This window comes from Falco biarmicus, chromosome 14 (genome assembly GCF_023638135.1).
Source record: "Falco biarmicus isolate bFalBia1 chromosome 14, bFalBia1.pri, whole genome shotgun sequence".
In the NCBI taxonomy this organism is placed as follows: Eukaryota; Metazoa; Chordata; class Aves; order Falconiformes; family Falconidae; genus Falco; species Falco biarmicus.
The window spans coordinates 15584078-15691488 of NC_079301.1; the positions used below are offsets into that span (position 1 = coordinate 15584078).

Sequence of the window (107411 nt, forward strand, 5' to 3'; positions counted from 1 at the left end):
AGTGTGGGCACCTCTGACCTGCCTGCAGCAGCCGAGGTGCCAGCGCGGGGAAGCACGGGAAGGGTGATGAGCGCCTAGTTTGATTCTCTGCTGACATCTACAAGGGTACCAGCTCTGGAGCTGATGGCTGCTGTCTGAGCACCTGTCAGTCACAGCATGACTGTGAACACTCACTTCACCTGACATATTCTACAAAACAGCTATCGGTTTAAACAACTTTATTTCTCCCCTTCTCAGTCAACTTTGAATCATCATCCTTGAGGTAGACGACCAGATATTCCAACACACTTTCCCTGCACCTTTCAGTATCACATATTTCAAGTAAAAAATAATCTATTTTCAAACACTGTAGCTAGCAATTTCACTTTTGCCTACAACGTCATCTATACTGTATCATGTCTGGAAAGAGCTCTTTTGTATTACATTTGATGCTTTACATTTTCAAAGCACACCCAAAAATCAGCTAAATAAGGATTGCATTAAACCCTACAATTTAATCATAGTACATGATTATATATAGTGTATATATATTATATCTGTATAGTTTTACGGCCAAGTTACAAGCCCCTGAGAACAGAGTTTATGCAGAAACACTGGCACCAGTGACACTAATGGATGCAGCTTTATTTAGACGTAATTAGTATAGAAAGCACCTGAAATTATTTATATTTTCTATTTATAATAGATTAACTCTTTGGATATTTTCATAACTATATTAAGAATACATTTGTTAATCCTAAACATCCATTGTGGAAAGATTATATTTACACAAAAATACATGAAGACTTGATGCTGAAAGACCAAGAAGGGAAGAAAAGAAGGTGCCTGATCCTCTGCCCTTATATACATGGGTAGTGCCTTTAAATCAGCTCACACGAGCTGGGTCCCGTGTCTGAATAAAAGTGACAGGTTCAGGTCCGTAATGCTTTATGCATAGATGATTTTGACAAACTACTATTCAAACCGTTTTTACAAATACATTCTACAGTAACTGTGTCTACGGGCTCAGGCATCCAGCCCTGAGAGAAAGATGAAGTCTGCTCCCTGCTTCTGTAAAATCTACCAGATGGGGCACATGTCTAGAAGTAGTTGCTTTTACAACTCTGCAGTGAAATGCACCCGTCTGCCCAGCACAGGATACAACCCCTCGAGCATCCCGTCACGAAGAGCTGCTCCTCCACTGATCCTAAGACTTGGACAAGTGAGTCTTGGTGAAACAGTAACAGCTTGCTTAAAATGCCAAACAAGCCAATCCCCAATTCAAAACAAAGTAGATTCCAACCTGTTGCCCAACTTGTTTGTATTTTTCTATCTACCTACAGATGTTGCTGTCCAAAAAAAGAAAGAGACCTCAGCTCAAGATACCAGGGTTGTATCACCTGTGAAAATGAAAGCGTACACTTCTCCGGAGTACAGGAACTTCTTGCATTGGCTACATTCTTCATTAAAGTTGTTCTCTCCAATGCTGTGAATACAATCTTGGTTTGCAACATATTTTAGAAGACAAACTGAACATGTTTGCGATACTTCTGACAGGAAAATGGAATTCTTTCCATATGGAAGGAATATGAATTTTGAAAAGTTAATAATGACAAAATTTTTATAGGTAAAAAGTGCAAATTTTTGTATATTACCTCCAAGCATTTTACACTGCTACCTACAGGGAATTTCAAAGCATCCTTCATTTTGTTGTGATTTACCAGTTGAATAGTACGTTTTGACCAAGAGTCATAAAGTATATTTGACTGCTGCCTCCTGACTGTACAGATGCAAAGAACACCTTGGAAGGGGAAAAAAAAAAAAAAAAAAAGAAGCTACTGTCAGTTTACATTTATGAGAATATTTTTACTCATACAAAAAATCTGATAGAATGCCAGTCCCAAATACAAGGATATTTATATCCCAATTCAGTTTTAATCCCATGAGAATCTTTAAAGTGAAACTGTGCTTGTGGTATATATACAACTGGGATATATTTTTTTGGTATATTTCTTTTCCTATTTGGAAAGACACGAGAACATTTTAAATTAATTCATCTAAACAGTTTTGGGGCCCCAGTTTTCTAAATATGTCAGTGGGACTAAGCAGGTTTCACAGAACATGCAAGAACTGCTACATGCAACAAATCATACGTGATTATACACATTCTAGTGTCTGCAATATCTCAAATATTAGAGCACTGGGTTTTTTCCATGATGGCTGCTTTGAACTGCCTGTATTTGTTGTCACCTCTGATACCCGGTAAGGCTGGGTGGAACAGGAGTTATAACAGGGCTGACTAAAGCAGGGTGGTGTGAAAGTGCGGAATATCCATAATGAGTGCTCTGTGGGGTCAGTGACTACGTTTGCTTTGAATAAGGAAGTGATAACTAAGTGATAACCAATGTAAAAATAAAGTTAAAAAATTAAATGGTTTTAGTGCCATAGTCAACTATTGCTCATTTTTGCTAAATCACCACACTGTACTTATCTCTGTACCTTGTCATTTCTTTCACATAGGAATTTTAGCTTCTGTGCTTTCTTGTGCATGAATACTCCTTCCAGATTTCCTGTGTCCACAGAGCGCAGTTCGATCGCCTTCTCTCCCCAGCCCATGACCTGGTTAGACTGAAGGTAAGCTAAAAGGGGGAGAAAAAAAGAAAATATACATTTGATACCATTTAGCAGGTGAAAAGACTGATTCTTGCCTCATTTATGTTAATATGGATCTGAAGCGTTTCTCTTTGATAACAATACATTCTGCATTATTTGTGTTTTAAGTTTACACAAAAAGCCTTGGGAACAGCAACTAAATTTCAGTTTCTCCTCTCAGACTTATTTTGGACTCTAGACATAAATCTTAAGTATGCTGGTATTGCGTATTTTAGAATCACAATAGGTTGGGGGAAACCTCTGAAGGGCATCTTGTTTAATCCCTGTCCCTGAAGCAGGGCCAAATCAGACAAGGCTACCGGGACCTTGTCCAGACATGTTCTGATGGGTATTTCACAACCTCGCTGTGCCCCAGCTGCAATGTGTCACTGCCATAAAGGTTAAAGATTGCTTCCTAATACCTAATGGGAATTTCTCTTGATGCAACTTGTGCCCATTTTTGCCTCTCGTCCTTTCACTGTACACATCCAAGAAAAGCCTCGACTCTGTCTTCTCTATATCCTCCCATTGGGAGTTTGGGTTTGTACGTGCTATAGAGTTCAGCTCAGTCTGAAACCTAAATACTTTTTGACGTGATACTATGGCATGATTAGTTTGGTGTCCTTAGCTATTGTCAACCCATCACTGTGGTTACGTGCCATATCTCCAAAACCAACAGAAGATACTCCAGCACTGTGGAAGCTTATGGCTACTCCCTTTAAACGTGGCAATTAGATGAGAAATTGGAATAGTTATGAAGGAGTTAGCACCACAGATTTCAAATTAGGCACGGTTTCAATGAAAGCACTCTGATTAGTACATGTATGGGCTTCCAAGGTAGAAACACATTAGTTATGCTCTGTTGATAGTCAATGCTCAGAAATTGTTCTTCTTGCTCAACTATGAACTGCTATTTCATTAGTCTGAGAATTCTGGTGCTCTGAAATGATGTAGAGAGAATGTGTGCATTTGACTGGTTTTTAGCTTCAGTGGACAGTGCTTGGCTGTCCTACATCATTAGTGTGAGCAATGTCTGTTTCTTAAAACCATCCATGTTGGTTCAGGTTTTAGTCTAAAAATTAAACTTTCAGTACACATGGCTATAGGAAGCAATGCCCTGCAATTCTACTTTACAAGGACAGCAGAAAATAAAGGCGATATGCCTGACGGACTGTATATCCTTCTAGCAGTTGATTTAATATTAACTTGGAATCCTCGCTTTGTAATTCTTGTCAGAACAAGTGTATGAATATTATACCTCCTTGGAAACATGCGGTTTGGCTGCGATGTTGTGATTTTAGTTCCCTCAGAGTCTACAAATTTCCCCTAAATCTGTTTAGTATCCTTTCAGTTATTCTTTGTGCGCACTGAAGGCTTCCCTGCCACTAGAGCTGAGAGCAAGAACATTCTTTCCCAGTATCCCAACCATGTAGAAAGTGGAAGAAACCATCCTGTCTGGAAAGCAAAAGAGCAGTGAACATCTGAGTGGAAGAAGAGAAGGGACAAGGGTATTTTCTAAAAATCAAGCACCTGAAATCAATACATTTTACAATCTGTTCTTTACGCTTCAGTTCCTAGGTTGCACGACAGGGCACTGCTGCGGCAGGCTGCAAGGAAGGCGGCCATCAACACTGCTGAGCCACTGTGGCAGCGGCGTGATGCACGCCAGGGCAGCGCCTGTGCAATGTGCAGGCTGTAGCTACAAAGGCAGTCCCAGACCACACAGAAACTGAAGAAGCGATGCAATAGTCAGACATTTGCTATTTTTGGTAACAACTGACATCATATTAACTTTTTCAAACTTCGCTTTTGAACGCAACAGAAAGGGGCACACTGGATTTGGGGGGTGGGACAGCAAGGCAGGTGCATATATACAAACAGCATGAAAGCATTCTGTGGTTATGCCATTTAATTAAAAAAAAAAAAAAAAAAGGCAACAAAGACCTAATCCACTCGGAAGTCTTCCTATCTTTTCCACTACATGAAATCTGCACTCAAGTTGTCAGTAGGCTGCCTGTATCAGCTGTGCCCGTGCCTTTGGCAGATTTCAGTTTGATAGCATCTTGCAGCTCTCAGTAACAGCTTAATTCAGCTCCGGTACAACCTCTAGGTCATCTGCGATAGAAAGCCCTGGATGACAGGACCACTGCTGCTATGTTCAGGGGAGACCTGATCTCCAAGCAGTACTACACTAGGAACACGATAACACAGATCTGCCAAGTTCAGCCACCGGCGCTCTACTGGCCAGCCTGTATACTGAGAACTGTCAACTGACAATGGCAAATTTCAGTCAAGTGCAAGTGGCACAAAACCTCATTCTTGTAGCAGAATCGAAACATTCTTTCCCAAATTGCAGCTGTGGAATAACATGGCAACAAAAAGGCCTCATTATACCATTTCTGGGCTTGTCCAGTTACGAGGATTTATCTATACATGGAAATTAATTTGGAGGATAACAGGCTGTGAATTCAAAGGTCAGTACTGAGTCTTGATAATCTTCCCACGCAGGAGCACTGAACGGAGAGCCAATTAGATACTCAGAATAAAGTTGTCATATTCTGGAACAAAAGCTGCTATACCACGAGCAACTTAGGAATACTCATTTTGAGTCCACTTGCCACCTCAACAAGCTTTAGCTAAAAATATCCTATGCTTCCAACTGGCAACATATAAGGGTGTTTATATTACACCCAGTGCAAGACTGTACTGGTTTCTAGCAACCCTAGACTTGGACAGCCACTCTAGTCCTTTGGACAGTAGCTCAGCAGAAAAGGCACATACTGACTCACACTGATGTGCCAATATTGCTTAATGTGCTGGAACAACGTTATTCAGTTAGCTGAAGTTCCCCTGCTTCGCCCCGATTACTGCCTATCTTAAGAGACCTACAGCTGTGCATGAGCTGTGGTTCTTGTTACACCATTTATAGCAGCGTTACCCCCTGGACATCAAAGAATATATGCCATAAAGTTAGTAAGCAAAGTGAGCTCAAAATCAGTTTCTTAGCATCATGAAAGTATTAGGAGCAACACTCTAAACTTGGGGGGGAGACTTGGTATTTCCTGTTTACACTGTGGATTAGCATGAAGTTGAGCAGAGCCCCCACGCAGGGAAGTGACTGCTTCCAAGGGGAAATCGTTGAGGGAGACAGGAAAGGTGAAAGAAATAACTGAGCCATATTGCATCCATTAACTTCTACGAAGTGTCACTGACATGAGCTAATGATCTCAGTCTTACACCAGCAGCAAACTCACACCCTGAATGAGACAAGGACACTGGTACCACAGAAATCAGGTACTGCTACCATCTCATGTTCCTTCTTAACCTTTCTTCTTTTTTTAAAACTGTTTCCCTTCAAAAATCCCCTTCTGATCTCATCTGCTGAATCTGGCTCAGTGCCCTAAGCAGTTATTCCCAATTGACCTCTGCATGAGAGCAGAAGCCAGCCTGCTTTTAGCAAACTATCATAAAATTGGGCTTTTCCGACTAGTGTTACAGAAATAGGGCAGGAAAGGACCTCAGTGCACCTTCCACCCGTATCTCTGTGCCACATCAGTATCACTTCTGACAGTTGTTTGTCTAAGTCGACCTTAAAGACCTCTCTAGTGATGGACACTCCAAAAATTCCCCAGGCAACTGATTCCAGATAAACCAAGAACTTTGAAATGAACAAACGGAACATGAATTAAAAGAGCCTGACCCACTTTTGCATGCCTGAGTCACGGTATCAAACTCTGTTTCACAGGGTAAAAGCGAAGTGTTTGCTGCGTTACTGAATTCCTTTTTTTTTTTTTTGAGACAGTATGTGCGTAGGTGAAATTCAATGCCAAAAAAGCTACTGCATTTTGCTTTTGTGTACACGTTTGAGACAATTGCCTCAGGTAAGTATGCAGCTGGGCACAAACATGAAAAGAATATCCACTGATGGCTTTGCTGACAGGAAAAGATAGCAGCTATTGCAGACCACAGAGATCTTAAAACTGAGCACACTTCCACAGAGCCCTGCTTTGGCCCTTCAGTCAAACCCAGTATGCTTTATGAAATCACAACCTTTACTGGTTCTCCACTCTTTGGGGAAAGCATGTTTGATTATTTTTAGACAAATGGAAGGGAATACACGTTGACAATCGGGAATGGAAATAACCTACGGAGATACCAACAGTGTCCTGTAATGTAGCAAGGCTTGTTTCCACTGAAATCCAGCCTTGAGCTCTCCAGGGATGCTGCTGATCACTGATTAGGGATTGATGAGCTATCTGCATGTACTTCTACCTGTTACCCATGCTTTAAAACTTAACTGCCCCCAAGTTAAGCAATTTTGGGTAGGAAAGCTGAGGAAGGAGCTGGTAACTTCTCTAGTGCAATTCTGTTAAACAGTATTACTGCTATTATTTATGTTACCTGGATAAAAGTGGGTATTTTCTTTCTCCAGTCACAGCTGCGGAGAACTTTCACCAAATGAGAGAGGTTAGAGAGTCAAAATCAAGAAGGAAAAAAACCCCCTAAGGCTTAATAAGCTCACAAATGGACAAATTAAGGAATTGGCCATGGAAGGCAGGTGTTCTTCTCCTGTATGTTTTGGTTAGGCTGTACTGGACAAAGGGCTAACACATACAGTTCCCTAACCACCCTAAGCAAGTTAGGAATAAATTTATTATGACTGTCTTTCTTTTTTTCCCCTCCCCCCCTGCCCCCAAACATGCATGTGTCTGTGCACCTCTGTTCCAAAGCTGCTCTGTTCCAAGTTGTTATTCACTCCTTTGTAATTATTCCAGTAGAACTGGTAACCCAACCCGGAAATGTATCTGGGGTGACTGTCTGCTTGTTTGAATGCTTTTTGCTGTTTCCTGAAGAAAAAGCGTGCAGGAGACCTGGCTAACAAGAACCCTTCAGATACGAGCCAGCATTCTCTGTGCACGAGCAGGACACCAACCGCTGCAAGAACCAGTGAGTGTGTTGATAGAGCACTGAGGCAGGGATTCAACCCCCTCTTGGTAATACCGTCTGTTTCTCTACATAACATCCTTTTTGCTTCTAATACATACATGGCAAAGGAAATCAGGACTTCTATTGGTTCCCCACTCTGGGAAAATCCAGTTGTGTGACAACCCTCTAAGATTACATAGATTCATTACTCACACAAAAGGGCAAAAGTGCTCCCCAATCTTATTAACTTAATGTTACTTAAACCCTTTTTAAATCCTGTTTTATAGAAAGAAAATATTACAGCTATATTTGTATTTAGCCCTCCATATGTGAAATATCTTTCAGATTAAACATAGATAAAGTACTTCTACAATTTTAATTTCCCACAGGATTTGAGTTTCCTCTCTCCAATTTCTTATTAACAGATCGGTCACGGAGGTTCTAACTTAAAGACTATGAGAGTAAGCTATATTTAGATACCCTTGCCCTAAATCCATCAATTATAATAATACAAACTATTTTTTATTTTTTGTAGTCAAGATATTCTCACCAACTACAAAAGTTTTCTTTCAAAGTAATTGTTTAAAGAAATCAAGAAGTGAGCAAAGGATGACTAGAGAGCACCCTGAAGTTAACAAAAGACCCTTCTATCTCTGAAACACAGAGTGAAAACTTTAAAATGAGCTCATACAGACTTTAGGAGGTCTGAAATGTGTCTGGAAATTCCAGGAAAAGGGGATGTCTTATGAAACTTTCAAGTTCCGCCCCCCCTAAGTTTGACCGTGCAAACAACACAAGTTATTCACACTTCTGTTACAATAGTTAAAGTTTTTGTCTGAGGCCAAGAATTTCAAAGGATCAAGAAAATTAATAGGAGCTAGTAGGAAACATTAAAATAATAGTTAAGACAGCTCTTTGTTTAAAGTTTGTGTGTTGAATTGGAGGTTGGTTTAATTTGGTTTTAGTGGAAATGGGATTCCAGTCAGAAGTCAAATTAATCTTGTACCACATCTCACAAAGACTGACAGTTTCTGTTCCAAAGAAATCAATTTCTGAGATATCAGGAGTGCTGCAGTAGCAGCAGAAACGCAAGGGTTCTCAAGCTAATGTATTGGAAATTTTTCCAATGACAACTGAGAACTGAGAGGGGCTGTTTGGAGTCTGCCTCCCTTCAGTTCTGGAATCTGCAGAAGTATAAAAAACAAGTGAGACGGATGGATGGAGACAGACACCTTTCCTTCCAGACAAAACTGCAGTCCTGCTTTCTGAGCCCTGGGAGAAGTTCTACAAAGAACTGGCTGTTTAGTCAGCTCCCCTAACCTTACTATCCAAACCATTTCATCTCTCTCCCTCCCTCCCTGCCTCCTGAGCAGGATGTTTCATTATACCTGGATGGGCACCACCTTCCCACGGTGATGCCCATTTCTCTAGACTGACTACAGAGAAAATCTGAACTATTCACATAGACAAAACTCTTCAACTTCTGTACAGTACAATTCACCAGACAGGCTGCCACCCACCCTCAGAAGCATCTTCTCCATCCTCTTCCTATTTTATGCCCTAAAATACTGTAACAAAAACACGTAGGCAATTTTGTACTGATAGCTTTCCATGCAATTGATTATCATCGTGGTGTGCAGAAGAACAGGAGAAACAGCTGTATGAGCACATGGAAAGGCAAACGTCCAAATGGCATTCCTTCTATTAAGATGTAATCAACCTTGAGGAATTGAGAGTATTATGACTAGCCAGAAGTATACCGAAGGCTGTTTTAAACTAATTAACTAGCACAGAAGATCACATATTCACCTGGTCCAAAGTGGTGAAGTTTTATTCACTTAAATGCTAGCTGCATACACGCAAGGGAGTTTTTACTGAAGTCAAGACAGTGTGATTTCCAGGCTACAAGAATGCTTTACAAACCTCTCCCTCGTATCTGTCGGTTTGATGATTCAGTACTTTCAACAGCCCTAGGGAGAAGGACTCAAGCTCTCTCTGCTGTGCTTCTGAGGCACTCCTGCAAACTCTGTCTAGAGTAAGTGAAAAAGCTTTGAGACGAATCAGTGCCCAGTGACACAAACTGCAAATTTCCAAGTAGGAGTCATAGATCTGTGACCCTTCTTGCAATATCCCCCCTTTCTAAAGCAGGATGCAAGGAAGCCCCTCGTCCCCTATATATCATCCATCTTTGAAACACTATCTAGTAACAGTGACTCTTTAGGACATAGCTTATAGTAATAATACAACTAGAAAAGCCTGTAATAGTTTAAAATAACATCCATGGTTTAAAAAGTAGTAAACATGGGATTAGGGTTAATCTCTTGCAGGATGCTTATATAAATCCACGGATTTCAAAATTGATTCTTCCCAAGGGAGGGAAAAACGAGTTCTAACTGATGGAAGTACATGTGGGAAAACAAAGGAGAGTTTAAATAGTTATGAAAATCATATACCATCTATGCACATCATCAGATGGATGAGACATTACAGTTTAAAGAAAACATTCACATTAGTAAGCTTGCTACTTTTAGTAATGTCTAAGGAAGCGCGTCCCATAACGCCATGCTTCTTGCAAGCTTCAGTCTCCTTCAGATAGCATCTGTCAGTGCAGCTCCCAGTTATGTTCAGTATTTCTCATTAGAGCTCTTCTTACCTTGGCTGACTAATTGCTTTTTGATTATTGACTATTTCTTACAGTGTTTCTAAGGGGGATGTAAAATTTCAACATATCAAAGACCATTAGATATTCCTATGAAAAATGGAGAATGGGCTTGAAACATTTTAATTATGCTCAGTAGCTCTGAATATGGGCTGAGAATTGGGGATAAGGCTGCTCAGTGAAGGGAAGGAAACACTGTCTAGTTAGCTCATAACTTTCTACCTGCCTGTTGAAACTGAACCCATTTTGCTGCTGAATTTTATTGAAAAAGTGCAAAAGATAAGTTGTCATGTCACGATTTGTGTTCCAGAGGTGGGTTTCTTGCCCTCAATACTGTGGAAACCCTCTACAAATGTTAAACCCAGCATTTACTCAAGGGTGTTATTCTCCTGATTTTAACTTTTCCTAAAACTACCCAGATGGAAGTGAAAGGAGAAAGGTGAGCATCCTTGATTTTGCACTGTGGCATCCAGTTTCTGCCAAGCAAATACTATGCTTTTGTACAACCTAAGCATCTTGGGCTTTGTTTGTTGGTATGTTTGTTTTAAGATGCAGGAGACCAGGAGTGAACCAGGAAAGAAATTAAAAGCAACCAATAGTAAAACCAAAAAAATCTGCCTGTCTTGTTCTTGGTTTTCCCCACACTGTTAACTTGAAGTCCTCTGGGGAAGGTGAAACAAAAAGCTGGCCTGGCTACAATACCATCGGAATCTCCTGCACAGCCACCCGCAAGCATGGAGAGACTGAGAATCTATTAGAAACACGCTGGGCTGGCAGCCCCATGAATCTAAAGTGGTAAAATTAAGGGGCCATTTGACAGCAGTTACAGATCTCTTCAGTAAACTGACCTCTCCACAGCTGTGAATTTTTACATAAAACGCTATGGGCTATGAACAATCGGAGTAGGAAACAAGAACACCTTTCCCCCCCGCCCCTGTAAGTCACGTAATTCTCTCTGTGAAAGCTGGTAGTAAGCTGTATCCTCAGTGAATATACACCCTGGCTGTATAGCCAAGGTATGATGCCATAAAGAGTGCGACAAGAATACAAACGCTACGATCCAAATGTGAAGACCCTATTGCAATCATTGGCTGTCTTAACACAAACATACATAAATCTGTTTACACATCTGGTTTGCTCAGAAGCTCCTTTATGTGCCATACCCCTTTCATACGGATACAAACCTCATAAAGAAGTCAGGCTTCACGCAGCAGTCTTATATTTAATAAAGTGCTATTTTTCATACCTACCTACAGATGCTGGCATTTCTCCCCACTGTAAAACCGTCTCCTTTGTGAAATGCCCATATATATCAATGTAGATGCCTTCATCTTCATAGGTGAGTAAAAGCTCCATTCCGCTGGTATTCGGGAGGATGATAATGGCATGTGGGCGAATAGTCCCCTGGATCTAGAATCATATTTTACTAAGATTTATATCAGAAAATGGACTGCAATTTTAGTGACTACATCAATCCAACTAGCTTGGCAGAGCGATAAAAAAAACTAGCTCATGGCTCATGGAAAGTGAAAGAAACGCCTGTTTTCAGGAAGGCTGCGTATTTTGCTAGCTAGCCTCTGAAACAGGCTTTCTCCCCTCCTCCCCCTTTGAATATCACAGTAGGTTTGCAAACAAATCAATGTTCCATATTTCACTATACATTTACCGGTATTAATTGGTTTCAAGAAGCCATGGAGCCGCTGAGACACAATAATATTTACTTACTCACAAAACAATTGCATTCTTTAAGTAGAAGAAAGATGAAACAAATTTGAATTCACAATTATTTCAGAAGATGGAGGAAGGACAAACACTTTCACGTTCCAGGAAATCAGTGCTTTCACTTTCCATGCTATTTCCCTATCCCCACTCACAAGCTATAACAATATTTACAGCCAGTTGAAAAGCTACCTGGACCTTTCAAATACAAGCCATCCTAACCCTAACCCTTCCCACATCCTTCACTAAAAAGAGTTCCCCATTTAAACGCTGTTCTGTACACATTTTCTGCATGCCACAGGAACGCTGCATGTCACTCACACAAATTATTTTAATAGCTGTTCAATGCACTAGAATCTCTCCCAGAAGCCAACATGTCCCAAGTGGAGAAAAAAAAAAAGTCTGAAGTACACAACAGTGAAGATGGGGTTTGATGAAATCATTCTTGAAAGGAAAAGAGGACAGCTTTAAAAAACAATAACAAAACACTTCCCTGTTTAAAGCACTACTCAAAACAGGATGTTAAATAGTAAAGCGCTAGAATTAATATTTTAATAGGAAGCGTATGACTGGAGTTTTACATCATTCGCACAAGCCAGCAACACACAGATTATTTTTTTTTTTCCTTCAAGCACATACATTTATGCACACTGTAAGGGCACAAGGAACAGTAAAAGAAGCACTGAAGCTGTACTTGCCAAACTGAGCACACTCAGGCCAACCACTTGACTCCGTGCCTCCGCAACAACTATCCGTAACACTAGAACGGGGATCCAGAGTCGCAGAGCAATTTTAATGCGTTGCCTTGGTACTCGCATGAGCGATCGAAGCAGGTAAGAGATGAAGAAAGAGATGGGGAACCAGGAAAAGAGGCTACCAGAAAGCAAGAGTATCTAGAGTCAGCCTGTTAACGTCGGGTCTGTTGCCACCACAAAGCTCCTTGAGAGAATTACCCAATTCTAACAGATGTTCTTTAAAATAATAAAATACTGAAAAAGATACAGCCACTGTAGCAGCAGATTTATTTCAGGTCTAAGACTCTAAAGGGAAAATATATTTTTAGTACGTTCTAACTTTTGGTTGAAGAGCACACACAAGCGGAGTCAGTCTTAAAGGTGCCCCACATATTCAGGACAGTCACCTGGGAAATCTCTTTCATCAGGTACATAATTATATCTGCAGCCTGTTGAAAAACTAAAGCCTCTGAGAAGGTTCACTTTTGTCTTTGCCTTTCTCATCTTGGGCAATTATGCTAATGATCTTTTTCATAAGTCATTATTCACCTTGCTTAGCAACCAGCTTCCAGGGATGGCATGCGGGCACCACGCTCAGAGTTATAAACTGATGTGACTGTTTCATGTTGCATGGTTAACAAAGCCATTAATTGTCAGATTAAATAAACCCTCTAACAAAACAGATACGAAGTCTCTTACCAAACCCAGCACAGAAACAAACAGTGCAAGCTTTTATCAGGTGATCCAACGGTTTCTTCTGAACCGCTAGAAAAGATTTTGGTTTTGTTTTGTTTTTTTAAATTTTTAATAGTTTTTAATTGAAGAGAAGTTTATAAAGCTTAACAGCCATCCTCAAACACCGTGTCCATGAGGAGCTCAGGCCTGACAGCATCTGAAGGCTGTACTTGCCAGGGCAGCAAGGGATCAAGTGGCTTGCACGGGAGGTGTGGGTTTTCACTGGGTTTGAAAACGTGGGGCTGAGAGTGGAGAAGAAGAAGTTAAAAAATAAAAGGGTTCAAGGCACACGCTGCAACATGCAGATCTGGGATGAGACTTCTTCAGATCTCCTGAGCGTAACTTCGCGACATGTTGCCTTGGGATGCAGGGAGGCCATGGCACCCAGATGAGCTAACCCCCTGCCCCTCGGGAGAGCTGTTGACTTCAGGGAGGTTCTCAAGTGTGCACAGAAGTTTCCTTGCCAGGAGCCTCCCATCAAACTGGAGCCCTGGGAACCTGCTGAAAACCGAAGCCCTCAGGTTTCTCTAGCTTTTAGTACTCACAGCTTTGAGAACAACTATCTAGAACAGCTAAAAAATAAGCGAACCAACCAACAAAAAAGATTTAAACCATAGCACAGACTTCATATTGGGCAGCCCCATGACAGTCATTCACTTCTGCATGGGAATTTTCCATGATCTGAGTTTAAGCAGGAATTTAGCGATCACCATCACCTCAATGAATGGATGCACAATGCAATATGCATGCATCAACCAGAAATCAACACCTTCATGCCAATTTCTTGACAAATCTAATGGGAAAATCCTGAGGAAAATGTAAAAATTCTTTTGGATTTAAGGACTGATTTCATGGGCAACTGAACGGTAAGACAATCAGCAAATTTATTTAGTCTGGAAGTTGGGTTTCTGCAAAGTTGTGACTGAAAGGCAAATCACATTTTGCACACATAGCCTGGATCTTTAATCACGTGAAAGAAATGCAACTTTGCTCCACGGTGAAGAGACTGGGATTGTTCACGGGTGCACATGTACACCTGGATCCTCTAGCTACAGGCACTCACTGGTGCAAAGGTAACATGCTTGCAGTGGATCGAGACTAAAATATGTGGCAACGGCTTTTGTAACCCAGGCCAAATTCCAGCCCAATTCAGCAATAGGTTAATCAGCTTGTTAGTAAGATTGAAAAGCATGGTGATAGATTGTAAAAGTCACCTAAACTCACACAGATATTGTGGTGTCTTTGATTGCTTAAGGAGTCCTGAATTTCCCGGATAAATCAATTAAAAATAGCACTGTCCATACAACAGGATTTCTGACATCATGCCATTAAAACTGTTATTCTAAATGTGATAAAAGCCTCTTAACAGAGCTTCAGTGTTATAAAAGTATATGAAAAGTGGTTTTCTATTAGCTGATATACAGTAATTTTATCTCCTAACCCTGTCTTCTGAAATATAGCACAACTCTTAACCTGATCATCATACATATACAGGCCAAAGAACAGAGGCATTTACATAACTTTTTGGAGTATCTTACGTGTGTTGGAAGGTACAGGTCATATACAGATCCAGAGTCCACATCAATAGCATGAAAGCCTACTAGGGAGCCATATATGACTTTTAATCTTTGTCCATTTTCAACGGTCAGGTCAACTGACAGCGGTTTGTGATGAAGTGCGGTAAAGGACTGGAAAAGGAAAAATACACTGTAAAACACAATAAAGCTGTTGGTTTACATACGACCTTAAGAATTTTCAAAACTCCAAAGTTAGACAGCTACTTTTGTTAAATAGTATGTTGCATTTATAGAGCTAAATATCCACCATCCACCAAGTTGCAAGGAGAGTTCAGTTGTATTTTGAAAAAAATCCAGATTATAGAAATGCACTAGGCGAAAATTAGGCTAAGTACCATTCATGTTCAAACCATTCATGTTCAATTTCCTCCTCTTTTGAGGGAAATCAGCATCAACTTTGTGAACTCAAATGTACTTTTTGGCACAGCCCTGAAACAAGTTATTCACAGCTAACAGAATCCTGACTGTGGTGGTTTTATGACTGCCATCTCCAATGTATGTCAAACGTGCTACATTTTATTTGAAAGAATGTTATACAAAGCAACAAAAAACAAAAGCAAAGAGTAGATGAGGGACAGCAATACATCTGAACCAGAGTGAAGTTTCACTTACCTTAAAAGCCATGAATTTGTGATAAGGCTTTGGAGCCCAAGCATAAACCTCCACTGAGTTTTTCAAAGCAATTACAAGGAATTTGATTCTCTCATATTTTACTGTAATACAAGAAGAACAATTCCTTAGGCACCAGACAGACACTGGCAAGACCATCTCATCACATGAAATAATTTCAACGGACTGCTTTTAGAGGTAGACATTACCCAACAAAGGAGACTAATGAATTCTGGATATCAATGTTTAACACTTTGTGTAAGTGACAATACCTTGACTGAAAACATATAGTTCATTTATTCTCAATAAAGCCAGATGACTGTTAAGAACTTTTACATATTGCTTTTCATGTACCTATGAAAACAAATAATACATATCTTACTGGTCAGGAAAAAGGGTCTTGACCCTGCAGCTAAGCCCACCTACCTTATTTTTCAAGTGTGAACACACCCCAGCATAACTGGTTGTGAATAAGCTGCTGTGGGAGGAATGGTGCTGTTAGCTGAACAATTCTGTTACACTCTGCAGGATTAATTTTCATTTCACTGTTCATGCACAGGGTTAAATCCCCATGTGCTAGCGTGGGCAAAGGACTTCCATGTTTCCGAGATGAGTAAGCATTTAAGAGATGAGTAATTTTTCTAAGATGATTAAGGTCATGTTGGGTCCATCGAGAATAAATGAAGAATCATGCACTGAAAATTAAGGCTTCTGGGTACATTGTGTTTTCACCCTGCCAGAGACAAGCATTTGCTTTGGAAACAGAACACCAGGGTATTGCATCCAAAAGCATTTACCCTTCATTTCATATTCAGCATCTGCTTGGCAGGGATTTTTAAAAGATGCAGGTGTTACACTACTGAAGTGAGGGTTGTTTTCTGTGGGAGGAGGGCTTCATCAGCCCTTGTGGCTTACAAAAGGAGCAGTTCACACCAGCCAAACAGTATAGCAGAGGCATGAAGAGTGGCTAAGGATAAGACACTGGTCAGGAAAATCTCACATAGGCAGAGAAAAAAAACCCCACAAACCCACAAAAATCAACCAACAAACCAAACTCCACTAAAATGTGGAAGAGTTCAACCTTTTCCTCTTCTACCTGGAAAAATGGCTGTAAAACCAAAGGTCAAGATACAAGAAGATTCACCAAGAGAAAAACAACAGCAGCTGTTTAGTCAAGGAAGTAAGAGTGGCTTGTCGTATGTAAACACGGAAGCTCCTGTCAAATGTTTGCCTAATTTTAGGATGACTATTTCTATTTATTTTATTTTTTAAAAAAACCACACCAAACCCAAAGATGAGCAACTGAAGTGGAATATGTGGGTGCTCTAGCTATAACCAACCACAAGGTAACAATGCACATCTGTTTCACATTCTTTCTTGGATTTAACCCTTGCCACTTTTAAAACCATGAGATATAAAAGCAGGAAAAAAAAAAGTCAAACAAAATATTTATGAGTCAGCCACCTCTCCGTCTCCTGCATTCCTCTATATCATTTCTCTATTTGACTTTGAAAAAAGTGCCACTTTCACATACCATCTTTCACCAAAGCAAAATTTGTGCTATATATCACACCCCTCACTCAGTTAAATGACAGGAACTACCACAACACTGATGTTGACCTTCAAGAATGAACTGCCTGAAAGCCAAATAAAAGCAAGACGGCTTTTCAGCTGCTACAGTACCATTCCCAGTGTGTAAGTTTAAACAAAGGTATATTTAGTTCTTTTATGATCTCAAGACAGGAATGATCTGTAGCACATCCAATCTGATCTACCTACGGACATCGCACAAATGTGATTTACTAGTACTTTACTAGTCCAGTTTCTTAGCAGTTACTCCGGGCCAGGAGGGAAGCACAGAGGTGGAAAAGATCAGCCTAATTAAAACCTTAAATAACTACAGATTTTCTAAACCACTAACTGAACAACAGACCAGGGCTGGCACTCCCTTCTTTCAGCCATCATAGGGAATACCCGTAACATCACCTGCTAACTGCTGCAAAAAGAGATGCTACCTGGAATGACAGGAGCAAAGCACCTGCCACGTCAAACAAGGAGGTTTGAAAGAACCCGGAGGTATTCAGCCCAATACAATCCTGAAACAGAGCTGAAGAAAAAGGTTGGTGTCCCGAAATGCAAAAGGATGATTAAACAACTCTCTGAGGAAAAAAACCAAAAAGTCCTTACCGACTTTGTAGTGTACGCAGCCTTCCAGGTCACCCACAGACACCCAGCCTTGCCGCTTCTCCACCTCTGGATCATTGCGCAAAATTTTATTTCTCAGCCATGACAAGTAATATACCCTCAACTTATTCTTCTTCCCTAGGATTTGCAAGATAAGACAGACATAACGCTTTAACTCACTGAAGCACAAACGCTCCCACGCTCACAAAAAGCCAGTTTGGTGACTTTGGGTAGAGCGGGTGTTTGTGCCTCGCGGATGGCGACGCGCAGGAGGCACCTGGAACACCAGCAGCCCTATGGCCTGTGGCACACGCAATTACTTCGTGACTCAAGCTGCATGCAAGCTTTTCACACCTGACTAAAATTCTTCCCTCAGGCCAAAGAATAGGTCTCTACAGAGGCATGTGTTATCAGAAATAATCACGTTATCTGGCATTCACTCTTTGATGTGAAGGAAGGAACACAGCCATGGCCTACAATGGCCATTTTGCATGACTCATTTAGTGCTAATTAACTGACTATCTTCATTAAAGGCAGCTATTTTCTTTTGGATGCCTTTCCAGGTGAGAAAGACTTTGTCATCTTTCATCTCAGTCTGTCTTTCTGTCACTTTAGTGCTTAAGTACATATGATTAACATCAGCCTGGGATCACAGGTTGGTCTAAAGAGAAGGACTGTGTCACATAACCAACTGGACCTGGCCACATGGTCCAGCTCTTGCCGTCATCTACCATGGGAAGTCTGGACGGAAGACAAGGAGCTGCAATTCCTTGCTGGACCTACATCTCTGACCTTGTTATGTACTAAGCATCCTTTGAGGCCGCTCTCATCCACGGGGAATACAGGCCCCAGTACCCTGCAGGGCAGAGTCCAAGCTGTTTGTCAGCAGTCGTTGGAGGTGCTACTCCATTTAATGTTACTGATGCTTTCACAGTACAGATCACTCTCATGTTACCACTCGTACATCTTGTTGAACACAGATTGAGGCTACTTAATGATATTTTAATAGAATTGCACTTTGATAAATGCTCACCCATCACAGAAACAAGCAAAAAGAGTGACAAACTGTAACTTGCTGAGAGCCAGTTCATTTTAAGGATATGAAACACTTCGTACTTCCCCCAAACCATTTTAAACATTACCCAGGTAATGAAACATCCCAAAGCCTCTCTGAAATGAGAATGTAAATGTTTAAAAATTCAAGAGAGTTTTCCTATTAACAAGAATAACTGTCCTGTGTTTTTCTGTAAGAGGAAATTCCTCAACCTAGTTTATAACCCAATTCTTCTTTTTAATTGCTTCCAACCCCAGTGCAGGTCAGATACTTTTAGACACTGAACTAACCTGATATAGTAATTAGCACATTGAGTCCTTCCAGAACATCCATTTGCTGGAATCGCCTCCTTGTAATCAGCGAATAAACTCTGCCTTGCCCACTTCTGTCCAGCAGCCACAATCCAGTCTCTGTTCCCACCAGTAAATTTACTCCTGTTGATACATGGAAAAAAAATCCTGCATAAATCACCTAACGATTCAGAGGCCACCAAGTGTTCACTGTTTTGAGAGCTGATTCTTATTTAGTCTCACTTAATGGTACCCGATAATTTCTTTGTTGCTCTGTGGATGACCTCCCAGAAAAATGAATAGAAGAAAAAAGGATTTCACCATTACAGTTTTTACCTAGCAGAACATTTATATGCCCATGTAACTTGAAGGATATTCAAGGATAGTTCCGCTGAGGTCAATGTTGATGTAAACAAAAAGGAAAATGCTTTGTGAACTCCAGCTCCTCAGGTGACCTTGGGAAGTGCCTGTGAGCACTGCAAAAGTCCCAGTCCAGATCCACTCCACTGGCAACACAGGAGATCCAACTAAATGATCTAAAAGTGTCTACCAATTAAGAGACAAAAATAACAATAAAATTTCCCTCTTTCTCCAAATACAACACTCAAAACACTGGAGGACCAAACTTGTGGGAAAAAGGGCTGCTGTTATGAGGAAGCACAGTGCGTGTTTACGAAAAGTCTGTTTTGCAAGAATGTTTTCAAATGCCAAATTCAAGGAGCAAATCCCTCTGAAATCCACCTGCTCCCAAGGAAGTGAAAGCTTTAGTGGATTGCTAACATCAGAGGATGTCAAAAACATGTTCGGCTGGCATGACAGCTATGTTTCCTAATCAGCAGGTTCTAAAGAAACCACATGAGGTACCCCGCTATAACAAGCAACCTCCTCTACTGGCGATGCTCTGACAAGTAGCTGGTGCTCTTCAACCTCAAGGCACATCTACAGTCCTTGCCACACAGCTCCATTCTTAATTTGAAATCCTGGACTCCTACAAACATACATTACACAAAATCTGTGAAGCTGTAAACTGGAAATCTATATTTCCTTCGGATAATGTTGCGTCTGCTTGACTTATTTGCCATTCCAGACTCAAAAACTGAGTAGTAGTAAAAGGCTGGGTGAGCCCCATAGAATACATCTGTTCTTCCAAAGTAGGAAGATGGTTAAAATAAGTCAAGAGCTTAGCCAGAGACTGGGACAAGGACTACATTCATCTTGGTTTTACGCTATATGAAGCCAACCCTGTAAAAGGGGTGATCCAGCGAGGTTCTGAGTAAGCACTGACAGCAGGACCTAAGGAAGCCAAGCTTCGGGGAACACTGGTGCCTGCCCTGCTTCAGAGTCTTGGAATACCTCACACACACGAGAGCAAACAGCTTCAGGTTTGGATTATTTCCACTGGGTCAGGGCTTAGTGTGACCAGCTGTACTGCTCTGCAGCTCAGCCAGGAGTAAGCATCATGAGCTGCATAAGCTACTAAAACATTTGCAACTTCTGGTTCTTTCAACGAACGCAGTTTCAGTTTGGTGCCCAACCAAAACATTTTCTCATTCTGAGGCACAAAATCCTTTGCGACTGTGAGTCATCTGTTTGCCACCTTCTACCAGGAAGGCAGCGCCACGTGAGTGACTCGGGTATCTGCTTGGCGATCCGCTCCAGGGTTTTCTGATGGGAGAAGCTCAATACAACTGTGAAATCCGCCTGGCACATACTGCCAGCCTCTCCAGCTGCTGCCTTCCCTCCACACACATGCCCAAGTACTTCTGAGCTTACCCCACAACGCAGCACAAAGGACCTCTGAGTTGAATTTCTTCTTATATTTACGAATTTCTGGACTGTCGCTCTGCGGGCGGATATTCGTCGGGTTGACATTGACAACGGAGCCCTTCCTGGCATTTTCTCTCCTGCCAGGCTCAGGCTTTGCACTGGATGCTAGAATGAAAGACACAGGCGATCATGAAAAACGTAAGCATTTGGCTACAGCTCACATTTGACCTGTTTATGGCTGAATGAAAGAAACCCCAGAGGCATGAGAAAACACCTTGGGAGCATTATGTAGCCAGAGGGGAAAAAAAAACAAAAACCAAATACACATCTGGAAAATTCCTCAGGCATTCCTCAGTAAGCACTGTGGTAGCACAGCAGCAGAGCAGAGCACATCTGGAAGAAGGGCAGAAGCAGTGCATTGAACATTCACAGCTATGTGCAGGTTTGGTTTCTGGAGATGTTACTGTCAGTCTCCATTTCCAAGCAATAGGCCCTCCCCACTCCCCCCAGAAAAAGAAACCAGGAGTGACATTTTATGAGAAGGGTGAAGCATACTCACGAGAGCTACAGGAAGGTCCTACTGGACTGGTGGGAGGGGTGATGGGCAGAAGTCTAGGATCTATGAATGAAGTAAACGATGTTGTAGACGAGGTGCTGCTCTTTGACGGCGTGCTTTCAGTGCACGGGGTCTGCAACGAAAAACAAGAGCTGCTTCAGGAGGGCCATTCTAGGGGAGCGGGCAGCGCACAGCAGTGGGGTGCCTCCGAGGTTCAGAAGAATGGGGATGCAGCACACTCAGCCATGATGAAGAGTCTTAAAGCAGCAGACCCACGGTACAAACTCAGTAACAGGTGGCCTGAGCAGTTGTGCTGGGATGCTCAGCCAGGCTGCACTGCACTGAGATCACCGGTTCCTCCGACCAGCCCGCCCGTGACTCCCCGCTGCCCCGTCTGCCCCAACCCCCTTGCAGCAAGGGGATGCTGGTGCCTCAGATAAGGCAGTTCAGGATGTGACCCCCTGACAGAGCTGTCACTCACCTCCAGGGACACACTTCTCCCCCAGAGCTGCCTGTGCCTACAGCAGTGCTGGGGTCCCTTCAGGGCTGCTGCGTCACGCTGCCCCAGCCCCTGCCCACCCCGCCGGGCACCGGGATGGGGAGAGCCAGGGACAACGCACAGAGGCAGGCGAGAGCGCTGCGTTGCTGATGTGACAGGTACAGGAGCTGAGGGTACAAGCCCTTCTAGCTCAGGTAAAAGGGGAGGAAAAAACTGAAGGAAAGAACAGGGAGCAGCAAGGGAGATGGGGGTAAACAAGTGGAACAAGAAAATCTCGTTAGGGATTGCAAGATTTCTTACCCATCCCCTAGATAATTTTTTTCAGGAAAAGAAGGGATGTGGTGAAAAATCTCATAATAAAAAAAGGCAGGATAGATGAAGTTAAAATGCTCTCAGCCTCAGCTCTTAACGGTTGGGGAAAATGATGGTACAAACTCATTCAACCTGTAGTTTACCTCTTACCTTATTCAGAGGTTTGTTTTGAGGTTCCTGGCTAGTCAGTGGCACTTTTGGTGGGTTCACAGGCGAGTCTGAAATTTGGCTTTGCTGGAGGAGATCTGGCAGGAGATAGTTCTGGTTGTTCACGCTCCAGAGGCCTTCTGGGGTGCCAGAGATTTGTTTCCCTAAAATCTGATCCTGCACATGAGAACATAGAGTTAAACTCCCAATTTAGCATACGTCCAATGCACTATGCAACTCCTGTTAGTTAGGACAAGAGATAATGAGCATATGGGGAGGAGTGCTCTGCGTGACGCATCATGTAAAGACAAACCCTATGGAAAGATTAAAATAAATAATTAAACACAAAAAAGCGTGTGGCAAACACCTGAGAAACCAACACTGGCTTCCACTCCTGAAGTGCTCCACAAACGTTCCTCATCCACATTTCCTCAACCACAGGTAAAGAAGCAACTTCAACCTCAGACACACTTGAGACAGAATCAAATGGCTTGTCCTAACGTTACAGATCTGACCTCTGCCCACCACACTCAGAGGCAGGTACCTCTCAGTTCTGCACCCTTAGCATTCATTTCATCGCTACTGTCCATTCAGTGAATTAGGAAAGCTTAGTCTAGAATGATGACATTCAGTAGGATCCAGTATCAGCATTTCCAGTGCAATGATGGCTGGTGACCAGCTTCAAGGAAATACTTGTAAACCACGTAAGGTCTGAGGCATGACACATGCTCTCTCCCTGACAGCAGAAAATACAGTCAGAGGTCACTTTCTGGGAATACACGGTTAGAAGCTTTAAGTAGAAGAATGATGGGACGTGTAAAGCAAGCGGTGTCCCAGATGGGACGGGCAGTGCAGGGGGATCCACCCCTGGCCATGATCGGTCAGGGTACCTGAAAGCCATCGGCACCAGAATGCAGAATATGATGGGAGCCAACCGCTACACCAGAAAATTCCTCCTGATTTACACCGAAGCAAAAAGCACCACCAAACATGAGCAGCTCCTGGCTGGTTGAATTCAAGGTAAGCCTGTGCATCATACAGACTTTGATAAACAACCAACTGAAATCAGATCAGCTTTTTTCAATGCTGGCCAAAATATGAAAAGAAAAATAAAAAAGGTAGATAATTCTAAATAAAATATATTTGCCTTTTAAAAGACAAGTCATTAACTAGAAGTCAAATGGATGGTCTAAGTATTATACATTTTGATTTATATATAAAACCCCAACCCAACCCAAAACACACGTGCCAGTATAAGATTAGGGAATCAAGCCAGCACGGGGCTTTTTTGTCCAGTTTTGAGTCAGATCTAGCTGAACTCAACCGAACGCCCATTCAAATCATTTGGGCCATTCAAACTACCTCAAACCAGTTCGTGCTGATGGGCCAGGGAAAGGGATGTTGGAACAAGTCATGGAGACTCATGACGGCTGTGGTTGGTGAAGCAGAGGTGGGCAGAAGGGACAGGAGTCTGCGTCAGGAGGAGGGAGAAGACTGGAGGCATCAGGGAAGGTTTGTTAGGAGAGGCGGCAGTGATCTGTCCATTCTCACTCCTGCATCGTCCTCCCCAAACCCATCAGAAAATGTGACCTCCACTCTTCTCCATCCTGCCTCATCCTCAGTCTGGGCCTCAAAGACCTCATCCATCTCCTTTCCCTCAAGCAGCCTATTTCCAAAGCCTGGATATCAGGGGAGAGGCAAAGCACTGGGCTGCTTTACCACAAAAGAAATACTGATTTATGCCCCGTTTGTAATTCCTTCTCTGAAGCAGGGTCTTTCCTCCTCGGAGATGGTGTGACAAAGGTGAAGTGGGACTTCCCATTCTCAGTCAAGAAGGATGCCACTCTGGTTTGAAGCTTAGAAATCCCACTAGAGGTAATGAAAACTCCTTTTTCTTCCTAGCCCTGCCACAGCTCATACAAGCAGCTCTGGGGAAAACACCAGTTTCACAGCAATTTATTATCCTGATCTGTGAAACAGAAGTACACTCAGTAATACGTGAGAAGTGTTCTGACGCTGAGTGCCAGTCTTATTACTGTGATTTTTTTTTTTTTGTTTTTGACCACAAAGAACATTGTTCTGCTTTTTCTGTCTTCATCTTTTCTGCACTGATGTTTATCACAGGGGAAAATCCACATGACAAAGTCTCTACTAGAAACTACAGCCGGGAAGGAACCACAACATGACATGCGAGAAGACGTGTATTTTTGCTAAGCCAGTAGGGAAAGGTAAGGTGGTTTTCCCCTCTTCTGGTAATAATTTAAGTAGTAAGAGGTAGGTTTCTTTAAATTGGAATAAAAAAATGTCAAGATTTTTAAAAACAGCCACAATGCACACCAACAATAATCAACAGTGTTGCTTTTTGCGACCTGCCCAACGCCTTCAAGAAATACGTTGGCATCAGAAACTACTACCAGGTCAATAACAAGGACAAATAAAGAAGCACAATTCCATACCTAAATGTAAGTATTTTTATAGGAAGCACAAACCCTGAAGGTACACATTTTTTCAAGGCTTAGAGCTATAATTTGCAATGACAGAGCAGGACTTCAGAGAGAAAGTGCTGCCGAGAAGAAACGAATACAGCGTTTATCATGCATGTTAACGATCTGGCTCCCCCCCCAACTGTACCCACCCCCTTACAAATGGCCAAATTACCTTCTGTTCTGTGACAGTGCTTTGGGGTTTCAGTTCAATTCCATCTGGTACTCTCGTCCTTGAGAAATCTGCCACTCTGCTGCTTAGCAGTTGCCTGGTAACAAACTCCAATTAATGAACAGAACTAGTTCAGAGGGGAGGGAGGGAGAAAAAAAAAAAAAAAAAAAAAAAAGAGCCCCAAAACCCAAAAAGACCCCTCCACACACATACACATGTTCAAAGCATAATTAACATTCACTAGTTACTCTTACAGGTTCTTGCACAAAAGCAAGCTGATTAGTCTGTGGATGTGCCTGAATGGACTCGAGCCTGACGACCACTCGCACACAGCAGGGAGCTCTCCCCACCTCGATGCAGAGCATCCCCACCTTGACGCAGAGCATCCCTTCATCTCCCTGCATTTCACTCATCCTTTTTCCAACAACGCATAGCTCAGGCAAGTGGAAGCTGGTCCCTCAAGCTGTCATTTGAGAACTGCCTGCTCCAAAACTGCTCCTGTCTCAACCTTGTACACTACCCGGCACAGTGCAATGATGAGCTACCCTGCTTTCCAGAGAAAGAACATCACCTGCACTTGCCAGGGGGAGAGCCGGGGCTCCACTGTGTCACAGTATCTTTGCCAGTGCCTAAAGACAGGCTACACTGGGATTTCATACTGTGAATCAGTCCCTGAAACACAGACATCCTCACCTTACGTACAAAGAAAGAAAGAGAATGTTGCCCAGTGCACACAGAGACAGAAGAACGCGCTGGACTGGCTGGGGCCAAAAGCCCACCTAGCCCAGCATCCTGCCTTCCACAGTGACCAAAAGCAGACACCTGAACAAAGAGCAAGAACAAGGCAAGCACCTGCTGTGATATTCCCTAGCATACTATTGCCTCCCACGCAACCCGTGGTATCTGCATTTTAAACTTCTTCACCCAAGTGGAGCTGCCTCAGACTTCTGTCAGGGAGGCTCTGGCCCCATTTCTGTGCATTTCCACCCACATTATCTATTCCACTTATTTATTTACATACATTTATTACTGCAATCCATTTAAGCCTATTACATGTCTGCCTTTCCAGTATAAATAAAACTGACTGGATTCAGGATGCTGGTGTGAAGAGCCCTACCAGAGCCACATGAGAACTGGTAGATTGTAAGGGTCTGTTTTTTCAAATGCCCAATGTGGTAACAAAGAAGGTCTGGTGAAAAAGCTACCAACTGAAGATCGCAGTGAAGGAGTAGAAGTTTTTGTGGCTTTTTTTTTGTTGTTGTGGTGGTGGTTTTTTTGGTTTGTTTGTTTTTTGTTTTGTTTTGTTTTGTTTCGGGTCATCATATAAATATTTGCATCCTAAACTTGGAAGGAATGGCAAGATATGGAGTAGGATCAATGGTGAGTGCAAGGACCTGTTCTTATCCGGAAAGCAAGCAGCAGCTGATCTTAAATGATGCCAACCTCCCACTTAGTAGAGGGAGAAACTATTTCCTAGCAAAGCACACACCTGCACCCACCTTGTCCAAATTTTGGTAGGGAACAGTATATATAAAGGCAGAGAGAGGCAACTGAACTCTACAGAATGAGTCCCACGAAACTCAGTGTTTTAGGGGGACTGTGACTGCTGCAGGCACTGCAGGAGGAAGCACTCTCAGCAGAGCAGGAGAAATGAGCATCAATGGAACAGATATGCTACGCAAGCAGGTAAGATGCTGGATTCCTTAAAATAAAAATCTGGTGGGTGTGTGAGGAAGAATTCTGGCTCATCTCACTATAAAGAAAAACAAGACCAGAAGTTGTTTTACTGGTGAAAGACAGCTGCCCTTAGTCGTGGCTTCCTCAGAAATAAGCCTGCTCAGGGTGGTTAACAGGATTCATCCAAGAGAATATGAAGTTTTTTATCTTGCACATATGCATGTTCCAAACCCAGTCCTACTGGGCACCTCCATAAAAGCTGGAGCGTGGACATCAAAAGCCATTCCACAGCCCAGGTAAGAACAAGAAAACACAGACTGTTTTCAATAGCCATCTAAAACTTGGACCAAGGTGTTTCAGCCAAAGCCCACAGAGAAACAGCCCTACAGACTGCAAGGGACGTCAGATCCTACACTCACATGTTTTAGACAGCAAGAGAAAGAAAAACCTTCACTTTATCCTAAATATGCAAAGTTTCAGTGCTGGCTGCTCCTTTCACTTTGATCACTATCTTTTTTGCTATTTACTTGGTAATAATCAGGATGTCTTTCCCAAAGTATCTCTCTTTTAATACAAATGACGTTCAGCCAAGGTGAAGGGACTTTGCTAACAGACGACACTATACTTCTGATTCTGCAGTAGTTCTTGCGGTGGCTGTGTGCACGGGAAGGCAAACCTGACAGGGATCATCGCGCTCATTCCACTTTCTCTAGAGGACTGGTGGATCTCACACACAGAGGAGATGCAAATAACACATGCAGATTTTCAAAGGCAGTGATACCACTCCTTCAAATCATTGCAGCATGCAAGGATCACAGCGACCTAACACTTACACAGCAAAGTCATTGCTACAGGGCAAATCCATATTTTTATGTAGAGTCTTTCTGAGGTCTAGGATAAATTCTATGACCTAGAGTGAACGAAACTTTTTACAGACCAGAATAAGGTGGTTTGGAAGAGGAGCAGCAAGAAAATAAAGGCATTACAGTAAAAAGACAGCTCTTTCAGGTGCGCTGAATAGGCTACAAGGTTTTTCAGCTTTGAAAACTGACGTCAGAAATGCAAATTAGGAGCATATGCAGGCACAAAAACTCTACCTTCCTCAGAGCAGCCCAGGGGAAAGGACTGGTACCAGGCCAACACAACAGCGTGCCAACAGTGCTACAAATCTGTGCATCTCTTCCCGAGGACTGACAACACTGCATGTGCAATCATGTCAGAAGAGCAAAAGCCCCATCCCAGAGAGCTCTGTGGCCTCGTGGTGCACTTCCAAGTAAATCCTAGAACTTGAATTAAACCAAAGTCTCTTTGCAAGAAAATTAGAAGTTTCATTCATCGATGCTAAAAAATAATTCCGTTTGCTGTTCCACACAGCAGGGCTGGCCAACTGACCCCCTGACTCTCTCTCACTTGGACTAGCAAGCTATTTGCGCTCTGTTATTTCTCAGCACCATACACATTTTGTATGACATGTAAAACACCACAAGATGTCAGTCACAAAATCAACAAGAGGAACTGGAAAGCTAAAGGGAAACAGTTCAGGTGAGATCAGCTTGGTACGAGCCACAGCATCATCTGGCAACCACAGAAATTGTGCAAAATAAAAATGCTAAAAATACTGCAAATTTTACAAAAACATACCCTGCTTATGCTATTCCCTCTTTATAAATAGCCATGGTGATGGAATCAGCTTTCCAGTGGTAATTATTTCTCCCACAGCGAAGAGACTCTCTGAATACAAGGGTCATGTTTACCTTGCTTTTTTAACTGTAACCTGTATTTAGCATGAATGCGTGCAGTTTTCTTTCCCTCTCCTTTATTCCTTCAAATATTCCATTTACACGTAGATCAATGTGAAGTTATCTCTATAAAAGCACTACTTACTGATATTCAGTTAAAAGAAGACATTTCTTCATTGTCCCAGAGCAGCAAGTCATCAAAGCTTATTACACTGCATACATCTGATGGAGCAAACACTCACCCCTGGGAGTTCATTACAGTGTGATTAAACTGCTTAATTACAACTGACATAAATGACTGATAGTAACTTCTGAGGGAAAGCAGTATTTATGCATGCCAACCTTTTCCAGGTATTTAAAAGTGTGTAATAAAAAGGAAGAAAATAATAGTAATAATGGAAGAGAAATAAAAATCAAGCAAACCTTGTGTGGTTCGTGTCCTCTTCATCACTACTGCCAACTTCATCACTTGAGGAGGAATAGTCTGCTGCTTTTAAGAATGAGTTGGCACCATCCTTCACCTTGGCAAAGGAGCCTGGACTCTGAGTAAAGAAAACTCAGTTGATTTTTTTTCTCTCATGGCAGAGCCCATCGCTAAAGAGCACATGCAGTATTTTACTGACCCAGCACATATAGTTATTGCAACTTCCACACCAAAAATGCTTTATTAGGAAGTTGATGTCTTTGTGACTCGGTCTTCATGATTCAACCTTCACGCTTTGCAAGAGCAGAGAAGTCCTTCCTCGTTTCGCACGAGGAAAGGAGTGCTCTGCACCAGGACTAGAGGACTGCACCAGCCTGAGTCTCGTTCTAGCCCTGGGCTACCTGGAGGCTTGTGGGGCCATGTCTGAGCACGGGCTGTGCCTGGGCCAAGGGGTGCAAAGCACCTTTGGGCTGGGAAAGCAACACCAGCACAGCCATGGCTCACCCCCCCAGGGCAGCGAGACACCCCAGCCCCACAGCAACTCACACCAGCGGCAATGCCCTAAACACAGAGTCTTCTCCAAAGCTCCGGTCCCTGACAAGCCAGGAGGGGCTGGGGACTCTGGTGAGCTGCAGCCATCCCCTGGAGCCACCCAGGCTTTAAAATGCCAAGCATCCCACAAACTTTTAAAATGCCAAGTGTGCCACACAAGAGCTCCTGCAGAAGGCACTGTGAGCTCCAGTTGTCTGCTAGGCATCCCACCCCCAACCCCCCCCAGAGAAAAGGAATGCCTCAGTAAATGTGGGAAAGCAGTAGCCAACACCCCTTCCAGCGGGGGCACGTCAGCGAACGGAGAGGCAGCGCAGCCTTGAGTGTCACAGCCTGGCAGCACACTGCCGGGCACTTCCACACTGGATACTTGCACAAGTCACTGGCATAATTTTGACTTTAGGGCTGCACAACAACTGGACCTCCTGAAATATTAGTTTAATCCTTTCTAAAGATTTATCATCAGGTTCAGGAAAATTGAACTCCCCGCCGACGAGCTGAGCTGGACACAAGTCAGACGTGGACCAAAAGCTGATGGGACGACACTAACAGGGCAGCGAGCTCCAGCCAGCCCCTCCGGCAGGCTCCGGCTCCTCAGCCAGCCAAGCACCAGAGCAGCCCCCTGCACAGACAGACCCGTGGTGGGAACTATGAACAAAGCAAAAATACCAGCGGATGTAAAAGAACCTACCACAACCTGGCCTGGATGAGAAACTTTTTCAGGCTTGTTATGCAGTTGCAAGTGGTTTTGGGACAAAGCGTTCTCCGCCTTGGCTGGTCCTGGATTCCCTGATGGGGGGAAAAAAGAATTTCTTCTTTTAAATGCAGGTGCAGCAGAGAGAGAAAGGACACCAGTAAGACAAGCACACATAGTTACCACCCAAAGCAGATACCAGTGTCTGTTGACATACTTCGTTTTCATCTTTGTTGCAATGGGCAACCTTTTTGCTTGTTTCCCAGTGGTTCTGGAGGCCACAATATTATGGATAAAAATTGATACTGGTGCGATTTAATGCTGCAAGAGTGAGACAAGCAGACCAAAACCTTGGCAACATGCTCCCACTGCACACCAGCAACTGCTCCATGGACTGGAAGGCAGCTTGCAAGGGAAAAAGGGTGAGAGCATGCTAATTCCTTCTTCTGATCCTCTTCTGGAGGGGAGACAGCTCATCATATCAGCAACTGCTGGCCCTGTTCCAGCACCAAAGGAGGCACCCAGCTCTACTCCTGTGGCTGCAGGTGGGGGGGTCAGGGTGAGGGTACAGGAGCCTGGGCCCCCAACACACGCTTCTATGAGCAGATGTGTTGCCAAGATTTGTCCTTCATAAAACTATTGCACAAGAACAGTCTAAAGGGTCCGAATTTCTAAACCCAGCTGGACTGTGGGCAAACAGCTGCGCTAAACTCCACTCAGGAGCACGGGGTCAAGCTAAAAGCAGAAGAGGATTCACCGTTTCCCACAGTGGCACTGGGAGAACCATTTTCCAGTCCCTGCTTCCCCTGGGGCACACAGAGCGTCACTTCTCAGCTCCCACTTCCACTTTGTGCCGTGGGGAAGCAGTTAACAGCAGCCCTCACTTTTGCAGAGAGCTGGCCCCTGCTGCGGGCCAACTCCGAGTCAGGTGGCACCTCGTGACACTGCCCAAGGTCAGGCAGTGGTTACAAGGAAGCTGCTTCGCTCCCAAGTGGCATGGGGACCTACATGTGCCACCACGCTTGCACAGCTACTGAATACCCAAGCAAGTAAGACTAGAGGAGCTGGCGTCCGTCCGCACATGCTGATGCCACGTTAGGAGGGATGCTTGCAAGTAATGAAGCGAATCTTCCCTTTCGGTGCCCACACAGCTGCCTGGGGAAGAACAGAAGCAGCCTTGGAGACCTGCTGTCTTCTGCACACAATTCCTGATGGAGGGGAAGGGAGGGACAGAAAGCAGACGTGCCCTCACCCTGCCCCTGGGACACACGAGCCAGCTCAATGTCTACCTTGTTCAGCAGTCTGTCCCATGGCTGTCCCACTGCTACCAACGGGACCCCGTGCAAGCTAAGGGGGCAGAATTCAAGTTCACACAAATTGGGATTTGTATTTGGTAATTTAGATAGTTTTACCGAAATGGCTTCACATATTCATGTATTTTGCAAAGCTTTTAAAATGCAGAATCTCTTATTGGTCAACGAGTACCTAAGCAACTCAGTAGAAGTATTAGCTTTAAAGTATTTATAGTCCTTTCCTGCCCAATTCATTATCCCTGTGGGCTTGGGAAAGCAACAAACTCTTTCTGGAACACCATAAGCCAGAACTAGCTGTAATTTAATGACACTTAAGAACCCAAGGAGACAGTTGAAACCACAAGGGAGGCTTTCTATTCTTTCCATTGCTGGTGAGGTTTTCATTTCCCCATGCCAAAATAGCACAGGATGTACACATCATGCAGACATTGCAAAGTTGAGCTGGGCTGCTGCACGTTGTTCATCTCTATGCTGTTATTCGAACATAAAATGACATAAGAGCAAAAAGAAACAAAACTCAAGCAGTTTAAAGTGTGCTTTGGATTTCTCTTGAAGTAAAGCTTCCCATTCTGTGTGGTTAGTGAAAGCAAAACTGGCTTGATTGTGTAAGTGTAATAAATAAGCTATTTGGTCTTCATTTATCGAGGGCTTGCAAACTAACAATGTGAGCCTCAGTTTAAAAATAAATGACCTCAGCAGCTCACTGGTGTGGTTTCAGAGCATTTTTAGCATCCACCCTGCTGCAAATTGGGCATGATTCCCCATCTTTAGTAGTCAACCTGGATGCAAAGTGTTTAACACACCACTGCTTTGCAAGAAACCGCCCTAAAAGTGACCTTAGGAATCACAATAGAGGAACAAAGCTGTCCACTTCTGCCCCATGCCCCCATCTGCCAGATCACAGGTCATGTCTCAGGAACACAAGTCTGCACTGCAAAAAGTCTGCACCATCATGAGCAAGCCCACTGCATTCCTACACTGCTACCCATGATACCAAAGTAGCTTACAACGTTGCACTTTGCTTAAATTGGATGAGATATCTCTACATTTTAACTACTTACCTCTCCTTTTTTTTTTTTTTCCCAGTTCTCCTATCTTTCTGCAAATCAAAGCATACTGGAGGAATGTTTCATAAGGTGCTGTACAGAGAATCTCACGCTTCCTTCAGCCGGCACATTATTAGTGTGCAGAAATATTAGTGTACAGCAACTGCTCATCTGTATCATCTTTTCAGTGGGCAATGCAAAAAAGCAGCATAGGGCTATACAGAAAATGCCAGCGGGTGAACATTAGTATTGAATTACGTCTGTATGTCTGTAATGTTGGCTCTGCTGAGTTTCAATGGTGTCAGTAAGTGCAACAGAACTGATTTTTTTTCTTAATTGAGGCAATTCAAATTTTCTATATGGAAATATGCTCACAGTCACTTTTTGACTCAAAAGAGGAAGTGTTTCTATTTTAGGAACATGGAACCATAAAATCAGAGTGCTTTCAAAAGCCGACCACCAGAAGACCTCATTAAAAACAATATGCCATTTGCAAAGCAGCGCTTGACACCCCGCAGAAGCCCATTGCACATGATCAGAATTTTGCACGTTTCAACTGGTAAAACTTGGACTTAAGAATCACCTGAGGTTGACTGGCTGCTCTGATGAGATCCCATCTCCCACTGCCTGTCACCCGGAGTGCTGCTGCTGCTGCTGTTTAGCTTCAGAGCGTGTCCCCTGGGGGATGGCTGATGAGTGTTACTAAACAGAAAGACAAAAAGCAGATCAGACTATCTTGGGTACAGGAACACAGACTGGAATGGACCTCCCAGGCCACTGAATCGAGTTCCCTGCTGTTACTGGATAATATAATACTGATCAACAAAAATTTTATGTTCATTGCTGCTCCAAACAGGGCCACCCAGTAGTGGGAGAAAAAGATGGAGCGTTTCCTTCGGGCAGTCATTCTGGGAGATTACAGAGATTCCCGAGTCATTACAAAATACCCTACTGTATGTACTTCCCCCCTGGCCTCTTCAGATCTGTGTTGTTCCCAATTCCAGAATCTCACAGCTTTTACAGATAACGAAACCTGCTTCAGTACCCTCCTAGAAGATACATCATCACTGGCTTATCAATGGAGAAAGGAATGCACCGGGCAGTAAAACACCCTGCCAGGCTCTGAAGCTGCTCACTTGTAACACTGTGGTTTACTTACACATTTCTCTTCTGCTTTGCCTCCTATAATTCCTAAGTAGAGAGCATTTAGGGCTTGACTTGACTTGAAAGTTATTTCAGATGATGTTTCTGACCCTGGCTCATCAGAAGTGCCACACATTATCCTGCTATGTCAGCTAAAGCTACTTCCCTTTCGGATCTCTCCAACCCTAGTTTCTCACAGCATTATGTTCCCCGATTAGACATCCAGCGGCAGCTACCCTTTACTGCTGAGCTCTCTGCATCCTTGGTCTTTTCTCCTGGGATATGCAAAACTACACTAGACTTAAGGGCAGACTGCCAAAATAGTCAAGATACATCTACAGGCAGCCTGTTCAAGCTACTACCAAGCAAAACAAAGCTACAGGCACAAGCTTCACAAGCTGTAACTGCAAGTGCCTATACAGGGACTTGGGGCTGGACCCCCACCCTGCCAGTATCCAGGCACCTAAGTCCCCTTTGAAACCAATGGCACAGGTGCTGATGTAGAGCATCTGCATGAGCATCCAGGCAGCCCTGATGATTACTACTGTCACCTGCCACCACCAGTGTCGACAGGCTAAGATCTCAAGTAAGCTGCACCTTCAGCAGCCACTTACTCTAACCGAAGGGAAAGTAGATCATAACCAGATCACAAGAAGTTAAATGACTGCACAACGTGCTGCCCGTTTACTGGGAAACAGATGCACACTTTGCATGCAAGCCACTGGGCATGCCAAACAAGCTGAACCAAATGAAACAACCCGTTGCAGGAATTATTACAGCTCTAGCAGCCCTTATATATTAAAAATATGGCTTTCCAGCAGAAGACAGAACTAGCTTGCATGAAAAAGAGAAGGAGATCTACAAGAGGCTTGTTTCTCTTTAGTGATTGACATAACTGATTTAAAGGAAGCTGGCTGAGATACTTCCTTCAGGCTTAAGATGAGGAAGTTTGGTTAGTTATTTTTGTGGACAAACTGACTCAAAAGACAAAATAATTGTTACTGCTATTAAATGAGGTATGAACCCCTGTCAGTTTTGGTGTTACTGAGTTTATGGCTTTGTTTTTAATACATTGGCTTTAGTTTTCCTATTGATGGTAAATCAGCATTAGTATAAGCATAAAACACCGAAGAGCTTACCTTGAAAGGCATCTCTGATGGCCAGGCTGATCCCTGCCGTAAAATTTAGAGGTTGTCCTTTCTGGAACCTTAAGGATTTAATCAAATGCTTTAAGGTTGCTAGTGATATTTTAGATTCAGTTAATAAACCTAATGCTTACCCTGTATTAATGCAAAAATAAGGCTAACCACCACAAATGACTAATGCTTCAGCAGGACCTGTGGAGAGGTCTTCCATGATAGCAACACTGGAAGCTGCAAGTCAGCAGCAGGTACTTCCAGTTTGCTCCAAGCCTGTGCAATCTATCAGGGTGCAGACCACAAGACATTGCACCCTTCCGTAGAGTTGGCGTTATTCTTGGTCAGTATTTAAGGGAGACAGGGAAATATATCTGCGGTCATTTAATGCAGCTTTCCCTGCGTGGTGCATTACCTTACGTTGCTACCAAAGGGCTGGGGGAAGAGACAGACACACCCCCCCAGCTGCAAAGCAATGAAATGAATACACACACACATGCATGTAAACAGCCCCACACAAACATTCTTGTACTTATTCTTAGAAATTCGGTTAAAAAGAAATACACCATCACCTCAATTACACAAACTAATGAGCTCTTCCACAACAAAACACATTTTTCAGAGAAAGGGCATCTACAAATACTTGGTCTAACAAAAGAAGTGTATCGGCATAGGGTCGTAGAATCATTTAGGCTGGAAAAGACCTGCATTCGCAGATCCTGCAGGTATTATATACATACACATATGTATATAATATATGTACATACATATCCCAGCACTGGCCTGCTTATAAATTTCCATCTTCTTTCTAAATTACCGAGACCCAGTTAGTGTACAAGCAATGAGATTTTCACTGAGTTTCATGAAGTCCAGAGGACTGATACTACACAGCGCAGGGGAACTGAGTGGAGTGCTATTAACTACTGATAGTGCCAAACACCCCAAATTTCACGTACCTTTGGGGGTTGTTCTTCGTTTTGACTCATGCTCCAGAATACGTCATCCTGCACAGGGCTGAGTGGTGTCGTCACCATATCTGACAGTGAACTGCTGTGGTACACGTCCTTACTAGCCCGGAAATTTTCACACTTAAAATAAATGAAATACATGTTAATTGTACTTCCCCACCCATGTAACAGGTCCCAGTCTAAACTGACATCAATGGTTCCACTCGTGAGAAAATTTTTAGTAAATGTGCAAGGAGTATGGTGTTTGGATACAGCCCTATTAATCTTTTTCTCTGTGAAGTTATCCATTCTAGCACGTTAGCATATTAGGCACAAATATTTCCAGATAAAGGGCACACTAAAAAGAAACAGCAAAACCATCTCTGCTGTACATATATCTCCCCTTCTTAAATCTATCGAGAAGCTATAGGCCATCGGCAACACGCAGCGAACTAGTTAACTGGATGATGCAAAAAATACTGTTGAGTAAGTATATTTCATTTCAAACCTGACCAATGCTTCCATTTCAGGATTTAGACAGTATCAGCACTGGGGGAACCCACCTTCCCTAAGTTAGATGCTGACTTCCAAAAGAGACTTAGCAAGCCCACCACCAACCTAGAGTCAATGGAGACAAACTGCCAGCTGGAGGAAGCACTTTCAACTCTCCAGTGGTTATGAGGGTGCCCTGGCCCTCCCCTGGACCAGATTTTCCAATTACTTGAAAAAAAAAATAAAAATCAAGCTTGAGAATGCAGTAAGAAAGAAGTAAGAAACTATGCTCAGATATCACGGGTAGTCATGTCCAGGTGCTCCCATTGCAACTGCCCACGTGTAAAAGGTATCTTCCAAGGTATCAAATGAGAGCATTGGGATTGCAAATGCCCTCATCATGGTGGGGGGCAGCGGGAGGGGAAGAAATCAGATCACTGCCTTACACAGTCTTCACTGTAAGGGACAAATAAGCAGTGTAAAACTCAAGCTCAAACACTCAGTATTTGGTCCTCTGACTCTTTCTGTAATTAAGAGGAGAGGGGTGGGGGGAAAGAGAGAGACAAGAAGGAAAGGTCCCTTAAATTCTACATCCTAATGATCTATTACACTGGCATCTTCCAAAGGGGAAGAAAGGCAGAAAGCTAAAAATGTCAACTGAATGTACTGATCCTCCCTGAAATGACAAATCCTCTTGGACACAAGACTGAGACAGAACCCGGGAACCGCTGTGTAAGCTGTGCCTGTCTCGAGGGATTGCAATGCTAGAGCCAATCTGACGTTTCAGAAACAGAAAAAAAAAAAACCCAACCAAACCACATTTGAAAAACGCCTGAAGCTACACCACTCTGTGCTTTATCTTGTCAGACCTCCCATGCAAAGCAAGACCCGGGCTCTCTGGGAGGCACCTCATCCTCAAAGGCACCGCAAGATCAGCACCCCCCCACCTGCAGGGGTCCGAGAGAGGCCAGCAGGTTTGGGCTTGAGCCAAAGTTCAAACTCTTGTGTCCTGCCTGAGTTACTGCAACTCAGCTCAGAGGCGGCTGCAGCTTGGTTTCCCCAAAGAATGACTCAGATGACTATTTTAACCATTTACAAGCCCAAGTCTATAAAAATTCTCCAGTTCCCCAGTCTTACGAAGTAAAATACAGTGAGAACTGCAGCTTTTCAATAACGTAACACGATTATAAACTCCCTGTAACTCGACATGACTAATTATTTCATGGGAACAATGTTCACAATCATTTAAATATTAACAAGTAATAATTCTAAAACTAGTTAAAGATGCCAAACATCCATCCATATGTCCCATCACAACCTCCCAGACCAGCACAGCACAGTCAGCTCTTAAAAACAGTTCTGTGAGTTTCACCTAGTTAAATATTCAGGTGCTTTTTCTGCCTTTTGTCTGTTGCCTCCCTTTACAGAAAAACAACTTTTTCAGCAGTTATAACATCTCATAATCCATGCCCTTTCTTTTTGTCATAGTAACTTTTGTGTCCAACATGACTGTCACTAATAATAGTTTTCAGTTAACCATAATTATTTCAACAGCAAAGTGCTCCCCTGAAACGAATCACCATGGCTATAGGAATAGGTTTTACAGCAAGTGTATTATTACCAGAGCATAGAGGATTTTTTTCTCCTTGCCACTTTTTCAACAAGATACTTACGTTTCTTCCTAAATTCTAACTTTTGAGCCCTGCAGACTACCAGAAAACTATTTGTGCTTAAAAGCATGGAGGAGCTTTGCTGAATCATGATATAAGTGACCGGGTGAATCCGAACTCTGCAGATGGTGCCCACGTACCTTCCCTGGGCAGAGAGAGACCAGTACAGTGGCTCCACGTAAAGCCAAGAAGTGACAACCTGCTTTTGGGATGATTTCTGTATGACCTACAAGACCTTGCAATTCCACAGCAAGCCAAAAATGTCTCAGGGAGACAGTGTGTTTAATATTCCCCTTCAGTTTTACAGATACAATAATTTGTGTGTGTGGAAAAAAAATTAAATAAACGAATAACAATGGTTCTAAACTACTGAGACTTGAGCCTTAAACAGTTTTTGTTGTAAGTAATACTGAAAGAACAGCAGCTCCTCTCATGCACAGAAAGCACTGGTAGACAAAGTGTTACCTACTACGTGTCTTCAAACCATACAGGCACACCTAACAGAGCTAAGGAAAAGGAACCTTTGCTCCCTGGAATTATAAGATGATAGATACAGTACAAATGGCTGATTACTGGAGTTTTTTAAAAAAATATTTAGGAGCACAAAGTTTTAAAAAGACAGGCTGCACTGCTTTTTGGAAGATGCCTGTTCCTACTTTGAACTCGGTCTGCATACAGGGAGTAGAGAAATGCAGCTGTTGTTACAAAACAGCATAAGGAGAAGGATTTTCTTAAACTGCTGAGCAGATCCGCTCTGGGATACTGGGTCAGTCCACGACCTAGTGCATAATCAGCTCTAATAGTGTTAGCTTCTTGTTCTGTTCCAGCCACATCACTCCAGACGATAGAGGAGATCTAGCTAGCAAATCCTACAGGAAAACCCCAGAGTCAATTACAAAATGGAGTTCGTTTCAGATGTGAGCTGAATTCCTCCACAAGTCAGGTGGCAGGTGATGCTGGGCAGAGAAACAGAGTCAGTGACTTTGTTCTGGAAGTCTCTGTGAGATCCTGCATGTATCCCAGAACGGCTTGCCCCGCAGCACCACAACCAGAGCCAGATCTGCTACGGCGCTGCGGCCAGCACAAGGCAGGTGGAGATGGTACACTGATCTGGTATATCTCACGTTTCTTACCAGACAGACAGGCTACAAGACCCTAAGCAATCATGCTCCCTGCCCCTCAGGGGCTGTGTTGAGATTTCCAGTGAAGTAATTTTGAGAGGGATCTGGGCAACCAGCATGTGCCACAAAACCGCACAGAACACAGCCATTTAAAACAAGAAGTCGATTTTGCCTGAGCAGAGCAGTGATGACAGATGATCCTTCTCTGACAAACCTGGCTAGAAGCTCTTCAGCACAGACATCTGTGATGAATTCAGCTTGCATTCTAACTCTGTAGCTCACTTTTATTTTAAATCAACAAGGCACCCACGTACCGAACTTCAGAAGTATATTGCTGTGAGTCTTTCAATCTCCAGGTGACTAACTGGCCCATCACTCATGTTGCCTTAACACTTCCACTTGATACAGTTAATGCAGGCAGCATATCCAAACATCCTACTATTAGCATCAACAGCTACTGCCAACCAGCACAAGGAAACCCGGCCCTTCAGAGGATTTATACATTACCCATTGAAGTTCATCTGGTCTCCATGCTCACACAGCAGGTACCAGTACAGACTGGCTTCTCCCTGTCCACACAGACTCTTACCAGCCGGAGCACTGGTGAGTAGGTAACAGGGCAGCTACCAGCAGGGAGTGAGATCGCACGGTAACAGCTGTGTATCACTTGCTGCTATTACCCTTAAGTAACACCATCGCTTTAAGGAGCATAAAATTTTTACAGCGTAGTTTCGATGAAGGAATGTGAAAGAGGTTGGTAAATACTGCTACATTCCTCACCACTCCCCTCAGCAGCTGGGAGAGGTACTACCCCACAGGGAAGCACTGACAGGGTGCAAAGGAATGAAGCGACTTGTCCTAGGCGATGCAGCCAGCCTAGCACATAGCTCCTTTCATCCTGGAAATGGCATTTTAGCAGGGCAGCGTTACCCTCTGTACAGCCACCGTGCTCCTGCAGAATGCCAAATGCCCTGCAATAAACTACGGACTCTCCTACTGCAAGGCTGAAATATTTGCCTCAAGGCAGCAGCCAGCCTCTGCCCAAGGCTAAGATACAAATGTCCTTCTTGTAGACCTTGCAACAGCTCTCCAGTGATTTGATGCTACAAGCCAGGCCATCAGCTCAGCCCGGTTACAATACTCGTGACCTGAAATGACAAACAGGCTCTGGAAAAAGAGGATTGTGAGAAGACAGACAAATATTTTCCTGGTAAAAGCTATCGGATGAAATGGAGCCATTCCTCTGCCAGCAGCTGTCTGCGGTGATTTTTCCACCATCACCAAGCAGCAACCTAAACAGGAGAGGCACAGGGAGGCTTCGACTTAATGATGCCACCAGCCAGCCTTGACCTGCCCCCCACTGACCCACTGCAGGGCACGAACAGGAGAGGGGAGGGCTGAGCCAGGGAGCCTGATCCCTGAGGACCCTGGCTATGGGGAAGGAGCAGCTGGGGAGCACTTTGCAAAGCACAGCCTGAGAAAAAGGCAGAACATGAGAACGATGCTATGAGGAGGGCTGCTTCAGGACATGCTGACATGGTTGGTAAACGGAGCTGCTGCTGAGGACATGATTTTTAAGGCACTTCTATATCTTGTTTTTTAAGGCACTATCCAGATCCTGCTGGGGCACTTCAACCACGCCAACACCTGCTGGAAAAGTAGCATGGTGAGCTGCAGGCAAGCCAGGAGACTCCTGGAATGCATCGAGGATAACTTCTTAGAGGCAGGTAACAGACAGCCCTACCAGAGGGGATGCGACACTGGACCTGCTCATCACCAGTGCAAGCAAGCTAACTGGTGACATCACAACTGGAGGCAGCCTGGGCTGCAGGATCGTGCCCTGGGGGAGTTTGCAGTCCTGAGGGATACAGGTCAGGTAAAGAGTAAAGTCAGGACCCTGAATTTTAGGAAAGCAAACTTCCAGCTGCTCAAGGAGTTAGTCAATAGGGTACCCGGGAAACTGCTCTCAGGGACAAGAGAACAACACAGAGCTGGCAGATCTTCTAGGACACTTTACCATAGAGCAGAAGAGCTCCTGATCGCCAGGTATAAAAAATCAGGAAAGGCAAGAGACTGGCATGGCTGACTTGAGACCTGCTGGTCAAACTAAAGGGCAAGAAGGAAATGCACAGGCAGTGGAAGCAGGGACAGGTATCCTGCGAGGAGTACAGGGACACTGCCTGGTTGCGCAGGGATGGGGTCAGGAAGGTCAAGGCAGAGATGGAGCTGAACTTGGCAAGGGGTGCAAAAAAGTAACAAGAAGGGCTTCTATAGGGATGTCAGCCAGAAAAGGAAGGTCAAGGAAAGGGTACCCCTGCTGATGAATGTGACTGGCAAACTGGTAACAATGGACAAGGAGACTATTCGACAGCATTTTTGCCTCAGTCTTCACTGGCAACCTCTCTTCCCACACCTCTTGAGTGGATGGACCTCAAGATTGGGATGGGGGGAGCAAAGTCCTTCCCACTGTAAGAGACGATGAAGTTCAAGACCACCTGAGGCACCTAACAGACATAAATCTACGGGACTTCATGAGCTGCATCCCAGAGTGCTGAGGTACACGCCAAGCCACTCTCCATGACATTTGAAAAGCCACAGCAGTCAGGTGAAGACCCCAGTGACTAAAAAAAAGGGAAACATTGCACCCATTTTTAAAAAGGGTAGATAGTACCCTGGCAACTACCGACCTGTCAGTCTCACCTCTGTGCCTGGGAAGATCATGAAACAGAGCCTCCTAAGAAGCTACATTAAGGCACATGGAGGACAGGGAGGTGATCTGAGGCAGCCAGCACAGCTTCACTAAGGATGAGTCTTGCCTGACCAAACTAGTAGCCTTCTGTGATGGAGTGACTGCATCGGTGGACAGGGGAAGAGCTATGGATGTCATCTGTCTGGAGTTCTGTAAGGCCTTTCACACAGTCCCCCATAACATCCTTGTCTCTAAATTGGGGAGATATGTATTTGATGGGTGGACTGTTCAGTGGATGAAGAATTGGCTGGATGGTCACATCCAGAAAGTAAGTGGTCAATGGCCCGATGTCCAGCTGGAGATCAGTGACATGTGGTGTCCCCCAGGGGTCTGTAGTGGGGACCAGTACTGTTTAATATCTTCATCGATGATGTGATGGAATCAAATGCACCCTCATCAAATTTGCAGATGACACCAAGCTGAGTGGTGCAGTGGACACGCCTGAGGGAAGGGATGCCACCCAGAGGGACTTGGACAAGCTTTTCAAGTGGGACCATGTGAACCTCACGAAGTTCAACAAGGCCAAGTGCAAGGTCCTGCACAAGGGGCAGGGCAACCCTTGGTATCAATACAGGCTGGGGGATGGTGGGTTTGAGAGCAGCCCCGAGGAGAATGACTTGGGCTACTGGTGAATGAAAAACTGCCCATGAGCCAGAAATGTGTAGTCAAAGCCCAGAAAGCCAGCCGTATCCTGGGCTGCATCAAAAGAAATATGGCCAGCAGGCTGAGGGAGTGACTCTGCCCCGCTGCTCTGCTCTTGTGAGACCCCACCTGGAGTGCTGCGTTCAGCTCTGGAGTCCTCAGCACAGGAAAGGCATAGACCTGTTGAACTGAGTCCAGAGCAGGGCCATGAAGATGATCAGACGCTGGAGCACCTCTGCTGTGAAAAAAGGCTGAGAGAGTTGGGGTTGTTCAGCCTGGAGAAGAGAAGGCTCCAGGGAGACCTTATTGTGGCTGTTCAGTACTTAAAGGGGGCTTAAAAGAAAGATGAGGACAAACCTTTTAGCAGGGCCTGTTGCTATAGGACAAGGGGTAATGGTTTTAAACTGAAAGAGGGTAGATTTAGACGAGGTGTAAGGAAGAAGTTTTTTATAATGAGGGTGGTGAAACAGTGGAACAGGGTGCCCAGAGAGGTGGTAAGTGCCCCATCCCTGGAAACATTCAAGGTCAGGTTGGATGGGGCTCCGAGTGACCTGAGGTAGTTGAAAATGTCCCTGCTCATTGCAAGAGGGTTGGACTAGATGGTGTTAAAGGTCCCTTCCAACCCAAGCCATTCTGTGACGCTATGATCTTCCATGTGGGCGTTCACCAGAAGCTCACGCCAAACAAAATTTCAGCAGCCATCAATGAGCTTAAGAAAAGCTTGGGATAATACAACCTAACCTCACAGTAATAACCCATAATTGCAGGTAGCTTCAAAGAAGTCCACAGGCCCACCCTGCTGCCAGGGCTCAGCAGTGAAGCAGCACGACATGCTCTGAAAGCAGCCGAGCTGAAACTAATAATGCATCCTCCTCTGTGGTCCAACCTTCCCCCTTGGATCCAAGATCCAACACACAAGCAAAAGAGGCCACAAGACACCACAGCAGCACACAAACAACGCCCAAGCCTGATCCGAATGCCATTCTGCTGTGAGTACCACCAGCTAAATCCCACAGAAGCAACTGGAGAGATGGATCAGAAGGTGTACATCCATCCATCCAGGAGTCCAGCACAAAGCAGGCTGCCAAGAACACAAGTGCTATGACCTTATATCCTTGTTGAGGGAAGGAATGAACACACAAACAAAGTGCTGTGGGGAACTGTAAAGGCAATAAGATTATTCCAGCCACTGCATGTTTTTAAAGCAAGTGGAGATTTCCAGCTTGAATGAGCTATGCTCACGCTTACAGGAATTTATTCCATTTCTTCTGGCTGTCTTGGTTTTCTTTTGCTCACACATGCTTACAGTCCCTTCACAAGAGGCTGGAGAAAAAAGCAACTGCAGACTAAGCTACTTATTTCACACACTGTCAAAGAGTGGGATGTTGAAAGGGAGCCAAGTTTTTGGGCACACTGTAGGAAGCCTGAATCACCTGTCCCAGAGCTGGCAGAAATAGCAGGAGCTAAAATGTTTTGTGCGAAGGTTTCCAATGCAGAACTTTTATCAGAGTGCTTTTATTGTACAGGTACCACTGCTACCTCCAATACTGAAATTTTTCAAGTCGCAGACCTTCTGGGCTCTTTCCACAGGCAACATCTAGCTCTGCATTGGTCCTTAGTGCATCTCCATATACTTGTAGTTTATTTCGTAAAATCACTAACAGTCTTGCTTGTTTATATGGTCTTCAGGGATAAAAATTCTGGCTTTGGACTTGTTTTTTAAAGTGCCACATGTATTTATGGCGCTATGGAAGTAATACATCATTCAGGGACTGCAACGGCACAGTCCTTCAGGCTTTCTGCGAAACATCTAAAAGGAGTATCATGGAATCGACAATCAAGCATCAAGTACGTAAAAATAACTATTATCTAATCCTGATCTGCAATGCCTAAGTATAATTCCACATATAATTTAGCAGCACGTGGTGGCACTAAAAAAGCCCCTGAGCTGGTTTGCACAGTCCTCATTTGTGCCAGGAGGGAAGCAATCAGATTTCCGATGGACTGTTCTGCTTAGGGACCACCCGTGCGCTCCCCGTTGGGGCAGCAGTACCGTACCTGTACCAACACGGCTCTCTGTGGCGCAGGGGTGCAAGGGCTGGAACTGCTGCCCGAGCCCATCCTGGCGTGCAGCGCGGCATCGTGCCCCAGTGCCGCTGGCCACTGCAGGGAAGGCTGGATGCTGTCACTTTTCTTTTTTCGGTCCTCGGCCTGAGAAGGAGAAAAGCAGCAGCGTGTTGCACACCGAGCCTCAGGCTCTGCAGCCTGGGTGCTCTCCACCAGCAGCACGGTGTGTGTCGGCTCCGACAGACCTCTCCATCAGGGAGCAGACAGCCCTGGCACAACGCAAACCATTACTGCCTCCCCATTTGCAACTTTCCCTTTCCCACCAAGTTTCCATACTGCAGCAAGGAAAAGGGCCTGAATTGCTCCGTTTGCTGCAGGCTGGGATTTTAGCTGGGAGGAATCACCTGTCTGCATCTACTGATCGTTGACAACATGCTGCCTGTTTTGCTGTGCATTTATTACCCCCTTCTACAACGCTGACATTACTGCATGTTGCTTTCTCCTTTAAAACGCTTTTAACACTGTCTTTTGGTATGTTACTTGTATTGGGGAAAGGGCTAAGGAACATGATCTAGAAGGAATAAAAGTCCTTTTATTTCCTGAGGGCATTGCTCATTACAAAAATCTTTATCCTGCGGTTTTGATCCCACTACTTGTTCCAGTTCCATTCAACATGACTAATTGCAATTCTCTAGCGTAAAGCCTTTAGCGTATCCTCTGATTCAGCAGCCCAGAAACAGCTTGGCACAGAAAACTAGAGATTAATGCCATAAACCCACATGGTTATCTGTGTCTGGGTGGGCATTCTTAATGGTATCTCTCACTATATCTGGATGCTTTTGCCTACGTCAGGAAGGTAAGTGTGTTCTTAACACAGCTTAGGAAACTGCTGAAGAGATGGAAAATTATTCCACTTAGTCTCACAGATCTCAACTGGGGGAAAAAAAGAACACCAGAAAAAAACTCCACACACACACCCTCTTATTAAAACAAGCGACCACAGCCAAATACCATGATGTTCTAGCCCCAGTGAACTTGACTGTTTTACTACTCTTGAGGCCAGATTTTTATTACTTGCAACTCCTACTAATGAAAGGCAAATTTCACCATAAGCAAGCAAGAAAATGCAAAAGCTAGATAAGATAATTTACATACTGCCTCTGCGCCCAAAGGGTGCTTGCATGCAATTTGTCATGATCCACACGGAAACCCATGCAGCCGACACTTTGGGCTCCCAGAACCGATACCAGCCCCAACCAGGTGCTGCCCGAGGTAGGAGTTCTTGCCTCTCAGCTCATGAGCTCCGGTGCAGGTGGGACCAGACACAGCCCAGAGCAAGCTCCCATCTGCAGGCACCAGAGGAAACCCACCCCGACCTGCCTGCCACAGGACGAGTGCAATGGCAAAGTCAAGGAACTCCCAAAGAAAGGGTTCTGTGGCCCCAAATACTAAACTTGAGGCTTTGGAGGGCTTTAGGGGTTTTTTGTTTCTTTTTAATGCCTCAATCCAACAGTAATTCTGGGGAGTTTTGGTATATCAATAATTGGTTCTCCAAATGCCAATGAGCCCTAAAAAGTGTGCAATCTCACTCTTGAGCAGGCTATCCCTACCCCCGGTAGATCTCTCCCAACAGAGAAACTAGCATCTCTTTGGCTAATAAACTGGGAAAGACCACTATCAACAAGTTCACTGAATTATCACTGTTAAAAACAGTCAAAACTTGAAAGCATTTTAAAATTGTTGTGAACAATTATGATTGCTGACAAAACTATGAAGTCTCAAACTTCAACCAAAAAATGCAATCCTGTAACACCAATTATGATCTTAGCGGAAGGATCCGTGACTTCCAAGAAGTTCTGAGATTACATAAATTACATTTATGTATGATAAAATAATTTATCCTTTAAAACTGGAGTATATTATGGTGGCCATAATGACAACAGCCTCGTGCTATGAACCTAAAATGCAGGCAGCACTTTACCTGCAACTAGTGTTATTTAATTTCACCACTATGTTAAGCTACCAGGGACTGCACACTGAATTCCATAATACATTTCACTTGCTACAGAGGGGCCATTTACAAACACATGCCAAACCCAGAGATGAGTACTTAAGCTGACATTCTGCAGTTCTTTTGACTTCTAACTACAATGAAGTAGAAAAGAAAGTGAAATTATCTCAATTGAGTTGAATTTTCTTCCCATCCACCGAAAGCCTAGCAAAGGCAAAGCGTTTCTATTGACTTTGATGTTGTGTATTTAGCAAAAGCAGTTTACTTCTCTGTCCATACCCAGTTTACTCCCCAGCTGGAATAAGACCCAGTCCTCCACCATCAAACAAATACTGATTTCAAGAGGAGTTCATTCAGATTTCCTAACAATTTGTTTAATGAGTCAAAGCAATGAAGCCTTTGGAGCTAGGGCATTCGGGTTTTTGACAATGAAGTTGTACTTCAAACAGATTTATTCTTGTTTTTACAAACTGCTGCTCTAACAAGGAGCTTAATATCTTTTGTTTCCCTGATTTCATATTGCTGCTTACCTGCATGCAGACACTATTCAGTTATTAAAATTCATCATTCCAACAATCCTAGCAGTTGCATTTAACTGTTTATCAAAACCGAAAACTTCAGCTAAGGGACCCAGGTGCAACACGCATGCACACATACACACACAGAGAGGTGACAAAGAGGGCTTTTGCTTAAAGACTGCAGCACAATGCTAAACAGCAGCACTCTGCATTCCTCCTACATACATGTGCATGAGCTCTCCTCACACCTTTCTTTGGGTATTTTGGGAAGATGCTTTGCCATGAATGCAGAGAGTAGTGCACGCACTGGTCTGCTTAAAACGCAGCCACCCAAGGAGGCACCTGTGAGTTGCTGAGATTTTTTAAGTTGACCCAGACTTTAGGAACACAACACAGCACCAGCTGTAGAACAGGGCTCACATGCTGGGATTAACATAAAAAAAAAAGTGTGCTAGGAATGATGAGATAATATATGTGAAACGGATCTGTAGATTTTCACAATATGATAACAGTAAGCATAGCAAGTTGGTGGGCAGAAAAACTTTCAGAGTTAGCAAGAGTGAAATGGATTACAACGCTTAATCAAGGACTGTATGTGCTACCCCGATCCATCATATCTTACCTACCTAAAAGCCTGGGGGACAAAGAACAAGAAAAAGCATCACAGCCTGACATTGGGGTACAGAGATCTGTGCTTGGGAGACACGATGCCATTCTGTATCTGGGTCAATTATGTGAACCCTAACATCAAAGACATCTGTTAAACTGCAGAAAAGTTAGTAACTTCTCTGAACTCCAGTAGAAGTGACAGAGCAACCTTTCCTTTCCCTTATACTCTACATTAATGGAAACCAAAGGCTTTACCATAGTGTAACCGTGTAGTAAAACATAGGTCAAGCTCCAGATTTAGGTTTAAAGATCAGCCTGTCCTCTGCTTCTGCATTACCACAGCATCACAAACTGCAAAGCACCAAAACGCTGCATTGGCCAAGACAGTACCTCTTCGCTTGTGCTGCTTGATGGAGGATGCACTGCTGAATTTGAACTTTTAAAAGGCTCCTTCTTCTTCTGCTTGTGGTCATGCTGGAGAGAGAGCAGCTGTGTCTGATCTTTGGGGAGAGTTCGATGCACCTTCCTGTGTTGCACATCCTCCACCTTCTGAAAGCAGAGTGATGAACCGCAGAGAGAACAGTGCTTTGGAGGACCACTCAGGTGACCACTGGAACTTTGTTTTCAAGGAACAAAGCAAGCATAGTTCCAGCAGGGCTGACAGAAAAGCCACAACTCCAAGCAACAGGAAGCATAAAGTGACCCTAAACACTCTGTGTTTGGCTTTTGAGACAGCACATCAGGAAATCTTAGGTTTTCTTTTTACTTTTCCTAAAACTTGACAATGAGACTTCAGCATTAAAATTAACCTCTGCTCCACTTTTTATTTGTGAAAAAGAAACGGTCCTGGTCACAACCCAAACAGAAACTGGAGATTTAAGCTTAGGTTGAGCTGATGGAGGAAGCTTTCAGGATAAAGATATTTCCAATCTGATTTAAGTGACTGAAGACCATTTCAGTATGGAGAGGTGGCAGGGACAGAAGCAGGAGAGGCAGTGTCATTGCTGTAGATAAGGAGGATGACTCAGTAACATGTAAGTTAACTCAAAAGAAGGCCAAATCTGAGGACAAGAGGCAGTGAATGCATTAAAAAAGTCCCTCTCTGGTCTCTGACTCAGAGGATGGGAACACGCTCAGGGAACAGAGAAAGGCATCAGCTACAGGAATGGGGTGCTGCAAACTGCTGTCAGTAAGCACTTTTCATACCTGCTTCTTCTCTGATTTCGTCTGTCCATCGGCTGTGAACCGTTCATCTTCCACAGCCCTTTTGTCTTCTCTACACCTCTCCTCTTTCCTCTGAAGAGCCTTAGCCTCTGCCCACCTCTGCTCACACTCCTGCTGCCTTCGCAGCTCCTGCTCTCGCCTCTGGTGCTGGAAGAGAGCCAGGGAATAATGTTGCTTATTTTACTCGGGTACCCACCAATTACTTAGGCAGCGCTGGTTAATCACAAGGCCCATTCCGTGCCAGGCACTCACTGACTGGGGATCCCCGACACCGCACAGCAGCAGAGAGCCACAAGCTGCCACCAAAACGACTGCCAAACCTGAAGTGAAACCTTTCCCCTTTCAGGAGCCGAGGGCAGATTTGCCATTTATTTAAGCAAGCATGTGAGATCTCTGTGACAGCTGAGCTAACCTAATAACAAATGTCTTCCTGTCATTTAGAGAAGGAAGGGGGTTTTTTTCAGAGTCCCCCTGTTTTGCTGGAGCAGCACTACCCTTCACAAATGCCAGCTCCGGAGTGTTTGCACAATGCTTGAATTTTGTCAGATGCTCATGAGAAGGAACACTGGTGATTAAGGAATGCCTGCAACACCACAGCGTGCCAGACAGCTGGAAAGGCAGCAGCTATCTTGTAACATCTTAAAGAGAAGCAGGGCCAGGACTGCGGATCAGACAGAGACTCCAAACTGGGCAACGCACATGAGAAAGAATTCAGGATCTCCCATCCCATCTGCCTGGGCTTCCACCACCGAACAAGCAAAATGCCCTTCCTCTTCCACTCCCAAAGCTCCGGGCAGGTTGTCAGCAGGAAAAGGGCAGAGCCCATTTCATAAGTGACACAGTTCTCCAAAGGTGAAAGACTAAATCCAGGTTGTGCCCACAATTTAACACAGCCCCTTCTCGCCTTTCAAAGCCTACTCTACAGGCACATTTTTTATTTGGGATAAGACATGGAACAACGATACAAGGCAGTCCTTACATCCTCCAGCCTCCTCCTCTGCTCTTTCTGTTGCTCGATCCGTTTCTGTCGCTCTGTCTGCAGCTGCTTCTTGTATTTCTCCTGGTCCTTCAGCTGCTGCTGCTGGCGATGCGGGTCAGAACGGTTTTTGTTCTCCTGCTGCAGCCTCAGGAATTCACGGCGGAGAGTTGACTCCCCGGGGAGGTTGACTATGGAGCTGAAACAAAGGGGAGGTTTCTACATGACTAAACATAACATTAAAGAGAGAACACAAGGTGCACTGGGAATTGCTTGTTGTCCCCTGTTAGCAAATGAAGATGTTTTGACAAATCTCCAGCACGTTGACTATACATCCACATTTACTGTGCTACAAAACAGCCTGAAGCTGACTGTCGGGTCCTTCATTTGAGAGTTTCCTCCCTACTGCAGGGAACTAAGCAGCAGCTTATTACAAACATCTTACACTCAGCAGTTACGTTTGATAGCTACAAAACAGGTAAAGCTGCCAGAGGGGACACAGGGAACAGGGGATTCACAGCAAGCTAAAAAGGCCATTCTAGCTGGCGAGGGCTGCCTTCAATCAGAACAGCTGGGGCAGTCACATTTTCTATTCCAGTAATAAAATTAACCTTGGTTCTCCTTCATCTTCATTCAGCTCGTCATCTTCCTCCTCACTTCCACTGTAATCATAGTCCGTTTCTTCTAAAAAAAACCCCAAACAACAAAGAGAACAATAAACAAACCCCAGTGGAGGATGCTGTTATTTAAGATACGATCTTGAACTTCATTTCTGAGCACTCAACCTAAACTGGAGGAATTTAAAAGCCACAGGTTGCACTGGGAGGCTGAGGGGAGACAAGATATCCACGTACATAATTCAAAATCTAGTTCAGCTAATGTTTCAGGGCAGCCCCTTTACACACTCCCACCTTTTCCCTTGACTGACTGTATTGGTTTTGCAAAACTAACCTATTTCCATAATGTGAAATAAATTAGGCTAAACCCACAGAGAAATCTAAGCCCCATAACCACACCAGCAGAGGGGTTCTTCAGAAAGAAATTTAGACAGGACATAAAAGGCTTGGACTGCCCTGCTCTGCTGTTGTATACCTGCTGCACGCTAAAGCTGCAGCCTCCAGTAAATCCAGGTTTCCTTTGGTATTAAAGTGAATAATTAAAAAAAAGAAGAAACAGGGATAATGAATAAATGCTAGTTTTAGCACAGCGATTCAGAAGAAGCTGACCCATACTTTTCCAGTTCTCTTCAAGATAACCTGAAGACAGCTTTTAAGGGATAATTTCAAACTGGTCCCAATCTGCGATGTTGGCTATACGGCACGCTGAAGGGGGACTTCAGGTTTTTTGAAGTCACTATTTTGAAGTGTATAATCTGGCAATTTCACATTGTTCTCCCTTTCAGGGCAGCTTTGATTAAAAACAGCACTTTTCATGTCAAAATATAACTATCTGTCAAGAAGTGATTGTTATCATTGCATCCCCCACCCCCCCACCCTCCCCACGGGCATTTCTGAGAAACCCTGTCCTGCCATTCCAACGTGCTTTGAGATTCTGAGCTGGAAGAGGTGGTGGAATGCGCAGCTACTACTGGGAGTCAGTAAATCTACACCGCAACAGCAATTTCATTTAGACACAAATACTCCTGTTGTCAAATCAATACTTGGAGTTTGTAAGTCACTTTCCAGCTGTACAGTGCTTTCAGAGTTTGCCCTCGCAGTCATTGATCTTCACAGTGCCACGGCCAGGATAAAATACACAGGAAAGGAAGAGGGGAGAGAGGGCAGGGAAAATCCGTGCTCGACAGGCTGCACCTCGTCCCGCACCGTGCACAGCCCTCAGCCTGCTGTGCGCAGGCATTTACACCAACACCATCCCCACTCCAGCACTGCTCCTGCCAGGTTTTGCTCTGGAGAGCAAGGCTAGCGTTTGGATCAAACCCAGATTCCCTCTTCCTCTTCAGCCACCCTGTGAAGCAGATGATTCATTGTACCCATCTGTGTTTTGCAGGAGCTTGGAGGCCTTCTCGAGGTCTCTTCTGTGCACTCCACCGCAAAATGCTTAAAGAGCACTGCTGCCCCCAAAGAACTCACAAGCTAAAATGCTATGGAGATGCAACAGGAAATTAAATGGATCGGGGACAGACAGACGAACTAGAAGACTGGGAAACACTCGCTGAGCATTACCCGGACCTAGACTTGACTTGGACTCTTTGCTCACGTTAGCATTAGGGTCGCTCTCAGTGAGCCAGGGTCAGTCAGGCTCCAAAGAGTTTAGCACTTAAACACCATTAAGGACCTGGGCTTTGGCAAAGAGACCTTCAAAACAGCCCCACTACAATCAAGGACAAGACTTTTCTCACAGTTCTCTTGGTATTCCTCTAGTACTTCAGTTGCATCTGCTTTGCAAGCTGCTGCCCAAATCTGAAGAGGACCTACTCCCTACCGTGCCTTTTATTTTGCTATTTTCACGTTACCCTTTTCTCCTTTTTTCTTCCTGGTCCTGTCCAGGTGGTCTTTCAGCATGATGCGTACTTGCCGTTCATTCTGCATGTCTCGGATGAAAGAATGCTTAAGCAAGGTTTCAGTGGATGGACGATGCAAATAATTTTTTACGAGGCAGCTTTCAACAAAGTTTAGGAATTTCTTTGACCTGAAAAAGAAAAGTGGAGAAAACCAATAATCCTTTTCAACTCATGCACCAAACGCTACCCAAGTGGTGGAAACCACTCACTTTGCAAAGTTTCCTTTTACACTGGAACGGCACGAGACAACTTGAGTTTTGCCACTGTTGTGCCTCCTGAGACCAGCACAGCGCTGAGGACGCATGATGGGGACCTCCACCCCGACCACCCTCTCTCAGTGGAGTTATTCTGGATTTACATCCAGATCTACCAAAACACAATGTCACCAACGCAACTCTTTCTTTAGCCTTTTGATATAGTGAAGATTTTCTTCATGCACTTCATTTAAAAGACAAAATAATTCTCTGTAGGCAACAGTGACTGCCGTTAGCCCCACACCGCCTTCGGATGAAGCACTGACCCCATCAGCCCATCTAAGCCTTGCAGCAACTGCAATGTCAGCCACCCACACTGAATTTTAGCAACTGCAATGACTGCTGCAGTCCAAAAGAAAGGTGTTGCTTCCCAAAGGCCTGCACTTCTGTCTTAACCCAGCACTAGAAAGAGCCTAGGAAAGACCTTGTAGATCACTGTAGGATTTAACAAGATCACTGTCTCCAGACAAGAGAGCTCAAAATCCTTCTAAGCCCAGTGCAGCAAAAATACAGTTTTCACACATCTCTTTACCATTTTCTGGATTTCAGCTTTGGGGGTGGGTTCCGTGGGATGAGGAAGAGCGCTCTCATGGGGTGCATGTCACACAGGGCTGCAAAGAAAACCACAGGCTATTGAAGGGTGCATGTCCCCCCGCGTCCCCCCCACAGCCTGGCCGTGCTGACCCAGCCTGGCTCTCCTGACAGAGAGGAGCAGTCCTCCACAAACACTGCCACTTCCAACAGCACAGCATCTGCCACAGATTCACGCCGTTAGTCAACCAAATTCACGCTACAGCCAAGAAATAAAGTCTCTGAGCACACAGAAATCTTTCACAACAATATGCTGTTATTGCCAGTTAGAGAGATTTGTAAGAAGGGCTACATGGCAGGAACAAGTATAACTTTCTTCATGTTTTTTATATATAAGGCTTCAGGAGGATGTGAAAAAAGCTTACCTCTCTAATTCACCAAAGCGCGTTTTTGTATGAACAGAAGTTAAAGTTGGGATTGAAATACTTACCTGTCTGGTTTACGGCTCAGATAAATGATAAACTAAATTTTAAACAAACTCTTAGCTACTTTGTTCATGGCATAAGAGAAAATGCAGGATGAAAGAAATCTGATGCAAAAGGGAGAGCTCCCGAACTGCACCACTGGCACAGAGCGTAATGACTGAGCACACTTTTCATCTATCCTGTGTTTCAGGAGTATGAGCACCAGGATTAGACAATCTGCAACAGATTCTAGTCATGCATTCACATGCTGATTTCTCTCCAGCCCAATGTATTTCTCTTCAGTGTTACTGCTGTGGGAAGTTGAAGCTACAACGAACTCTGCAGAAAATAAATACCGTCACATCTCATCTGCCCCAGGCCTTTTGTACGGAATTACGAGTGTGCTCCATCTGTCATGGAGAAATATCGAGGGTCAGAGGTCTTCCTTCACAAAACAGAGCTACTGAATGACAACTGATAGGAACTACATGGAGGCTGATTTCATATGATACACAGATGCTCAGCAGTGATTCTCTTTACAGGAATGGACTTGCAGCATTACAGAACTCGTAAAAGTGAGAAGACTGGTGTCTGGTAAAGCCTTCACTGCTTTCTATTAATTTCTCTGCCCCTGAATCCACCTGCTATAGTTTCTCACATCTGGGTTCTGTTTTTGACTTTTTCCTTTGTATTTTCAATAGCATGATGCAGTGGGGACAGGGGATTGTGTGTGTGTGTGCGTGCGTGCGTGCAGAAGTGCAGTTTCCAGCTATGGGTCCCAAGCACTGTTGCACTACAGTAAACAAAACACAATGCAACAGAACATAAACCATGGCATTTTCCTGAAAAAAGCTAGTGAAATCATCAAATACAGGTTGTCACGAGGAATCAGCATGCAAAGCTACGAAGTCTCTCTCTAAGGAAGCTCCCCATGGACTCGTGTCTCAGGACTCAGCTTCAGCCAGGCTGAAGCACCGTGTCTGAAAGTGCTGCTGAACTCCAGCTGGCTCCTCAGCGCTGCTAAAAACCAAGTCTGATGGGAGAACAGCCAAGAGTGTTTTGTTTGGTTTTTTTTTTTTTTTAAATACAGCCTACATGCTCCCAAGCTTAGGCCACACTATAATTTATTTCACCTCCCGTGCTCTCAGCCGTGTCCAGATACCCCATCACACCACATCTGCTCCGTGGGGGCTGGGGTAAGGCAGCCAGTGCTTTGCAGACACCACAAGCACGAGGTCTTTGCATCCAGGCTGCAGCCACCGGTCGCTGCCCGATGGCTATGAGAGGCTGCCCGGGGGGGCAGGGGGCAGCTGGCAGCCGAGGGCAGGCTGTGAAACGATGGCAACCTGCTGCTAGGTTGGGAATGTGGCCAGGGACCGAAGCCATTACACCAGCAAATAGAGCGCTCATCCCAAAACCTGTGAGAATCAAGTCAGTCCCAGAGTAAAAAAACCCCACAAACAAACCAACAACCTTTAGGCCTAGTTTTTCCCACTGCCATTTTTTTTATTTATTTTTTTTTTAGTGACCTAAACCCAAAGCCACTTTTGTCAATTTTTTCTGCTAACGTGTCAATCACTTTTGCTTAGCTGTACCCACAGGCTGCGATCAAAGTGATGCTAACAAGAGCTCTAAGAATTATTTTTTTTTTCCCTAGGAAATAAAGGCAAGAAAACAAAATATAGACTTAAAGGGTCTGGAAGGAAGAAGAAAGCAAAAAAAGTACAAATGAGGAAAAGTCTAATTATTTTTAAAGATACAGCTGGACCAACAATTTTGCACATCTGTGCATCAGCCAAGCATGAGTTATTTTAACACAGAACATGTTCACAAAGCATAGACACCCCCACCTTTACACTGAATCACTTACGAGGAGCTCCTTCAGCCATTTCAATAGCAGTGATTCCCAGAGACCATAGGTCACTCTGCAGGAAAAGAAACATTGCACATTGCAACTCGCAGCATTCAAGCTTTTTCCTTTATTATTTTCTTTTGGGGTTTTGGTTGGGGTTTTTCTTTGTTTTTACAGTTTCCCTAGATTTCTCCTGGATCAGGTCATTTCAGTTGGACTGACATACATTCTGCTCCCTCCCATTCCCCACTGAGCTTTTAGGAAATGTGCCAAGAGCCAGAAGCTTCCCATTTCCCATGCAACTCTGAACAGCTGATTCATCATTTAAGCAGCCAGCCCCCAAATGCAGACCTTCTGCATTCACAAAACAAGAGCCAGAATATAGCAGGCACCATTTAAATATATGTCTTGAATCTTTTAAAATGTTTCTGTGCGGCAGCGAGACTCAGCAGTGCTTCACCCCCCTGCTCCTGGCCAAAAAACCCTCTTGGTCTTAATGCTTACTTCAGGAGCGTTCATCGCTGAGTTTCTACACTGATGGAACAGAAATTGTAGCCAGAACTTGGGGTCTGACTTTTTCTCTTTACAAAGTCTCCAGTCACATGGTTTTGGGCACACGAAAGGAGACCACATCATGCAGTCAGATTTATGCCACAGTACGTCTTCAGCTCAGTTAATTTCAAGTGGGGTTTCCTTTATCTGCTTACCTGGACGCTCAAGGGACAGGTTTTGATCACGGAAGGTAAGTTGGAGACACTACCAGTGAACCTAAAATCTTCATGGGTTTCCACTTGATTAATCATGTGCATTATTTTACTGTATTTTCTGTCTAAATGTAGCCAAATAAGAGGCACACGACCAAACCGACTTGTAAGGCCTCTCTAAAACTGTCTTTTAAGAAGAGAGCAACAGGAGACAAGCCTTCAGAGATGAGAAGCAATATACCATTACACAAATAGCAGCTCATACCCAGCCTGGCACTCAAAATTTGATTTTATCAATACAGCCAGCTGCTCTGAACTGCTTACACAAGCTGTGGACCAGTTCATATCATCATTGTGGAGGGATTTGACAATAAAACTGGTGGGAACGTAATAAATTCACAATCCTGACCTGTTATTTAAGTAAATGACTGAAAATTAGAAGGGGTCCTAGGGATAGTCCTGCAGGTTTTGGGGACAATGGGAGAAACCACCAGGGTACAAAGAATTTTGGTTTGGAGTTTCCAAGAATGACAGGCAGACAGCTGAAAGGGAGGATGACAGCAATGTCTGGAAAGGTCAATGTGTACATATACCTACTTTTATGCATTTTTTATATTTTCTTTTTTCTTCTTTTTTTTTTTTTTTTAACAGCAAGAAGTTATGGACTGGCTTCCTGCTTCCTGCTGCATTACTCTTCCTATCAGCTATAAATCTCTATAAAAGACCGTCTCCATGCCACCTTCTGAGTCACAGCACTGCTTGTGCAAGTGCTTCCAAAGCCTTCCGCTGACCAGTTCTAAACTACCATCTGCAGAACCTATTCAGAAGCAGACGTAAATGCACACAGATGAACTGTGACTACTACTGAAGGCAAAGAAACCTCAAGAATTAGAGCTGCACGTTCCTAATGCCTGTATCTTCTGAAAAGTACATTCTGAAAAGGAAATCAGCTGGGGACAGGGAATGAAGACAAGAGATTAATTTCTTGAGGTTTCAGTAGAAGATTTCTGTGGTATGAAAAATAAAATCAAGAATATTCTTTGGTCATGACTGACACTCACACAACGTGACCTCACTCTGCCGGTGCAGCACAGAAGGTCCCAACAAGGGAGAATCACAGTCTCTGCATCACTAGAAAAGAGAAGCAGTAACTGGTTCTTCTATTAAGTATTTCTGAAGCCACAATTAGAATGACAGGTGCAAAGTGACAACCAAGAAAGCAGCTGAACCAAGAGAGTGACCAGAGGGTCACTCAGAAGATGGGTGCTCACAAACCATCCCTGGAAAATAGCCTGCATGGTTAAGTGTAGACAGACAAACGACAACACTGCTGGAAACAGGCTGGAGGAGAAAGAATAAGCTTTGTAAGTGTCTAGAACTGCATCAACATATTGTAAGAGTTAGGAGGAGAACCAGAAAAACCGCTTGGTAGCTGTTCTTGGGCTCCCCAGCACAAGGAAGTCATGGACGTGCTGGAGTGGGTGCAGCGAAGGGCCACAAAGATGTTTAAGGGACTGGAGCTGGGAGGCTCTGGGCTGAGAGCGGTGGAACTGTTCAGCCTGGAGAAGGGAAGGCTCAGGGGACCTCATGCATGCATACAAACACCTAATGGGAGGGGAGTAAAGAAGACCAAGTCAAGACTCCTGAGTGGTGCCCAGTGACAGGACAAGAGGCAATGGGCACAGACTGAAATACAAGAAATTCTGTGCCTTCTCACCTCAGCCAGCCTGCGAATGACCAGAAATGATTTTGCAATGGGAAACCTCTTGCATGCTCATAAATGGGTGAAGTAATACTAATTATTGCCAATTAACTGAGGATTTGCAGTTAAGTACACTGTAAAACAGCTCCGTCACAGAGGAGAGCAGTAACTTGTCATATTAGTATCACACTACTTCAAGTGTTCCTTCCAAATTTACCTCTTCCTTTCTTTTCTACCCTGACCTGCAACTTCCATGTATCAGTATTTTTTTATGCAGAAGTTCATGAAAGTGTATTTCATGTATTGAAAATTCACAAAAAGATATTCATAATGAAACCCCACTCTGAAAAAGAGCCACCACCCACGTCACAAACACTCCTACTTGTACAGTTCTAGTATTATTGCGGTTTAAAAGGAGGGAAGTTTGAACTTTTCAAATGCAGTACTTGAGCAAGACTTCAGCAACAACCTGCACATTTTGCTATCTTGTGCAGCCGCAACACTTACTCTGTAATCGTACGTAGAGTCTGGGTTCTCCTCACACGCAATGACCTCAGGCGCCATCCAGTACGGTGTGCCGATAAACGTGTTTCTTCGCCCAATGGTCCTATCCAGTTGAGCGCTTACACCAAAATCCACTGAAAAGCCAAGCAGAAGTAAAGAAATAAGACTTATACCCACGTGGCAGAGTGTTTGCTTGGTTACTTTCACACTATTTAGAAAGTCAAACCTTTGGGCTACACTACGTCTGTCAAATTTGAGTTCCTCCAGTACACCTTGGCCAAGAGCTGAAATTTAACTACTTTTTTATTTTCCTTTTTGACAGAAGGATCAAATAAAGAGCATGCTAAATCTGCCAGGCAGGTTACGGCAGACATGAATTGCTCTAGAAAGACATTACAGAATAATTTATGCTTAATCTCAGTGCTACATCGAGTAGGACTTGAGATCTTTAACTAGTATCTGCAAGGAAAAATAGTATCTCCACACAAAGCAAATCTGGATGTGTCAAATATTGCCATTTGCAAAAGCTGGGAAGAACTATCACCTCACTTCGCTCTGAGGTGCTCAGAATCACTCCTTCTCCACATTCATAGACTAACTTAGAACAAGCTGGAGAGTCAGACTCATTTATTCTGATCTTAGGCTCATTATAATGAGAGAACCATGTGGTGCTCTTTGTGCTGCAAAGGGTGTTACTTTCATCAGGATTGTATAGCAAAAGGGTTTTGTTCAGAAATGAAGGCAGGCCCACACAACCAATAATTATGTGATTGTACTCTTCTTTGAACAAAGCTCTAAGACACACTAATTGGATCCACTGGGCATAGCAACTGAGTGCTATTCACCAAGAAGACAAAATAAGAGGGAAAAGAAAGGACTGAAAGGAGACAGCCCTATGGTTACCATCAAGGAGCAGATTTTCTCACTTGTGTTACCTCATTGCAGATCATCTGCAAACCACACCCATTTGTACTATATATATTTTGGTGTATATTTGTACTACACATAATTTAACGTGCCAGTTTAGCAAAACTTCTCCAACAAGAAGTTGGACCTGACCTTTTGGGATCATCACGCATCCTGTGCTTCCGATGGGAAGTGAGCACACTTAACACCGAAGTGGAATGGCACTGGACTGAGGACCAGCTTTCTAGCTTCTTCAAAACACATGAGCTAAATCTCTCTGGAAATAACTTTTTTTTTTTTTTTTTAAATTGTTGTACCTAGTAAATCTGTTTCATCTTTAGCCAGAGCTAGAAAGGTTTAACTTTCTTGTCAATCATATGAAGACTGGTGGGACTAGTAACTATACAAGGCCGTAAACACACACAAATCCCCAACCTTGCCAGTTTTAAGAGGGAACAATTGAAAACTAGTACGTATCTTCTGGGGACAGCAAGCAACATCCTGCCTTCGTTTAACAGAACAGCAAAACTACCTTTGACTTCAGTGAAGCCAGGATTTTGCAATAAAGTTAAACCATAATGAGATGTAAAGTACTGTCACTTGCTCCAGCCAAACATTCCACCCCACATCCAGAGGCTGTGTTTATTATTTTTTGTTCTCCAGCTCTACAGTCAGTTCTTTCAATTAAAGAGAGCGGGAGCGTAAAGATCATCCCAAATAAGAGAAGTGCTCTCCTTAGACTGCTCCTTTAATTTATCGCTATGTGTTCTCTGCGATGTCTTCCCAAAACATGACAGACATCCCCTCCTCAAGAGAGAGATGTACTTAAGTTCATTTTTAGAAAGTCAGAAGTTGTCAACTCTGACAGCTAGAAAAGCAAATAAGCAAACTCTCCAAGACCTTTGGGAGATGACTATTAGGAAGAGCTACTCTTCGGTGGTAGCCCTTACAGATGTGTATACTTCACCTACTGTCAGATTCATGAAAATCTCTAAGACCACTCCCTTAAGGAAATCAAATAGCATAATTTATTCCCCCAAATTTTTCACTTTGAAGTCTTTACACGCTGGGATCTGCTGTGATGGTGTTGTGACTGACTCGACAGGTTCTGTGTGTGGCTGCCCAGAAGTAGCTGTATTCCCCTCAGGCTGTGAGTGTCATCCTTGCAGAACATGTCATGTTTTCAGCTCCTTCTATATGACAGCACCTTATAAACATAAGCATGAATGCTACTTGACATATCTGTTGCTGTTAGGTTACTGAGGGTTCTTTCCAAAACAAGATGGAGATCTTAAATTCTTACAGACAGGTTTCGAGCACACATTTCAGGAAACTTACCCAGTTTTACTTCTGCATTTTCTGTCAGAAGAACATTCTGTCCTTTAATATCTCGATGGATGACATGGTGAGCATGAAGATGCGCCAAGCCCTAGAAAGAAAACCAGACTGTCCTTATTCTTTCTTCCTATCACCATGAGTGTGGCACTGCTGCCTTTTTACACTTTTACCCTTCTCAGACTTTATCACAAAGAAAGTCCTTTGGATGTTGTTAGCTGCACGAAGACCCCTGTTTCAGGGAGGAGAGAGGACAGCAACCACAAATTTGATTGTCATCTTCATCCACAGCCCTAATGGCAGCAGAGCATCTCTGAAGCCAAATGTGATGAGAACAACACAGCAGTATTTAAAACTTCTGTCTCAGAATCAAGGGAGCCTCCTTATACCATGTGTTAAAAGCAAGCAAAAGAAGGAAAGAGCAATGCAGGATGCTCTGTATGAGGACCAGAGACAGCAGTTGGCTGCCCACAGCCCCTTAAATTCTGCATTCAGCAAAACCATGTTCAGTGGTATATGGACCACAGAAAGTTGAAAATACCATGTCAGACCTCTTTTTGAATACAGCAAATATTGTTTCCATTCAGCTAACATTTGCAATATTCTGTCTCCTCCTTTGTTCCAAAATTGTCCATGGTTAAACTAGTGTAGATAAAAAGGAACACGCTGAAATAATAGGTTATAGTAAACCAGGGGATGCTTCACTCGAAATGCTTAGCCTCTGTAATATTAATGGCTTCAAATAGAGCTTCCACCCAGCTTCTAAATTTTCTAGAAGGAAACATTGTCAATCCATGTGCAACTGGGCCCCTCTGTTTTGAAACAAGCACAATTAAATCCAATCTTTTGTTTTCCACAGAACGCTGTTATGGTTTTCAGTTGCACGAGCGTAAACCAGATGTTTTAACATCGCTTTCATAGAGAGCATAGCCACACAAAGAGCGACCTGACCAGCTCACCATTAAGATTTTTTTTCTTTTCAGAGAAGAGCTCCCCCCCACCCCCCTGCTGTAGATACTACAATCTGCAGCCTAATACCAAATCCTTGTAAGATGGCCAATGTTCTCTACTGAGCGCACTTCTCAACCCCTCTACTCCAGAAGCAGATTTACTCCTATTCAAGCATTACTTCGGCATGCCATTTGAATTCCAGCTCCCAGAATGCACATTTATCTTACCATTATTTAGGAAAGAAGTAAAACTCCATTACAAGGAAGACGGATCAGTAACTCTGCAATGGGTTTTGAATTTAGAAGAACAGTTTCCAACTTTTTTTTTTCCAGGCTAGTTCACTAGATTACACTTGGGAATTGTTTTATCCTCTGTACTTTCCAGGAACAAAAGAAAAGTAATTTAAAAGGGGAAAAAAAAAAAAAGCCCTTAGCCTGCATAGAAAGAAGTATAGCCCCAAGAATTGTCATGGGGAATAACGCCCCAGCAGGGCCACCTTTAAGATTTCAGAATGCTGTTTAGTCAACATTGCTTCTAGTAGTGCAGAAAAGAAACCCCTGAGTGCGTGCAGGTAAAGGAATTACGAACAGAAAGATCTTACACAGTGTGAACAGCTGAAGCACTGTGCAGTAAGACCTCCTGATGCAACGGACAGAATTACTGAAAAAAGAAAATGTATTTAATTTTCTAGATACCCAGAATCTGGACTTTCAGAAGACAGCTATTTGCTGGAGGAAACAGGAATTTTCTGTTCTTTATATAGAAAATAAGATTAACTGCTATAATATAGGATGTCAAGTGTATTTACTTTTCTAGATGCCCAGAATCTGGACTTTCAGAAGACGGCTATTTGCTGGAGGAAACAGGAATTTTCTGTTCTTTATATAGAAAATGAGATTAACTGCTATAATACAGCCATCACACTGGCTCTTTGGGCTCTTCCCAACTCAAGGACCACAGCCCACGAGCCCCACGGATAAAAACCTTTAAACAATGATGCTCATTAGCAACCTGTGTTAGTGACCAAAGGCTTGAAAGGCCTTTTTGTTTCAAAGGAGCGACAAAGCTCTGTTGGCCTGACTCACCCTGAGAACCTCTCTGCAGATGTATGCGATCCAGTCTTCCTTGAAACAGTTCCCTTTCGTCTTCTTTACCAGGTCGGTGACGGAACCCGCGCCGCAGTACTCCATCACCAGCTGCAGGAAGACAAACGCGATACACCTTCACCACAGCCCTGGCGGGGTGCCAGCAGAGATACCACATGCCAACACCCAGGCCACCACCGCCGAGGGGTGGCAAATAGACACCACCTTCCCAGATGCCACCCAACATCAAATCTAATTTCCTGAATCACACACAATGCTGAATAAATTAAAAAAAAAAACCTCAATAGTGCTCCTCTCCTTCTGCAGGTTATGGGTACTTTTTTTAATATATTTTATTTTTAGAAACTACAAAATAAAATGAGCTAGTAACATTGAAAACCACAGGAATTTCTTCAAAATTTGAAATTTCTCATTTTGCTGCACAGCTTCAAAAATCCTGCGGCAGAAAAAAACGGGAGGATTCATTTTTCTTATTTGCTTTATTGCCAATTCCTCTGTTCCCTTTTTTTATTTTCCAACTGAAAAAAAGGAGAAGAAAAGAACAAGAAAAAGGAGAGGAGGAGAGGAGAATGAGTTCTCTTTCAATTAAAAAAAATAATACAGAAAGGTTTCATTTGGGAAGAAAACCTCAAACAACAAATCAGAATGACAGCATGAGTCACAAATATCCTAACATACTTCATGCCCACCCTCAAAGGCAATCACAGGGGATGGAAGATGTCTAGGGAGGAGCAATTTTTCTCTTTTATGTGTTTTTCTTCAGAACAATGACTTCAGAGCTTCACTGAGACAGAGTCCAAGCCAAGCATACCGGAGCTCTGAAGAAAGGAGCCGTAAATCCGATGGACAGAAATGACACTAAACGCTTACCCAGAGCTGATCATCTTGGCCTGCAGGACTTTTCTTTACAAATGCACCGTAATACGTAGCAATATTCCGGTGATGGGAGTACTTTTTTAGCATGTTTATCTCCAGCTTGATTTCCTCCTCTTCATTCTGCAGCAAGAGAGCAGAGGGCCCCTTAGATGACCAGACATCACCGATCTCCAGAGCTACCCAGAGCTGCAGGGCAACCTCAGTCTTTGGAGGCTTCCAACACCCAGCTGGAACCAGCCCTGAGCAGCCCGGCTTGACCCCATGGCTGACCCTGCTTTGAGCAGGATGCTGGACCAGAGACATCCTCAGGCTCCCTCCAACCCGAGTTACCCTGGGAGATGTGACGGAAGGACAGGCTCTTCAACCGATGATGGAATAAATCCATAGGTCTCAAACAACGGATTGTTACAGTTTGACCCGAGGAATCAAAAAAATCCTGAGTTGGCTATAACAATCACATATTTTTATATATATAAAACATATATATTACATATATAACAATTTCCTCAGGGGGGTTAGACAGGACCTATTTATTACTCCCCCATCTGTGGTTTCTGTATGCAGTAATTTAGTCCTGGAGAAATTAACCAGACTCAAACAAAAACAAAAATATTCCTAACACTCCATTACTTAAATACTTGGAAAAGTACCCGGTGCTCACAGCAGCCACTCTGTCTTCTCAGTTCCGTGGAGGGTCTTGCTGGGAGGAAATCAAAGCCAAGAAGGAGGCGACTTGCCACAAATCAAACGCCACAGCCAGCACAGGGTTAGGATCTGCTCCTTCCTTAAACTTGTGAGGCTACCCCGCCTGGACCATGGAATTTTTTGCCCCCCTCCCAACACCACGCCATTACTTACATCCCTGGTGTGCTGGGAGTAAGCACACCCCTAGATGCCTCCCTCCAGGCACTAGCTCCGTCCCCCCACTATCTTTGTTTCAGTCTCCTCAGGGCAGACATCCTCCTCTGCCCAGCATGGCACCACACGCAACAAGACAACTAACGGGAACACAAGTTTTAATAACCACATTGGGAGGAAATGCCCTTTTTCAGGAAGAACTGCCTGATACGAAGAGGTCCTCTCAGAGCTGGCCCGTCTGCTCTGCTGCCACCAAAAGAAATCGTGCACAATACCCAGTGAAACGCACCAAGATTTTGCTGCCTCTTTTGCTTTAACAGGAGATGAGTGGTGCTGCAAGGTATCCGAGTATCGGTTAAAAGGAGTATGACAAAGCTGAAAATTAATTTACCTTGCTGCAAACCATCCCAGTCAGCACTTACTAGCTGAAGGGAAAAAAAAAAAAATCAGGCAGCAAGAACAGCTCAGCCCCACAGGACATTTTTATGCGCTTTTCCACTATTTTCCAGTAGCTTTGCCATCGAAGCGTTCCTTCAACCATCACAACAGACTGCTTACAACACCAGCTGCATTGTCCTTTCTACCTGTAGCAAAACATTAAAGCCTGACAGGCTGAAGCCAAACTCCCTCAAGCATGTGAATATGATGTGTCTTATTAAACCCAACCACACAAAAATCATTCCAAACAACAGAAGGGACTGATATGTTTTCCCCAGCAACATCAATCCACAGGAGACACGTTACCAGACCAAAGCCTAATTGTCTTAAGCTTTAGGAAATGGGAAACGTAAAATAACTCCACTTGAAGCAAAATGAGCTATTTCAGGTTTCAGAACAGCCCCTTTGTTGAACACAAGCTCTCAAGCTGCACACATTACATTAGGTATTTAATTTATCTTTTGTTTGCAGCTAAGGAGAAAGGAGGACCCTTAATCCTTGGCTTGATACAGCCCTGGATGTTGTATGACTTAGATTAGCAAGGGCGAGGAGGAGCCCGGCGCAGCACCTAGAGTCTCCAAGAGAAATCAGAGCTGACTCCCAGACAGCGTGCAGAAAATCCTCCATGAGCCAGGTCTGGTCCTCCTTCTCTCTGCACGTGGCCAAGGCACAGTCAAAGGGAGCTGAGACCTTGTGCTGTGTTTTCTGGGAGTGGAAGCCAGGTCTGGTCCCTTTGGGACTCTAGATCGTGCATGTGAAAGGGTAGAAACAAGGCAGGTGAGGAGGAGGAGGCAGAGAATGACAGGGGAACAGCCATCCTGGACCTGACCACAAAGGTCCTGTCAGTGGTAGGAGTTTCTGCAAGGGCCCTTTAGGGAAGAAGAGCAGAACGCAGGACAAACAGGGAGGACTCCTCTCCTCCCCTTGCTGTCCCTTCTGCATTCTGCCCACTCCTCCTGCCAGGGAGGGGCAGCGTTCACCCTTGGGAAATGCCTTCCTCAAATTACTTCAGGTCTCATCAGATCTTAAAGTTTGGGGTTTTTTTTAACTCTGCCCATCTGCATGAACTTTGCACTGGTGAAGCCCAACTGCAGAAGCTTCCCTGCTGCGCCCTCAGCACCAGCGCAGCTCGCACGGCTCCTCAGGGAGCTGGCAGGTCTCAGCCACTTCCTCGGAGCTGCTGTCTCTTTTTCAGCTCTTCCTTTGCCCAATTAGTTTGCTAGCTGTCGGAACAGTGCTGGCACAGCTCTCATCCAAGCACTTTCTATTCCTCTGCAGTCTCTCCTCCCAAGTTTTTAAAACAAAGATAAGCACGTGCCTGTTTGTGAACACAGCTGGGATGTCAGGTAGGCTCCTTCACAGCCCCTGGCAAGAACAAAGGATAGCTGGACATGTGTAATGCTCCTTTCCCATTACCAGCAAGATGATCCAGTTCCTGCTTTACCTCGTGTCCTTATCTATTTACCCAGAAGGCCGGGACCTGCTCCCTCCCTGCACCTGCCTCTTCTCCCCTTGCCCATCCTTGCCCACAGAGGTGGCTGCCCGTGCACGCTGCTGTGTGTGTCCTGAGGTGCAGGATGAGTGCCTGGGGAAGAAACTGCTTAGACAGGACAGTGAGCTTCACTGTGGTGCAGGAACCCTCTGAGCTAAGCTCTTGCATCCTCCAAAGACAGAGATGTAACTTCAAATACCAGTCAGTCTGTAAGGTAAAGGGCTATACAGGACAGCAGGTGGGCATTTCACAGGCAAGAAGTATACCATCTTCTCAGTGCCTGAGTGAGTTTTGGAAAAATTACTCTATTTTACACACAGAAACCAAGGCAGAAGGGTAAATGTGAGCGATTCTGTCCCAAGGGCCATGTCTGAGGCTCAGCCAGGAACTGAACCTGGACTTGCTAAGTCTCAGGGCTACACACATCCTTCAAGCAGGGCGAGTGGGGCAAAAGCACCCTCAACTTTTCAGTGCATGCACGTGCTCAGGATTTTCACTTTCCACAATCACCCTTTATCAGTGTTACAATCAACCACATCTCCCAGGGGTCTAGAAACCTGTGCATGAATCATGCTGCTTAAGGAAAGGAAACCAGCTCGCAGATGTGCAGGTGCAAAAAGCTGTTTGCTTTCACAAACCAATGTGTTTTTGGGCACAGATGGCTGCACGCACAAAGATGACAGGTTCATGATCAAAGGCTATTTTTGAAGATGTGAGTCTATCTGCAATGACATTAAGAAGCAAAGAACTAGAAAGCACACGCTGCTGACCTCAAACGGAAACAAGATTATCAGCTGATAAATACTTCACCAAGAGACCCCTTAGCACTAGGGTATTTCTAATGACAAGTTTCTCATTTAAGTGTTATTTTGCTATCCAGAAAGACTGAAAGCAAGGGCAGAGAGAGAATGGCCTGCTGCAGAAGAGCTCTTTGATTACCTGCACCGATAGCTGAAGAGAAAAGCAGCAAGAACCCAACCTCTTTGCAAGCACTCTGCTTGCTTGGCACCGTCAGATAAGAGGAAGCAGAGCCTGCATGGATGGAGAGGCACATGAGCACACATTGCCACCAGCTCCCCTTCACCCATTTCAAAGGGCTTCTCCCCGCTCCATGACATGGCAGCACTTCCCAACAGATGTCTTGAGGATCCCGCAATGACCACAGCATGCTGCTGCTGCTGCTCTCAAGAAACCGGCCGGGGGCTGCAGCTCATGACAGCGAAGGGCAGGTTTGGTTAGCTCTTGGCATGCCCCAGACCTTAGAGCTGAACAATCACAGCTGGGGCTGGTCAGGGAATTTCTGATTAAATGGTTTCTTGATGCAAAGAAAACACAGATTTGGTGAAACAGAATCTTTTGGCAGAAATATACTGGTTATGATAAAATGTTAGCTGAAAGACTTCTTAGACTGGATTTTCCAGTGGTGAACACATGATGCTGGGGGAGAGAAACCCACTGCAGAATATCCAAGTAGCAAAGAAGCAGCTCAGACCCTTGGGATATGAGATATCCTTGTTCAATCCTATCCTCTCCCGAGTCAGACAACACTGACCAGTTACTGAGCAGGTTAGTGACCAAGCCACCACCAGCCTGCCCTGGTGTGAGGCTCTGCCACAGCCAGCCACTGGAATCACCCCACTTTGGAAGAGAGATCTACTGGAGGCTTGAACTGGGGAGTCCTCTAAGCAGGTACACAGATCACCAGGCATTCAGCTCTTCTCTGCTTCATTTGGAGACAGGTGAAAGGAAGAAGACTGCATCTGTCTTGATTTTATTTATTTTTTTAACCTTCCTGTTTTCTACCACGTGAAATTTTCACTCCCTAAAAGAAAATTGTTCCCTGTGCAGCACTATCAGATCACATAACCACCTGGAGCTGGAAATGGCCACCGGGGCTACGAGCCTCCTGCCTCACTCAGGCAGGTTTACTGTGACAGCTTCCATTTCTCACAAGCCAAACTCCATGTGAGATGTTGCTCTCAGGTGCAATTTACAGGCAGGACACTGGAGACGAGGATTTCAATATTTTAAAGACTTTATTTAATGCCTCAAGCTGGCTTTTCAAGACCAAAGGATCAGAAAATAACTTAAACCTGAGCAGACTAGCAATGCAAGAGAAATACTGAATCCTTGACAGGCTCTGAATTCATGACACTGAAATTCTGGAGATTGAAAGGATTTCCGCATCACAGTTAGGACGCACTACAGCTGTGAGAGGCTTCAGTAACCAAATGCTATGAAGAGAGAAAAGGTACTATTTTACAGCAGAACTGAGCTTCAGAGATGTCCCGGACTTGTAGAGCATCAGCCTCAGCCGTACCCGTGCTCGTACCCCCTGCAGCTGCAGGGCAGGAATGCATTGGCTTCAACCAGCCCACCCACCCTGCGCTGCAAGACACCAGCTCGCGGCCCCTGGCCAGGCAGCGCGCTCGGGAGGCCAGCAGTAGCCCATTTCTTGCAGCCACGTGGCTCCCCCCAGGCGCTCTGGGGTTCGCACCAAGGTGTCCGAATGGCTCCAGATGGCATCTGCCCAGCCCACCCTGCCGCTGCACCCAGCCACCCACCGCCCGCTGTGCTGAACGCAGCGGGGATTCACCGCAACGCAGCGAGCTGTGAGAGGGGGCTGGGGGGAGGACAACCCCTGGGCAGAGCAGACAGCCGCAGGAGGAGCCAGCAGCTACTGGCAGCAGCCACCTGAATCACTCCTGCGCTGGTGTCCCAACACCTCGCAGAGGCACCGGAGGAAACCGGTGATAAAGCGGAGCATTGCATCCAGGGCTGCCAGTCTGTGCCCAGCAGCGGGAACGCAGCCAACCCCTCATTAAGAAAGTAGGAGTAACAGCAGAAAGCCTTGCACTCACCCTGCACCAAGGTCAGACAGCAGAAATACTCAAGTACAGCTGAACTGGATTTGTTCAGCGTTTAGGGGGGGGGAAGGCACCAGGGAAAACCCCTCCAGGTGGCTGCACCAACACGCTCAGCACTCGGCTCTCCAGCTTTCACATAAGTGACTCAGCATGAAACCAGCATGATCTGTTATCACGGCCCCGAGCAATGGGACAGGCTCCCTGGTATGATGCTGGCTCCCTAGCCTGCAAGGAGGCAGAAAATCAGACCTAAACAGCTGGGGTTTGTTCCCAGAATCATGCACGCCTATCAACATGAATTCCTGGAGCTGGACCGCAAGGCTGTCCTCCATTTAGATTTTGTTGCCAAGCGAGCAGGCATTACTGGGCGCTACAGATTGTCGGTTGCATACAAAGCAGACTGTATTATGTATAGCAAAGGGAAGGAAACCTTTCCAAGGTTCCCTTCCTGCAGTTTTTGCTTCAATTGTTTCAAGGCAGGGACTGTCACTGGTACTAACATGACAGCTCACAAGTGACATCTTCGGCCAGCCCTCACGCACTGCTGACCGACCCAGCAAAGCACAAAGCAGTTCAGACTGAAGTGCTGGACAACTTCTGAGCCTGTGCCGGGATCTGTCCTGTCCGCTTCTCTGTCAAAGCATGGAGGTGCTCTGATCTCAGGGGTCTGTCTGCGACCCAGACCCTGCTCCTCTCCATTCCAAGATCCAGCAGCCTCACGTTGGGTGACTGCCATTTTTTAAAGCCAAAGCACCTGATGATACACGTACCTACAGAGCTAAAAGAAAGAAACCCATCAATCTAATGTTGCACTCCTTTAAAAAAAGCACTCTCCTCTGTGCACAGAGAAGAGCAAAACTGGCAATTCAACTGCACATGCACATTTGGCAAGGTAGCAGCCACAGCCAAAGCAGCCCTTAGGTATGCTTTCTAAAAGTATTACAGTAGCACCTCAGTCCAAAAACCCAACGTGCAATTCAGACCACGTGCTGCTCCGGCTGGATTCCTGCACCATCAGCGGAGAACTGCCCCGGACCTGCTCTCCATGATGAGACTCACGCAGACACTGCCTTGCTCTGCTGTCTGCCAAGACGATTAGAAGACATACAAACACGCAGGCAAGGCTCGTCTGTGCTTGCCAGAGCACCACGTGTAGACGTGCCACTAGCAGACTTGGCCGAGAGGACTTGGCTCTGGTTTTTATTTCAGGCGATAACCCTTCCACAACATCGCAAGAGGAACCTGTCCTGGAGTTCTGTTCTCCACACCGACACTGCCAGAGCGACAGGATGGGAGGCTGGTCTTCAGTGGTACTAGGTGCATCCTACCAAACCGTGGACTTCCAGCAAACTCTAGGAGGGGAGGCAGGCTGTCTCCCCAACCTGTCTGGGGCTCAGGCTAACACGGTCTCAAGGAGGCAAGCTGCTTCTCTGCCGGCTGCACTCTTAACAGGAGAAACAAAACCCAATACTTAGCAACTTCTTCCGACACCCTATTCCAGCACTGACACCACTTTATAAATGTGATAGCGCCAATTAAACTGTCTCCCTTCTCTCATCTGTCAAACAACAATAAAAAAGTGCTACATTTGCATTTCTAACATGTGCCTGCTTGCTAGCTGTCAGGGTAGCTGCTCTGAGGAATAGCTGGCACGCGAGGGGAGAGGATGTGATGAAACACAGCAGGGGCAGCACAGAGCTACAGGAAATCTTTCTTTTGCTATCTCCGGAGACAGATAATCAACTAGAAATAAGCAGGAGGACAGTTCTCCTCTTTGTTATTATAGACCTTCAAAATACATGGCAATGCATTCCCTTACTGCTTCGTCACCATGGTCAGGTACAATTGAAAAATCCATCTGTATTGACACCTCTCAATACTTTATAGAACAGAAACCGGTGCTCAGCAACCATAGTTTATACCACTGGATTGTCTTTTATAAGCTATCCACCTTCTCATCATCTGCTTATTTATTTTTCCTTGCACCTTGATAACAACTTTTTTATTTTTGATTTTGCACTCACCTCAGTAACATTCATCACTTTGATGGCTGCTAGCTGCCCAGTCTTCACATGGCGACCCTGTTAAAATGAAAAGGACTGTAAGTAAAACACGTATGCAAACTGCGTGTACAGTAACAAATCAAGCATGTAACAACTGGGCTTGAGTACTTGCTTTCAAACATGTACCAACAACGTAGTGATACATAACTGCCATGGTGCAGTTGGTGATGTGTTATCAGACCCATGCCCTTGCCATGCTGTGAAGTCAACCGAGTTACCTTTGCAGGGTTCAATTTCCCCCTTTAGCACCCAGCAAACAGCAATCCTGGGAGACCTCCGCTGCCAGAACACAACATGGCACGAGTTTATGGGTCTCCATCCAACTCCTGTTCCGACAGCTGTTGCCACCCCTGAAGCTTCTCCTTCGAGGAATTCTCAGCACAGACCCAGGATGACCTACCCAGACCAACCTTCTCGCCCTGCGAGCCAGGCTGAGGTGCGCTGGGGAAGCAAGGCGCTGGGTAGCTGGCACTGTCCCCACCTCCCCACCCCACATGTCCTGGCTCACCTCAGTGTAAAGAGAAAACTCTGGGTTTCAGTACATCAATCTGGCAACCTGTATGTGGCTGCCAAGAAACTAAAGTTGTATGTACTTTCTTACCTTTTTTTTTTTTTTAAAGGCTTTTTAACTGTGAAATGCTTAGTTTTAAAAATCCTTACTGCAGCTGAGTTAACTGCATCTCTGCTACCTCCCTATAAGCATGCAGAGGCTTTGTATTATAAAGAGGTAATCGGGGCGGGGGCGGGGGGGGGGGGGGAAGAACTCTCCCAGGGTCTTTGACTCCGTGTGTGTATACGTACGTACACACGCTCCACTAGTGAAATCCCCACACCCCTCAACCATTATTAAGCAACAGATAACTGGTAATTCTGGACTAGGTCAGGAGCCAGTTCTTGAAAACAAAGCTAGGAAAAGGGAGGTAATAAGGTAATAGGGAATAAAGCTATTAAAAGAGCAAACTTGATATCGAGACTGATAAAAAATGGTTCACAAGAACGTGTATTAGAAACACAACCAGGAATCTTGCTGTAAATGGCACAGTTTCTTGGCTTGGTTAGATCAGGTTTCTCAAAAGATGCCACAGATGCAGCCTTTCACCATGATAACCCACACTAATCTCATAGTGGAGGACACTATCAAAACATTTGTATGGACAGTGGATTGGCTACACATCCCAACTTCTCACCTCTATCAAATGTTCAGAAATGGGTCTGAAGCTTTGAGACTGCAATTTTGTTCCTGAAATAGTAGTGCCTGCAAAGCTATATATTGAAATAACTAACTGACATCGGTTAAGTAAGCCATAGGAAATCAGGAAATCAAATATGAAATGCTGCAGTTTGCAGACAAAATGATTTGCAGGTGCAATTTACACCTTCAAAATTAAAAGCTGAATTGATGTCATTTTAAAACCTAGGTCCTATCTGCACAAAATTGCATACGAGTGTTATTTCTAAGACTAAGCAATTCTGCATCAAAGAAAAATGATACCACGTTCTCAGGCGATATGTCACAGTCATGTTTTCTTTTACAGAAAACTAAATCCTGCTGAGTTTTTGTATATTTATAAGTGTCCTCTTTCCGTGGCAGCACTCCTGGGATTGCAAAGCTTTTTCTCATCAACTAGAACGATGGGATTTATGCATTATCACAGCCCTCAGGGGGAAGACAAAGGGGACACACCCTCACCAGGCCCAGAACACACATCCCACCACAGCTGAGCGCAGATGGGCAGTGACCAGTGCTAGCCCAACAGATGCCGGTGTTTGGTCAGCATCCATCCCAGCTGACGTCAATCCCAGCCAGCGAGCTTCCTCTGCACAGCCACAGCTCCTTTGTTGGAGGCCATTGTCTGCAAATGTTTCCAGGCATTGAATGTCTTGGCAGTATAGGGAGAGGGCCTTCCACAAAACACGGTCATGCTAGACATGTTGGCACCCTGACTTAACTCCAGAGTTTGTCTGGAGGCAAGTACGCAGGTAATGCCGCGGCTCCAGGCACCACACACAGCAGGCGGCCATCCCATCCCATCCCATTGGAACGATGAGTCTCCCCTGGGCTGTGCACATTCTGCAAAGGATGATGTCAAGAATCAACACCGACTTTCGTAACTACAGTGAAGCACGGAGACATGCTTCTTTACTGAAAAAACACATCAATAAATGCTAGGCTAGCATCACACTTGATACTGAATATTCATCAGAGTAAGGAAGGGGGAAAGGCCTGGCATTCAGTTTTGATTTCAAAGCACATGACTTTGTCCAACTGTCCCTCCGTGTAACAAACACCCATTATTCCTCAGCCACAGCTATTCCCGCTGCACGCAAACCTGCCACTCTCATTCACTTACATTGTTACAAATAAGATTATAAAATCCCCCCCCAAAGGTATGAAAAATTAGCATTTACAGGAAAGAAAACAGCAAGCCCCTTTGTTTTGGGGTAGTGATTCATCTTTGCACAACAAATGTGCCCCTGTTAACCGAGATGTGCAACTTGATCCAGGCTCTAGCATGCTCCCGTGTCTGCAGCTGGGCTGGCTGCTGGAGGAGAGGAGCCTGGTGTGTGCAGAGGGCAGGATTGTGCCCTGTGACTTGTCTCGCTGCCCCATCGTCCTCACACTGCACAAAGTTACTACCAGCCTGAGGGAAATACACAGGGTTGCATCCAACCATCCCTCTGCACAGGCTCACCTGCAATAAATACTCTCTCACTGGGCAAAGCAGCCCTTACGTGGAAGTAAATTCTGTTAACCACATGCACTTCACACCCTCAGCTTCTTTTAGACCCCTTTAACCTGGAACAAAAGTGCAGTTCAATCCACCAGAGATTCCGAACCCTTCTGGAGAAAGGATCGGTAAAAGCTCATTCCTGTTGGTCTGCTCTAATTCTCTACTCACAATGATTCATTTTCCACAACTGTCATCCCACCTTTTGAAGACTCTTCCATGTTTCTTAGTTGCATGAAACTGAAGCAGCTCATCCTCTCCCACCAGCACAAGCTGGTGCAGGGTAATGCGGAGGGCTGCAGGTTAACCTCGTGAAAAGGTAAACATAGCTATATATTAACATCCGCCTTTCATCAATTATCTAAAAGGGATGAATTAGTTTAAAAGTGCGTATAAAAAAAACCAAACAAACCTTGGAGAGTGTAACTAAATATGTATCTACGGCTATATATCTATGGGAAAACATTTCATTATGAGATACTAATTTTACTGCCATCTTGGCAGATTTATTTTTTATTACAGTTGTACATTTTCCCAAAGTAAAGGACTGATCGTTATCGTAGAGCAATACATCTCAAAAGCCTCTGCACCTGCTAATGTATGCAACAAACAATGTGGCAGAATTACACAGCACACCCCATCATTTCTCCCCACCTCTGACATCATCCCAATACACACAAATAAAAAACCTTTCCTTTAAATATTGCCAAAGGAAAAGGTTCGGTCAGCGGAGACAAAATAATCCAAGAACCCTGGGGACATCCCAAATTTTATCCTTCCTCTTCCCCAGAACATTGCTGTCTATTTAGTTAGTTATGAACAAAAATTGGGCTGAAGCGAGGCCACCCAGCAGCTCACCCGCACACCAGCTGCCCTGTCAGCAGTGGCTGCACACGGGCACCCACGGAACCCAGCACCCGCCCCCCCAAAAGCAAGCGTGCTAGTGCCAGCCCCCACACCGAGAGGGCTGAGGCTTTCAGAGGACAAACGTTCCTGCGAAGACCCACCGATGCCCGTGCAGCTCATCTGAGCAGCGCGACACGCTCCACATCACACCTGCTTTACCGCACAGGCTGTGACTGCGCTGGCAGTTCAGGAAAAAACAAAATCAACCCACAGGTTTCTCTTCTTTACACTGGTTTTTCAAACTGTTTCATTTTCCTGGACATCGCTAAAAGCAGCAAACATCCTGAACCCAGCCCTGGGCTTCTTGTTAAACACTGAGACTAGTGCCTAAGTAAGGAAAGGTTTCAGGGCCTGGCCCCTTGTTTTTTCATTTATCAATAAATCTCAGAGGTGAGCCAGAGCTCATGGGGAACTCACACATTGCTACTTCTGTTGAAGCCACAAGGTCGAGCTTCTTTGAATTGCTTTGAGAAATGTGGTGATGTGATTTTTGTTTAAAGCTTCTAGGAGCAACTGGCTTTTAACTTCTTCCCAGCTAAATGATATCAAAAAAATCCACTTACTTTCAGTGGTGAGACCTGCAAAAGTTAATAATTTTTGATTTAATCCAAAATGGGAGGAAGAACACAGGACGTGGCTCTCCCAGCCCTCTGCAATCCACCGCTGCCCATCCTCTGCAGATCTTTGCAGGGAATCAGCCTGCTCTGCAATGGAGGATCTTGAATAACATTTCCCCAGAAACTGGGCAGAGGGCAGGAATGGTCAATGGGCCCGTTTCCCTAATAAAACGTTTCATCTTTCACTCAAATGCTCCATTTGGGAGCAGGTTTCCACTCTGGAGAATGCAGCCACACATCCCACAGCCATCTGGAAGTCACCGATGTTCCTACCCAAGAACACAGCACTCAACACCATCAAGCTCATACAGAGCTTAGACACGAACGATTCTGAAGCTCAATGACTCTCTAAAACTGAATTTCCCTGCCTACATTTTGATGAAGTATCCAAGCTGGAAGAAATTCTCGTATTAGCTTTGAGTCCAGCTAAATTCCTTGTCTCCACCAGAAAATATTTCCGCATACAGTCTGCCGCAGTTGCCAGTCAGTCACTACAGCAACAGCCAGCAAACCTGGAGCCAGCACACACATTTTTCAAATCTGCACAGCGCTCACTGCAGCCACATTTATGCATGATGCTTTATGCCAAAGATCTGGTTCTGATGAGCTCCAAGCATGCATTATCTCTGCAGGGAGATATACATGGAATAGGACAGATTGCTCAGTGTTATGTCCACTGGATGTGTATTTACCTTTTTAGATCACTTAGATAAAGGCATCGCTTATCTATGCCCTGTTGACTGAGGGTCAAGACACGTATTATTTTTCTATTTACATCAAACAAGAGTATCAGCATTAGCGGTCAAGCTATTGGTTGATAAAGGGGTTTTACATGAATTAAGTAAATTTATAAAGCGATGCATTCAGTCACGTACAAAACCTTTCCCAACAAAAACTCCGGGCAGTCCCTGGCTTGGGCCACAATTACAACCAGAGAGCCAAGGTCCCAGTGACACACACCTGGGATGGTAAGGCTGTGAGCCACGTGCAGAGAGCTTGGCTGGACAGCTTCCCTCCCAGATCCTGCAAAGACCTCTCCTCCTGGGGGTGGCAAACAGCTGCCGTCAGCTTCTCTCCCCACTCGTGAACCGACAGATTTGATGTGCATGATTGCAAGTCCAGGCAACATGACCCTGCTGTCCCGTTACAGCGCCGCGCACCAAGCCAAGCCAGCCCACGGCAGTCCCACCACACGCTTCCTTTTTGGCAACAGGCGCTCGTTAACGTCCATGTGTTTCTGGGTCTGTCTGATGTAGCTGTCCCCATTTAACCGCAGCAGGAAAAAGTGCATGTGAAGGGCAGGGACTGCCCTGCTGCAGGATACCCAGGCAGCATGAAGCTGGTGGTTTTGACCATGCAAAAGTCCCTTTTTGTGTCCACGTTCCACCTGCAACCAGAAGCACGACCTCACTTTTCTCTCCCTTAAAAAGCAGCATTTTTGGCGAGGCTGCGATGCCTATGTGCAGGGCTACCCCCCAGATGCTAGACGCCTTGGACACTTGCCAGTTTGCACCTTTGTACCCACAGCAGAGGGCAATTTCACATCGAACACACCCTGCCACCAGGCACGCACACGTGCAGCACACTTATGCTGTGCACAGCCACAAGCAGCTCACAACACCTGCACGAGGCTGAGGGGCTCCTGGGTGCCCCTTCCCATCACTGCCTGCTCGTGGGACCCAGAAAGCTGGTAGCTACCACACACTTCAGTTCTTGGGACTTTCTCTGGATATTGAAGGTTTGTATTTGAAAGCAAGACCTGGCTGTTGGAGGTGGAGACCTTTCAAGGCCAGAGGACTTTCCCACCCAGATGCATTTATTACGGGATAACGGAGGCGTGCTGCCATCTGGGAGCGAGGTGAGCGCACAGCTATTTTTGCTGCAAGCTCTTACCGAAAGCAAACTGCAGCGAGCAGGTTTCCTGTTCAAAACCTACTTATGAAATTTGAAGTTTGAGGCCACCACGGGTAGATCTGTACAGCCCCTGTGGTTGTGAGTAGGCTGCCAGCTCAGCCTTCGGCACCCTGAAGGATGGGACCCCACCCTTTCGCCCCTCTCCTCTCCACCCTTTCCATCCTGGTAACACAAGGAAAGCCTTTACGAGATGATGCATCAAACGAACAATGCTCTGCATAGGGATCCAGGAAGCCCTATGTCCTATTCCACATGACCTTAACAAAGTCATGATCCTTCTGTTTCCCCTTCCACCTACACAGGGATTTTCTGCTTAAGAACCAGTTCTTTAGAAGAGATGAGCAACGTGTGCTATCACCAGCCCGTGAACACCAGCTGTGCCGGCTCATGCTGCCCGTGCAGCTGCAGGGTGCTCCCCGATGGGTGAGCACGGCCGGGAGGAGGACCCCAAGAACATCAAACCTGCAGATGGGCTGCTCTCGCTCTGCAGTTTCGCCACAGCCGCTGTTTCACAGCATATGGCTGCTCACAACAGACATCCTGCTGTCCCTCGGGGTCTTGACTAACGTAAACAAGCGGTCAGGGTTCACACATCTGGGGCTGTAGCGGTTTGGTGCCAAGAAGTGCCACCTGAGAAGATAGTTTACCGGACAGCTCTATCAGGAAGCCCAATCTTGTAAACCTTGTCTCAGCAACCATGTGAGAAAACCCACTGTAGTCGTGGTTGGAGCTCTTCAGCTAAAAATACAGCAGTAATGCAAAACTTGAAATGGGACAGGAATGAATTCCAAGTTACTAAGAGTTTGGAAGTTTCTAGCTTGTTTTTGTTAGTTAACGGTCTAAGGCAGAGCTCAGGGTCAGTCATGCACTGAGTACTAGCACTGGATTTCAGAAATGATCCCTTTCATTTAAACTATGACATGCAATCCACACCAATTCTGGTAGTTTAAAAAAAGAAGAAAAAAACCCCACAGAAAACACAAAACCTCCAAACCACCACAAGACAGATACCAGCCTTGGGCAGATAATTACTAGTTTCAGAAAGTTTTTGTTTTTTTTTTTAAAGCCTCCATGAAAAATTCAGGACACCAGCCAGGTGGGAATGCAGCTATAATTTTGATTACAGCTTCATCCTTTTAATCACGCAACTCAGGCTGCAGAAAGCCTACTTTGATTGACATCATAAAGTTTGGTGGCACTTCCGGCATAACGTCCCTGGACATCTGTTGTATTTCGGGGCTGTAAATCACAGAATTGTATTTCCCTAGAGCATTCCTTCTTTGTGATACTGGGAGACGCTGAGATTTGGAAGCCTGGGCCTTGATCCAGGTCACCCCCAGGGTTGCCCTCGGCTCCCTCTCCCAGCTGGAGCACACCCTCCTTCCCTCGTGGCTGCTTTCACGCCAGCAGCGCAGGATGCAGGAACTTCCTAAAACCACAGCCCAGCTGTGCTGCCTGAATGCTGACCGTGTGGATGCAACACGCTCGCCCTTTCACCTCCACATTTGGCACCCAATTTCCAGAGAGTCCTAGGTCTCACCCAAAAACACTTGGCCAGCCCAGCCAAATGTCACGTTTCCCCTTCCCTCCATCAACACCCTCTTTCGACGGCAGCTGGGCAGCTTCCTCTGCTATCGAGGGGAAGAACACACAGCGGGCTGCAGCATCCGAACGAGCTCAGCATCACTGCTTCAGCAACATAAAGGCTTTCCGTTGCTCCCTGACTATCCATCATTAGGGACCGCCAGCCAGTCCCGTAGGTTGTGATGGGACTGTTTGACCTGACTTAGACTTGACACTGCCCTCAGAACTGACCATAGCTGCTTTCCTACCAGGGAAGGCAAAGCATGCCACCTAAACGCTATAAAATATGACCACCCTTGTCCACAGCTGGTCAAAGTAATGCACAACATAAATATTAATACACTTCTACAATTAATTAATAAGCAAGACATGTTCTTTAAGGTTTATGTTTTGGTTTGCGTTTCTTCCCCCCCCCCTATGCCAATTCCCACTCTACTTTATGATTAGGTATGTTCCAAGAAGTTAGCTGAGATTTATTACATTCAGTATAGACCATACCATGAAGTCGAACGCGATTTAGCGTGCCCCAGAACTCAGGTTGTAAAACATTAACAGTAAAATCTAACGTGTCTCCACACAGATATAAAAATAACAAAAGTTAATTTATAACACTCAGTGCACAAAGCATGCAACCTTAATGAAGAAATATTAGAGATATATACTATTTATAAGGAAATGAAAAATATTTTTTAAAAAGTGTTACACTGCATTCCAAATGAAAAAGGATAATTTTGTAGAGGTTAGCACATTTATATAGGAAAAATGACTTGAACATTCAGCAAAAACCAAGTTCCTTTCCTAGCAAACACCACTGCCCTATTCCTGTGCAGAACAGGCCATTCCACTCCTCTCGTTACTTCTTTCTCTCCCCTCCTCATCTTCGAAGTGGGTATTTTGCACTCACTCAGAGTGAAAGTATTGGTTTTATGAGTTTGTTTTGTTTTTTTGGGGGGGTTGTTGTTTTTTTTTAATGAAGTTTTAGTAGTTTCAGGGGCAACATGTTAAAAAAAAATAATCGGGAATTTCTCTCAGGGACCCTATTTGTGTCACATGCTTAAGCAAACAAGAATATCACTGTAACTCGTAACACTACAGAAGACGACTAAGTTGGCAGCAGTATAGCAGGACTTCCCATATACTAAAATAGCAACACATTAGCCAAGAGAAGAGATTAGAGTGTGTAACTTCTATCACTCACTTAGAATTCTACCCAAGCCCGCACTGTCTAGAAGGCAGGGATGGATAGGGGTCATTTCAATGGTACCAGATCAAACAACCTTGATGTCTGGGGGAAAAGGACAGTTTTGCACCTCTACTGCGAGTGTCTGTACCACAGCCCTCATGAACTGTAAAACCCAAGAGGCACCAGAAGCAGCTTTTCTGTCCAGGTTTTTTTTATCCTTTCAGTTCCTATTTCCTCCCATTGTACAAGTGGAAACGCAGATTGTTTGCTTTGCCTGATGTTTGTCTATATCTGACTGGAGACCAGTGGGAAAAGAAAACGGAAAAAAAAGAAACAAATCCAAGCCCCTTTGCAAACACATGCTTGAGTATCTATGTTTTTGCAATAACAGTATGTGCAGTTGATCAGATTACCACCCAAGGCTACTGCATACTTTTTTAAGACCGGACCTACAGATTGATCTTTTGGGCTTTTGAAACCTGCTCCCAAAAAGGTCATTCACATTGCAATTAGCAAGATCAAGCAAAACACTAAACACTCCTGAAAATGCCATGCTAGTCATAATACAAAGAAAGGAGTTTTGTCAACTATTTATTTGAAATGGGTGCTGTCTGCTGCAGAATATCCCATGCAATCTTCTGTAGCCCGATGCTTAATGGAGGGAAGTGCCAAACCTGCAGCTTCTCCATATTCAGCTAACCGGCACGCTTGATGCTTTAGATATCCCAGGTATCAATTTGAAGCTTCTGAAAGAGTGGCAGCATTCCTCCTGGGGCAGGTCAAACCAGGGTAGCCCTTGGTGGGCCACAGTGGGTGATGGAGAGCCGCAGCACGGCATGGTGCTCAGAAAGCTAACCTCACCGAGTGCCATGGCTGCCCCGGGACACACGGGGCTCCCGAAGGCCCAACTGCTCTTGGGGAAGGACCAGACTCCCACCAGCTTCGAGCTGGCCTGTTTTGTATCTGGATTTTTGTATTGGTTTTCTATCTGGAGATACTTCAGGAGGTCTGAGGGGAAGACAAACACTGAAGCTCTGGCTTTCCTCTGCTCAGAAAGTCATCCAGGTGCTTTAGAGGTAACCACAAGGCTCCTGAACGGGTGCTGCTACCAGCAAGGAAAGAAAAGCAAAATTTTGGGGCCATATGAGGGTCTGGAGAGCAACTCGGAGAGCAGCACAGTGAATGTGAGGAGAGGTCTGAAAAGCAGAGCAGGCTGGGCACTCTTTTCCTCAACACTCCATTTCTTGCGACGCAAAACCCGATTTCTGCGAGCTTCACTTCAGTATGTGCACAAACAACAGTTTCAACAGCCTTGCCATTCATCCTGGGCTTTGCCATTTGTCACGCCTCTTAACGTCTGTTATGAGCCCCATCACGGCCTGCCGCCCCTGCCAGGTGCACGCAGGCTTCGCAGGACACTGCCAGCCTTCTTCCAGTGGAAGTTCTGCCTTGGGGGTGCCTGGGGGTGCAGGCAGCCCAGAGCAGCAGGGACCCTGCTGCCCAGCGCGGGGCGGCGGGGACGAGGGGCGGTGGGGATGCGGGGATGCGGGGATGCAGGCTGTTTGCAGCCCCACGGCTCCTCTTGCTGCAGGCAGGAGGGTTGCAACAGCCCTGGCACGGAGCCAGTCCCGCTCAGCACTCGGGGAGCCCAGCAGTGATTTATAGCAGCAAAGGTCCGCCGTGCCGAAAGTCTATTCATCCAGAAAAATAAACAGTTTAGGAAAAAAGCCTCAGCCTCTGGAAGGCTCTCACTCTGCAGACCAGGGGCTGTCGAGATGCTAAGTCTAGGGAGAGGTACGAATCCCTCCACCCCGCTGAATTTTCGCTGCCTGACTCATGTGCATCTGTTAAAAGAAATACAGGGCACTGGGGAAAATCTATACGCAGCACATCTCTGCTGGATGAAGTCACAAGCAGTTAAACGTGTCCCACCAGCCCCATCCTGCCGAAAGGACGTCAGGGCTGAACGGCAGGAGGTCAGCTGATGGGTGGCCAGACTTTCAGAGCAGGAATCCCTCAAAGGAAGGTTTTTTGGCTCACCACCACTATGAAGCTCTGAAGGTCAAGCTGCACACAGCATTTACAAACCTCATGTTCAAGAGTCACACTTTAACTTTTTCAGTGACGCAGCCTTCCCAGACACATGCTGATGAAGGAAGGCTTCATTAGCCTGCTATCCCCCATAAACTTAACTGTGTGCACATTAAGCCCCCAGCAATGGTATCACTGAATTTTAGAAAAAAATCCTTCAGCATTCCTATGGACAATAAGTGTAACACAGACTAATTTTCCCTTGCATATAATGCAGAACATAGACAATGTGCCACATGGGTTAAAATTGTGTTGCTGTTTTTTTTTTTTAAAAAGGCTTTAAGGCAGGCAGGGTACACAGCTCAGACTGCAAGTTCCAGTCTAGATGATAAGAGCTACGAAACCTTAAAGGGGATGGACTTTTTCATTCCAGTTCTGCTGGTGTTTTTCTCACGCAGATTGCAATACCATGCGGGTACGCATCTCTCCACAGATGACTGTGTGACAGGGCACCCCAACACTGACAACTGGCACTAAATGGGGTTCTCCTGAGGTCTCTGAGCCTCTCCTTCAGTACTTCATGGCAAATACCCTCCCTGCAACTCTCTTCACCTGAGGTGAATCCTGAAGTCAAAAACTCCACCGAGTACTGCTGTCGAGTTCAGAAGATCTGAGGTTTGCCTAGGGAAAGGTCATATTTTTCACACACATACAAAAGCCTTCACAGAGCATTTAACCGAGGAAAAAAGAGAACTCCTCTCAGTGCCTTTTCATTTGGCTCCATTTGACACATCCTCTCTAAAAATTATAAGGGAGTTAATGGACACGATTAGTCTCTGAGAAAATACATCAGTCTCCAGATTTCTGAATGAGCTCTGTAAGAGACGAACTACATGGCACTGATCTCGCAGCAGCAGTCAATTCCTATTTCCTTCCAAAATCCTACTGGCCAGATGGTCCACAAAGCTCAAGGGAAAATTACTTAAATGTTTGGAAAGGCTTTCGGTATTAAGTTGGTCTCCAAAATGAAACCAGACTACGCTTCTAATTATTCTTAAAAGTAAAGTCTACCTTGCTTTTCTAATGAAATTAAGAAGGAGCAGTGTTTCCAAGTTTGCTTTTCTAAAGAAAAAAAAATAAATATCTGAATTCCAGAAGAGCCCTGGTGTTATTTTTTTCTAAACTGATCTAATCAGCTTTGTGCAGCAGAAGCCTGGCTGGCAAAGGTTCTCCTCTCGAGCAAACTACAGGTCAGATGATGTGCAGTAATAGTTCCTGAACAGCTACAAGCAGTTGCTGTTCAGTGCTGGATCTTCCAATTTTCTGTATTATTTGTAGGGATCAAAGTCAATCATGGCAGAGAGACAGAAAGGAACAGTGAACTCTTGAGAAGAAAAAAAGACAAACAACAAACCATCCTTGCAGAGTAACTTCAAGAAAATGGCTAAACACATTACAGCTAAAGAACTGCAGAACCTTAAGCAACGTGGACTAGCATAACTGCCAGCGTTTAAGATGCAAACTAGCAGCTGACTTGGGAAGAACTGGTCACAAAAGGTACCAAGAGTTTCCTGCAATTAACAACTGAACAGCTTTACCAGATTTTGAAATGCTCATCTCTTTGCCTTGCCCTGTTCAAACAAGCCAAGTTCACTTAGTACAGCTTAAGACGAAGCAGTGCACTATACAGGGAACCCTGCATCTGGGCAGCACAAACACAGCGCTGCAGCCCAGGCTGGGGACCCCCTGCCCCCCCACAGCCCAGGCTGGGGACCCCCCAACCCCCTTCCCCCTGTCCCCTATGCTTCTGAGGGGCTCCCTGCAGGGCTTCCCACCGACAGCTTCTCCTAATGCTTGTGTTCCTGCATGCAACTCCGGCTCCACTGATGCCCACAGGAATTTCTGCTGTTGAATTTACTGGATCTGAATTTGCCCTATAAAAGGTCAGATTTCTCAAACAAAACAAATCCCACTTTGCACCAAGTTCTCCACTGAAAAAGTGTGCATATCTAGTGCTTTCTCTGTTGGAGAATCTGCGTTCACACTGATCCCGTCACAGGTTTGGGCCAGAGTCTGTGAAGGAAGAAATTAACCTATGGCTTTGCTGCAGTGTGTCCATTTGTGTAAAATACCTAACAGCCAACGGCACTTCTACTACCCAGACTTTGCTGCCTGTTGGAAATCAGCCTCTTCACAAAGCTACAGATGAAGGCCAGATGGAAACTGAGAACACTTGCTATTCTGATTGATCACACGTACATTTACATTCACAGGCATATAGATTTAACGGGATTCCTCTCACTCCTGATTTGTTAGTCAGTATGTCACACTCAGCTTTCCCAGGCAGCAATGCCACCTCTGTAAGCTTGTACAACACCAAATACAACGGGGACCACGGGACTATGGACAAAGGTGCATGCACACGTACACAAACACTTATATAAATGTTCAGAACTCTAAGACTGAAATCCACTGGCCCAGCCTATGAAACCGCAGGTGTCAATGAAGGCCCTTCTTCACCAGAGCACCAGAACCCTTCTTGTGATGGTCTCAAACACACTTCTCATTTTCCAAGCCCTGAACCCTGTCTGCTTCCTTTACCTTTGTAATGGCAATAGCTTGTCCAGCCAGCTGCATCACATCACAAAGCAGCTGTCAAGAAAGAAAAAGACACCCAACGAAACAACCTAAACTTCCACAAGGCACCCAGCTAATGCCAGCAGCTTGCTGGAGAAACGTGGAGTAGAAAGCATCTGAAGTCTCGTTTACATGCCTAATACAAGTTTTAAAAGTGAGCATCTCTGCTTTAACATCATCTTCTAACTGTATTCACTTCAAAATTTACTCTAAAAGTTTAGCCATCCACAAGTTTCAATATAACTTCCTTTTGCTTCCTTGCATGTTCCGTCATCCACATCCAGATGCCAAAATACACCACCAACAGTTCATTGCTTCTTAGGATAAATCTGGTAATACATCCCAGAGAAAAATTTCGCAGGGTCAGCTAAAACTCCACAACATTGCCAACCCACATATTTAAATAACAGGAATGTATACAACTAGGCCTCTATTTACAACAATAGCATCTTAAAAAAGAAATAATAATCAAAGAGCATATGAAAACACCACACCAGAAAACATGCTTCCCAAGTATTGCCTTCTAGTTTCTGAACGTTTAGGTTCAGGGAGGCACATGGGATTACAGGGAATTTCAAGATTTCCTCCACTATCCAAGACAGAAGCTTAGCCAGGTTGCCTAAGAAAACAAGGTGTATGTGATTGTGCCGCCCTTGCATCCAACCATGTTGTAACCTGTCAGCCCATTCCAACCGAACCGGACAGACAGATATGCCATCATCTCCGAGATGATTCAACCCCCGTGTGCTTTGCGAAAAATCGGGGCTGGAGACAAAGTCCCTCCCTGCAGAAAAGAGGGCTCCAGCCTGGCACCGCCTGCCAGGGCGCAGGTCACACTCCGCAGCCAGCCGAGAGCCGCAGGCAGCAGCCGCTGCTCCAGGGGGTGGCTACAGAGCAAGCAGGGGCCATGGATGTATGCACAAGCAGAGATCCTAAAGGACTCAACGCAGGAATTGGCACTGCAGAGGTCAGAGGTGGAGACAGGATAAGAAAGGACAAATTTGCAAGTGCATTTTGCTAGCTTTACTACTTAGGTTTTCCTCAAAACCCAGGAAAGTTTAAACAACTGCAGAATTTACCTTGACATAGAAACCCATCTCTCATCAGTGCTTGTAGGCTACTTTTCTCTAGTCTTAACATTAACATTGCAGAAATATTTTTATGTTTGCACCACTGAGGCTTACAGAAAATACGTATTTTTGACATGTTTGCACAAGAAAATAACTATATTCAATAACAGAAGGGTAACAGAAAACCAAATGCCTACCAAGAAGGGCTTCTGAAATTAGTCACTGAGCCACCTTTAGAAACTGGCTCCCCAGCACCAATTCTTGTTTGCTATTTACTCTGTAATCAAATGAGTGCAAGGTGAGCATAAAGCACCAGCATGCCACTGTTAGCATTTTACACCCACTTTGAATAGGTAAAACAGATTACATCATGTGGAAAGGACTGGAAAAAACAAGGATCCCAACCGTGATTTTTAAAGACCTGGTTTGCACACATGGTTTGACCCAGTTTAATTAGAAACGTATTTCCAGCTCGATTTTGTTAGGTGTGGACGTGCTCACTGGCCTGCATTGGTTTTGTTCATCATTTTCTTTTCATTGACCCTACCATGTCGGACATCACTCCCCCAAGCACTCATCTTTTGTGAAAATCCATCTCTGTCCATGCGGTTTCAGGGTGGCTTTGATAGAAGAGGGAGATTAACACAGACTCCTTCGGAAATTCCCATTTATTTCTGTTACCAGCTTTTTCTTCCTTTTAAAAGAATTTGGTTTAGGAAAGTCAGCAATTAACGCTGATTAAAAAGCTGACTGGTGTAAGCTTAATAATCATGTGTCTCATGATCCAGTGAGAACGGGGGTTTTATCACTAACTGGGACAGCAAATGTTGGCCACAGCCAGGGGTGGATCCAGCTAGTGGTTTTGCCTTCGCAGCAGTCATACGCGAGAACATGTTTCTGTGGCAAGGCAACAACCTCCTACCTGCTAAAGCTTCCTTTTGTTTTTGGAAAAAAAAAAAAAAAAAGTCAAGAATAATAACGTAAGAAACTATTTTCTGCCAAACCTCAAGAGAGCTGCTGTTCTGCTTCATCACCAGCTGCAGCACACACCCCGTTACCCAAGGGCACCAGCACCCCTGCAACCCCGTCCAGAGCAGCGGGTGAGAAATGTTTGCAGAAACAAATGGCTATGCTGATGGCAAACGTGGATATGGCAAACACAATACAGGAGGGGAAAAAAAAACAACCAACGCCCCCCCCCCCCCCCCAAAAAAAAAAAAGATGTAAAGCCCTCTGCGTCATCTTACACGTTGAACAACTGCTGGCTAATGAAGGTTCTTTCAGCAGTGCTGATGCAGACACGTGGACGTCCTCCTTGGCAGCCAGGACACGAGCCAGACATGGCTTATCAGATCCCAACCATCTCCTCGAAATACACCTAGAGAACCGCACAGTCAGCAGCCTGCTCTGGGGTGGGGAAAAATGCAGAAGCAGCAACCTCCCTGTTTCTCTTTCTGATCACGCTCCCGGTTTTATAAGGGGATCCCTGCAAATGAAAGTGCATCACACAGTCTCTGGGGACATTTCATATCACGCAACAACTATCGACAGTGAATGGCTTACACAACAGGACACCGTATAATGCCATTCATGCTACTTGCTGGGCAATAAAGGAAGGAAAACCCACTCTTGGCGCATACTCTTGCAACCTGAGGGAACAACCCCTCTGGAAGTCCAGGCAGCGTTTACACACAATAGGATTCAACCAGCCAGGCTCCCCATCCAGCAGTTTATCCAGCACAGTGTCATCTCCATCCTGAGCTCCACTGCAGCCACAATCCTCGCCCAGCTCCCACGGGAAGGCTCAGCACTGGCTCTGTCCCAAGGGCAGCAGAGATGCCTGGAGCCCCACAGCCAAGCCTGTCAGACTCAAACTAGAAAACAATCTCTGCAATATAAAGAACTACGCTATTTTAATATTAATAACATCAAAAGGGAAAGGTCTGCCAGAACTCCATAATGTAAACAATGCAGGATACAGCAAAGCCAAGCTGTCTTTAATCTACTCACTATGACATTCAAAACCCATCTGCGTGACAGATAGGGCAAGTGCCACGCAGGCTCTAAGCATCACCACAGCTGATAAGGTCATTTTCTTTCATTCCTGGTCAGAGAACCGTGAATTCGGCAGAAGCAAGACGACAAATGCCATTACACGACCTAAACAGGAATTTGTTGTGACTATTTGAACAGCCCCATGAAGGCACAAGGTGCCTCACAAACATACACGGAAGCCTGAGTGCTCATGCATGTCTGTACACGCTGACCCCTGTACCAACATGAAAATACCCTTAACTCCAACATGCAAGCCAGGCAATACAGGCCATGCAAAGTCTTCCACCAGGTGGGTACCTCCAAATGAACACAATGCAAAGAAAGGAAGAGAGGAACATAGGAAAGGGTGAATCCTAAACCCCTCTAACCTTTATTCTCCAGCCTGTGGGATCAGAGACCTGAGTTTCCAGCCTTTGTTGTATGACTTCCTCTATTCAAAACAGCTCTGACTTAAATCTTTCAAGTGCCCAAAAGAAAGGAAAGCTAGTGCATCTCTTTGCCTCTTCATCCTCTCTCCATTTTCAGGCATATTTATGGAGAGCAGGCAACAATACACGTAGCTCCTCCAGATGCAGCCTCTGTTCTGCCAAGGAGGCTGTTCCAACCAGGCACCCAGCAATCTGCTCTGCCCTATGCGCGCACACACCGACTCCGCTGCATCTGAGCCGAGAGCCCAACACATTTGGGAAATGTCAGACCCGCTTAGGCTGATCTGCACATGCACAAAAAGCCCAATGCATTGCCGGTGCCCCACATTTTCCTGGCACACACCACCTCCGCGATGTCCAAGCTGTCCCAAACCTCAGAACTGCTGGGTTCACTGGGCGCACCCTACGCCTCAAGTGTTGATGTGTCTGCCTGCGAATTTTGGCAGTCTTCCACCCCGAGAGGTGACAAAACACATTCTAACGTCCCCGAAAACAAATCATCCTTCATCAAAAAGGAATCCCACCAGGGGAATAGTCTGGTACACCCAAACCGTGCACCGGTACTGCTTGTTCTCTTCTGCAGGTCCCAATGCACACACGGGACCAGTTCCTGCTGTCAGCCACTGATGAAAAACTGGAAGACTTCACCACAGCAATTTGATTTTCAGAGCAGCAGGGATATGCTGGTCCACAATACCTAACTGTACGCTTGGATATTAACAAAGGGCAACCAGGGAGCTGCTGATATAATCTGGCTTCTGGGGGCAAAACTTTTGGAAGAAGCCTCTTATATATTTCATATTAGCCTGGAAAAAGTAAATATTAAAGAAAAAAACCATTTTTTTCCTGGCTCTTCTCTTTTCCCATATAACAAGACAACATCACAGACAATCTGTGTAAATAAAACATTTGAGAGTCCATTATCTAAACCATATGCATATTTGTTTTATGTTGGTTTTGTTGCATATTTTAGTATAATTGTTCATAGATTTAAATCCAAGAGTAAAACAAGAGTAGACCAATCTACTACAGCAGAAATAATCAGTAAAATGGTTTTCTTTTAAGTACTAGTGAAAATCCATGCTAAAATTTAGCATAACAAAATTCCTCAGGTTCAGTAAAACAAGTATTTTCAGAAGGCCACCACACATTTCTTTTCTGCCCTCTCCCTCAAATTGTTCCCACTTCTAACAACAGAAATACAAGAAAAAAATGCATCAAAAATGCAGATATCAGATGTAGCAACTGCACAACTGTAGAGTCTGAAAATGGGATTTGACTAGTCAGTAAACCTCAAAAAATGTCAGTATTTTGCCAGCTGGTCTCACCTTCAGTTGTAAACACTCCTCGCGAAATGGAAAGTCAGAAGAATTCACATTAATATTCACATATACACTGTGAATGCTGAATTATTTCAGTGTGATAAGTACATTTTTTTTTTGAGTATGCAGTCCTAAAGACAATCTACAAAATATTAAACATCCTGCTAAATTAAAACGTGTGTTCAAACAAGGCAAATGAAATGTGATGTTCTGACGTTTCTGAAACAAAGTTTCAAAATGAAAGCCAAAAGAACAAAGTAATTTCTTGAAATTTTCCCACTAACGTTTCTGTTGCGCTCAACAGGTTTTGATTGGAGTGGAACTGTTGCCAAACAGCATGTTGTTCAGTCAGTGGCTGCTACTCAATTCTCACAAATCACCTCTGTAAGTCACTAATTGCTCTTAACCAGAATCCCAAAGCGCTTTGCAAAAACCAAGGACTGCCTCCACTGTAACAGCTACAGCCATAAGGAAAGCTCCATTTCCAGTGAATTCACGTGGGTTTGAGTAATGACCAGAGCAGAGGCAAGAAGAAAAACTGCATCTCCTGGACTGCAGCTGCCCACATCAACCCCTCTCTCACATTTACAAATGAAGTGGATTTCTTACATGATGGGACCCCCTAAAAGCAGTGCTACCGACCGCACGCTATTACTTATTAGTAATAACACCGCTTGTGCGGGGCACTGGAATAGCTACAGTTTGCTGCAAAGCACGTCCTTAGCATTGTTTGCCCCCTAAAATCTCAGAAGTTACTAAAGTTTCATGTTTTCACAGGGAGAATGAAGGGGATGGGGAAGAAATGACATTTGAAAAGGTGCTTCTAAAGCAAACCTTAAAAACCCTTTGGGAATCCCACAAACTCAGCAGGTTACAAGGGCAGGCTTATAAGATGCAGGGCTTAAATTTTTTTTTTTTAAAAAGTATACTATGAACAGCTGAAAAATAGCTTGTTCTTTAATTTTATTCCCAAGATGGTTACTTACAGATCTATGCGGGCCAAGAAAATTACTGCTGGCCAACAGCCTGAGAACAGCTGAACACCAGGCAGGAGAAGCACAATTTTATCACATTTATGGATTTTACAATTGAAATTGGACATTACAATTTAAAACTACTTATTGGAAATTTCATTATGATGGGACAAGGGGCTGACCTGCACCTCCACCGCCTGACCGAGCCAATTGTTTGACCCCAGCTGACAATAAAAAAATCGGTTTTTAAATTCCATTTCCCCACAAATGCCTTGGAAGGGCAGGATCAACAATTGTCCCACCGGATCCTGCTGCTGTCCACCCAGGCAGCTGCAGTCGGAATAGCTGTGCTACAACCAGGCCCAGCCACGCTCAGCTTTCAAGCCAGTGGGAAGATCATGGCTGGGCCAAACGCCGCTTCCCACTGGAGCTGCCACAGCAGGATGGTTGGGGCTGGAAGGGATGTCCTTTCCAACGTCTCTGGAGCGATGTCCCCCAAGAAAAATCACAGCAGGACTGTCACAGAGCCCTGCGTGAATCCACGTGGCACTGGGAGACACCACAAGATGTGCCCCCTGGAGATGCTCCTCCCGGCAGTAAGCACAGGGACCATGCTGCTGGTGGCACCGGTTCTGCTGCCAGTTGTCCCCACCACCCCTCTCCCAGTGCCCCACACCTCACGCAGCCTCCGATGCTTGTGGGGCGATTCGGAAAGCGTGGAAGAGGAGCTGTGGCAGTGGTCCATGGCAGCCGACAGTGCCAGCGCAGAGCTGTGGGAACATCCCTCGTGTTTCAGCATTCCCAGCCCCAGCGCTGGAAGCCTCACCGCCTGACTCGGCAGATTTCCATGCAACCTTTACACGGGCACAAATCAGTGTGTGGTTTGCAGGACAGCAAAGCTACCAGGCTCATGACTTCAGCGGAATAACAAACCAACCCAATTCTTTAATGCTATTTATTGCAGTTGCTCCAGAAGAGCAACACTACAAAGGGCTCGCGGCTGCCCCATCCCAAGCACTGACCCACGCTCCAGCACTGAGCACACCCAGGACCCCCCTCGCACAAGCATGGCAGAGCTTCTAACTGCTCCCAGGTGGCCTTCACAGGGCAGAGGTTACAGCTCTACAGCGACCACTCCGCGGTGGCTGCTACAACGGCTTCTCGCGGTGTTACTTCACCACGTGCCTGCCCCCACGCAAATCGGGCTGACGAGGAGGAGCTAAGGCAAGGTCACCCCTGCCGCAGAATGAACTACAGAGGCATTTCGCAGTTCAAGCAAAGCAATGCCTGTTCTACGTGGAGGAGAAAAACCCACCAGAGAGAGACCCCTCAGGTCCCGGGGAAGACAACAGAAGGTGATGGTGGGGACACTAGGGGTGGGATGGAGCTCAGCCAGGCCTGAGCTCACGCTCCCGGTGCCGACGCACAGGCATCCTGCAGGAGCTTTCACAGCCCAGGTCACTGAAGGGAACAGGAGCTAAAGCAAACAGCTTTGCAGCAGTCCCACTATGCACGCTGGAAATGCTGTGCTACGTCCAACCCGTGGAAAATACCGATCCATTGCTGACCTCGGCAGAACCGGCCTCCTTGCAGACAGACACTCCTGCTGCTGGATTTTCCAGTGATGCCTGCAACAAAGCATTACTGCTACAGGGGTACTGGAGACCCCACTGAACACACAGGTAAAAAAGCTTCCTTCAGAACAGGATCACAATTTACATTTCTAAAAGATACCCCAGAAACTGTCTTTTGGTCCCCAAGATCTCATCCTGCAGGACTTCACTATCTGGCTCAGCAGAATGAACCTGTCGAAACCTCAAAGAGCACACTATAAAGCATTAGTACGGATTATTCTTGTACAAAATATGGGTTCCTCAGGCATAAACAAGTTCAAACACACTCTTCTGAAAAAACACCTGAAGACCAGACATGAAGCTTAAGAGAATATTTACTGCTGGTGAAGAGAATGGTGACGTCTTGTCTATGCAGCCCATGGGAAAGGACAGAAGAGCAGTACACGCTCCACACAGTTCTTTAGATCATTTCATCACAATGTCAAGTTTAAAGCACCGAATGCTGGATAAGTCTCTGAAATACATATAGCAATAATATTGAGAATAATAATAAAAAAAGACAAGCAGGCTATCAATATTTTTAGGAAACCAACTGATAAGTTCCTTTTATTATGCTCTACTAGCTATAGCCCAGAGGTACCAAAGAGGGACTTTCAAAAAATGTGCATGCATCCCTCAGGTCATTAAAGCAGACCTGGTAAGTACCATTCACTACATATAAAAAAGAACCAGAGCATGGAGATAAGGTGATGTGTGCTTGCAAGACACTGAATTCAGAAAAAGGCACAGTTACTAAAGCTAACATGCAATGGGAATCATCTCAAACATCTGTCAACAACAAGCTAAATTTTCTGCTGTGTAAAATTAAGTAATATCCTATCATTCATTCATCAACCCGATCAGCTCATTACAGGTCTGCGAGGTTTTTTGGACTGCAAACTGACAATTTCTTACAAGTTTTTCCCCCAACTCCATTGATTTATTTTGAAGAAGAAATAACATACACAATGAAGTACTTCTGAGTAGGTCAGATATTGTAAAACTCAGGCGTGCAAAGCGCTGGTCACTCTGAGGCTTATCTTCACGTAGGCATGATTCTGGATGCCACTGAGCAGTCAGGAGTATTGAAATCAATGTCACTAGTGAGGTGCTTAAAGGTAGCAAAGTGCTTGAGTGCGGAATTAAGAGCTTGAACCATTTCCTACTGTGCTCATATTATCACCACTGCATTTTTAGCATGTTCTCTTACCTACAAATAGCACATCCCAGTGCCAACATCTGAAGTGTTATGCAACATGAGCTCAAAATGCCACCAGTTTAGGATGAAAATGCATTGCACACTCCCATATGAACGTTCAGGTCCAAAACACAGAGGACCTGGGAGCGGCAGGCCTGCCAACAAATTATTTGCAAGGATTTTACTACTCTCTAATGGCTGATATGGCACATCTAATTATTGTACATTGCTCTGCTGAGTCAAAGAGCTTTATTGTATAGAAATGCTCCACAGCTGAGAGTTTTTTTTCACATCCTTACTCTTCTATTTTTGATAAACTAGTGCTACACTGAAGAATCTTAATTGAATTCCTCTGAAATATTCACCAACTAGAACCAGGACTTCAAAATTTGCTAATTAATTTCACATGTATGATCCACTATTTCAAATTTGAGAGCTGAATAGAGTTTTGCATTGCCGTGCAAATGAGCAGGGAAACCAAGATTAAAAAACAACCTCAACAAAACAACCAAACACCAAACCCATAAACCCCACACACACTATGGAAAAAAAAGTGCTCCTGGCTCTGACAACTAAATGCACATGATACACTACCTATTTTATATCTCTCTCTCAAATAAAAGGCATTCCTCCTACTTTTTTTATATTCTCCAAGTCAATCATTCACAATCCAGTAGGCCGGACTGACAGTAGGTATGTCCTGCCCACTGAGATTCATGTGTCCTGTAGTCAATCAAAGTCCTGTATTCAAATCAAGATTGGAAAAGACCCTGGAAACACATGGTCCCACCTTCTGCTGAAAGCAGGGCCTTAAGTTAGGTTACCCAAAACAATGTCAAACAGCCTCGGATATTTCCAGCAAGGGTGACTCCCACCACCCCCCTGGGAAACCTATTCCAATGTGGACTTGCTCTCACCGTAAAGAACTTTTTCCCTACATCCAGATGGAATTTCCCCTGAGAGACCTGTCCCTGGTTCCTCTTGTCCCGTGCATCCCTGTACACGCATCTATCTTGTCCCGTGCATCCCTGTACACGCATCTATCTTGTCCCGTGCATCCCTGTACACGCATCTATCTTGTCCCGTGCATCCCTGTACATGCATCTTCCATACAAACCACCATCGAAGCACACGAAGACTGTGCCTAGACTGCCCCCAGCCTTCTCTTCCCTAGGCTGAAAAAAAACCCAATTCCTTCAGCCTTTCCTTCCTCGTGCATAAAGTTCTTCAGCCCTCTACATGTTTTTGGTGGCCCTCTGTTGGACTCTCTTCAGTTTCCCAGTGTCTCTCTGGAACTGGGGGAACAAAGATGGGCCACAGTATTCCAGGTGTGGCTTAACAAGAGCAGGGGAAGTAATTTTGCTTGCTATTGCTATGCTCGTGCTGCAGCAGCCCGAGGCACGGTCTGCCCTCACTGCTGCAAGGGTGCACTGCCAACTCCACTCCTTTCTGATGGAGGAGGAACAGGACCAACACAGTGGTGTGGAAGCTTTAAGAAAAGCGTGCAGGCGTGTATGAGAGTGTATTTAGGAGCTGCGGGCAACTGAGAGAAGAAACACATGTAGTAGTATGCGGATTTCACAGGTGTCAGTAAAAATCAGTGGCATGAAGTTAAATACTGAAACACCAAACCACACCGCTCTGGCGCATTAACGGTATTACAGTCATCCACACCAAACTTTCCAGGCTTCCCATTCATAAGCACCACGACATTTCAGATCGTACCACAAGGGCAGTAGCACATATTGAGCTCATGCTTATTCCTAAGAATAAGTCCTGTTGCCAGAACTAGCAGAAAAACATTATTTGTTTGCACTACTGATCCAAAGAGCTACGCGATGAGTTGCTGGCTCCATCCAGTCCACTGCAGCAATACTTCTTTATACACTGCTGCCTACAATAATTAACTATTTTTTCATGTGGACAAGATAATCAGCTGTGCTAATAAAAACCCAAATAAAGAAAATTAACAGACAAACAAGCACACATCTACCAACTACTAGTCAAACAGAAATTAGCATCTTGTAATTTCCATAAAGAACAACTGATCTCCCTACTTGACTCATCAAAATCTCAGTGCCTTGAAGGCTACAACTGGCTTGAAAACTGTAACCGACCATAAATGATACCTGAGATAACAAGACATTTTAACATCTCTGCAGCCAGTCTGAAGACTCTGAAATTGCATTTCAGCCCCGAGACACGTTCTTCAGAAGGTGGCTACTTCTGACCCACCCCAGAGGGACGGGTTTTAAGTTTTCAGCTTAGACCTGTTCACCTTCTGGATTGCACTGAACATAAAACTGTGATGTTTCTTACATATAACCTAGTAACTGCCAGAGGTGCTACCATCAATTAAGCTTTTCAATACAATCCACAGACTTTAACGCTTCACAACTTTGCACGGTCTTGTGATTCTGTCCTCCCAGTACCAAGTCTCAAAAAAACCCACGTTGCTTCCCCCTGCTCCTCCCACGATGGTCTCAATTACTTCAGCCAGTTAGTCAATAAAAGGAATTATGAAGAACTTAGAAGACTTTCAAATTGTTTAAGATAAACTGAGAAGTCATATTTACGCTTCACTACGCTCCTGCAAGTGTACATCAACAGCAGAGTAACTCAGAACTCGCATCAACAACTGAAGTACGATTAAATGCCAAGAAACAGCTGCATTTAAAAAAAAAAAAAAAAAACAAAACACCAAAAAAACAAAAAAAACCCCAAAAGACCCAAAACACTTCCTTACTCAGATCTGCTTCCTTTTTGTATCCAGAGTCTTATGTGACTACACAGAAATAAAAATATTAGCTGTGCAAAGCCACTGCAGGAAGGCAGGACTGCTTCCACCCTCTACTAAGCCTCAGCCAGAGCACTGCTTGGTCTTCACGGGTTGCATTACCAGGAAGCCACTGCTTCTCTTTTGATTCTTGTAGTCCCAAACCAGAGCATGCATCTCAAGCTCCCTGTGCCCTCAGACTCCACTAACGACACGACCATTTCACACACACGGCAGCTGCAAATCTTTCAAAGTCTATCACCAGCCTGCAAGATCGTACCCCTAAAAACCAGCAGCCCCTGGAACTCACCAAAGACACTGACCTCCCATTCCCTAGGCCACTCAAAAATGCCAGGTGAGGGTAATCCACATCATTAAGACAAAAGAAGTCAAAAGCCCCCAGTCAGGTGCCTCCTGACATCAGAAAACAAGCAGATTGCACAGATGCTGCTGACGACCTCATTTGGTCTGTGAAAACTTTTTTAGAAGGGTGAGGACTCTCAGAGTTGAACGAATAGGATTAGGAGCAATTCCTCTTTAACCTGATAACTCGAAAACCAAAGCAGCTATAAACTCAGAGTCCCACAGCCCCTTCCAAAGCTCAAGAGCAATTGTCTGACCCAAACACTTCAAAAACCACTTCAGTTGCCTCATGTCTCCTTCTTCCCCATTTATCCATTAGAAGAATGACTCTGCACTGAAAATTAAGAGAGAAAATGCATTAACAGGCTCCTACTGGGGACGCACCACTCAGAATACGAAACTAACAGCTGAAGCCTTCAAAAAAAAAAAAAAAAATTCTTCACCCACCCCAACCTTACAGTTTAGTTATTAGTAAATGCACCAGCACAAAGATACAACCGTTCTACATCAAGGGGGATCCACGATCGCTGTCCAGCTCTACACAGCAATAGAGTCCAACCATGGAAGGAAAACAAGGCATCCATATAATTACACTTCTAGAGGTAATGGGAGCAGGCAAAGAATTATTCAAATCAGCACTGTCGGGTCTCGACAGCCATACCCACATTGCAAGATACAGCCTCCAGCACGCCAAGAGCAGCCCACTCAGCCACAGACAAAAGCTTCTTCAACGCTTTCAAAGGTATCACCTTTAATGGTACCCCACGTCACAATACAGTGACTCTCAGCAAATAAAAAAAGATGGTGTTTATAAATCCCCTAGATTGTTTTCTGCCATTTTACTACCATCCCTAAGACCACCCAGTTCCAGGTTCCCCAGTCAGCCTGCAAGAGGGGGTTCCAGGGCACCGCAGCAGCCCCGGGAGGAAGCAAAACCCAAGAACTTGCGGATGACACCTCCAGCAGTCTTGCTTCCTCCCAGATGCCACAGATAGTTATGCAATGCAAAACACTGTTCTGCCCTGTCTGAAGGTCCTTACTGATCAGCAGACCTACAAAACTCCCAAAACGCTGGCCCTCACGCTTCAGACAGCAACCCCACGTCCCTCACGCAGCCTTTGTGGTCCCTGGCCTCAAGGATTCCCAGGAAGACGGACAGCCCTTCCAAAAAGCCGTGCATGGGGAGTTCAGAACCTTCTCTTTCTGATAGGCATTAAATGCAGATGATGCAGCAACTGGACACAGTCTGACCTTTAGCACTCCAAAGTTCAGGAAACAAAGGCACAGAAGAGCAAATACTCGTACTTCTCCAACCACTGGCAAATGCACAGCTTCCAGCTGCTTTCAGAGACGAGTCTCTGCTACCACCTTCCACCGCGTTATTCAGAATCGCCTCTTCCATAGTATTGTTCTTCAGGTTTCAGCTCCCAGAAGCCAGCAATTAACTTAAAAACTCATCTGTCATTTCAAGAAATAATGAAGCCCAAGTCTCATGGCTTCTGGGTACCATCTGATTTTTAATGTCTAATTCATTCTTTCCAAAAGGCTGAAGTTGCCAATACTGGCATATTTACATCCTACTACCTCATAAGTTGTCAAAAACTCCGCTAGCTTTTAGTCAGTTATTACATGCAAATCCCAACTTCATAACATTTCTAGACAGCTGCAGCATTACCACGGGTACAATTTATACCTCTTCCATTTCATTTCAAAAGACACTGAACTGGAACTGGTCTGGAATAATTCAGTATGAACAATACTCTCCTTCAGTTATTTTCTTAAACATTGTTTTCCACATCTAATGATGAATCCTCTAAATTTTATTTTCGTTTTTATGGAGCAGCATATAATAAAACATATAGCCCTATGAATCATCTTCACAGCCAACCAAGCAATTTAGTAATCTTGGACATAGTTTATTTAGCCTGAAATAAGGTTTGCTTTGATTATTTGCAAACTACTATGTGTAGTTTCTGAATGTATGGAAGATTCTGACACCTCTGCAAAATAAAAAAATAAAAAGTACTGTAATGACAGGAGTACATTAGTGTATATCTGAGAATACTTTAAATATTTATGACCACTAGCCTAAACTAGACAAACTACAAAACAATTCCAGCATTCCCTAATTCACTCCACCAGTCCTAGCATTGCATAGATCGAAGGATGTATTACACAGCAGTGAAAAAGAAAAGTGAATACTACAGCCTAGCTTTTTGTGGTCACTTCAGAGGCAGCTGTTCCGTTGCAGCTGCCCTCCTCCAGAGGGAAGAACCATTTGCTCTGGTCGCAAGGCCAGCGCCAGAGAGATGCCACCCCAGTACATTCAGCTGGCACTCAGCATCTGCTGCAGATGTACTTCCCCAAACACACTGGAGCTTTGGACCATGTGCAAACTATTCACAACAGACACCAAGCTGACTGCCTGCAGTTTGGAGCACACACTTTGTATCTGCCCACCACTCTGGATCTGTCATCATCTGCCTTCTTCAGCTGCACAGTTCGCTGTCATCCTCCCGCAAAGAGCAGCTCCATCCCCTAAGCAAGCCTCAGCAAAACACCCTACATCCAGTGATCACATGTATTTATACGAACAAAGCCCTTGCTACAGGTGTGCTTGCGCAGAGCCAGGGTTACACACAGTCTACCTTCTCTCCATCGTGTGATGGATGTGCACAGAGCTTCCCCTCAGCACCCTCAGCCTTGCCAGACCCTGTCCCTCTGAGTGTAGAATGAGGCCAGATTCAAATCACCCATCATCCACAGTTGTCGACCCCGGTCTCTTGCATTGTCAGTGGAGAGCAGCCTTTGGGTACAATTTTTAACTGTTATAGTCAATATTTCTTATGCATTTTGGCAACTAACATTCTACTGAACCACACGACAGCTCAAAACATGTTATTTTGCAGCACAGCAGCAAACTATGTCACTCCTTCCTGTTTCTGCCATGACTAAGCAGCTGATTCACTCTCAGCATCCTTAAAGGATGACTAGGCTGAAATTTTTTCTCTCCCAATATAAAATAAATCCAGGCTGGAAAAGAAAGGCAACTATTTCTAAGGCCATTTTGGATCTTCATGATATTTTTACAGCTAGAAAACCCTGTGATTACACTGACAACAGCACCCCGAATATCTCCTGGATTCTATTCTTAATTTAGTAGTGTTGACCTCTGTATCTGAATGACAATCTCAGAAACAACACAGACTTAATCACAGCAACAGTTACATGAGAAACGTCCTGCTTCTGACATAAAAAATAAATTTAAAAAGTGTAGTATGGGAAAGCAGACACTCCCCAAAACTGCTTCAGCAGAGGATTTTCCAGAATCCTTGAAAGAGCACCTATAGCTTCAAGGGGAAACCAAAACGCGATCCCAGCAGATCTGCCACCAGAGGATGGACACCGAAACGTAACATACATTCAACGTGCTGAAATCAGAGAAAGAGGAACAGCCCTGCGTTCCTGCAGTGGCCCCCTCGGCAATCCTCCTGCAACACAGATGACGGCAGAGAGCACCTGCACCCACACGGAGCCGTGTGGCACTGGAGCCTGTCGGCAGCAGGATCTGAGGGAGAAGCCAGACCAGACAGCTTCCCCCAGCACAGTTACCTTCCAACGCACCTCCAAGAGTCCAGCAGCACGGCCTTTTCCTTCCTCTGTCTTCTTTCTCCAAATGGGAACAACACAGACTCGGTTCCCGATTTTATCAGGTCTACTTTCTCTTCTTACATCACGCTTAGGAAAGGCTTTACAGTGAAAAACCACTTTTCTAGGCTAGTTCTTACAACTAAACAATGGTGTGCATCGCCCAGCGTACACAGCATGTTATGGCAGACAACATTTAATTGCTGTTGTTCCTTGATGGGTAGTTCTGCTTTGGTATTATGGCGACAAAGGTAATAATGGGCATCACAAAGTTCCCAGCCTGCCTGCAGAGCAGGGTTAATTGGCACCTCTGTCTGGAGAGCACTGCTTTAGTCTCGGCTGAGCTCCCCACTCAATCCAGGCCAAATTCAGCCATCACTGATGTTAATGTGTGCCAGCCACTTATTAAATAATCTTGAAAAAGAGAATATAACCAACAGGACAGAAAAAACAGGGCAGACAGAAGTCAGTACAAAAGCCAGCACGCTCCTCTGACCTGCGGCAGCAGGGACATGGGAACGGGACAGAAGGAAGGGGCACAGAGTTCCACTGGTGACACCATTTTGCGTTATGCAGAAAAGACAGCAAGATAAAGCAGGCTATCACTGGAACAGTATTATCCATCTTCTCAAATGGTGTTCATCTCTGTTTTAGGAAAAACAGCTCTATCAAAAACAGCTTCATAAATTAAAGAGGCATCCAAACCTTGTAGACTTGTCCGTATGTCCCATTTCCAACAACCTGCACCAGTTCAAATATTCCCGCAGGGTCCTGCAAAAAGCAGAAGAAATAACATTATTCAGAGCAAAGCAATCACTTCGTAAGGGAGGGTAACCATACACAATCAAAATGAAAACACCTGTGGCACATGTCCTAATGATTGGCATAACACACTGGAAACAGCCAAATGACAATATAAGAAATACATTATTATTAGAGTTTTCAGTCAAGTTGCTGAAAACTCTATACACAAAGCAAGTCAGTGAAGATTTGTAGCACGGCAACATGACAGATACAAAAAATAATGGAGACGCGTGAAGAACACAAGAATTCATCTGATTCAGCTCAGCAGCAGAATAAACTTCAGGCTCCCTAAGCCTTAAAACACTGAGCTAGCCTGGAGGCTGAGCTGCTGTCTTCTGCTATGAAACACTTTGCACTAGCAATGTAACAAAGGAAAGAACCTAAATAATGGAACTGAAAAAATGCTATATAAAGCATCTGAGCCCAATTACCTTACAGAAGGGAAATGTACCATCCCAGGCAATCTTAACACTACAGGGAGCCTGAGAACGCTCAGCCGTCCTGCTCTGCATATGTCACAAGGTGAATTGGACTGATGGATTGAAGTCTTGGCTTTGAACGCCAGCTAGATTGCTGTTCATTTACATGAGAGATTCACGTGTCAGGTGATCAGTGTACCACACCACAAGAACCAACTTTCCCTCTACTGGTTTAGCACCACTTGCTGTAAACCCAACCACGGCAGTAGATGCCCTCCAATAACGAGATGCTGCAGCCTTTCAGATAGAGCAAGGCCATCTTGCTGCAAGGCACGGGCCAGCACATGCTCGCTCCTGCATGACTGAGCGTGTTAAGAAATCTGTTCCTGCAGTTAAAACTCACTTGAGAGATTTATATAAAACCATTAAGAGCCCTAGAGACCAGTTTCTTGGTTTCTGGCTGAGCCATTTATCAGTCCGCTCATTTCTTGGGATGATATCATCGAGAGATTTATATAAAATATTATTAACTCCATGTGTCAGTTTTACATCTGTTTCAGCAATCTGTCATATCAGTTGATGCCTCACACACATCTACGACCCTGGTTGCAAAACATCCCTTTTCTTAATGTATCAAGCTACTTCTCCACTCCACTTATATGTTATGCTTTTAATATATATAAATAATGCTTACTTCATATCTGATATGGAAATGTTTACATCAGCAAAATCCCAGAGGAAACATGCAGGCTTTTTTGTGGGCAGATTCTGCCTTTACTGGCACAACTGTCAGGACAAATGGCAATACCTTTCAGTGTCAGAGCAATACAGCACTGACTTCCACCAACAAGAGTACTCATGGGTTAATCTGGTTTTTGCCTTTAAGTTAAATGAATTTTAATCTTGTACTTCCTGGATTGTCAACCTCACAAGACTTTTTTTTTTAAAAAAACTGATTAACAATGCATAAACCAGATCAAATCACTTTTGACCCATGCACAGGCCACTCTGTCATTTCTTTTCTATCTCATTTTTAAAGACCAGGCAATAAGGCATGGCTTTCTAGATTTAAACCCCAATTCTAAAAGCCCTCACACAAAAGGAAATCAGCAGGGCCACTCGTGTACGGAGCTAAGTGCAGGCATAGGAAAGCTGGCAACACTGGGGTCTTTGTAAGGTGCTTTGCTTCCTCCTCATTTCTTCATTTTGCATTTCTACTCCTCTTGGATATAAACGAGCCTTACCATACACTTCGCTTCAGCACAGCTAAAGCCAGCAGCAATCCGCCGCTGCTGCTAAAGCAACAGGTGAGTGGTGCAAACCTCTGCTTGGCGCACGCCCTTCCCACAGAGCCGTGCTGTCGGTGCACGCAGCCCATGCACTGCTGGACACGGCAGCACCCCGAGGAGCCCTGCCAGAGCCAGGTCCCCGTGCACAGCGCCTGCCGTGCCCCTCCGCAGCAAGCGCGACCAGTGCCCCGCTCCCACGCTTCCCCTGCAGAAAGCAGCGCGGCGGAGTTCAGAGGGATTCATAGCGCGCAGAAACCTAGAGGAACATAAACCGCACTTTCAACTCGGAGTTTGCAACTGTGCCTCTGACTTAAACTCATGCTCTGTCCCCCTTCTTCTTCTCCAAGCTTATTTATTATGGAAATATAATAATGTGCCTCAAAATCAGCTCCTCTCTCTCCCTCCAATCAATTTCATGCCAATTTAGCATACTAACAGCTTCCTTCTAAAGGCTTCACTCTAGGAAAAAAACCCAAACAATTATCTAAATAAATGTTAGCATTAACTTTAATACAGCGAAAATCCTACCCTGTCCTTGCTAGCCAACTGAGCATTTAACGTCTACAGCCCCCACAGCTCTGAGTGCAGCCAAAATACTTGGCCACCTCTCTTCTTTTAATCAGGACACCGTAGTGAACCGAGCCTCATTAAGAGTCATAAAAGATATTAATCTGGGCTCTGACTTCGGTCCTTGGATTGCCCTTGTTTGCTTGGATATCAGCACTGCATTGTTCGCTGGCATTCTTCACAATAGGCCACCTTCTTAATTACCTTGGAGTTGGGTATCATCTTTGATGTAGTGCTTCCTCTCAGCTACCGTGTAAGCCTCGTGGTCCATCCACCCCTTTACCAGCCAGCACCTGCCAAACTGCAAGGTTTGCTTTGACAGATGCCAAAATCCTGGCCTGAACGTTCATCACTTTAAGGTTAATTACTGTAATGCACCGTACCATATGGTGGCCTTCTTGCCTTCCTGCAAGTCATGTGCAGAGTACCCAAAAGGCAAGAGCAAGACCACTGACACAGAGGCTCCCAGGGCACATCCATCTCCTCTGCGAGGCAGAATGAAAAACCAGGCATGCTGGAAGAGCCTGACTGAACCACGCTTTTCACAGTCTCTGCAGCTAAACAAAGTACAGGTGTCTGAAGCTCAGGTTCTTCTATAGGGCCTCAGTAACGCAGAAATAGAGGCTTCTAAACCATCTGACTCCCCTGATGAACCCAGGGCAGAAGCATCCCAACAAGATCCTCTGGCCACATCTGGAGACTACAGCCCAAACCACCTCTTTCCAGGAAAAGGGGAAAGCCCTGCTGAGCACCCATGTGGAGGGGAGCAAGGCCAGCCGGTGCAGTTTGGGTACGGCCCCCATCACAGCCGTACCTCCCCGCTGAACCTCCCCGGGGCAGCGAGGCTGGTGGGAGCACAGCACCGGGCACCCGGGACAAGGCAGAGGTACAGCACCCATCTTCCACAGGATTCCTACAGCCCAGCCTCGCCCGCCTCCCGTTTCCCACTAAGCACAAACCCCAAACTAAGGCTGCTGATGTGCCGAAAAGGTCTCCTCTGAGAAGATGTCTGTCCCTTCCCCCGCCAAGGCTGGAACCCACAGCGCTTACAGCCCCGGCGAGGTTTCTGCATGGACAGGTTTTGACACAAAACCTGCTCTCGGGTTTGCAGCACTACTCTTTTTCAAACTTAACCTGGTTTCTTATCGTATATTTAAGGAGATAAGGTTCATCTACTAAAGCACTAAAGAAGAACTTCCACTGTTTTGCCTTACTCCCCCCTACAGGGACAAGTTAAATCTGTTTGCCTAGCCAGGAGCTTTGTGCCATCTTCACAAACCTCAGCGTCTTTGCTGCTTTTCTTCTTTCTGGCTCTGGTCTGCAACACCCTCCTCACCATGTGATTATTGCAAAGGCTTCTCCTAGCCCTCTTTTTTGGTTTGTGTGATTTTTGGGTTTGGTTGATTTTTTGTTTTGTTTTTTTTTGTTGTTGTTGTTTGGTTGTTTTGTTGTTTGGTTTTTTTTTTTTTCTCTGATATTTTTAGCAAGTAGCTTGCCTTGGTTTCACTGTCTAGGGCTGACTGCTTTTTGCCACAATTGAACTCTTCCCTCTTCTTCTGTGGGGAGTGCTCCAGAAACAAACTGTCTTGGCTGGGCTGGGTATGGGAAGCCACGGGTCTACGGGCATCCTTCACTGCCCGGTTAACTGTCTGTGGACGCAAAACACTAACAGTGTAGCTTTAACCTGGCGAAAAGTTTGGATTGTGTTAAAAACCTAAAACCACAAGAGGATAATGATAAAAATTCACAGGAAACTAGGTGAACGCTTTTTTAGGTTGGGGTGGTTTCTTTTTTAATTGGGGGGGGGGTGGGGGGGAGCCCAAACCTCAGCAAAACGCACAAAAGCCAAAACTCCCCGCACGTATTTTCTTCTAGAAATCCTCATTTCTCACGTGTTTTCTCCCCGCAGCGTTCGCGTCACCCTGGAGCACCCCGGGGGGAGCTGTCTGTCAGCCGGGGGGGAGCGCACCTCCGCGGCGGGGAGCGACGTGGGGCCCGGGCCCGGCTCCGCTCACGCAGAACGCGCCTGCCCGGCCCCCCCGCCCCGCAGCCCGCTGAGACACCACACGCACGGCATCGCCCCGCTCCCCCCGGTCCCTCCCTCCCGCACGGCATCGCCCCGCTCCAACACCCGCACGCACGGCATCGCCCCGCTTGCTCCCTCCCTCCCTCCCGCACGGCATCGCCCCGCTCCGACACCCTCCCGGCACGGCATCGCCCCGCTCCCCCCGCTCCGACCCGACACCCTCCCGGCACGGCATCGCCCCGCTCCCCCCGCTCCGACACCCTCCCGGCACGGCATCGCCCCGCACCCCCCGCTCCGACACCCTCCCGGCACGGCATCGCGCCGCACCCCCCGCTCCGACACCCGCACGCACGGCATCGCCCCGCACCCCCCGCCCGGCGCGGGTGTCCCAGCCGCGGAGGCAGCCCGCAGCGCCGGCGCCTCTCCACGCACAGCGGCCCCCCCAGACAAGGGGGAGCCCCGGGGTGAAGCCTTCGCACAGCCCTGCGGCGGGGCTGAAGCGGCGGGGAGGGGGCGCGGGCAGCCCATGCCCGGAGGAAGGGGGGTCTCACCGCCCGCAGGACGGCGGGGAGGAAGGGGGCCCGCCCCCGCCCCTCCTTACCCGCAGGGCCGCCAGGTCGATGCCGTCCAGGCTGCGGGCGGCGCAGTCCCGGGCCATGGCGCTCCGCACCGCGGGCAGCGCTGCGCTGCGCTCCGCCGGCCCCAGCTAACGGTCCCGCGGGCGGCCCGCGGCGGCCCGGCCGTGCCCCGGCGGGCGCAGGGAGGCGGGCATGCCCGCCCGCCCCACGGCCCTCCCCGCCCGCGGAGGCAGCCCCGGGCCGCGCCGCCGCCGGCAACTTTCGCCCAGACGGTTCCTCGGGAAAAAGTTTGCGAGGAAGTGACGTGCCGCGCCGCGCCGGGGGCCGGGGCCACCTGCTGCCGGCGGGGGCGGCCCCCGAGCGGTGAGGGGGGATCCGCGGGTGCTGCCCGGCCCCGCACACCGGCCCCGCCGCGCCTGCCCACGCGCCGCCCCACGCGTGTCCCCGTCCCGCCCCTCCCCCCCTCCCGCCGCCGGAGCCCCGCGGCCGCCTCAGCCTCAGCCCGGGGTGTCGCCGCGGGGCCCCGCAGGCTGGCGCCGGCCCGGGGCAGCACCGGGGGGAGAGCCCGGGGGTCCCCGGGGTGCGGTCGGTGCCACGGGGCTGGCGGAAGGTGCACCAGCCGCTTAAAAAAAAACACCCAAAAAGCCAAAACAAAAACTTTACACCCCCCAACTATATAAAAAAAACCCTTAAACTAACCCCCACCTCCCAAACTACATTAACAAATAATAAAAATAAAGCTAGCGGCCACAAGCACTTCAAGACCCTGTCCCCAAGGGGATGAGCGTGGCACAGACGAGCCCCCCAAGGTGACGGTGACGCTGCCCGCAGCACAGCACTCGGTCCGAGCCATCGTGGTGGCCCCCGCAGCCCCGGCTACGCTGCCCACAAGCCGCTGGGCAAGCCCGGCCCCAGGCCCGCAGCCAGCTCCCCAAAGGCAGCGTGCTGCTGTCGGCTCCGCTGCCCCGTACAGCCTCCTTCACCCTGTAATTATGAGCGGGAAAAAGAACATCGCCTGCAACTATTGTAGTGGGGTGGAAGGACGTGGATATTTTTGAGTCTGATATTTAGAGAGAGGAAAAAAAAATAAATAAATTGGTGGACATACACATTTCTGAGATGAAGTCCTTAAACATCCCTGAAGGATGCTTAGGGCTGGGACATTGCCGCCTTGCAGGGAGCGAGCAAAGGGGCCCAAATTCTGAAGCGGTATCAAACACAGGCGTGAAATTAAGACAAAGTGGTCTGAGCATCTTTGGTGCCTGTTGGCACAGCATGGCAGACGCGATGCCAGCAGCAGAGTGGCGGTGTTGTAATAAAGGCATTTGGCAATTTCCTTGACAGAAATGCTGATGCATCATTCAGCTTCAGAGTATTCTTTTAAAGCAGCCCACGCTGGGTACGTTATCTGCTAAAGCGACCCTGGCTTTTGCTCTCCGTCTGCCTGTAGGCCAG

General features: G+C 45.3%; 1 protein-coding gene across 6 annotated transcripts; it reads right to left on the bottom strand.

Annotated features, from left to right (window-relative positions):
• Positions 1 to 598: 598 nt before the first annotated feature.
• NRK (Nik related kinase) lies at positions 599 to 106274 on the bottom strand. Of its 6 annotated transcripts, none has more exons than XM_056359457.1 (31): positions 105980 to 106274; positions 100979 to 101044; positions 71187 to 71243; positions 63502 to 63627; positions 62611 to 62721; positions 60578 to 60668; positions 58337 to 58467; positions 55442 to 55496; positions 53109 to 53187; positions 52275 to 52450; positions 50413 to 50485; positions 49805 to 50000; positions 48808 to 48972; positions 47992 to 48150; positions 44455 to 44607; positions 35732 to 35863; positions 34779 to 34846; positions 33080 to 33198; positions 30135 to 30232; positions 28894 to 29012; positions 25058 to 25151; positions 22403 to 22576; positions 21445 to 21574; positions 20892 to 21050; positions 19119 to 19262; positions 17778 to 17912; positions 15594 to 15694; positions 14943 to 15092; positions 11467 to 11626; positions 2479 to 2618; positions 599 to 1780 (listed from the first exon to the last, which is right to left on the bottom strand). In XM_056359457.1, exons 1-31 carry the CDS (start codon positions 106034 to 106036, stop codon positions 1697 to 1699), a joined length of 3702 nt encoding a protein of 1233 aa, XP_056215432.1. In that variant the 5' UTR covers positions 106037 to 106274; the 3' UTR covers positions 599 to 1696. The 6 variants fall into 6 exon arrangements, with proteins under 6 accessions (XP_056215432.1, XP_056215431.1, XP_056215429.1 ...); XM_056359456.1 differs by lacking the exon at positions 105980 to 106274 and adding an exon at positions 101509 to 101604 and having other exon boundaries at positions 50413 to 50482; XM_056359454.1 differs by lacking the exon at positions 105980 to 106274 and adding an exon at positions 101509 to 101604 and having other exon boundaries at positions 47992 to 48147.
• Between the last annotated feature and the right edge of the window lie 1137 nt (positions 106275 to 107411).

Bases quoted from the DNA above. Each gene is read 5' to 3' on its own strand.
- NRK (XM_056359453.1), bottom strand. From the start codon at position 101,589: ATGCAGAGCAGGACGGCTGAGCGTTCTCAGGCTCCCTGTAGTGTTAAG. The intron at 52,451-53,108 runs GTAAAGAGATGT...TTTCTTTTTCAG, and splicing joins AAGCTGAAATCCAGAAAATG to GTCAAAGAAATTCCTAAACT. The intron at 21,051-21,444 runs GTGAGTATGCTT...CTTTCATTCTAG, and splicing joins AGGACCTTCCTGTAGCTCTC to CATCCAGTGCAAAGCCTGAG.